Source organism: Sciurus vulgaris (assembly GCF_902686455.1).
Source record: "Sciurus vulgaris genome assembly, chromosome: 7".
Classification (NCBI taxonomy): domain Eukaryota; kingdom Metazoa; phylum Chordata; class Mammalia; order Rodentia; family Sciuridae; genus Sciurus; species Sciurus vulgaris.
The window spans coordinates 85,381,033-85,525,211 of NC_136467.1; the positions used below are offsets into that span (position 1 = coordinate 85,381,033).

General features: G+C 35.3%; 1 pseudogene across 1 annotated transcript; it reads right to left on the reverse strand.

Moving 5' to 3' along the window:
- Window positions 1–12,075: 12,075 nt before the first annotated feature.
- On the reverse strand, window positions 12,076–13,147 carry LOC306665736 (chromobox protein homolog 1-like; annotated as a pseudogene). The gene is made up of 2 exons: window positions 13,143–13,147; window positions 12,076–12,747 (listed from the first exon to the last, which is right to left on the reverse strand). The product of its transcript is annotated as a chromobox protein homolog 1-like (transcript).
- Between the last annotated feature and the right edge of the window lie 131,032 nt (window positions 13,148–144,179).

Genomic DNA, 144,179 nt, shown 5'->3' on the forward strand with positions numbered 1-144,179 from the left:
ATTTTGTATTATTCAAATGTAGTTCAGGAAATTTTACCTTTGTTCTTTTATTTTAAAAGTTAATCTCATAATTAACAAAAAAGCAATTATAAAGTACTTTCTAACTCTTGAGAGTTATAGACATACTGAATAATAACTCTGAACTTCATGTGCCTTTTATAATTTATAAGTTTTTATGTTGAATGAAAAACAATTACCCTAGGAAACTCTGGTAGCTCCACTTTGATGAGTTCAATAGCTATGCTTTAGGTTCAGTGTCTTGAGGAGAGAAGAAAAGAAAGGAACACAGGCCTTTTGAAACGGGGAGACAGCTTGTGTATTTTTCAACCAGGTCCCTTTGGTAACCAAGAATATCTTTTTCTTTGGGTAACCCATTCTCCTGCTCCTTGAGTTTTAGACTCAGCCTTTGTGCTGTGAAAGTGATCCAAGCAAAAGCTCTCCCTAGCTTCTATTGGCTTCTGGCATTGTTTGTGCCCTAGCCTGAGTCACAATCATTTGATTGCAGCAGGGTGATTCCTTTATGAGAGAAACTAAAAAAGAGAAAGCCAAATTCTGATGGTAAGCACACAAAATGCCTTCTTTTCAAGAATTTATTCTCTTCAAACTATTTATTTCTAATGTAACTGTCAGGAAACTGAGTACCAAAGCTATCTGGAAAGGTGAAGAACATATATTTTCCCTTGTGGAGCTTTATCCTACCTTGTATGCTGTTTAAAGGATGTGTTGTTCTATTTATATGGGGCAAAGATTAGAGGAAAGGTTTATGCAACAAAAGTTTGCCTGTACCTCTTTCTTAAAGAATTCCATCTTGGCAGACATTTTGTATAACACTTTGTTGTTTGTATTCATTGTTTGGTTCCTGCCTTCTTCCCCAAATACCACAAAATGTTGCAGCTAATGCAGTTAAAATGGAAGATTATTTGCACTTTAAATGTGTCCTGCAATTCTTCATTTCTGCAGAGACTTGTGCTCTCAGAGTCCTGTTCTGTGCAGAGAAGGAGGTAGATTTTTTTAGGACTCCTGTATTTCTGGGTCCACACAGGGATTACATCTTATCTGAGCCTTAGCAGTGGGGAAAACAGCCCAGGATCCTTGCCTCCCTCCTGTTGGGGCGGTTAAAGGAGGAATCTCCCAGACCCTGCACTCTGTGCCTTTTGGTAATAATTTCTCTTTCATAAAGGCTGACATAATGACACTGCCTCCTGCTCACAATGCAGCGATAATCAAGGTGACGTTTCCAGGGAACAACAGCTCTGCAGCCAGGAATTTCTGCAGAGGCAGAGAAAAGCAGCACTACCTCAGACAAGCTGATGCACACTGATAAAACATACCCACACTTCAGTGATTTGCTCCTGGACATATACTTGGTAGACTAATTATTTCTTATCTCCTCTTACACCGCTCTTCAATATCCAATTTCAGGTGATCATTCAATTTCAGTTTACTGCTCCGGTTATACTGCCCTTCTTTTGTTGACTTCATCACACAAAGCTTCCTCCCTGCATCAGAATCTTTTCAGGTTTTTCTTTCTGCCTAGAACACTTTGCCCAAGATCTGCCACCAGATATTACCCCAATACCTTCTGTGTTAAAGAATTCTTGTAGAGGTTTTCTCTTCAGGTCTAAGGTAGTTCTATTTACTCAGTGGCATACCATCTTATTGCATTTCTTTATAAGCCCAAGTGATATTTCTTATTTATCATTTAATTATTTGCAAACTAATCCTCCCCCCAATATATTAGGAAATACGCTTTATTAAATAATGTCTTTATCTAATGTGCACTGTGGTCTCCAGTGCCTAAATGGGTAAGAACTTTGTGAATATTTGTTGAATAAATGATCATTCTTTATTTTCTGCCATTTGTTGAGGATTAATCTCTAGTCTAAAAAGACGTTTTAAAATCAAGAGCATTTGATTTTTATTGACTATAAGTATAAATACATAGTAAATGACTATCCAAAACACGAATGTACTCCCACAAAAAACAATAATCCAATAAAGGCCTGGAGAGGCATAATGGTCTATAGGAGAATCCAAATTGACAATGTGGTTCACTCTTCGATAACTCACTAAATGGTTCAGAAGACTTTGATGACATAATCTCTACTCTCTCCATTTTGAGCTAGAAAATACTGTGAGTAGTATATAGATTTTTGTTCTTAAGTTGGGTGATTTTAAATGTTGATAAGAATTTTTGCTTTATAACTCACATGTACATTACATGTCCTCTGGTGTGTTTCAAAATATAAGAGAAAAGAATAACACAAAGATTAACACAATTTGGTAAGTACAGATTAGAAAGACTCACTTGAAGTAGCTTTTGGTTTTGGTACAGTGCTAGACTTCTGAGGAGAAGAACTTGGGGCCCTCTCCTACTTTCCTCAGATGAAATTCATCCTATTTTGTTACTTTCTAGAGTTGATCACAGTATTTTGTCAAATTGTTAGAAGATTCACAGCCCCTTCCCATTCTATCTGTAAAGGGTTTTATTATGTTGATCTGTTGATCTGAATTTTGAATTAGCATAATTGAGTGGTTGATTGGGGCAACATGGACAAGCAAACCTAAGGTGGCTTCACCACAGAAACTAATAGGGATCCATTTGCACTCAGCCTAGTAACAAATGGACATCTCAAGCCAGGTATTCTGTGTGTCTCTATTCAGGAGTTGCTATTTTGTAGCTATTCTAACTATAGTAACTGCAGGAATACATAGTCAGATACAGTGACTGGAAGAAGCTGACCAAGGGTTGTGCTGAAACCACAGGCTGCTGGGATGAGCTCCTACCTTCCTTCCTCCCCTTCTGAGTGTATTATTTCATGAGAATGTGGAGCTATCTTCTACTAGAGGCTCACGCTCTCTTCCCATCTGAGTCAAGGGTTTTGAGGAATTTGCTCAGATACTTTGCTGATCTACAAGCAGTCAACAAAAATGTGAAAAAATGTTCAAAATCTCTAATAATAAGAGATGCAAATCAAAACTATCCTAAGATTCTATCTCACCCCAATTAGAATGGCGATTATCAAGAACACAAGCAACAATAGGTGTTGGCGAGGATATGGGGAAAAGGGAACACTCATACATTGCAGGTGGGGCTGCAATTAGTACAGCCACTCTGGAAAGCAGTGTGGAGGTTCCTCAGAAAGCTTGGAATGGACCCACCATTTGACCCAGCTAACCCACTCCTTGGCCTATACCCAAAGGACTTAAAATCAGCATACTACAGAGATACAGCCACAACAATGTTCATAGCTGCTCAATTCACAATAGCCAGATTGTGGAACCAATCTAGATGCCCCTCAATTGATGAATGGATAAAGAAACTGTGGTATATATATACAATGAAATATCACTCCTCCATGAAGAATGATAAAATTATGGCATTTGCAGGCAAATGGATGAAATTGGAGAATATCATGCTAAGTGAGATAAGCCAATCTCAAAAAACCAAAGGACAAATGATCTCTCTGATAAGCGGATGATGATACATAATGGGGAGTGGGGAGGGGCAAGAATGGAGGAAGGAGGGACTGTATAGAGGGAAAAGAGGGGTGGGAGGGGTGGGGGGGAAGGAAAAAATAACAGAATGAATCAAAAACTATTACCTTATGTAAATGTATGATTACACAAATGGTATGCCTCTACTTCATATACAAACAGAGAAACAAAATGTATCCCATTTACAATAAAAATAAATTTTAAAAAAATTCGTAAGTTATTTCCAACTTGCTTACTTTCTAAAATCTTAAGTGTTTGGAATTACTAAGTTATATTAAATTGTTTACAAATATATATTAAAGTAGATGTTCTAAAATATCTTCAGCTTATATAAATTTATCATATCATTTACCATGATAAATGAAATTTATTATTCCATTTTCAGCTTCATAGTTGTAAGATATTCTAATATTTACAAGTGTAGATCATTTTAAATTTTACTTTTTATGATTTTGTTAACTTTTCCCTCCTATATTCTGGCAAAATTCTGAAAACCCATGGCCTAAAACAGAGTTTAAACTAAGCTAGCAAAGACAAAAACAGGAAGAATACAGTTGACAAAATCGTCTTTCATCTCTGTGAACGTTGATGGTAGCTGCCTTTTGAAAAATCATCACTAAAACTGCTTTTTGAAAATGTCTACTGAATTTCCATCATGCCATTAATACAGGTAATTGATTTTATGGACAACTTTAATTCTCATGATGGATCTGAGACTTAAATATTTAGAAGACAATGAGATGGACAAAAATCTTACTTCTTGATGAAATCTAGGTAACAGAAGAAAAACTAAAATTCCTTTGGTTGGGGAACTATTTTTTTATATTTACATTTTATTCAGGTCTCTGAATTAGATATCATGTTCTCAACTAAAAATGATAGCTGGTATTTACTGAAAACCTACCAGGTGCCATTGTGTAAAGGTCTACAATGTTATTTAGTTTAATTCTCAAATATTATTTGCATAAACGAAGCCATAGAGAGATTAACTTGCCAAAATGAAATAGCTTAAAGCAGAAGTGCTAGAATCTGAGAAAGGAGAGAGTACAGTTCTAAAAAAAAAAAAAGAAAAAAGAATACTTGGTTCTTGGTTCTTCTCTGTGTCACCTGAAATGGGTGAAAGGTTTCTGATTATTTAAAAAAAACTGTATAAATAAAATAGCATATAGAGATAGTACTAAAGGTGTGAACTCCTTTAAAAGAGAGACAAACTAGAACCTCTGAGAATTTCCATCCTTAAATCCTATCTATATCTATATCGATTTAAAAAATCAAAACCTTTCATTTGCCCTGCCTTTAGTCATTGAGAAATAGAATAAGATATTATGAGTTAAAGTAGAGGCATCCACTTGTGATTGGGGCTTAGGTTCCAGAAAATTTCCATGTCAATAATTGTGTCTAGACTGTTGGAACCTGACCATCCATACCCAGGTAGAGTACGTTGATCACATTTGTTAATGGGATAGAAAATTTTGATTTTCCTCACTGAATCTATTCCAGAAGCTGAGAAGGAATGGGAACAGAATAGACAGCTGGAGGCACAGATTGCTTGGATCGATGTAGGGAAAGGAAATTCCTCTAGAGAAGTGACACCATCAATGGGAGACCTCCTCAGAGTGAAATGACCCAGACAGACATAATGATTGCCAATGTGGAATGACATACGTGCTGGTGGTTTATTTCAAAATTGGACTTGTGTCTTTTCTGAGAATTAATTTCTCACCCTGCTCTCAGATTTGATCTGGTTTGAAGTCTTTTGAAGATATCCAGAGAGTCTAACATAGGTGGCAATGCTATAGGAAGAGAGAAATAGAACAGTGGACTCGAACAGTGATCTCAGAAGGGGAACTACGTAAATACAGAAAATCGATAATAACACTGATACTACAAAAAGTGAGCTAAGACTGGAAAAACTGACTCAAATATGAACGAAATCAGAGTCAGATCTCCAGCTTATACAATGTATAAGAACTTTAAAAAGAAGAAATATAGGTCAAATGGAAGAAAATTTATGAAAATATCTTTGTAACTTAAGAGTGGGGAATTTATTTACATTTTTAAAAATAAGCGTCTTGTACACAATGGTGAGAGTCACGTGTAGTATATTTATACATGTACATTAGAGAGTTAGTTTTTTAAAAAAGATCCAAAAAACATTAATTATATAATAAAATATAAATGAATAGTTTGTTACTAAAATGAGAGCCTTCAATGATGGCACAGACAGAATCAACCCATGACCACTAGGAAAATATATTTGCATTTCTTAAAAACAGAAAAGGAATTTATATATTTACTATACAATGAAGTCTTTCAAGAATCAAAGAAAAATAAGGGAGAATACCAAATAGAAAACTGACTAAAATATAAGATTTTAATAGACAATTCCCAGATGGGGAAACTCACATGGAAGACAAGTATATGGAGAAGCTAAAATTCTGTGGAAATTTTGAGAAGTTTTGATGGAAATGAGACAACATGCACATCCATTTGAATCATAAAAATTAGAAAATGTATAAAAATAACAATAATTGATAAAGACTTCAGAAAAGAGAACCCTCATGCCAATCTGTGGGCATACTGAGTTAATACAAATCACTTTCTGTGAGTGGAAGGGTGGGCACAGAGAGTTGAACCCAGCAGCACTTCACCCCGAGGACATTCCCAGTCCTTTTTACTTTTGATTTTGAGATAGGGTCTCACTAAGTTGCAGAGGCTGATCTTGAATTTGTGATCCTCTCTCCTAAGCCTCCTTAATCACTGGGATTAGGGATGTGTATCATCTTGCTCAGCACAAATCACATTTAAAAAAAAAATCTTTATTGTATTTGCTTATTTATTTTTATGTGGTACTGAGGATTGAATCCAGTGTCTCACCCGTGTGAGGCAAGTGCACTACCACTGAGGTATAACCCCATTCCCACAAATTACATTTTTAAAACTGATGTTTTAAAAGCAGCCTGTCAATACTTAATCGAGTTAAAAGAACATATCATCTATGTCACTACAGGTAGCACTCCTGGATATGAGAACCAATTCTTATTCACAGATTGTAAGGGACATAAAGATATTTATTCTGGATGAGTTCATAGTAGTGGAGAACTGGGGCTGGGGATATAGCTGGGCGGTTCAGTGCTTGCCTAGCATGTCTGAGGTCCTGAGGTGGATCCTCAGTACCACAAAGAAATAAACAAAAAAGACACATAATAGTAGAAAACTGGATCTAAACTAGGTGTGCTTCACTTGAGGAGGCAATAAATTAAATGTATCTGCTACATACTATGGTCTACTCTGTAGCAGTTAAAATCAACACCCATGGATGCAGCCACATTACTAGAGCTCTAGCAACAAGTGAAAAAAGTAATAATGAAATAATACTATTAAAAATAGTGCATTTATTGTATAAAGACACATAAGGAACTATCAAACTACCAGATGGTTCTCATAGAGCAGAGGGTAGTATAAATAAAGATTAGCAATCTGAAGAAAATTAAAATAAAACAACAGAGGAAACTTGCATGGATATGTGCTGACAACATGTTGTGATGTAAGGGGGAGATTCTCACAGTGCTCAATATCCACATGCCACTGCCTCCCCCACCATAACCTTATACTGACAATCACTCTGTCAGCTCAACTTGCTTAGTGTTAATGAGAGGCACAATCTCTTTCACCATGGGGTAAACCAGATTTTGACCTTGATCTTCTACAAGTATTGTGTGTTCTGTTTTCCCAGAAAAATAACTAAGCAAGGATTTTCTTTCTAATCTCTATTAAAATTATTTATTTTTTTCTAATTTTTATATTTAGAGAACCAGAGGCAGAAAAACAATTACCCCTCTTTATTTTTGTAAATTAGGGAAAATATATGCATATACTTTGTTTCTGTAACAAAAAGGAGAAAAACAGAAACTCAAAATATATTAGCGATAAATTCCAAGAATTTTAATGTCTTGTAAATCCTGGCTTCTGACTTTGTAATCCAGAAGGGGAATGATTGCTTGGTCAGACTCAGTAACCTAGAGGAGCAAAGATTTATAGTGAAGCCCTAAAAACGACTAACTAATTTTCTTGAGGAAAAAAAACAGCAATTTTCTGAGTCTACCTTTCTTAATCTGAAATTAGGTATAATTTTCAGGTATGTTTGAAAGATTAAATTAGATAATGCATAAAATATTTATTATACATAGCTCATGGCAAGTTTCTGCAATACAGTTTGATATCTATTTTTTCCATTCCCCTTATTGTCTTGAAAACACATATCAGTTTGTTACTTTTCAGAGTTTATGGCATGCCACAGAGTGTGAAGGAACCAAAAAATGTTAACTAAATTTTTGAGACATATTCCTTAAATAGGAAGATATTTTCAAATTTTGCTCTTTTTGATAAGGCAGTGTTTGGAAAATATGGTGATATGGCATAATCTCCGTGACTGGAATTCTAAAAGACTCCTTTCAGTTTCTTTGATATTTCATTGCTTATTTGCACCAGTTGTTGACATGATAATGACCATATCTAGAATTTACATCAACCAGTTTGTAAAAAGTATTCTTTATGCCAGTACTTTTCTTAAGAGGATGGCATTTTTTCCACTGAGTTTTGATTTTTCTTAAAACAACCACTGGTAGGAAATGAAGTATTTATTTGAAAACTAGAAAAATGTTTGTATTACACCATACAATTCATGAATACTACATAAAAGGAAGCATATTACAGCAGGTACAGAACCTACACTTGAACACAAGGGAATAAATATATATTAGGATGCGATTTCTAATAAAAATATGCATATGAATATTTACAGTAGGGAAGCCTGCTCTTGAAGTATATGCCAGTTAATTACCATAATAATTACTCATCTAAGATGAATATCATTACGAAAAGCTGTTTTGCTTCCTGGATATCAGTGGGATATTTTCATATAATGAGTTTCTTACCAGAAAGCAAGATTTCTTGGTAGTTTTTGGCTGATGTGGCAACCATTTGCATTTCTGAAATCAAAGTGAATTGAAAAAGGGCTTTTTGCCTTAGTCATTTTCACTTATTAATCTGTGTTAATGTTCAGAATTTGTACTTATGAATCTATTCATGATTTGAGACTTATTTCACTGTGATCTATTCCATTAGGATTATAGAAATAAATCCCTTGTTAAAATGTACATACCCTAGGTATCCATTAATAATTATCCATCAAAACCAATACTATGGACTATCACAATGATTACATTTATCTGGACTTTTTCAGGCCATGTGGAGAAATAGTTGTCAATGGGTTTTTTATGTTTCTCTATATCTCAGCTGTGAAGTCACTGAATGCACTTTGTTCTCCATGATCTTTTCAACTATGTTCATACAACAACCCACCTTGATAGACAGAGATAGTGCCTTCTTCCAGGACAGAAGTTTGCTTTCTGTCTGATATAATAGATTAATATGTTCTGCCAAAGCAAAGTTTGGCTAGTGTTACTCATCATCCATTATAAAATCCTGGAGTTTCCTAAGCTTGAGATTCCTCATCAAAAGCCTACTGTATACCAACCATCTGCCTAGGCCTATGTACATCATCTCCATGTGATTTAAGGGTCAAAGGCACTGATACGACCATTACTTTATGCTGCTTGGTGCATGGTGAATATTGAAGTCTTTTGTCTCTGATCAAGGAGTCATATATTTTAAAAAGTATTCATGAAACTGCATCAGGCCAACTTGTTAGCTTTGCAGGAATGATAATATTATAGACCTTTTATAATTCTTGAGAGGCCATGAATGTGATACCAATGTGATGGGAAAGTGAAGAGACAGAGAGATTTAGAATATGGGGTAGTCTGTGGTGAAAAATATACATAGGTTGTTCTGCATCTAGAAATAAATAGAAAGTGATGTATATTGTAACCTCAATGGCAAACATTAGAAGAGAGGATAATTCAAAAAGAGATGGAGGGAGGTTGCAAGAGACAGTGATATATTTTTTTCCCTAAAGTTCATGATCAAATACTTTTTCATTCCTTAGTATGAGTATATAAGTCTTATGCTCAGGCAAAATGGTTCTAGAATATGAGAATGGAAAGTCATATTGCCAGTTTATATCTCTGAAGAGATAGGAAATAAACTGTACTAGAATGGGCAAACACTTATTTTAAATAAAGAGAATACTGAAATAAAGCAATACCATCACAGAAAATAATGACTTCTAAACTGAATTTCCATGTGAATAAGCATGAAATAAGAGAATGTTTGATATTCTAAGCATTCTATCCCCTTCCACTTCAATCCATTTTCCATATAGCAGCTACAGTGATTCCTCTAAAATCCTCATCAGATTCAGCCAGTCTATGGCTCAAAATTCTTCCAGTGCCTTATCCTCTCTCAAAAATATATCCCAGGTTGGGAATATAGCTCAGTTGGCAGAGTGCTTGCAATGCATACATAAGGCCCTGGGTTCAATCCACAGCACCACCCAAAAAAAAAAATATATATATATATTTATATATATATATAGATTATATATATAAAAATATATTTAAATATATAATATTTATATATATTTATATAAATATATAAATATATTCATATAAATATAAATATATAAATATAAATATATAAACATATTTATCTAAATATATTTATATAAATATATATAAATATATATTTAAATATATAATATAATATATATAGATTATATATATAAATATATATAATCTCCAAATTTGCTCAGAATGTCTTACAAGGCTCTCCATGACCTGCCCTTTTGCAGTTGTGTTGACATCTATGATCACCCTTTCCCTGCTTTCTTCTCCCCACCACCCTGGCCACCTTACTATTCTTCAGACTTGTCAACATTCCTTTCTTCCTATGGACTTAGCCCTCACTGTTTTCTCTGCCTAAGCCCCAGCCCTCCTACATACTCTCCTTGCTTGCTTACTCGTGTCTTTCAGGTTTCTTGTTACATTATTTTTTAAGTAAGGCCTTCCTTGACCACTGTCAATAAAATAGCACTCCTTTCTCCAACTGTCTTATGTTTTGTTCATCACACTTAAGCCATAAGACACATTTCCACGTAACATGTAAACGCACACACTGTAACCACTTGTAGATTACCTCCCTTTCCTTTATATGGGCACCAAAAAAAACTGCTTTCTATGGATATTCATTCAGGTGACATTTATCAGTTAGCAGTTAATCATCATGACCTCATTTACAGTTTTATCAAAAGTTTTTTTTTTTAATAAAGCTATAGTTTTATTAAGACAAAAACTGACAGTGTGTTATGAAGTTTACATTTAAACAAAAATTTCACAGGAGCCTATCATATGCCTGAAAAGATTTTAGTATGTAGTTCTAGATGTAGGTATAGGTGATATCAAGAACTTGGATTTCATGATTCTAAACAGCATTTTGGATATCAGTTGATTTATAAGATTTTTTTTTTCTTCAAAAAAAAAAGTTTGTTTTAAATGTTTTTAAAATGAACCACTGCTCCACTATGAAAGAGACCAGGGTTTTTGAAACCACTCAACCCTTGAATTGACTTAATGAAACTTGTGCTATCAGTGACTGAACCTTGCCACTAAGGGTCCCACAGTTCAAAGTTTAAAAAGTAGGGGCTCCAACCCCAAAGTAAGGGTCCTCCTCTTTCCCTACTCTTCCATCTCCTATATCCCCTTTGACCTCTCCCCTAGGACTTTAGCCAGTGGCTTAGAAGGACAAACTGATTTTATTTATAAATTCATAATTGGAAAATAAAAGGTTCTGTGTCTGATTTTAAGAGTTAGCATCTCCAAGACAGAATGATCTGCCTGTGTATACTCTCCAATAAAAGAGCTTCCCATCTCAATCAGTTTCCATCTCCAAAATAGCAGATTTGGTAACTTATGAACTGGCTTAGTCCTTTGTGGAGAACAACATTAACTCAGGCAGGGAACACCCTGGCTTATAGGTGACAGGTATTCACAGTTTTTAAACAGTCTCTCACAGTCCTCATTTATGGTGCCAGTGACATTTTTTTTTGAAAAGGTAAAATATTCTGGACACAGAACCAAATCATTAATTACTTGTTCTTTCCACTATTTCACCATTTCCCAATTAGGCCCCAAATTTTAATGAAAATGATCTTAGTCATCTCCTTCCTTTCCCTCCCTGTCTCTCCCACCTCAAATAACACAGTAATAATAGCCAAAAACTACACATATGCTACACTGTAAAAATGCAGAAATAACACTATTGGGAAAAAGTCTGTGGGTTGTGAAGACGCTTTTTGAACATCAACAATATCTTTTTGCCTTCCCATACACCCAATTCTGCAAATTTTTTCCTTCATAGAAGGCCCTTTGCTTTTCTCAGTACAGAACAGGTTCCCCTGAAACACTTACCCTTTTCCCCCTCCAATGAGATGGGTATGAAGACTATACAGCTTGGAATGGCTTTAAAGCACTTCGGTTGCTGCAAGGCACAGAAACTAGACTGGCTCTTCAAAGGACATCTTCTCAAGCCACCTTTATGGTGTCAAGGTAAGTAGAACTTCTTCCTTCCCCACTTAAGCCCACAGTCAGAGGCAACAGGGGCTGGTACTCAGGAGAGTTAACTTTTGTCATCTTTTTTGTCATCATTGTCCAAGGGGTAGGAATACCATGTCAGCCTTTCCTCACCTCACAGAAGGATGTGACAACATGGAGCCCTTGACATTGGCTTCCTTGGCAGGGACCAGGTCAGCTTCATCAGTTTTTTCCATTTCATCAGGAGCATGAGCTCTCCACTGGAGTCTGTATCTCTAGTCATCCACTCGGGCTCCAAACTCCAGGCAAAACCCCCAGGACCAAGCCTGTGACTTTTCACTTTTCCTTTTTCTTCTTTGGTTTGCTCTCTTCTCCCTCATCTTCAGAATCAGGATTCAGAATCTGCTTCCTGCTTGCCTGCTCTGATTTATCTGTTTCATGGGTTGCTTTCTGCAACTGTAGGAGCTGAGCAGTGAGGTCAGGGCAGGCCGCGTTCTCCTCCGGCTCTCACGTGTTGACCTCATCTGAGAAGCCCTTCCGCTTTCGGAATTACTCCACTTCGTACTTTATGAACCCTGGAAGATGGAGAACTTTCCCACCACATATTCCTCTTCCTCGTGTTCTAGTACCTCTACTTTCTTCTTTTTTCTTTTCCTGCCCCACAGTGCCTGCCAACTTTCTGGTATAAATGGTGACCCTGTTCAGAGTGGCCCCCAAGAGTGCAGGAGGAATCGGTGTTGTTCCTGGCACGTTGCAACTGGCCAACCAGGAGAGTGACACTCGGGAAAGCAACCAGAGAGGTAGCCACAGTGGAACCCTAGCTGAAGCGGGGTACACCAGGTCGTCGCCAATGGCCCTCCCCTCAGCTGATCAAACGATCCTCAAATGCTCTCAAAAGTTTGTCTTTCAACAAAGCCTTTGGTATTCCATGAATAGAGTGACCACAGAGTTTACTAGTCAAATGAGGTCAGAGAAATGGCATGTTTGATAATCCTATTAGGACAGAGGTAAAATTGGATTGTTCCAGGCAAACCAGTTTGCATAGTCATCCTATTGATAAGGAATACGGGGAGAGAAGACCAGGGAAGCAGCTTCTTCCTGTGCCAGGATTCCACTAATGTTTTATTCTTCCCTTTGTGCTTCAAGACTTACCTCATACTTCACTTCTGTAGACCTTAACAGACACCACAGTGCCTTAAAGCCCAGAAGAAGCAGTCATCGTCTTTTCTCAGAACTTTTGTATGTATATTTGTGACCCCTCATGACATAGCACAGTGCCTAACTCCCATTAGACATTCCACAAACTCCACTGAACTAACAAATTCATGAATGAAAGCCAGTTTCTTACAGGACCACACTTGTCTGTCTGTAAATGGAGCTAGGCTGGATATCAAACCATAACTACCACTAACAGGTTGATGGAGAATTAGGGTCAGCGGTCTCCTGGTTCTGAGTTTATTATCAGATTTAAAGGTCCTGACTTCTATATCTGAATTAATAGCTTTCTGAACTGAAAGATTCCTGGGGAAAGCACACCTGTTTTTCCTGTTTTTTTTTTTTTTTTTAAAGCAATTTTACATTCTTCCTGAAGGCAAGAAGCCAGTAGCCCATCTTTCTAGCAGTCAATTGAGCTATCTGTTTCATTTTCCTCTGGAGCTTGGAAATTAACCACTGCAGGAATCCCTCTGGTCAGGCCTCTAGGAATGCTTTTAACACCAGTACTTCTTCAATTTTCTGTGCTGAAGAGGTCTTCACACTTCATTAACTGAGTACCAACTGTGTAGCATAATCTCTTCTGCAAGTTTTTCTCAAACCCACAGCATTTTAGCCTTTAGGCATTAGGAAATTTATCACATAGGTAGTCTTTTTTTTTTCTTGTTTTATTCATTTGTTTTTTCATTTTTCATTTTTTTTTTTTAAATCAGGATCTCATTAATTGTCCAGGAGTCATTCCTTTTGCTAACAAGAGGGAAATTCCTCTCAAAGGAACCAGTAAGCAACAATTTGTTATCTGATTTCTTTCTGAGGGGAAGAGTTTAAGAAAACCTGAAAAGTAATTTTCTTTAAGAATATTTAAAGAACATTGAGAGTAGGAACCATAGTCTTATTATCTACATACCATAGAACATAAGTTGATGCTGGATAAATACTGAGCATTCAATAGCACATAGAACTGAGATGTCTAATATAGAATCACTAACTCAGGTGACTAGTTCAAGTTAAGAAATGTTACAAGTGAAAAATCAACTCCAAATACTTAATATGTAAAATAAGAACTTAAAATATGTTATTTTAAGTTTATATTGATTACATGTTCCAATTGTTCTTGTCAGGATTTTTGGTCACAGCAGCCAAAAACAACAACAACAACAAAAACTGACTGAAACATTTAACATACTCACCAAGAACTTTGTGGCTTACTTATAGGCCGTTCTTTGGAAATCCCTGTGTTCAAAAACTCTTTCACCTCACTTGCAACAAGGGATGCTCAATATAACCTGGCCTGGCTTACAAGCTGTGGGTCACACTTGTGTTTCAATGAAGGACATGCATTTATTTCTTCTGGAAATTTCTTCAAGGCCTTGACCCATAGTAAACATATATTCCAAAGGCTACCTAGCTCTGCCATATAACATACACAAAGTGTCAGAAGCAGATAACCAAATTTTCAAATGTGTGTCATCTCAAGATCACTTCTAGTCTCTGATGAAGGGTGTCTGTGGACCATGAGAAGATTCTTCCCCTGAGGGGTTCATGTATAATGGATAACTTCCAGGATATAAACATAAAGAAAGGAAAATCAGTACTCATTTTTATTCATTTCCTTTCTTCCTTCTACTACAACTAATCTTACTTAGTCATTATTGCCATATTCTCTCTCTCTTTAGTTTATCCTCTAATGACCTCTTTGCCATTTGTACTTCAGACTAAATCTCTGAGATGCAGTTTTCAATTTGCTCATTGTTTATGTTAGTTTAAAAACTTTCAAGACTGTGCAGTTGTCTTTCCCATACGAGTCATTAATTTATTACCATCCTCTAATAATGTAGGCTCCCACACTTCAATATGCATTAGAATCACCTGGAGTTTTGTTAAAATCATCTTCTGAATTAGCAGGTATTTGCTGCATTCCTAACAAATTCCAAGGTGATGCTGATACTCTTTGCCCAAGGACTATACTGAGAACTGATAATAAGCAAAGCTATTTATACCATAATCACAACACCCTTTTTGAAATACTACAAATGCCAACATTAATTTCTGCTTAATAATCTAGCTACTGCATTGCAATCAAGTTGCCCAGCATTGAGATTCTGATGGCTCAACTAATCTGTGATGGTGTTAGTCAATATCCAGTTTGGTCTATAAACTATAGCAGTGAAGACTGGTAGACTAATTAAGGAGTATTTTTTATTTTAATGCTTTGAACTGAAAAATACCTGGATTCTGCAAAGAAATTCTTCTTCTTCTATTTCCAGGTGTCTGATGTGTGCTTACTGATTAAATTTTAGAATCTATAGAATGTTGCTTAGAATTGCAGGGATTTATCATATTTGGATCAAAATAGAAAACCTGTTTTAAAAAACTCTGATAGTCTGTCTTTTACCCATTTTTAATATTTAACCTAAAGGGAAAATGTATAAGAAATACTAGTCTGTGTAATATTTTACCAATTCAGCTCTTCCAAAACATCACCACTTTCTTGTTAAAAAGTCTGTGGGCTCAAATCACAGCCCATGTGATCTTATTTCTTCATTCTTTCCATTTTTTTTTTTCTTTTTGCCTCCTGTCTGCTATTTGTAAACTTTTATGATGACTCAGTTTTCAGTAACTTAGCATCTTATTGTTATTTAAGCAGAACTTTGGATGAGGATTTGGAATTAGGTCCTATAGCCCTTAACCCCCATAAGGGACCTTAAGTGTCTTTAAAACACTACCCATTAAAACTGAGGTACTTATAGGATTCATACTTTAAAAAAAAACTACAGTACATGGAAAATCATGGAGGAACATATTTTTCTAACATTTCCAGAAGTGTGTGTTTGGGGATTTTCTTTCTTTTCTTTTTTCTTTTTTATAATTTAGTTTGGAATGGAGTCTACAAATGGATAACTTGATCAGACTGACTGGGGGGGAGTAGTGTACAATGAATTTAGTTGTCTGTTAAACAAATTAATTGTTATCTAGTAATAACAAGAACTAAATGCATTTCTGTAAATTAAATCTCTCAATGAGGCCCATGTTCAGCCATTGTTGGCTCTCTTGTGGTTTGTTTTAGGTGTACCCAAGTCAGCACTACTTTCTGAATGGATTAATACAGGGCCAATCTATTAAGATTCCAGTTTAGAAAGTCAAAATGATCACCATCGATGATTTAAATGCTGTACTTCAACTGGCCAGTTTGTTTAGTTTTCTCTATCTCCAAGCAGCTTAAATTCCTACAAATATCCAAATTATCCTTCATTTTTTTAAATGACTCATGTGTTCAAGGTTTTTAAAAAATGATGTCCCAACCACCATTTTTTCCAAACTGTGATTATTAAATATAGCAAGTCATGTACTCAGATGGCTAGTGCAGAGAGAAAAAGAGGGAGACAGTGAAAGGAAATTGGAAGTGTTAAGAATCTTATCCATTAGTCATATCATTTTTCCCTTGTTCTTATCACTGTATGAAGTCTTCTTGTGGTTATTTTTTTTTTTTTTTTTGGATGACAAAGAATGAACTAAAATCTAGCCCAGCATCTTACTGTTTAAGGAAAAATGAGTTCTAATAAGCTGAATTATACCAGGTTAATATCATATTTATTCTATTTATTTTATCTGTTCATCTTATAAATATGGAACCAGAGATGAAAAACTGAATAACTAAAAAATGACAATAAAAAGCATTAAGAGAAAAATCACAAAATAATGATGTTAAAAAATGAAAGGCAACTCAGACTCAATGAACTTAGACTCGAGCATAGAGAAGATTCCAGGTCACACGCACCCTCTGCCAGCTGGAGGACACCAAGCCCGCATCTCTGAATGGCAGAGGCAGAGCCTTTCAGTAACTGAACCCACTACAAAGTTTACAGGGCAACCTGGACTGAGCCAGAGAAGGTGGGTGAAAAACCTGTTAGCACCTGGCAACCACAGTTTCTCTTGTAGCATAAGAGCCATTGCCAGCTCAAGGATGGGTTCTATCTTCTGGGCTGCAAACCCCTATGGACCACTGTGTTGCCAGAGAAAGCTCTGGCCCCTGGGCCTGGCCCAGAACCACTAAGCAGACGAGGATACAATCCTAGATGTGGGGATAAATAAAGGTACAGGGCCCCAGACCTGCAGGAGCCTGTTGACTCAGTGCCACCTCCACACCCTGAGGCTCTCAGAGGTCACACCTCAGAGCCTAGAACACTTGCCACATCCCCAATACCTCAGGAATTCCTAATTCATAAGTCAACCAAAGCACATCCACCTTATAGACCTACCAGAGAAAAAATTTGGTCTTGGCAATTACAAATTTTTAATTTTGCTTGTATAGTTTTCTGTGATGTTTACTTTTGATACCTTCATTAAGTGGGACCACATACTTTTACATAAATTTATACTTTGTGCTAAAAAAAGAAAAAATAATGCAAGGTGAAGTTTCTTTCTCTACAATTGTCATTAACAGCTCTACCAAAAATATAATATATAAATATTATTAATAAATTGTTTTAGGATAGAAATGTTCACACAAACATGTTACTGCTTCTGAATGTTTCAAGAAGAATTAAGCAGAACAGTAACTGCATTGTTACGGGTTTTCAGTATAAAATAGCACATAGTACTGCATAAGGAATGTTGGATAAACTGAATTCTTGTCCAGCTATAGTTTGGACACCACAAGTATTATAGTCTGGGTGAGGCAGTGACTGGCACGTGAAGGAGAAAATGTAGATTTTGCCTAGATGTAAATGAATCACATAATCCCACCCAGACAATGGTCTCTGCCCTTTATATCCCCTACCGTTCATTCATCTCCAAGAGTTAATGAATGCTTCCTTATGAAGATTAGATTCTTTGAAAACTGACTTAACCAAATGGAATGATTTAAGCAATAAAGTGATCCTCTTGTTTAATTAATTCTCCACATACTATGGTCTCACACATCTGTTATGTGGAAGTTCAGTAGAATGATGGAAACAATTTCTTCCTTCTCCATCTTGAATGATCACACTGTAATTCATACTAAAGGAGAGATTCAGCTGGGTTCATGCTGGGTGAGTATCTGGATCCTTAGGCTTCCACATGGCCCATTTCTACCTCCTCTGTGACCATCCACAGGAGGTGTTCTGGCTGTTGCAGAGATGAGCTCTGAATTTGGTCTAGAAATACAGTAGATTGCCCACAATTATCAATTTGATATATTTTTACATTCTTCTGTTAATGCAGCTAAACTGGATTTGGTAATTTTCAGTTGAACCACTTAATTAGCAATAGTGTGTATTTACCAACACCAAACTACAGGTAAATCTTTAATGCTTCAATAAAAATATTACTCTCTTAAGACATGAAAGAAACTTTCTGGTGAGTTTTATATCTGTTTGCACAAAAGCTTGAAAGTTTGAAAAAATATACTTCATTTAAATTCAAGACTTTAGGTTTTCTACCTCTGATTATGAGAAAAAAATTGAAACAGGTTAGATTATTTGCCTTACCACTATGACTGCAATTTTCAGTAGACTGCTCTTAGCTTCATATGACAATGCAGCATTCTTGATATATTTTCCTAAGAAGTTACACACATGTTAACAAAATGCATATTGTCTGATTAGTTATCTGTTTAATTACATGTCAATTGCCCTTTATATTTATGTACTCTCACTGTTTTCAAAATTGGAGATAATTATTTCTGTACACTTGGACACCAAGATCAAAGGCCAATGGAATTGCACTTGAAGCTGCTGAAATAAAGGAAAGCTGTTTTTCAATGTGCCATTCTTCCATGGTAGCATGTACATGCATGTGTTCTGTTGAATCCTCCATTTATAAAATACCAATTCATAATACACCATGTTTCTGAAATGTTGCATAATCCATTTAACTCTCATCTTAAAAGTTCACAGTGAGTATTCATGTTACGAATGTCTATGAACATTCACTCTAATTACTTACACCTTCATGAAAATAATGTACTAACCACACTAAGTTATGATTGTTTTGTTGGAGCTGTTGCATTGTGAACAGATATTGGGAAAGATGACTTTTCCCCTGATAGGAAATGTATATTGTCACTGACTTTTGTTCTGATGAGTAGGGCTTTGGACTAAATGGTTGACCCCACTCCTCTGAAGTTCCTATGTTGAATTCCTATCTCTAATAGGATTGTATTTGGAGATGGGGACTTTAGGAAGTAATTAGGTCATAAAAGTGGAGACCTCATGAATGAAATTAGTGTCCTTATAAAAAGAGTTGAGAAAGATGGTCTCTCAGAGATTTGAGGATACATCAAGAGGGAAGCCATCTGCAAATGGGAAGAGGAAACTCACCATACATCAAATGGTCTTGCACTTTAATCTTTTACTTAATAGCCTTCAAAATTGTAAGAAGTTAATTTTGTTATTTAAACCAACAGTTTAAGATATTTGTAACAGCAACTAAAACTGACTAGGACAGGGAGTTAATGCTAGAACAGGAAAAAATGTAGATGTTGATGTTGAATGAAGTTAGGTCTCTTCACTCAGAATATGTAAGATTTGTCTAGAGACTCAAAGGCATCTTAATGGGATGGGCAGTGGTGATGCCAATGGAGAGAAAATCTGCACCTGTCCTGAAAACGGCAGTTGTGACTTGCACACCTGATTCAACTGCCGAGTACTGAAGGTCTGCAATAGCAATGTAAATGCCAATACTGCAATGGTTAATTCTTTTAGCAGCCCAATCAGGAGTGGCAATAGGGGACTCCAGACTCAAGGGAGCTCAAAGTCAGCAGGAATGGGGAATATCAGGAGTTGTCATCAGTAGAGGCACTGTGCTCATTACAGTGCAGGTAACTTCTCTAACAGCACTATGTTAGCAAGTTCAGAAAGCAGGAAGGACAGCTGACAGGTGATCCACAGCATGCATGACAGTGACAGTGACAAGAGAAACTCCAGACTCTGTGGTGGGCAATGGTAAATAATGTGAAAAGAGTTGACTTTGATCATCAAGACAATGAGCATTGGGGCTGTAATTCGAGAATAGGAAATGCTTTAAGAACTTTGAACACTGTTCATTACCTGTTGTCTGAGGGGCTTGTGGAATTTCAAATAAGTATTTTAAAAGGAAGATTCTCCTATAATTTCCTGTCAATGCATTATCTAAAAGCCTTAACATTTTACATTTTTGATGAATGTGACCTAAGCCAAAGTAAGGACCAGAGGGAGGTATATGGAGATATTGTTGACTAAATATTAATCCCTTGTTCATCTGATGTATTTTCTTTATTCTTTCTTTAAAATATTTCTTTTGTGTGTCAGGAGCAAAATAATTTCTATTGATAATATTTTACATTTTTTATATTCAAGATCCTTTTATGTTCAAAAAAAGTATCTATTTTGTTTACATAGGAGGTCAGTTAAAATACAAATGCCCTGTACCTTCTGCATCTGATGATACTTTTGTATTTTCTCCTGAGAGTTCTATTTTATTTAGTGAAATTAAATAAAATTAAACAATTTAAGCAACTCCTCCCAAGCAAGTTTCTCTGCTATTATTACAATGCAGGAACTGATCTTATATATGCTTCACTCTCCATCAACTAATCTTTGTTAATCTTTGGACTAAACACTTTCTAGATGGATTCAGGGTTAAATTTTATCAGAAAGCCTTAACAGATTAGGTGATAATTCCCTGTCCTGTAAATAAAATCCTATTCATTTAGGTGCAAAGCATATTTGCTTTCCTTTAAGGGTTAATAAAGAATAATGTGTCACTATAGAACATAGACCAAGACTATCCAGTTAATTAAGACAAATCCTGAAATAAAAACAAACTAAATTATAAATAATACCATCTGCAAAACAAGAAGGAAGCAGAAATTTTTGTTTTACTGTGTGTTCCAACCACTGTCCTTCAAAATGTTCCATAAAGTTATGTATCAACTTTAGAAGAAAGAAGTTATGATATAATGAAATTTATTCACCAACTAAAAAATATTATAGTCTAACTTATGCCACTAACCTTAAAAATATCTGAGCAAAGGAGGATAAGCACTATGAGAAATAACAAAACACATTTCTGAGAGGCTGAATTGGTCATTGTGCCATATTATTATTCATGGGACAAACACTCTCAAATATACAAGTATGGCCCTCTGTGGTAGACACAACACCAGAGCAAAAAAGAAAGTTCCTAATTATCTTTGCCAAGGACACTGCTGAATTGTCTGTTTCCTGTTGTTCTGATATTATAATTATCAAGCAATCTTCAGATTTAATTTAACTACCCATGTAGCTTTTCCACAGAGAGAAAATTTGCTAACCATTAAATGTAGACATTCAGTCTACTCAAAATATTTTATTATAAATTAGTAAAATTTAATTCCAGGGACCCAGGGGTGTAACTCAGTAGTAGAACTCTTGCCTAGCATGCAAAAGCCCTGGGTTCAATCCCTGGTAACATACCAAAAAAATAAATAAATAAATAAATAAATAAAAGAATTAATTCCAATTTTACCTATTAGTCCCTTGAACTTGGTTGGTTTGAATCTATCTTAGGGAGTCTGATTAATTCTCAGTACTTTGATAAAACAGAATTTTTCTTCATTCAAAACTGCAAATGAGATGTTGCAAATAATGACCTAACTGAGGTGGTGCTTTGGAGGGGGTCTTCTGATATTAAAGAACTGAATTAAAGTAGTGTTGGAAAGGGTGGAAAATAATCTATACCATAAAAAAAAATTCTTTAGGAAGTAAAATCAGTTCATCTGAATCTGCATTTCATAGATCACAAACAACATTTTAATACAGTTATGGGGAAATGCATGAATATATGGATGCTCTATAATGTTGGGAAGAAGAGTAACGGATAAATAAAATAGCCATATCTTTTATTAATGCAATACTCTTTTATCCTACTTTAAGTTGACAGGTGCTTTGTTTCATTAGGAACATGTATGTAACAGTACATATCTTACAAACAACAGAAATTTCTTTCTTACCATCATGGAGACTAAGAAGTATAAGATCAAGAAACCAGCAGATTCAGTGAGGGTCCACTTTCCAGTTTGTTGAGCAGCTCCATCCCTCAGGCCTCTTTTATGAGTGCACTAGCTTCATTCATGAAGGTAGAGACCTCATCATCAAATCACCTCCCAAATTCCTACATCTTATACTGTCATCTTGAGTGTAGAATTTCAAGTGTGCATTTTGGAAAGATACGAATGTTCAGATCGTAGCTACAGGGGAGTCCAGGCAGAGTGTATTTACACATATAACATTATAGTATGGTCACCAGCAACCAGTGGTTAATAGGTGGAGGTTCTGGCAAGGAAGGACCAACATGGACCAAGTCGGATGAAAACCACAGGCTTGCTACAGGGACCCTGAGATGGGAAAAGTTAAATATGAACTTCTGAGGGATGAGGCTGAGAATGATAATAATGGAAGATCAGAACTGAAACAGATGGCCAATATTTTAAAACTAAGTGAAAAATGTTACTGTAATCCTCAGTGAACCATAAAAGAAGCATCATATTTATGCTCTTGATTTTCTTATCAGACTTGAATAGAGAGTATCATCTTTGAGTCCGTGTAACTGTGTCCAGTCTTTTCCTGACCTCTTGGGACATATTGGTGTGTTGTAATTAATTCTGTGTGTCATTTTGACTGGGCCATAGGATATCATGAAATTTGGTCAAACATTATTCTGGGTATTTAGGAGATGTTTTTAGATGAGATTAACATTTGAATAGGTAAACTGAGTAAAGTACATTGTCCTCCCTAATATGAGTGGACCTCATCCAATCAATTAGAAAACAAAGGGAATAGAAAGAAAAGAATGGGTAAGAACTTCTTCTACCTTATATTTTGAGCTGTTAGATTGGTCTTTCTGGGTTTTGAAGTGGGCTATGATTATACATTGGCTTTCTTGTGTTTCTAGTTTGTTGATTACAGATCACTGAGTATCTCAGCTTTCCAAATCATATGTGATAATTTCATATACTGAATCAATCTGTCTGTCTCTGTCTCTTTCTCTCCAAACAGACATAGGAGGATATAAAGATAGATAGAGATTCCAAAGATATTGCCTTAATCCAAGGAGATGGGGTCTTTGGGAATTCTATGTATATCTGTATCTAGGGATATCTATCTATCTATCTATCTATCTATCTATCTATCTATCTATCATCTACCTAATTCTTATTGGGTTTGTTTCTCTGCCCTAATGCATACTCTGCTACCAAGATGTAGAGTGCTGTGTGACATTGACATAAACACATGGCAGTGGCTTTCAAACTAGGTAATGGGTGCAGGCTGGAAAAGTTTAAGGTACATGCAAGAAATATGGATGTCAAGGACGTTAAGGACAATTTTTGTTAGTCTCAGAGAAAAATGGAGAAAATATTACTGGTAAATGTAGGGAAGGTTAACTTTGCAATAAAATGGCAAAAAACTTGACTGAAATGTATTTTAGTGTTTTGTGGAGGGTAGAACTTGTGAAAAGTGAAAATGGTATTTCACTGAGGAGGTTTATAAGCAAGTGTTGAAGAAGCAGCTCTGTTTCTCCTGACTCCTTATGGTAAAATGTGGTAAGAGAGAGACAAACTGAAAAATAATTTATTAAGCAGCAAGACTTGAAGATTTAGAAAATCATCAGTCTATCCATGTTCCCCAAAAGTTAGGAAACATGTTTAAAAAAAAAAAAAGATGCAATTGGAATTATCACTTGTTAAAGACTTTGCGAGATTACACAGGTAACAACATTGCCAATTTTAACTGAAGGGATAGAGATGTTACAAAATGAAGGATGGCTATCATGCTACTTGGATTTGACCAGAAAGAATGATAGAGCTATTTGATTGCAAGTGTGCTATTCTCTTAAAAAAATTTTATTTGCTCTTTATAGATATATATGACAGTAAACTGTGTTTTGACATATTATACATACATGGAGTATAAGTGCCCATTCTTGTGGTTGTACATGATGTGAAGTTACACTGATCATGTATTCATATATTAACATAGGAGAATTATGTTTGATTCATTCTCCTGCATTTTCTATTCCCATTTCCTCTCCCTTCCCTCCATTCCCCTTTGTTTAATCAAGTGTGCTGTTCTTTAAGAAGAAGGAAAAATGACACTGAGGGGATTCAGATATCAGGGCCACCGCATCAGTTTCAGTAGACTGAAAGGTCTCTGAACACAGCTGCTGCTGCTTTGGTGGGCTTGGGAGCCAGGAGATTGAGCCAAAGAGGATTATTTTTGAGGCTTATGATTTAATGAAATTTGCTGTGCTAGGTTTTGAATTTGTCTGAGACTTGTCATCACTTTCTTTCTTCCAATTAATCTCTTTTGGAATGGGAATGTCTATCCTAGGTCTGTCTTAGCATGATTTTGGAAGCCAGAATAACTTGTCTGTTTTACAGCAGGAGGGAAATTTTTTCTCAGGATGAATGAATCATTCCTTGAGTCTTGCCAGGTCTGATTAAGATGATATTTAGGTGACACTTTGGACTTTAGACATTACCATTCATTCTGAAACAGGTGAAGACTCTTCTGAGTAATGGGAAAAAAATCATGCAAAAAAATTCTGAATGTGTAGAAATGAATTCAGGGGTTCCAGGGGTGGAAGCCTATGGGAATGAATGATGTACCCATCTCTCAATTCATACTGAGTCTCTAACACTAAATATGGTGGTATGTGGAGGTGGCCTTGGGAGATATTAGGTTCCCATGAAGTCACAAGGTGGGACCATCATGATATTATGGAATTAGTGCCATATTGAGAGAGCCTGCTATCTACCTTTCCCTACCATGTAAGGCCAGAGATAAGGCTTCCATCTGCAAACCAAGAATAGAGTCCTAACCAGAATCAAAATATTTTGGTACCTTGATCTTTGACTTCCAGTCCTCAAGGCTGTGAGACAATAAATATCAGTTGTTTAAGGTACTCAGTCTATGGTAGCTTATAGTAATAGTAGCCTGAGTTGGCCAAGACCAGGTGACATCGTCAGAGAACTGGACCTTCAGAAGACAAGACTATGTAAAAGCATAGATTCAGAACTTATCAGGAAAGAATGAGAATTGCAACAATCTATCAACGTTCATCTAAAAAAGCAGACCTGTATAGACAGGGGAATTGGTACCAAAGAAAGTTTAAGACCAGAAACAAGCTTAAGATGTGTTGAACACATCAAACAGCAAGCTGGAAAGGACAGTTTCTGAAGGAAGATATATAGGCTCAAACTCAGATTTGTGCCACAGGGTGATAATTCACATAAGAAGATGATGCCTGCATTTTGAGGCACTATGCATTGTCTGGTTTGGCAGCCTTGGGGATAAATTTATGCTAATCCTCTCATAACCTTTTCCATACTACTTCTTGAAAGTAATGCAGTTGACCCATGAATCCATTTTGTCACATTGTCACAGAACAGGAACACCTATGACAACTTATATATGGTATACAATATATAATTATATAATAACATGATTATAACAAAGTTACAATATTAATTGTTACAATACTAATTAATATAATAATATGTAAGCTATGCATTATTATTTGCCACCTATTTTAACCTATGCCTTTCATCTCAGTCAGTATGTTAAAATTGTCAATTTTGTTGAAATATTTGCATAAGAGAAAACTTGGAACTTAATGGGTTAAAGTCCTTTCAAATCCCTAGTTGCTGTAGCTCAATTGCCCATTTTAAACATTCATGACTGAGCTGAAGATCATAGTCTTTCACTATGTACTGAAAGATATTAACTAGTAGAAAGCTGTAACCTTGAATTTGTTAACATCATCAGTCCAATGATGCGTCCACAAACTCCTGAGGATTACAGAATCTGATCCATGAGGCCACTTTTAGAAAAGAATCATTGGCACTCCTATTTGTGTTCTTATTTATCTTATGTTTAGGGGAGATACTTTGCAATATGTGTAACATATTAGTGTTTATATACATGTACTCATACACACACACACATACATACACACTTATGAAGTGTGTTCAAACATTTATTAGTAGAGTTATGCCACAAAAATTTTAATGATCACTGTGTTATTCAGTAAGTGGAAGACTTGAATGACTATAGCAATCTTTAATGATATTCCTTAGGAGTGGAAGATCAACCAAAGAAAATTAATTATAGGAATAATATGATCAGATTGTTTTTCCAAGAGCTCACTTTGAAAATTCAGAAGAAAGCAGGTTTACAGCAGACAATGGAAAACAGAGAGAGCAACTGGAAAAATATTTCTCTCTTCAGTAATGAATAATAAGTATTTGATATAAAGTGGTAACAACTGAGAGAAAGGACTATATAAATAAATAATCTCCTGGTGAAACAAGTAGGATGTGGTGATTCATTGAGGAGTGTGAGAGAAAAAGAGGAGTGAAGGACATCTCCAAGGATTTGAGCTTACATGACCAACTAAAATCATCTGCAATAGAGAATGCAGTTAAGAAAGGCTCACAGTTAATATGTCATCATACACTTGTCAGCATATTGAACTTGGGAAGCTTACAGGCCTCTCGAGGTGAAGGTACCCAGAAAATGCCAGGGACCTGACGCTCAGAGGAGAGGCCTGAATGGACACATTGGTTTAGGGGTCAGAACAGGTACAGGGAGAGGCTGGCTCCACAGGGCAAGAGCACTAAGGGCAAAGTGTGGCCAGGCATGCAGGACATATGAAGAGCATTCCTAGACAGGGACAGACACAGGGCACTTTCATTTATCTGATCTAAACTTTGTGCTTTGAATTTTTTAAACTGAATTATGAAGTGTAAAATGGTGATTCATGAGTGGTGATATTTTTCAATCTTTGAAAGCATCTGCTCTTCGAAATGGCACCATGAGGTGTGAAAGAAAACTTTCATTGTGAAAAATTTGTTGAGTGGTAATTTTGTTTCTGTATTATAGAGAATAATGAGCCTAGGACTGATTTTGGAATTAAAATAAATAAATACATGTGAATTTATGTATGTTCCTTTGTAATACATTGGGCAAATTTTAGATTAATTAAAAGTAACTCAATCTAAATTAAAATTTTACTTTATTATACACTGAGAATAATATTGTGTTGAAAAAATGGCAAATGCATTGTTTCATCTCAAATATTTTAAAATTGTTATTCTTTCCCTGTTTTCAGTCTTTGAATATTCTTTTTTTCCTTCATCTTGAATGAATGTTCTCCCTCTACTTTTCACCCCAGTGAATTCCAACACAAACCTCAGTATCCAATTCATAGTGTTTATATCACCAGAAAACTATATTTTGCTCCTATATATGTTATTATCCTTATCTATTCTATCATAAAGATTCTTTATTCTTTTTTGCCCAATTTATCGTATTTTACTATAATTATTATTTTCTTCCATTGTAGATTGTAGTTATTTATTTACTTTTAATACAGTATATTTCACCCTTTCTTTTTATTTATTTTTAGGTACAAAGAATTGAACTATAATTCTCTTTATTTTGTATTACAGCATCATCATATCCTCATTCTCATTTTCTTCCTTTACTCATTGGTAACAACTTTATGTATCTGCTATATATTTTCTTTATGGTGTCCTTATTAAAAAAAAATAGAAAACATGCACTTTTTAAATGTTTCTTTTTTCTCTAAGTGCTATGCTTTAAAATACACATATCCAGGTTGTATTGCATACAGTCATTTGCCATGTAATAGCATTCTGGCAAATGATGGACAGTGATCCCATAAGATTATAATGGAGCTGAAAATCTCCTATTGACCAGTGTTGGCACAGCTGTCGTGAAGTGAAACAACACATTCCCCATATGGCTATGGTGATGCTGGTGTAAAGAAACTTACTGCACTGTCATACAGAAGTATTGTCATTTCCCATCAAGACCTTACAGTGGAATAAGATGTCGAAGTGAAGTCAATGATACTGATGTAGATCCTGTAGGCCAAGGTTAACATATATCTATGCTTGTGTTTTAAGTTTTAATCCAATGAATTTCATGATTGCTTTCTCTATTTCTATAAGGTATGACATTGGAATTTTAATAGGAATTGCATTGAATCTGTATAGTGCTTTTGGTAGAATAGCTATTTTGACAATATTAATTTTGCCTTTCCAAGAATATGGGACCCCTAAAGTTCAAGAAATAAAATCAAAGAATCAATAAATGTGATGGGCACAAACTAAAAAGCTTCTCCTATTCATATCCCTTTAATTCTAATAGCTATCAAAAAGTGCCATACAGATTCAATGCAATTCCAATTAAAATCCCAATGATGTACCTCATAGAAATAGAGAAAGCCATCGTGAAATTCATTTGGAAGAATAAGAGACCCAGAAGAGCAAAAGCAATCCTTAGCAGGAAGAGTGAAGCAGTAGGTATCACAATACCAGACCTTAAACTATACTACAGAGCAATGGTAACAAAAACAGCATGGTACTGGCACCAAAGTAGACAGGTAGACCAATGATACAGAATAGTTGACACAGAGACAAACCCACATAAATACAGTTATCTCATACTGGACAAAGGTGCCAAAATCCTACAATGGAGAAAAGATAGCCTCTTCAACAAATGGTGCTAGGAAAACTGGAAATCACTATGTAGTAAAATGGAATTAGATCCCTATCTTTCACCCTGCACAACACTCAACTCAAAATGGATGAGGGACCTAGGAATTAGATTAGAGACCCTGCACCAAATAGAAGAAAAAGTAGACCTCAATCTTTATCATATCAGTTTAGGACTAGACTTCCTTAACAAGACTCAGAAAGCACAAGAAATAAAAACAAGAATCAATAAGTGGAATGAATTCAAACTAAAAAGCTTTTTCTCAGCAAAGGAAACAATCAATAATGTAAAGAGAGAGCCTGCAGAGTGGGAGAAATCTTTACCTCACACACTTCAGATAGAGCACTAATCTCCAGAATTTATAAAGAACTCAAAAAACTTAACACCAAAAATACAAATAACACAATCAATAAATGGGCTAAGGAACTGAACAGACACTTCATAGAAGATATACAATTGATCAACAAATATATTTAAAAAATGTTAAACATCTCTAGTTAAGAGAAATGCAAATCAAAACCACCCTAAGATTTTATCTTACTCTAATTAGAATAGCTATTATCAAGAACACAAGCAACAATAGGTGTTGGCAAGAATGTGGGGGAAAAGGTACATTCATACATTGCTGGTGGGACTACAAATTGGTGCAGCCACTCTGGAAATCAGTATAGAGATTCCTCTTAAAATTGGAATGAATCCAACATTTGACCGGGCTATCCCATTCCGCAGTTTATACCCAAAGGACTTAAAAATCAGCATACTACAGTGATGCAGCCACATCAATGTTCATAGCAGCTCAATTCTCAATAGCTAGACTGTGGAACCAACCTAGATGCTCTTCAATAGATGAATGTATAAAGAAATTGTGGTATATATACACAATGGAATATTACTCAATCATAAAGAAAAATAAAATTATGGCATTTGCAGGTAAATGGATGAAGTTGTAGAATATTATGCTAAGTGAGGTAAGCCAATCCCAAAAAAACCAAAAGCTGAATGTTTTCTCTGATAAGTGGATGCTGACACATATGGGGTGGGAGGCGGAAAGGTAAGAAGGGAGGAACATTGGATTGTGTAGAGGGAAATTTGGGGAGGAGAGGGGGTGGGGTAAGGAAAGATGGTGGAATGAGACAACTATTATTACCCTATATACATGTATGATTACATGAAAGGTGTGACTCTACATCACGTACCATCAGAAAAATGAAAAGTTTTACTCCCTTTGTGAACAATGAATCAGAATGCAAAAAAAAAGAGAAATGTTTTAACCAAAATGCTTAAGAAGTTAAATGAAAAAAAGATTAGGTTTTTAAAATTAAAAAAAAAAAACATGTAGAATAAGGATAAAGAATGAAAATATTTTTCACAGCTACACATTATGCTTGTGTTTAGTCAATAGAATAAAAAATAGAAAAATAAAATATGTTACATAAAAACATTACCATATGCTGTTTAATTTATTATTAAAGAGTTTCTTTTGTAAACTTAGTGTATCCTAAGTGTATAGTGTTTACATGCCTACAGTAGTGCATAGTAATGTCCATTCATATTCACTAACTACTCTCTCACTGACACCCATCGGGTGCAACATTTTATATCTTTTCTATAGTGTTTTTACTTTAGGAAACACATGTTTAGATATGTTTAGGATCACAAATATTTACCAATATGTTTCATTTGCCAAGAGTATTGGGTGCAGTAACATGCTCTGCAGTCTTATAGCCTAGGAGCCGTAGGCTACACCATTCTTTCAAAGTGCAGGGTGGGTGATATCATCCAGGCTTGTGTAAGTTCACTCAATAATGTAGTCATCTAATACATTTGTTAGGACCTGCTCATTATGTGACACATACCTGTACTTCATTTATTGTTTTTGAGAGTTCTACAGTATCCATGGTGTGTTTCCCATACATTGTACTTATGGACTCCTATGTTAATCTCAGTTTGGATTTAAGGCAATTACTCTTGTGTGGGTATATATAATTGAAACATTTCTATCAGTTGGATTATTGGATCCTATAATACACATAATTTTAATATAAATATCAGAATAGTCTCAGTGATAACAAAAGGAAAAAGACTGATTTTACACCATCTCATTTCTAAATATTTGACAATATCTAGTACTTTAAGTTTTGCCAAACACATAAATATAAATGGTTGACTCTTTATTTTAGTTTTATATATTTAATTATTAATGAATTTGAGCATATCTTCATATAATAACTAGATATTTGAACTACTTGTTATAATTTTTCTCATGATATTTTTGATGATTTATTATGGAATTTATTTATTTTATTTTCATACTGGATATTGAACCCAGGGCCACTTAACATTGAGTCACATGCCTAGACCTTTTAAAAAAATTTTATTTTGAGACAGGGTCTTGCTAAGTTGTTGAGGTTTGCTCCAAACTTGCAGTCCTCCTACTTCAGCCTCCCTATTTCTAGATGATTTGCAGGCATTTGGGGTGTGTTTTAGATATTGCTCTTTTAACACTTTTAAACACAAAAGTATCTATTCTCAGCCTATCACTGATCTTTTAGCTCTGCTCATAATGTACTCTGCTGTAGAAGAAATTATTAATATGATATAATTATCACTATTTGCCTTCATATCATCATATAAATTACAGAATGTGTTCACTGGACTGGACTCAGTGAACCACTACCATTAGGACTTTCTGTAATAGTTTGTGACACTTGTAATGTTCATAATGTTTATCTTCCTATGGAAGAGCATGAACTTTCTCTACATTAATTTAAAAGGTATCTTATACTCTTAGAGTTTTATATTATTTTCCATCTTCTTTTAAAGTCTATTAATTCTTAGATACTTTCATTTTTATCTGCTGTTATAAATCGTGTCTTGTCACTGGTTATGTTTTCTACTTTGTTATTGTCAATGTACTGAAATAGTACTTATTTTTACATAACAATCTTGTTCCAGGAAACATACTGAGATTAATTCTGATTATTTATTAATCATGTTGACTTTTCAGGGAAAGTCACTTTATCATGCACATACAATAACATTTTACGTCTTCATTTGTGAAGTTTATACTTCTTACTTGTATTTTTCTGGTGCCTTGGTATCGATAGTGTGAAACAATTACAACAGTAATGGTCATCCTTCTCTTCTTATTTTAACAAGAGATTTTATCTAAAATGTTTTTCTAAGTAAGATGTTTGCTGTCCAATTTTTGGATTAGAAACTTTACTAGATTGTGGAGATTACCCCCTCATATTCTACCTTGATTTTTATTGAATATTTTCTTCACCTGTTATAGTAATCACGAGCTGCTACTTCTATCTGTGGTCAATTACATGAATATATTTTCCATATCTAATCATTCTTGCATTTTTGGAATAAGCAATATTTTATTACAATGTATTATAATCATATATCACAATCTGTTGAACTAAGCCAGTATTTTAAAAAATATGTCTTTGCTGATCATACATGAAAAGGTTGTACCATTTGTATCTGGAACTGAAATAAAAGTTCCTGTGTTCTTATAAAATGGTAATAATTTGAACTCTCTCACACATACACACAATTGATAACCTGCATGGCTGGAAGTATTCTTCACATGTAAAAATGCAGTTGTTAAATTTCTAGTTTTTTTTTTTAACAGTATTATCTCATAACATTATAGAGCTATAATTGTAATAGTCTATGAATAAGTAATAGCTATAAAATAAGGTATTTCATTTGTGATTTTTAAAAAAATTTTTGCCTTTTAAATAAAGCTATGATTATAACAATGTGCTTGACAGATAGTCCATAGGTACTAGTGAATTCCCTGATTCCCAGGATTATATCATCAATTTTGTATACTTAGGTACAGAACATCTTGGGCACATAGGAAATGTTGACACATATATATGTTAGATGAATGAGTGAATGGTCATTTTTCCTCAGCAAGTATATTTATTGAGCTGATGAAATTTATTATTGATACCACAGACTATAACTGAACCAGTGGATGGATCTGAAGAACACAGAGTTAGGGGAAAACTCTAGAATAAAAATTCTAAAAACTCACTCCTTTATCTTCAACTCCTCATCTGAAATAATTGATGTATTAACATCTATTTGTGACTAAAGATTGATTAGTTACCAAAGAGAAATCCCTGAAGAATATGATATATAAAATTATGTTTATCACAACAGACTATTTTTAAAAAGTAACAATAAAATGCATCATTTCTTTAGTGTGCACTATGCTCTAGATTCTTTTCTGAAATTACCAAATCTTGATTACAATTTTCAAAGTAGATAGTATTATCTCCATATTTGACATGCAGAGTGAGATTGAATGACTTGCCCAAGACCAAATAGCTAGTATATAGTGGAGACTCAATTTTCCTGATAGTGAAGGTGTGTCTGACACCAAAGCTAGGTCTCTTGTCCTCTACTCCTGTGATGTCAAAGGACATCAGCATAAATGAAGCACACTGACTACATGGGCTGGCGAGTGAAACAAAATTCCAAAGGGCCACTTAGAGAGGGTTCATGGAGATAAATTTGCTGCAATAGCTGCCATTGATTGGACAGAGGTTTGTCACAGTATTTGGCAGGTAAGTTAACACTTCTTTCCCTCTACTAGCACAGAAAACAGAGTGTATTCCTTCAACTGGTGAGTCTTCTACTAGTTAAAACATTTTCTCTGCTTAGGACCCTAGACTACCTTCATCACAGACCGCTTCCTCCTGTCCCTCTGGGAGCTCTTTCCCAGCACCTCTGATGGAAGCACAGCTGACTTTCTTCCCTAGTTCCTGAGGCTCTGGAGGGGAAGATGGCATTCTGCTTCCTCCCAGGCTCAGTCTTTCTTACTTCTTCACCTCCACCATTCCAACAAGAGCTTGAGCAAAAAGAAACAAGACTCTGCAGGAAAGAATTCACACACAAGAGTTCTTAGGAAAGGAAGTGTTTTTGAGAACTGCCTGTTTGCTAAGAAAAATGTAAGTTCATTAAAGTTTTAGATTTCATTATATGAATGTGAAGAAAGTGGCCATGCATCCCACCGGAGCACCCCATGGTGCTTTCACTGGTGTGCTAAGTCACAGCAATAATTTGGATCTAGAACATCCCCCAAAGTTCCATGTGCTAAAGGCTTGGTCCACAGCTTGGTGCTGTGAGAAGTGGTGGAAACTATGAGGGGCAGGCTAGTGGGAGGTTTTATGGTCATAGGGAGTGTACATTTTCAGATGATTGTAGAACCCAGCCCCTACTGTTTTTCACTCTTTCTTCTCAGTCAAGAGGTGACTCTTCTACATACTCCCATCATTATGTGCCACCAAAGGCCCAAAGCAATGGGGCCAATGGGTCATAATTGAAGTTGCCAGAATTGTGGGCCAGAATACATGAGTTGATTTATTCCAGGTATTTGTTCCAGTAACAGAAGGCCACTAACAGTCATTCCCGTTTCTTTCCATGAGTTTTTAAAGCTTTGTTTTGTTGGTTGGATATAATAAAAGTTACTTCCAGAAATATTTCCATGCTTAATTCTCCTTGCAAACAGTACTCATATTACTTTAGAATAGTTGCCATTTCTCAAGTCTGCATTTCCATTCCACAGTCTACATTTCTATTCTCATGAGATAGTCTCTGCTGAATGGAGGCACTTCATTAGATAATGTTAGAGATAATTTAACACATTTTTCTAGCTACGGGGAAGCAATCACACTCCAGGGCTCCAAATTTGATTCTTTAGTGAATCAAGAGTAAGCTTCCTCCAGAAGAATAAATTTTGATCTGAACTTTTGTTGAAATTTTTAAGGAAATTAAAGATCAAAAGGAAATGATACATTCTATGTTTGCAAAGCCTTTTAAGGTTGTCTTGACATGTTCTTATCATGAATAAATTCACCAAGATATGTGGAGAAAGATTTCAGGAGAAATGGATAGAGACATTGCCAATCAGATGCACATAGAAGCATAAATTCACTATTATGAGAATGACTAAATTTTTGTATAATTTGTGATCAAAGAAAGGAAAGGATATAAGAACTAGATAAAGGTAAGTTTTATTTTATATTGTGAATATATTTCTAAGGGTACTGGAACTCTGCCTGTCACGTATGTGAATCTCTTTGCCCTCCATATTCCTACCTTTCTGTTTTGGGGCCATAGTCTTCTTTGACCTTGACAGAGAGAAAAAATAAACAGAATCTGAATTTCCACCAAAAGTGGCCTCAAGCTGTCTTATCTGATGAAGATATTGTCTGGAAGTGCTATAGGAATAGTTTTATGTATATTTTGCAAATCCAGATCATAAATAGGGAAACCTTTCTGTACTTTATGTTATGCTTTATTTTCTAGGCTCAAATTTTTAATGCTATGATTATAGAGATTATATGTATGTACCCTTACTTACTTGCACTGGAGTTGCAGTATTAGGATTTGAATTATATGTTTTTTCAATGTACTTTAACCAACTAACTATAACAGGAGTTTAATCAGTTTTAGATGTTTTCAACACCAAAGAACTTTAATAAAGGGGCAAGAAATAGTAACAACATTCTACCAAAGTGTTGAGAAAACATAAATATATAGCCATAGTCTCTATCTCCCTAACAATTTCTATCTTAGACATACATAAATGAACAAAGCTTTTCTTTTTATTGTAGATTTTGATCAATACCCATATCATCAAATTGTATAGGCTAGTCCACACAGCATTAAAAAAGGATATTTAAATTACAGTTATTAGAATAGGTCTACAGAATAATAAGGTTATGCATCAGTTGGGTTGTAGTTTATAGTTTTGAGCCTCAGAGAAGGGAGCAATATTGATAAACAGCATGTCCATTAAGAATTTCCCTTCTCTTCTCTTCTCTTCTTTTCCTTGGTACTGAGGATCAAGCCCAAGTCTTCGTGTATGTTAGGAAGGAACTCTACTACTCAACTATATTCCCAGTTAGAATTTCAGTCATCAAAGATATAAACAACAGGAAAACATGCCAGGGTAGAGCAAGAAGGCACGGTCAAGCAGTTCCTCGGCACCAGACTTACAAGGAGGGAAAGTGGTTCCTGAGCCAGGTGAGTAACGAAGGAACCTCCCTGAAAGATAATAGTGAAATGTAAAATAATAAATAAATAAAATAAATTCATAGTTACAGAATATCAGTAACCTGAGCATCAGAAACAGTATCCTAGAGGTGCCAGCTCCACGGCCCGCAGAGGGGAGCAGGGAGTGCAGACAAGAGACGTGTGGCTGGTGGATAAAGAAATTTCAAAAATAAAGAAAAATTCACATAGGAAAACCTGTGGTCTAGCGAGGAAGGCTGATTTTAATGGACACAGAGCTGGTAGTGTATACGTCTCACTGAAAACATATTAAAAGCAGTCCCCTCAAATGAAAGCATTCCGTGAAGGTGGTGCACCTCCCGTGAGCGTGCCATGGAAAGCCCTCCCTGCAGCCCTCTGCCAGTGTGGAACATACTGGTGGGTGAGGAAAACATTCCCAGGAGCCGAAAGCTGTCTCTTTGCAGCTCACACAACTATGAACCCACCGGAGGTGGGGAGGGGGATTGGGAACTCTTAAAGAAAGTTGCCAGTAGTCAGTGAAAAAATTCCCAGACTGAACCAGAGAGACTAAAACAAGTACAACACACATTTTACCTGGACCATTCAGCCTCTGGATCCCAAAGGGAAAATATTCCATAGTAGCTGGCACTCTATAAGAGCTTTTGCAAAGTTGCTCACCCTGGTCATGCAAATACACCTGCATGCATTTCAGGACAGATACTGTTTTAGTCAGCTTTATTTGCTCTGTGACTAAAAGGACCCAACTAGAACAATTGTAGAGGAGGGAAAGTTTATTTGAGGGCTCATGGTTTCAGAAGTCTTAGTCCCTAGCAACCTGCTCTATTCCTCAGGACTCAAGGTGAGGCAGAATATCATGGTGGAAGAGTGTGGCATAGGGAAGCAGCTCACAAGAGATCAGGAAGCAGAGAGAGAGAGAGAGACTCCAGTTGCTGGATACAAATATGTATCCCAAAGCCACACCTCAATTCCCACCTCCTCCAGCCACACCCTACCACTTCAGTTATGATTCATCCCTATCAGGGGATTAATTCACTGATTAGTTTAAGACTTTCACAACCTAATCATTTTTCCTCTGAACCTTCTTGCATTGTCTCACAAGGGAGCTTTTGGGGGGCACTACCTATCTAAACATAACAGATACCCAGATTACACAATTCATCAACACTCCCCAGTCTTTTCCACTCAATACTGGAAAATTGGAAGCTGAGAGCTACTACATATGCTGGAGGCTAGGTGAGGAATACAAGGACAGTGGTCAAAAATACAGAGCCAAAAATAAAGACTAAAAATACTCCCTCATAGCAAAACCAGAAAGGTATTGAACATAGATGCAAAACCATTAATAAAATGTAAGCTAACCACATTCCAAAACCCGTCAAGAAGACAATACACCATAATCAAGAGGGTTTCATTCCAGGGATGCAAAGTTGGTTCCATATATGCAAACCAATAAATTTAATAAACCAGTTAAACAGAATTAAAGACAAGAAATCTCATGATTATCACAACAGATGCAGAAAAGACACTCAATAAAATCCAGCACCCATTAATGTTAAAAATGCTGGAGAAGCTAGGGATGGAAGGAACTTACTTCAATATTATAATTACTATTTATGACAAACACAATGCCAATACCATACTGAATGGAGAAAATCTAAAAACATTTCCTCTAAAATTAGGAACAAGATAAGGCTGTTCGCTCTTACCACTCCCATTCAATATAGTCTTAAAATATTAGCCAGAGCAATCAGGGAAGAGGAGGAAATCAAAGGGATACAAATAGGAAGATAAGAAGTCAAACTGTATGTGTTTGCTGATGACATGATTCTGTATCTAGAAGACCCAAGAAACCCCACCAGGAGACTTCTAGAGCTTATAAATAGGTTCAGCAAAGTAGCAAGATTCAAGATCAACAACCATAATCAATAACTTTCCTGTACTCCAATAGTGATTTAGCTGAGGAAGAAATCAAGAAAACCATCTCATTCACAATAACCTAAAATCAAATGAACAATAGCAACAACAACAACAAAAAAACCCACAAACACTACCATCACAACAACAAAAAAACCTAGGGAATTAATTGAAGTGAGGAGATAAAAGAGCACTATAATTAAAGTATAGAACACTAAAGAAGGAAATTGAAGAAGATCTTAGAAGATGGAAAGCATTCCACTCTGTCCCACGTTCTTGGATAGGCTGAAATAACACTGTCCAAATGGCCATATTACCAAAAGCAAAATACAGATTCAATGCAATCCCCATCAAAATACCAATTACATTCTTAATAGAATTAGAAAAAAAATTCTTAAATTCTTTTGAAGAATAAGAGACCCAGAATATCTAAAGTCATGCTAAGTTGAGCAAGAAAAGCAAAGCAGAAGGCATCTCAATACCTGATCTGAAATTATACTACAGAGCTAGAGTCATACAAACAGCATAGTATTAGCATCAAAACAGACATGGAAGCCAATGGAACAGAATAGAAGACAAAGAGACAAACCCACGTACCTGTAGCCATATAATATTTGGTGAAGGTGCCAAAAATATATTTTGGAGAAAAGACAGCAATTTTAACAAGTGTTGCTGGGAAAACTGGATAGCAATATACAGAAAAATGAAACTAGATTTCTATCTTTCATCCTGCACAAAAGTCAAATCTAAATTGATCAAAGACTTAGGAATTAGGCCAGCAATGTTGCAATTGTTAGAAGAAAACATAGAGTCAACACTCCATCATATTGGTGCTTCACCAACTTCTCTAAAAAGACCCCCAAATTGCAAGAAAAAAAAAAACCAAGAAACAATAAGTGGATGCTATCAAATCAAAAAGCTTCTGCATGGTAAAGAAAATGAGATTGTGAACAAGTGAGCCTGCAAATGAGCGAAAATCTTTGTCATCCAGTCCTCTGACAGGGGATTAGTATCCAGAATATATAAAGAGCTAAAAAAAATTAACACCAAGAAATAAACAAATAACCCAATCAATATATAAGTAAAAGAACTAAAGAGAAAGTTGTCAAAAGAAGAAACGCAAAAGGCAAATAAATATATGGAAAAAATATTCAAAATTTCTAGCAATCTGGGAAATGAAAATCAAAACTGCACTGAGATTTCATCTTAGAATGGCAATTATCAAAAATACAAGTGACAATAAATGTTGGTGAAGATGTCGAGTAAAGGGTACAGTTGTATATTTTTGGTGGGACACAGACTAGTACGAGTACTCCAGAAAGCAATAGGAAGATTTCTCATAAAACTAGGGAAGAAACCATCATATGACCCAGCTATTTCACTCCTTTGTGTTTTTCCCAAAGAACTAAAATCAGCATACTACAGCAATACAGCTACTTCAATGTGAATGAAGCGCATTTCACAATAGTTAAATTATTAATTCAGCCCAGGTTCCCATCAATAAAGGAATGGATAAAAATTGTGGTATATATACACAATGGAGTTCTTCTCAGTCTTAAAAACATGAAATTATGACACTTGTTAGTAAATTGATGGAAATAGAGAATATCATACTGAGATAAGCCCGATTCAGAAAGTCAAAGGTCAAATGTTTTCTCTCATATGTGGAAGCTAGAATAAAATAAAGGATAGAAGGAGAGAAGGACTGTTATCATGAAGATATAGGAGTCCCTAGGGTCGTGCCTTTTGGGGTGTATATTTTGTCCTTGTTGAGTGGAGTTTTCTCTCTCTGCTTCTTGGTGCTATGCCCTGAGCTGCTTTCCTCTGCATTATCCTCCTACCATGGTGTTCTGCCTCACCTCAGGCTCAGAGAAATGGAGCCAACTGTCTAAGGACTGAGACCTCTGAAATTGAGTGCAAATTAAACTGTTCCTCCCCTAAAATTGTTTTTATCAGGTATTTTGGTCATAGCAACAAAAAAGCTGACTAAAACAGCAATTGAAGGGATGAGAAAGGGAGGCAATGAATAGTGAATTCTTAAAAAAATCATTTTATGTGCATTAGAAATATATCATAGGGAATTTCACCTTTTTGTAAATTGGAAACAACTGATCAAATATAAATAAATAGATGAGTGAAAGGAAGTCTGGCAAAGTGGAAAGGAGAATGGGGGAGTGGAGGAAGATGGGGGGAAAAGGGGAAGGAAAGGTGAGGATCATGAACTGAAATCAAATTTCATGCATGTATGATTTTATCAGGATGAACTCAACTACTATGTAGAACTACAAAGTTCTAATAGAAAAAGATAAAAATAAGAATAATTTTTGACTCAGATTTGGGCAAAAATACTTTTACACTGTTAGTGGGAATGCAATTTAGTCACGCTACTTTGGAAATCAGTATGTGTATTCCTCAAAAGACTAGAAATGGAGTCATCATATGACTCCTGCTCCTTGATACCAAATACTGTTTGAAAAGAACTGAAATCAGCGTACTACAGTTATCCATGCAGAAAGCATATTTATAGCAGCATAATTTTCAAGAGATAATTTATTGAATGAGCCTAGAAGTCCCTCAATAGAGGAATGAATAAAGACAGCATGGTATATATCCACAACAGAGTTTCATTCAGACATAAAGAAGAATGAAATTATGTCTTTTGCTGGTCAATGGAAGGAACTGGAGAATATCATGCTTAGTGAAATAAGCCAGACTCAGATAGTCAAGGGTTTAATGTTTTCTTTCATAAGTGGAAGATAGAGAAGAAGCAAAAAAAGAAATTTAAAAGGGACCTCATAAAAATAGAAGAAAAAGCAACTGAGTAGATTAAGAAGATCAAGAAGGAGGGAGAGGGGAGAATACAGGGAGGCGAAGACAAATGAAATTGATCCAACTATGCTACGTCCATGTATGAACACATACCACCATGACTCCCACTTTTACATATAGTTATGACCACTAATAAAAGCAATGATAGAAGGGAGAATAGAAGAACAGAGGAAAGAGATGGTAGGGGAGGGGAGGGAAAGGAGAAGTACTGGGAAAGGAGACTGATCAAATATGTTATGTTATGGATATGCCACAATGAATCCCAATACTAAGTATGATGATAATGAACCAATAAGAACTTCACTCTGCCATCTAGAAACAAATCCATTTTCAGTATTCAAATTAGCATATTGTTACCTGACTTTATTTGATTAATCTGCGCATAAAAGTTGTCCAGGATAAAGGTACCAACCCAAAAAATATTAGAAAAAAAGAGAAAAGAAAACAAAATATAATGAAAGCAATATATAGTAACCTATGAGAATGATTTTCAATAGTTGAAAATGATCGATACAAAAATTTGAATTAATAAAGATTTATCTAAATGTGACCAAGTTATAATTCACTACACATATAAGTATACTATTTAAAAAAGTCTTGTGATTATAAAAATATTTTTCCATGAAATTTCTAGAAAATTCAACAGTGTGTGGTAGAAAAAAATAGCACCTCATCACTTTTCAAATCCCTTATATCATTTGGCCTAATTACTCTTAGAATTTAATTCAAATACTTCTATATTTGTAAAGATAATTAAGATAGTTGCTTGCTTTGGTTAGCTGTTTTCTTGTACTTGATTTTCTATTCTCAAGTTTTTTTTCATCAATATCATGTCATTCCCACTCATCAGGGAATTTCCATTTTATTCGCATGGGCTAAATTATTCTAGCTTACCTGGGACCTCATCTCCTCCCAGTCTCCCCTCACTTACTCCAGTATTCTTGTTCTTCCTCCACCATGCTGAGCACACCCTCGTAGGGTCTTTGTGCCATCCTCTCTTCCCATATTGCCCTTCCCCTTTGCACTTATATGGCTTGTTTCTTCTCTCCATTCAAGAGTCTGTTATAATACCACCTCATAGTAAACACCATTTCTGATCAGCAGTGTATCTAAATATAGGCCTCTGTCTTCCAACTCTGCTTGGTTTTCTCAACACTACAGTCATCCTTTCATATGCATAGGGTACACATATGCAGATTCAACCCACTGGGGATACAAAATATTTGAATAAGCAAGTACCTAGCATGTCCAGATTTTTCAACCTGATAGTTATGCCCTGAACAATACCATACACCAACTACTCAAATAGCATTTATATTATATTAGGTATTAACATTTTCTAGAGATAATTCAGAAGTGTACAGGGATATGAATGTAGATCATATGCACATATCATAGCATTTTATATAAGGGACATGAGCATTCAAAGATTTTGGTATCCACCAGGGTGAGGGCATCATTGAACAAAACCCCAGTGAATACTAAGGGATAGTTGTAATTGCCATATTCATTTATTTACTTACTGTCCATTTCTCCCTCTTCTTACAAGTGTGTACAGTCACACACACACACCACACACACACACACACACACACACACACACACCACAAAACTCTAGGACAGCAGCATCTTTCTTTTGTTAACTTTGGAATTAATAGAGTTTAGGAGTGTCCGGTGCCTAGTAGATTAACAAATAGTTGTTAAATAAATGATTAAATTTCTTGACTGCAAATATTCCATTTCATAGATATACCTGTGAGAAGTTTAATTTTCTCATCATCAACATTTTTTGTTACATATGACAATAGGATCTATTTTAATATATTTATACAAACATGAAATATATTTTATTTTAGGAACCAGTCTTGTGGCTGTACACAATGTTGAGAATCACTGTGGTATATTCATACATGTACATAGGAAAGTTAAGTCATATTCATTCCACTCTCTTTCCTATTCCTATCCACCCATCCCTGCTCCCTTCCCTTCATTCTCCTTTGTCTAATCCACTGAACTTCTATTCTTCCACTACCCCCTTGTTATGGGTTAGCATCCACATATCAGAGAGAGAATTCAACCTTTTGTTTTTTGGGATTATCTTATTTCACTTAGCACGAGGGTCACCATATCTATTCATTTAAGAGCAAAAATCATAAAGTCATTCTTATTTATGGCAGTATAATATTCCATTGTGAATATATACCACAATTTTTTTACCCTTTTATCTGTTGATAGCACCTAGGTTGGTTTCATAGCTTAGCTATTGTGAATTGTGCTGCTATAAACATTGATGTAGCTGTGGCACTGTAGTATGCTGATTTGAACTCCTTTGGATGTATATACAGAAGATTGGTATAACTTGGCAAAATGGTGGTTCCATTCCTAGTTTTTTGAGGAATCTCCATACTACTTTCCAGATGATTATACTAATCTGCAATCCTATCAACAATGTATGAGTGTACCCTATTCCCCACATTCTGGCCAACATTTATTGTTACTTGTATTCTTGATAATTGCCATTATGATTGGAGTGATGTGAAATCTTGCTCAGTAGAGGATTTTTTTTTTTTTTTTTGGTACCAGGAATGGATCCTAGGGGTGCTTTACCACTCACATCTCACATCCCCAGTCCTTTTTTTTATTTTTTATTTTGAGGCACTCACTAAGTTTCTTAGGGTATCACTAAGTTGCTAAGGCAGGTTTGAACTTGGGATCCTCCGACCTCAGCCTCCCAAGCTGCTGGAATTACAAGTGTGTGCCACTGTGCCCAATCTCAGTGTAGTTTTATTTTGCATTTCTCTAAGTGTTAGGGATGTTGAACTTTTTAAAAATGTATTTGTTGACCATTTGTATTTCTTCTTTTGAAAAGTGTCCATTTAATTCCGTCACCCACTTATTGATTGACTTATTTGTGTATGTGTGTTTTTTTTTTTTGTGTGTGTGTATGTGTGTTTTGTGTGTACATGTTAAGCTTTTTGAGTTCTTTGTATATCCTGAAAATTAATGCTCTAGCTGAGGTGCAGGTGGCAAAGGTTTTCTCACATTCTGTAGGTTCTCTCTTCATACTTCATTGTTTTCTTTCTTGTGAAGAAGCTGTTTAGTTTCATGCCATCCCATTATTTTTTGTTTGCTTGCTTTACTTCTTGTGCTTTAAGAGTTTTGTTGAAGAAGTCAGTTCCTAAACCAACATGTTGAATTGTTAGGCCTACATTTTCTTCTAGTAGGTGCAGGTTTTCTGGTTTAACATCTAGGTTCTTGATTCACTTTGAGTTAGTTTTGTGCAAGGCGAGAGATAGGTATTAAATTTCATTCTATCACATATGGATTTCCAGTTTTCCCAGCACCATTTGTGGAAGAGACTTTCTTTCATCCAATGCATGTTTTTGGTGCATTTGTCTAGTATTAGTGTTTATGTAGGTTTGTCTCTGTGTCTTCTATTCTATTCCATTGGTCTTCACGTGTGTTTTGGTGCCAGTACGGTCCTGTTCTCGTTACTATAGCTCTGTAATGCAATCTGAGGGCTGATATTGTTATGCCTCCAGCTTCACGTTTCTCACTAAGGATTTCTATGGGGAGTCTGGCCTATTATTTTTTCAAATGAATTTAATGACTGCTTTTTCTATTTCTATGAAGAACATAAGTGTAATTTTAATAGGAATTGTATTAAATCTGTGGAGTGCTTTTGGTAGTATGGCCATTTTGACAATATTAATATTGCCTATCCAAGAACATGGGAGATCTTCCCATCTTCTAAAGACTGAGAACCCATCTGGTCCTGGCTTTTGTTTGTTGGTAGTCTCTTGATGGCATGTTCAATTACATGACTTGAAAATTGATCTGTTAAATTATCTGTATTCTCCTTATTCAACTTCGGTAGGTCATATTTTTCTAAATATTTGTCAATGTTGTCAAGATATTCTAATTTATTGGAGTATAAATTTTTGAAGTAGTTTCCGATTATTCTCTGTATTTCAGTAGAGTCTGTGGTGATATTTCCTTTTTCATCAGTTGTTTTTCCTGCTTTCTTTGGTTAGCTTGGTTAAGGTTTACCAATTTTACTTATTTTTTTCAAAGAGTCAACTTTTCTTTCATTGATCTTTTGATTTTTTTCCCCCAATTTAAGTGACTTTGGCTCTGATTTTAATTATTTTTGTCTTCTACTGACTTGGGGGTTGATTTATTTTTCTTTTCTGTGACCTTTAGATGTAATGTTAGATTATTTATTTTGTGGCTTTCTATTTTTTTAATGAATGTACTCAATGCTACAAATGTTCCTCTTAGAATCACCTTCATAGTGTCCCCGAGATTTTCATATGTCATATCACCATTCTCATTTACCTCTAGGTATTTTTTTATTTCACTCCTGATTTCTTTTGCAATCCATTCTTCATTAAATGTCTATTATTTTGTCTCTAGGTGTTAGAGTAGCTTATCTTTTTATGTTATTGTTGATTTCTAATTTCATTTCATTATGTTCTGCTGAAATGCAAGGTACTAGCTCTCTCTTTTTTATTTTGTATTTGTTAAGAGTTGCCTTGTGGCCCAAGATATGGTGTGTTTTATAAAATGATCCACGTGCTGCTGAGAAGAAAGTGTATTCAGTCACTGAAGGATGAATTATTCTATATATGTACATTAAGTCTGAATTATTAATTGTAACTTTTAGTTCTATAGCTTCTTTTATTAGTGTTTTGGTTTTTTTTTTTTTTTTTTTTTTTTTTTTTTGACAGTCTCTCCTGAGATGAGAGAGACATGTTAATGTCATCCAGTATTATTGCATTTTGGTCTATTTGATTCTTAGCATTCAGAAGGATTTGTTTGATGTACTTGCACACTCCTTTGTTAGGAGCATAAATATTTGATTGTTATTTCTTGTTGTTGTATAATTCCATTTAGAAATACGCAATGACCTTCTTTGTCTATTCTAATTAACTTTGGCTTGAAGTCTACTTTATCTGATGTGAGGATAGAAATCCCTGCTTGTTTACTAGATTCAAGTGAAAGACATTTTTTTCCCATCCTTTCACCTTCTCTTGTCTTTGAGGTGAGTCTCTTACCTATGAAGTGAGTTTCTTGTATATAGCATATTGTTGGCTCTTGTTTTTTAATCCAATGTGCCAGACTGGGTCTTTTGATTTATGAATTTAGGCCATCTACATTGTCATCATTGAGATATAATTTTTATCCCCTGTCATTCTGACTTATTTCTAGTTTTCTATCTGTATTATCCTTTGACTGAGTACTGTAGTCTAGTTCTTCCATCTTCTATGTTGTTTCTTTTTCATGAAATATTTTATTGAGTATGTTTTGTAGTGCAGGCTTTCTAATTGTGGATTATTTTCTCTTTTATCATAGAAGATTTTTATTTCAACATCAAATCTGAAGCTTGGTATGCTGGGTACAGTATTTCTTTGTTGGCATCCATTTTTTTGGTATATATTATTCTAAGACCTCCTAGCTTTTAGGGTCTGGGTTTAAAAAGCAGCAGAAATCCTGATTGGTTTAACTTTAAATGTGACCTGTCTTTTTTTTTTTTTTTTTTCTGTAGCAGCCTTAAAACTTTTATTATTCTGTACATTGGGCATTTTCATAATAATGTATCTTGGTGTGGTTCTGTTGTAACTTTATATATCTGGAGTCCTGTATGTATCCTGCATTTTATTTTCCACTTAATTCTTAAGCTTTGGGAAACTTTCTGATATAATTTTATTTAAAAAAGAATGTGCATTACTTTATTTTGTATTTCAGAGTCTGCATCTATCCTGATGAATCTTAAATTTGGCCTTTTCATGTTATTGCCTATCTTGAAAATTCTGTTCCTGGTCTCTTAACATCTCCATAGTCAACTTTATTTTCAAGATGATATATTTTGTCTCCATTGTCTCCATTGCCTGAAACACTATCTTCCAAGTAGTCTATTCTGTTGGTGATACTTTCCATTGAAATTTCAATTTGGTTTATTGATTCCTTCATACCAAGAATTTCCATTTGATTCTTTTTTCAGAATCTGTCTTTATTGAAATTATCTTTCACTTCCTGTATTTCCTCTCTGATTTCACTCCTTAAATCATTATTTACCTTGCATATCAGTTTAACTATGAACTTTCTAAATTCCTTCTTTCACATTTCCTCCATGGTGGTGTCACTGGATTGTGTTATTGAGGTATTTGGGTTTGTTTGGGATGGTTTGTTCTGCTTTTTCATATTGTTTGTTTGTCTTCCCATTTATCAGTTTGAATGTGAGGTGGCAGACATTTATAGTGTCCCTGAAGGTTTCTAATAACTCTCACTTTAGAGAGTGACATATAATAACAACGTTCAATGCAAACAATATACAGTATTAAACTGATACTTAGTTCCTATTCTGACATCCTCAAATGTCAATTGGTACAATAAACAGAAATGGTATGCTAAGCATTTGCCAATAGTAAAAACAGTACATTTGCAAATGGATTAGCTATTTCAGAAAGTGAACATGGAGACTGCAGGAGAAATGTATGATGTGAGGATTATGAGGGAAGAAGAGGAAAAAAATAAAAGCAAAAAATTAAAACAAGAGTAAAAGAGAGAACTATATAATTTGACTGTTATCAAAGGAAAAGAGAGAAAGGGACTCAAGAAAAACAGACAAGTGAAAAGTAATACAAAACAAACCAGAATATACTAATCAAATACCTAGCTCTCAAACAACAGTCATGAAAAATAACTACCTTCAAAAAATGTTAGCCATGAGAACAGTGAGACCAATATGTATATGTACAAATGTCCATGAACAATTCAGCACATGAACAAACAACTTAAAAAAGAGAAAGAAAAAATGAAAAAAATAAGAAAATGTTTTAAATATTATTTTTATGGAAAATTAAGGAATTGTTTCCATTTGCTGTGGCCTAAAATTATCAATGAGAATATATGTTCATTGTTACCAAATGTCTTTCTTTTCAGTTTTTCTTGAGGTATGTACTGCACACAAGAGTGGTAGCCACAGGCTGTCAAGTCCTGGGTTTTGTGATGCTCAAGTTGCCCACTGGAGTTCAAAAATTCTAGGCTGTCCTTCTTGGCAGTATGAGGTTGGGTGGATTAGAGAGTGTCTTCTGCTCTACTCTTAGGGAGGGATTGCTCTAGAGTTCTGTGAGAGGAGTTGCCACAGGCAGAGGTCCTGAAAGCAGGGTTTAGATCTAGGTAGGCCCCAGGTGCTTTGCTGAATGGTGATTGGAATGAACATTTTAAATCAATGCACCTCCAGAACCTGGCAGGTGCTAATCCACGCTGGGAGACTGCATCCCAGGAGTCTCCCCTGAATTACACTGATGGAACAGAGGAGTTGATCCTTCACCCCTTCCGCCACCCATGAATCCTGTCCTGCTGGGTCTCCCAGGCTCATTCCCCATGCACAAAGTCACTCTCACCTGCCCAAATTCTGCACACACACCTTCCCCTCCCACCTCCCAGCTTGTCCTTGCAGGTGTGAGAATCAAAGACTGGTGTTCTAGACACAATCTGAGTTGCATGGCAGGCATTTGTCAGGTCTGGATTTTGGAGCCAGCTCAAATTAAACCAGTCTGGAATCCCAGACTTACTTCCACATTCATCAACTGCCATGTGGTGGGAATATGGCTCTTTCCTTCCTTCTCTACAGACATACTGGGAGACAGGTGGCCTCTTTCCCACATAAGAATAGAGTAGCTCACACTCCAGATTTGTCTAACAGTGTCCCTGATCTCTGATTTCTTTATACCAAGACATTCCATGGTGCCACCTCACTGAGAAGTTTTCTTCATCTCATACCAGGGAGCAAAATGGAAAGAAACCTCCTTTTCTAGTTTGCCATCTTTCTGTCTTTCTTATCACTATCTTAAAAGAAAAAATTGAAAATTAAAAAAAATTGAAATTAGTATATTAAGCAATTTATTTGTCTTGTCTTTCTTTTTCTTTTTTCTTTTTTTTTGGGGGGGGTGGAAGATAGTGAGCTCAAACCCTCATGCAGAATAGGGAAGCATTCTATCTCTGACCTAAGTCCCCAGTATTTAAATAACTTCCATTGTCTTGTTGAAGCTGGAGTTTGGGATGTGTCTCTCAAATCATACTCTTTAATATAACATATAGCCAACACACATACATACATATATGTATATATTCATGTCATTTTTGACAAGTTGAAATTTTACATTTCAATAAAATATTCAGTTAACCCACATGAAATGACCAATATTAGACCAATTTTGACATATGGAAATGGAAATGAAATGTCATGCTTCATGCTAATATGATTTTCTTTTGCATTTTTCATTCAAGACTCTGGAAATATTCCACAATTCAGATATTTATTATGCCACATTACAATTTTATGCTTTCAGTATTTCTATGTACTTTTATATCCTTCTGAAATTTTTTCAAGAAATTAATCAAATTCCCCAGTACTATTTACGACTTATCTTTCTTTTTTCTTGTCAATATTTACTCTTATCATTTTGAAACTAACTGTTAGTTTCTGAGGGCTGATATAGTAAAGTACCAGAGAATGAGTAGCTTAGAACAGACAATTGTCTCACAGTTCTGGAGGTGTAATCCAAAATTAGGATGTGGCCAGGGACATGATCCTTTCAAAAATCTAGAAATAAGAACAATTACTTCCTGTATTTTGATGTTTCACCTGTAATCTTCGACATTTCTTGTCTTGTAGATTACATTGTTACACTCTTTCAACTTCACCTGGAGTTTTATAGTTGTTTTCACATCATTTTCCACTTTTTGTGAGAGCATGATTATATTGGATGAGAGCCCACTTTAATGAATACATTTTAACTCAACTATCTCTTTAGAGATTCTGTATTCAAATGAGGTCACATTCTTAGTTACTGAGAGTTAGAAATTCAGTTTTTCATTTGGGAGGAATACAATTACTCTCATAATACCAATGTTGTTAAAATAAAAATTAGTGCTTCATATTTTATTGATCAATTTCTCTACTGTAGAGATGTGCACAAACTTAATTATTTCAGTTTTCTATCAGTTTTATTTTATGATAAAATCACCCTTCAAATATTAAATGTATTTTTTCAACAATATTTATTTTCCAATAATTTTTACTTATAATTGAATTTCAAAACATTATTTTCTGATTATCTTCTAAAACTATTAAATTAATTTGGAAAGAATTGACATATTTGTAGTCATCCTTTCTATGTTAAGAAAGTGTCATATGTTAATTCATTATTCCTTATTTTGTATTCACACATGATTTTATTATTCATAAAATATTGTCAGAAGCTTGATCAGGTTATTACAAGGGGCTTCCCATATGTGTTGTTGTTATGAACAGGTTATTTTTTCTTTTTCTTTTCTAATGATTATTAGTAATACCTATAACAATTATATTAATTTTTGTATAGTAACATGAAGTCTAATACATTTATTAAATAACTGAATTTCAAGAGTATATAAACTGATTTTGTGAATTTTTTAAGGAAAGTGATTGTCTACAATAAATTCCGTAATTTTTTCATCTTTTAAATAATTATACTGAATTTAATTTCTAGACTGATTTTATTGGTTAGAACTTATAGGAATAATGATTACAAATACTGAGAATGAGTATGATGGTTCTTTTCTTAGATGTTTCTTATGAATTTCTAAAATATCTGACAATTTTCACAGTAGTTCTTGTATTTTATAGAAATATTCATTTTCCAATCAGAAAACTTTTTATTATGAGCATTTAAATTAAAAATGAATATCATAATTTATCAAATAGCTCTTCATTTTGCACACATACACACACATACATATATATCCTCTTCAAGACATATAATGAAAATACCTAATACAAAATAAGGATAAAATTTAATTCATATATATATATATATGAATCTATTATATTACATAATGAACTCATTGATAGGACTCATGGGACTCTACCATAGAAATGCATATCATGTGAAATTGCTTTATTCTAATTATTCTAACCCAAGACAATGCCACTGATTGTGAAATCTTAATCTCTAATCAGAGAATCTGAGTTATTATGATGAATTTCTGCCAAGAAATTTTAAATCCCTTGTACTGGAGGTATAGTTCAGTGGTAAAGTACTTATCTACCATGTATAAGACCTGGGTTGGGTGCAGAGCATGAAAAAGAATTACTGCTTATTCTTGCTTGATTTTATCAGTATACATTTTATACATGTATCAAAATGTCACTTTGTACAACTTAAACGCATACAATTACTGTGTATCAGTTAATAGTAATGTGTCAACTTATGTTCCTTAAAATGCAGGGAACTCTTAAAGCCAATATATAGAATGCATTTTATTTAATAAATTATATTTATCACAAAAAAGTTGAATTTTTTAAAAATATATAACACTAGTTTTAATATTTTATGCTGATCTATGGATCAATCAAGCTGAGGGCACTACCCTAAGCACTGAAGACACAGATTGAGCCATCAAGAGTAACAACAGTCAATGTACATTTTACTTTTTTCCTTGAATATTTTCTTTATTGGGAGTGTGTACTAGCACACAATACTGCCAATATTCACATTATGGAAGGGGAATAAAATGAGATGAAAATCCAAATACAAGAGCCATACAGAAGCCCAAATGGACAAGATCAAAAAATATCCTTTTCAAGACATATAATGAAAATGCCTAATACAAAATAAGGATAAAATTTAAAATTCATGAGAAAAAAATGGCATATCAAATTGAGAGCTAAGCCATTTCAGATTTTAACTAATTTCTCATCCCAGACCCTAAAAGCCTGATATTTACCAAGCCCTGAAAGAAAAAGGGTACTAACAAAAATTGCTATTCAGTAAAACTATCCTGCATAATTGGAGATAAAATAAAAAGCTTCCATAATAAACAGGAAGTAAAAAGATTCATATCCACAAAACCTAAATAAAGTACGACACATACCCAATGAAATATTGCATGCGTAAGAAATCAAAAATAACAATGAAAACCAGTTTGTGAATGAATCACACCAGAATAGTCAACTAAAGTTTTAAATAAACATTCTAAATAAATCAGAATGGCAGAAAATAAACTCTCTATAATAGAATTGAATATAAATGTTCTAAACTCTCCAATTAAAAGGTACAAATTGTCAGATAGGATTAAAAATTAAGAACCAATCATATGTTGTTTATAAGAAACTCACTTTAAATGCAAAGTAATCCACGGACTAAAGGTAAAAGGATGAAAATTATAATACAAAAATGGAGAGTGAAAGCAAGCAGTGGTAGCTACTCTCATATTGAAGTAGATATCAAGCCAAAATCAATAAAGACACAAAGAAGTTCACTTCATCCTGGTTAAGGAAATCATTCAACAACAAGATATAATGAATGTCAACATTTATGCACCAAACAATATAGCACCTACATATATAAAACAAACTCATCTTGGTATAAAGAATCCAATAGATCACAATATAATATACAATAATATTGGGTGATTTCAACTTACCTCTGTCACCAGTTGATAGGTCATCCAAACAAAAACTAAGAAAAGACTCTTCAGAACTAAAAAATACTATGAATTAAATGGACCTAACAGACATCTATAGAATATTTTATCCATCAACAACTGAATTCACTTTCTTCTCAGTACATTTGGAACTTTCTCTAGGATAGATCACATTTTAGGTCAAAAATAAATTTTAAAAAATGCAAAATAAAAAATAGGAATAATGTCTCACATACCATCAGATCATAAGAGAATGCATTAGAAATCAATGACAAGATTTAAAAAAGAAACCATTTAACATTTAACATTCCTCACTTTTGAATGAGGAATGGATCACAGAAGAAATCTGGGGATAAATTTAAAAATTCTTTGAAATGAATTAGAGTATAGATACAACATTTCAAAATCTCTGGGACAGTATGAAGGAAGTTTTAAGAGGAATTATATTTGATATATTTTGAAAATATATATATGAAAATTTATATTTACATTTGAAAATTTATATTATTTTGAAAATTAAATTTTAATTTAAAATAGAGAATCTTGAAATATTGATAAATTTTCAGGGATGCAAGTTTGGTTCAACATGCACAAATCAATAAATGTAATTACCACACAAACAGTGTTAAGGACAAGAATCATATGATTAGCTCAACAAATGTTGAAAAACTATTTGACAATGTCCATCATCCTTTCATCTTTAAAACACCAGAGAAGCTATGGATAGAAAAAACTGTGGTATACAGATGTAACAGAGTTTTACTTAGCCATTAAGAAGAATAAATTTATGGCATTTTCTGGTAAATGAATGGAACTGGAGAATATCATGCTAAGTGATACAACATAGTGGACCTAATGTTTTCTCTCACATGTGGAAATTAGACCAAAATAAGGAATAAAAATGGTTGGAGATCTCATGAAAATAGGAGCTAAGAGGTTTGAGGAGGAGTGAAAAGGGAGGGAAAGAGAAGTGCCCGGAGGTAAAGAGTAAAGTGGGAGAGCATTCTAAAAAGTTCACAATTTATAGCAATTTTTTTTTCTAATTTTGCTTAAATGCTCAATTTAAAAATGACTGAGATGATGACATCTTCTATACATTCTTCATAAATTAGCATTATTAATACATACTAAAATTGCTCAAAGATACATTGGGAGTATAACATGATAGTAGAACTATGTTATGTGAAGACTTAAAAAAGTAAAACATTATGACTGGTTGCTGTATCCAGGGCAGCCAAACTTGCTTGTTCCTGCAAGGGGTGATGGGGAATTAGAAAATAAATACTCACGAAGGCAGATTTTGAAGATAAACAGCCGGGATCAGGTGGAGTGTTATTCTCTGATGGAGGTGCAGATCTAAAGAGTTACTCCAGCAATCTTTATATGTGTCTGAATATCAGGTTGAAGACTATGCAGCCATTACTCTTTGTAATCAGGAAAGTTACAGAAGCTAGAACAGCAAGGTAATTTTTCCACAGTTGCAATCCACAGAAACAAAGTGCAACTTTGTGTAGCTCTCAAGAAAGTTCATTGTTTAAAGTTTCTGTGAAGCAGGCAGGCTCAGGCTCAGGAGAAGCAGAGCTGGTGAAATATTGTGGTTGTCTAGCATAAGAATTTCTCTATTCCCAGGAGATATGCGCCTGAGATCAAGGTCAGAGCTGATAGGATTCTTGCACAGAGCCTCCTTAAGCAGGCCATTACCACAGCAGCTAAGCATCCTATGCCTTTACACAGGAACATTCCCAGGCACCATGTATGCCACAGCCATGAGGTCATTATAGATCCCCAATCGCAGTCCCTGGTATCCCATCCTCTGTCACTACTCTCCACAACTGGTTATTTTGGACACAGAACACACTAGGATACAAACAGCAGCAACCTGTTGCTTTTCCATTGAGTTGCTTAATAATTTCTTTATGTTCTGGGTAAAATTTCAAGTAGTCCCATCACGTTCCCAATCATTCTATATAATAAAAGTTGTCTGGTAATATTGAGACATGAAAGAGTCTTGTTCATTATGATAATTGTAATTTAATCTCCAATTTATGTCTTATCTCTGAGTTTGGGCTTATGTCAGGAAAGAAGTAGATGGCTAGTTTCCTTTCCCTCATTTGACCTCCTTCCAGACTCATCAGGCAGTGTTTCTGACCATTAGAGGAGGAAATACAGGTGAAGAGAACACAGATTCCTGTGCTGATAGTTGTAGTGCAGCACTGGAATGCTAGGAACATGGCAGATATGAAAGATGACTTTTCCTTCATGAGATATGTTTGAGGTTTTACCACAATACATTGCTTATGACTCATTGCTAATCTGGTGGTTCTCCGCCTGGATGCACCTTTAAGATCAACCAAGGCTAGCTCTGTTTGGCAAGTGTCACAGATAGTCATCAGAAAACACATATTTTCCCTTCAGTGGAAGTACAGCTCACTGCTCATGTAGCCATGACTGCAAATGAGAAGTAATGTGGCCAGGACCTCAGACTTCCAAGGTAAAGTCAGATTCCTGGGCTTCTGTCCCCTAACTGCAGGGAACCTATGTCATGCTCTTTTCTCTTTCTTTCTCTCTCTTTCTTTCTCTCTCTCTCTCTCTCTCTCTCTCTCTCTCTCTCTCTTTCTTTCTTTCTTTCTTTCTTTCTTTCTTGTACTGGAGATTGAACCCAGAAGTGCTTTACCACTGACCTGCAGCTCTTATTTATTTATATTTTATTTTGAGTCCGGGTCTCACTCTGTTGGGGGCTGTGCCATGTGGGCTGTGCTAGGATGGTGCCTGGCGGCCAGCTGGAGGTTGTTTTGATTACATCAACAGTGAGGAGGTTGATTAATATAAGCACACCCAGGTGTTTTGTCATTGGCCATATTCAATTAAGTCCATGCATACAACACGTGCACAGATGTTCCCGAGTGCTCCTGCTCATGCCTGCTCATGCCTGTTCGCTTTAACCTTTGCCATGATAGGGTAGCTGGCTCCTCGCCTGATCTCAACTAGCGTGGCCCCGCCCTCCGCCTCCTGGAGGGGATATAAGCGGGCAGTATGCAGAAGGCAAAGGGCAGCAGCAAGGAGAGAAGAAGCAGCAGTAAACAGAAGCAGCAGAGAGAAGAAGCAGCTAGGAGAAGCAGCAGCTAGCAGAGAAAGGCAGCAGCTAGCAGAGAACAGAGCTAGCAGTAAGAAGCAGTAGACAGTGGCAGACGGCAGATTGTAGAGTGGAGAACTGAGAACACACCTCTAGGTTGCACCCTTTAGTTCACAGGATGCAGGACGCACCTCTAAGAAGAAACAGATCTCTGATAAGTGTAGCAAGCCTATCTTTCTCTAAAACTTCCTCTAAGCAAAGTTTCTCTTCCTCTAAACAAAGTCTCTTCCTGATAAGCAAAGTTTCTCTTCCTCTAAGCAAAGCCTATCTTTCTCTCAAAGTCTCTCTTCCTCTATAAATTAGTGAATATAGGAAAAGTAGTTTATTTTCAGTCCACCTCCGATAAATACCCGCGCAATTGTTGCCGCGGGCGGCGACATCACTCAATTGCTCAGGGCCTCCCTAAATTGCTGAGGCTCACTTCAAACTTGTAATCTTCTTGCCTCAGCTTCCTGTGTTGCTGGGATTACAGCAACTCACACCCAGGCTTTTATGCTCTTTTAGTAAGTCACCTTGTAGCCTAGTCAATGGGCTTAATGTGAAAGGGGATTCCTCTCATTCCCCACAGAGCACATCAAAATTTATCCTAGAACTTCCCTTTCACCCTTAAAGCATAGTCCAGTAGGGCCTCAGTGGGGCCGGAGAATTGGTTGAAATTAGTGTCTCACCTCAGTCCTATGGCATTCTGATAAGATTCCTATGTGATCTGCATGCAAAATAACTTTTAAGACATGGCATTTTATTTCACTTCAACTGTTTTATGCCCTCAGTTTTGTCATCTCTTAGCGTATCTTACATAGGTAGTTTAGAACTTGCAAAGTTCAGGCCTTTAAAACCTTAGCTAACACTGAGACAGAATAAGAAACCAATTCCAATAAATCCTTTATTCTAACACTTCTCATAAAATGAAAAATTCAGCAAAGTAGGTAGAAGTTTTTATGATTATATCAAAGAAAGTTACTGTGAATGTTTTCACTTTTATATTTATATGAAATTATGCACTTGATATTTTACTTAAAAGTAATGTAATAAAAAGATTTAATGTCAGTACAAGTTTTTAACTCAAAAATAAAATCTTTTATTTTTATAATATATATTATTCACAAACACATGTTCTTATAAAATCAAAACACCAAGGACTATTAGTTGAAAACCTATAATTTCTGTTTTATTCCTCCACTTACCCTCCACTCCTCTTTCCTTGGTATATTTCATTTTAGTATCTGGTGGATATTTGTTAAGAAAATTTTTCCACACATACATAAAGAAAAATATAATAAATTGCCCTGCAATATAAATCTATTTTACAACATGATTTTTTTTTTTTTGATACTGTGGATGATTGAACCCAAGCATGCTTTACAACTGAGTTACTTTCCAGACATTTTTCTTTTTATATATGTTTTTAAATTTTGAAGCAGAGTCAAACTAAATTGCTGAAGGTGGCCTCAAACTTGTGATCCTCTTGTCTTAGCCTCCTGAATTCCTGAGATTACAGGCATGTGCCACCATGCCCAGCCAAAATGATCTTTTAAAACTGATACGCTTTGGATACTGCTGCATGCTAACCCATTTTGTTCCATTGTTCCAGATATGGAGCACCTACAAAAACTCAAATTGAGTAACAAACCTACCAGATCATGGTAACTTTAAAATTACACATGAATATTTATTATCTTCATGGAGTTGAAAAGTTGAGACTTAATGGGTTAATAAGCTTAGATCTAAATCATCTTTTTAATTACTAAATCATATTCAAACTTGTGAATGTGCTAAACATTCAGTCACTCATCTACTGACGATTAGCTTGTCTTCAAGTTTCACTGCTATTTACACAGCTGCAAGGAGTCAATCACCAATTCCTCTCTTCCCTTCATCAGTGGCCTGGAGTTGCTTTGGTCCAATATTCTCTTCTTGGAGAATGTTTGTCCTATACCTAACTTAGAAAGATATTTTCCACTTGGGCTCTGTACTGCCAAAGACTCTTAAGATCCCATGTGAGTCAACAACTCCTTTTCAAGACAATTTGGCATGACCTTCCTACTTAATCTTGTTTTCTGGCTGCTCACTCTCCTTGGCCTGATTCTTGGATCATGTTCTTTCCATTTTTAGTTTTCAATGTCCACTTTTGGCTCCTGAGTTTGTGGCTACCTTCTCTTTCATTGTGGAATCAGATGTACACTTAGCTCCTGGGGCTGTGCACCTACCCACTTTCAGTTCCTCTGCAGCCGTGGGTGTGTGAATTCTTCAACTGACTTCTGCGAGTTCTGTGAGTGCAATTGACAGATTGATCTCTTGTTCACTCTCTGACCCTGGGATTTGATCCAACACTCGAATGATTCCCAATTTCATTTCTAATGAATCAACTTTGAATGTAAATTTCTTGTGTATTTTAGGATTTTATCTTATGTTAATTTTATCTTATGTTAATCAGTAGTAGGTTCACTTTGTAAGGGTAACATTTTAAAGATTTTGAGTCAGATAGCTAAAGAGTTTTCAAAAGCATTCCCCAAAACTTGTACATGTTGAGTCATAATTATGAATTATTTTTATTTCTCCATCATTAATCCTAAATATTTCTCAATGTGTATGTGTATTTAATATCCTAGAGAGCTATATTTTCAAGCACTACTCTGGACATGTCTGTATACTTAGCTACATTATTATTATGAACAAGTACAGAGTGTTTTATTTGTAATGAATGTTAGACATATGTTAATGTGAATGAAAAATTCTGTAGTTTTTCTACATTGAGATTACCCAGAGTTACCATTTTTTAGTTAAAAATTGAAAATCTATCTTCTGATTTTGTTTGTATCTTCTGCTTTCTAATTATTAAACTTAGTTTTTAGGTTTATTGGTCATATATCTGACTCCTAAATTTTTATCTCCGGCTTACACTTGTATATTCAACTGTTCACTTGCATATCTAAATACCTCTGTACACATTAACTTGAAAGTCTAATGAACAACTCACAACTTCTTCAGACTGTTTTCTTTTTTCTCTCCCAATCTGCTCCTTCCATAGTTTTTTCCATCTCAACTAAAGATGACTTCATGCTCAATCCAGAAATCTTGAAGGCAAACTCGAATGGCTCTTTGTCTTATACCACATCACCAATTGTCAAGAATAATGGTAAGAGTTTTCTTCCTGCTCCCCACTTCTCCTGTCACTATCATCTTTCACAGGGATCATTGTGTGGTCCACTAATTTGAACTGAATTTTCTATTCTGACCTCCAGTTGACCAAAGCAACCACAGTGATTCATTAAAAACTCTATTCTGTTGATAACTTTCCTCTTCTCAAAACCACCAACGTATTCTCATCTCACTTTTATATGAGCCAAAGTTTTAAGAATAACCTGCAAGTCCCCACATGATTATGGACTCTGAAAACTTCTCTGACCTCATCTTTGACTTTTCAGCTGGTTCTCTGCACTGGACACATTGGCCTCACTGCTGATTCTAGAATATTAGAAATCAAACCATAAGATGATAATCCTGCCTCCTGGCCTTCATATTTCTCATTACTTCAGCCTGAAACACTCTTCCCTTCTTTTATATAAAACCACATCTTTCACCTCCTTCACATCTTTATTTAAATAATGTCATGAAGTCTTCTCTGAGTATCCTATCTAAATTGACTTCTTAAGTCTGGAGATGTAGCTCAGAGTGCTTACCTGGCATGCAGAAGGTCCTGAGTTCCATCCACAGCACTACAAAAAGTGAAATAAAATAGAATGCCCTCTCAAATTCTCCATGTCTTCTTTTAAATTTTATTTTTAAAATTTAAATAGTCTTGACTTTTAAACATTTATTTCTTTTCTTTTGTTTTTTCCACTATAGTATGAGCGCCCTTAAAGCAAGAATTTTAATCAGTTCTGCTTACTTGTCTCCAGCATGTAGAATAGAGTTTGAAATGTAGGAGAAATGCAATGATTAATTAGTTTATGAATAAAATATTCAATAAATTTACTATTCTCTCAATAAATTATAAATGCACATATGCATACATCTATTGATATTCTAAGGTTCTTTAAGAGAACTAAGCATTATTCATGTAAATGCAAATTAAATCTATAGATTTAGTACAAAAGAAATACAAAAGAAAAACAAAACAGTATTGATGAAGATATGGGGAAATCAGTACTCTCTTTCACTACTTTTAGGATAATTTATTATCAAAAGTTTTTAAAAATGTGTGGAGGACAGAAAGATAGTAGAATGAAACAGACAGTATTACCCTATGTATATGTATGATTACATGAATGGTGTGAATCTACATTGTGCACAACCATAGAAATGAAAAGATGTACCCCATTTGTGTACAATGAATTAAAATGCAGTCTGTAAAAATAAAAAAAATATTTTAATAAAAAAAATGTACTTTCCTAATAAACACAGCCATTATACTTCAAGAAAGTGTCTTGCCAGGCATGGCAGAGTCACTATAATCCCAGTGGTTCAGGAGGCTGAGGCAGGAGGATTGAGAGTTCAAAGCCAGGCTCAGCAAAAGTGAGATGCTAAGCAACTCAAGGAAACTCCGTCTCTAAATAAAATACAAAAGAGAGCTGGTGATGTGGTTCACTGTTCAAGTGCCCCTAAGTTCAATTCCTGGTACCACCCCACCACCCAAAAAAAGAAAAAAAAAAAATCATAGTACTTGCAAATCATCACCTTTGGTGCCTTTAGGCCCATAGTGGTTTCCAACTGTAATACATTTGAAAGAACTACTTGCCCTAAAAAAGACTTGTAAAAGTTATTCCACATTTAAGACTGTGACACAATAATTAAAAAAATGTTGTGAAAGATTAACTGATAACATGGAAAAATCTTCCTTTCTATTATTAAACGAGTCAAAGCAAGTTATAAATCAGTCTTTGAAATGCTATAGACCAATACTTTCTTTCTTGGTGGCTCTATTTAGTTCTTTGAAGTTTAACCTTACAATAGATTTTTTAAAAAATCCCTCTAACAAGCAGGCAGAATCGTCAGAAAGTGAATTTACAATGTCCTTGGTGTTTCAGTAACCTGAAAAACTGTATAACCTGTGCTGTGATTTGTTTTCCATTTTAATTAAAATTATTTTTTACTAAAAACATAATTTCTAGATTTACTTTGAACATCAAACCTCTGGTCTTTTCCTAATCTGAATTGATACAATTTTCACATGAATTAGTGAGAAATGCTAAAGTTAGTTTTTCTGTATTACTTAACGCAGTTGAGTTCACCTCATTTTTAAATCTCTCCATGTCTTGACTTCTATAACATTTCATTCTCCCTCCCTGACCTTTCTATCTCTGGCTTCTGTCCTTCCTGTTTATCCTTTATTATAAATATTCCTCCAAATTCCATAGTTAGTCTTTTCCCATCTTTCTCTTTAATGGCAATAATAATTCACTCATTTATTCATTCACTCATTCAAATGAATGCTTTCAACACTTTTTTTTTGTTATTTAGACACTGATTGGGATCTGAAATATAATTTCGAGTAAGACTCACTTAAATCACTCAAGGGACTTAAAGTCTAGAGATGATAATGTGAATAAGGATGTACAACATTATGAAGTATATATTAAGTTCTCACAAAACCTGATGAAGTAGAAACTAATTCCATCCTTATTTTAAAGCAGAGGTTATGGGCAGAATCTTTGTTTAGCTAATTAAAGAGAATAAAGGGAAAGTGACTTTTATCCTAAGATGTGAAGCTTGAGTAAGCCTTAGGGTGTCAAGTCAGTGTGAGAAGACACTGCCCTCTATACGGAAAGAGAAAACAGTCGATGGGGCCAAAATACTCTGAGATGGGAAGGAGCAGCGTAGTCCAGGAAGTGAAAGAAGGCGAGTGTGCAGAGATATGGGCAGTCCAGGAGTTGACCAGATGCACAACCTGGAGGGAGCATCAGTTGTTGAAGGGCAGAGAAGAAGGAAAGAGACACTTAAGAGTCAAACAAATCCCAGCTAAGAAACAGTGGTGCCTTATGGTGGCTATGGAGACAAAACAAACTTACTGACTTGGTATGTATCTAGAAATTGAGCCAACAAAACCTTCAAATAGATTGGTCGAGAGACTTGGGGAAGAGTAGTAATTAAAAATGGTTCTCAAAGTTTCTGTCTTGAGGAATTATTCATAAAATGGGAACATTTGTTGAGAACAGAAAAACAGAAAAGAATATACGAGATCAGTAACTCCTTGCAGCACTTCTAGAACATCTGGTGTGTGGCTAGGATACTTGGTGTTTAAGGCAACTCCCACATCTACTCTCATTCATTCATTGAATCATTGCATGTTATGAACCATGCAGTCTCCTGGTGTGTGGAATAAAATAGTGTTGAGACAGACTTCAAGAAGCCTGAGGCCTGGACCTGCGATGATGAGAATCAAGACTCTGAGGGGAAATCACTGCTTTATTTTTTATACGCAACCTCAAAAGGGTAGCAATAAAGGTGTTTCTGAAAGTGAAAGAAGAAGGTGGAATTTGAATCCAGTTGCTACTAAAATTAACTGACTCCAGAGTGAAGAGCCACTACCGGAGTGACTACCTACTGACTGGGTATATATCAAGTTGGGTGTGACACCTTCAACAGGTGTATCACAAAGGAGCAAGTCTTTCCCTCTCTCCCCACCTTCCAAGGAGCTAGAACACCCATTACTTAAACAATAACCGAAATACACTGTCAAAGAGAAATGAAGTTTGCAGAATCTCAGCTACAGCATCAGAGCCGTGAGAGGCTTGGGGTTGAAGCCTAGAGGCAACAGTTTCACTCTTATGCTATCATGAGGCTCTTGCTTTTCTATTTCCAGCACAGAAACATTATCCAGCCTCAGACTTGTTTATCAGGATCCATGCCTACTGCCTACTCAGGATCCATGCTTGGATGTCAAAGAGAAATTTTCCATAACATATTCAAAACTGAATTTCTGATTTGCCCACATCATTTGCTTCTCCCACATTCACAGTCAAACATCTTTGAATTCTTTTATTTTGGGGGATAAAAATCTTGAATTCATTCTTGACATGTTTTCTTTTGCTCCACATATGCAATTCATCAGAAAATCATGATAGTTTTACCTTCAAAATATGTTCTCACCAGCTCCAAGCCATTTTTATATTTTACTTGGATAATTGAAATAGCCACTTATTTCACACCCCCTTCTTCTGACCTTGCTCCTATCTCCCAAGAGCCAACTAATTCTTTTAAAACACAAGTCAGATTACTTTAGTCCTCTTCTCAAAAATCCCTCAAAGATGTTTTGCCTCAGCCCAAATAAAAGTTAACGTGTTCTATGATCTGCAAGACTATAAATAACCTTTCTAATCCATTCTCTCTAACCTCCTCCCTTGTCTCACTCCCTCTTCCCCAGGAGGGATTCCTTTTTCTTGTCATGTACTTTCCTCTTTCAAGTTTCTTTAATCGTTGCTGTTATCTCTGTCTGAAATGTCTTTCTACAATAGTGCCTGGTATACTTAATCACCCAATAAATAGATAATATTGAATTAAGGTGTCAGAAAAGACTCCCCACCAAAAGTAATATATTTGTACAAGATTATAAAATAAAGAAGTGTAATATAGATGAAATAAGGATGATAAATAACTAGGAAAATTTTCCTAGCAAAAGGAACAGCATATGCAAAGGCCAGGAGGTGCAAGGAGTCTATCATCTGTATATTTAAGGCATATAATTAGGGAAGGGACATAAAATAAAGCTGGGAGAAAAACAGAAACAAGATTTTATGAGGGATAAAATTAATATATAGTAATACATGCTATATTTTTTGAGTATTACTTTTTTCAATTTCATTGCCATTCCCCCAGATAACGAAGAATTAAAAAACTTGAAGTATTCTGTAGTCCTTTTTCATTTATTGAGTCGTCTGCTCCTTTAGATCTAATGATACCTCTTTCCATTGTATCTTATTTATTTATCTCTTGTTACCATCACTTTAATTTGAACATGCATTTTTTTCCTAGACTACTTTAATAATACTGATGTTCCCAGCCTTTAAGTGTCCTTCTTCATCCAAAGCATATGCAATTACCTCTAGTGGATTTTTTCCCCCAAAGACCACTTTTAATTCTTTTTCCATGAGCTCATTAGACTCAGCAACTTTCTGCTCCCCACAGTAGTAAGTCAAAACTCCTGATCTCAGCATTCAAATTCTATCAACAAACATTCTCAACCTACATATCTGACATTACATCTATACCCATGCTGGTATTACATTCTCCAACAAAACTACTAATAAAATTTCTAACATTATATATTCCAGCAAGTACTGATAATAAAAAGAGCCTCACGTTAGTTCCAGCAAGCTAGCCAGGCACATTTATTGAACATATCTATGCCTTGTGTTGTTCATAATATCCCACTTCCATCTGTTAAACTGCTTCGGTCCATTCTCAAGATCTTTCTCAGGTAGCCCCCTAGTTACTTTAAAAGGAAATGAAAGTACATAATAGTCTTTGAATCCCTGTAACATTTTGTTTATCTTTTCTACCCACATTGAATTGTTCTTAATAATGTTATTTTATTTATTTAAAAACAGCATGAAATCATATTGCAATAAAATTTCAAAGTGAAGGTAAGACTTCATTTTTGCTGTTATAATTGTTATTTATATTACCTTTTTCATCTTACCCCTGACCATAAGTCTAAAAGTTCATTGAAATGTAGGTAATTACATACTCATTGTCTTAGTCTTGAGGTGATTATCACCATTATGTGGATACATACAATGAACTAATGAATATAGCTTACATTAGATTTACTGTGGCTACATGCCCTAGATTAAAATGCTGATATGTATATATATTTTAAATAAATTAAAGAAATACTTGTTTCAGAGTCTTATCCCTAGAAGTACTATGTTTTATGTGTCATATTTATGATGAGAGCAAGCAAATCTTGCCTAGTAGGTCATTTGTCCTCACCTACTATCTGGGAGCAGGTGGGGGAAAACAATAGTTTGAAGACAGTTGTTGCCACGTAGAAATCACATTGTATTTACCCAGACCGTTTTGAACACCCCAATGCCTAGGGCACCTCCCCAAACCAATTAAATCAGAATCTCTGGACTTCACCCAGACATTTGTGTTATTTAAAACTTCCCGTATGGTTCAGTGTATCAAGGTTGAGAATCACTGTTTAAATCTTGTTCGCATATTAGAAACATGTAAGGAGCTTCAAAAATTGTAGCTAGATGTTCCTAGCAATTTAGATTTAGTTGTCCTGAGGCTGAGATCAGGCATCTATATTTTTAAAAATCTCCCGTAGATATTCTAATATTTAGACAAGAATAAGAATTTTTGTAAAGAGATTCCTATTCACTTATTTAAGAGATGTGTTGAATTATTTTAAGTTATTATTTAGCTCTATCTTAAAATTCTTTCACCGAATGGAAATAGAGCACCTTGGAGGATTTATTTAGTCTTTCTGCTTAGAAGTTATTTCTGTAATTACAACTGGTTTTATACCATATGTTAAAAAATAATACCCTTCACAGAGAATTGCTCACTGGTTCATTTATTTTATTTAAAAAATCATTTCCACTTTCTAAATTGCTTAGCATTAAAATTAGACATATGACCTAATTAATTTAATGAGTCAGTATCTTCTAATAATTAAGTAAAATGCCATTCCCCCTTCTATAATCCTAAATACCAAAGAATTACACAGATCTAAAATGATCAATGAATTACCACCCCTGAACAGAGTTTATAGGGAAGTCCTAAAACACATGGCTTAATGTCAACTTATAATTGATGTGAAGACTACTGACAATAAACTAATTTAATTATTTAAATTCTTATGTTTTAATAACATTTTCCCTTTTCCTACCATATATTGTATAGTGTATTAAGAAACATCTGAAATTCTTGTAATTGTACTGATAATAAAAAGTCTCACGTTAATTCAAAGATAATTTTGAGCTAATGATGTCTATATGTAATATATATTTATACAACATTTATTATACATAGTATCCTATGTATATGAAGTGATATGACCTATATTAAACAAGAAAAAATTATGGCTACATATCACAGCCTTCCTCAATAAGAATTATTGGTGCTTTTAAAAAATATACTCTGAACACTATCATTTATCATATTTCCATTGTCAACCTTCTAATTCAATACTCTGTTATCATCTGAACTCCTGTAGTATCCTACTATCTTGCCTCCTTACCCCTCCTATTTGCCTCTATAACACATTTTCCCACACTATCTACAGCAATATTTTAGCAGTACAATTAGGCCATATACTTGTGTTCTTTTGAACTTTTCAATGGCTTCCTACCAAATTAGACTACATTTCCACCACAATTTAAGAAGCTCCTACATATCTTTGCTTTCCTCATGTTACTTCATCTACTTTAGTGATGCTTACCTTCTTTCTGTTCCTCATATACACCAGAGCATTTGCAACAAATCTGATCCCTATATGGAATGCTATTCCTGCAGATTATCATGTGTTCACTGTAGTACCACAATAGTTGGATAATAGAAGCTGACTCTCGCAAACGTTGGCACTTACCCAACAAAACTTCACTAATGATCAGTAAAATATACAAAGGAAATGCAGACACAAACATCATATTGCAACATTTGTTTCTGGGGTGGCCAATGGGAATCATGGGCTTGTGATTTATTTGTCTCATGAGATAAAATGGAAAACCTGAAGAGTTATATGACAATCAAAGAAATTGAATTTGTAGTTCAAACCTTCTCAAAAATTTCTAAGTCCAGATGACTACCAATCATTTACAGAAGAAATGGCAATAAATCTACACAATATGTGCTGGAAAATGAAAGACAAGGCTACCTCTCCCAATTCGAAAATTCAGAATCACCCTGATACCACAATCATACAAAGATAACAGAAATGAAAGTTGCATACCTATTCCATTCTGCATATAGATGCAAAAATTCTCAACAACATAAATATAATCATTGATACACAAAAAGTAATGTACCATGACCAAGTGGGATTGGTCATGATTTGAGACTATGGCTCAGTATTAGGTAATTAATCAATGTAATCCACCATATTAATAGTCTAAGGGACAGAAACTATATGATTTTACAATTGATGCAGAAAATCAGTTCATAAAAGCCATTCCTATGCAAGATGAACTCTTAGTCAGCTAGAGATAGAAGGTAATATTCTCTACCTAATAAAAGCACCTACAAAACAAAGTAAATAAAAACCTTCAGTGAAATTATGATTCCTGATGAAATTGAAATGTCTCTCCCTAACTTAAAAAAATAGGTAATTTCATCACTTCTATTCAACACAGTGTTAGAAGTTTTAGTCTGTGTAAGATGGCAGAAAAGGGAAAGTAAGAAGTATACATATTAGAAAGGAAGAAATAAAAATCTACCTATTTACAGATGACATATATGTACTTCATGACCTGAACTTTATTAAGAAATTAGAACTAATGAGTTCAAATAGGTCAACACACAGATGGACATGCAGATTATCCTGAGTCAATGATAAAACAGTATACAAAAGAATCAAGTCATCACATCGTACCTCATAAATATGTACAGATATTATGTGTCAATAAAAAGCCTTGATCAAATTTTATAATAATGTGTAGAACAAATAGAAAAAACTAAATAAAATACCATTTTAAATAATTAAAAAGGGAATAATATCTATTTAAAAATGTAGAATATCTATAGACTGAAAATTAGAAAACAGTGATGAAAGAAATTAAAGTGCACTTAAATATATGAGAAATATTCCCTATTAAGAAATGCATTGTTTATGGATTTAAAGTCTCAACATACTAAAGATGTCAATTATCCTTAATTTTTTCTATAGTTTTAACATAATTTCTATTAAAATTCCAGTAGCTTTTTTCAAATATAGACAAGCTATTTTAAAATTCTTATGAAAATGTAAAAGAGACAGGATAGTTAAAAAGATATTTTGAGAAAGAAGACTAAAGTTGAAAGAATCATACAACCTAGTTTTAAGACTTTATAACCACAGTAATAAGACAGTGTGATATTGAAGGAGGAACAGACACATAAATCAATGGAACAGACTAGAGATGCCACAAATAGACACAGGAAAACATATCATGATGATTTTTGACAAGCACACAAAAGTAATTTAATAAAGAAATGGTAATATTTTTAATACATGCTTTCAAATAATCAAGATTTTAGTACAGAAGAACTGAACCCAAGAGTGATCTATCACTGAGCTACATCCTGAGCTCATTTGTTTTAATTTTTATCTTGAGACAGGTTCTCACTAAGTTACCCAGGCTGGTCTCAAATTTGCAATTCTCTTGCCTCAGTCTCCTGAGTAGCTGGGATTACAGTGTGTGCTACCATGCCCAGCACAGTTTAACTTTATAAACAAAATATGAATATAACCTGAACTTTACCTTATGTAAAAATTAAAGTGGAGAGTCATTAGAAATTTAAAATATTAAAAGCTAAATCTTTTAGACGAAACCAAGAAAAACTCTTTTTGAGAGTTTGAAGACATGACATCAAAAGGATGATCCAAGAGGAAAACAAAAAAATAAGTTGGAAGTTCATAAACATTAAGCATTTTTTCTGTGCAACATATTGTTAAAAGGATAATAATTTAAACCACAAAATAGAAAATAAATTTGCAAAACACATAATAAGCCAAAATACTTCTATTTAGAATGCATGGACAAAAGATGTTTCACCAAAAACTATAAGCAGATGTACAATAAGTACGTACAGAAGACCTTCAATTCAGCTATATAAAGAAATAAGCTCTTGATACACACATCAACTGGGACTGATCTAAAGGGTCTTATAGTGAGAGTTAAAAAGTCCATCTTGAACTGTTCTAGTTACATGACACCATTCATATAACACTTTGAAAATGACACAATTATATTGATGGAGAACAAACAGTCAGGGAGTAGGATCAAAGAAGGTTCTTTTTAAAAGGAAAAGCAAGAGGGATTTCTTTTTGGTGATGAAACAGATCTTTGTCATGTCTGTGGTGACGGTTAAACAAATCTGTACATGAAATAAAATTTCACCACACTATACACTGAAATAAAAAAAACAAAAATGAATACGTGTAATAATTGGTAAAATCTAAGTTGTTTGTAATTTTACTAATCATATTGTACCAAGGTCCATTTCCTGCCTTTGAAAATATATTATAACTGTTTAAAATGTTGCCATTGGTAAAAGATGAATGAATGTTACATGAAAATTCTACTACCTTTGCAACTGCTTTTAAGTTTTAAATTATTTGCAAGTAAACATTAACAAAAATAGAACATCCATTATGACCAAGATTGGACATGTGTGCTAGAAATGCAGGGAATCATTGCAGTAAAGCAATGATTGGTCTTTGAAACAGGAGACATGAGAGGAAAAGTGAGTTTGAGAGTGGGTATCTATAGAAACATAGATGTAAGTACAAGAAGGGAGTTGAATAGAATTAGAGATCAGAGAAGAAAGTGATTATACAGGTTTGGAAGTCATCAGCATAGGTTAAGATGATCAAGAGAAAATTTTGCAAAACAAAACCTAGAAAGGAACCCTAATAATCTCTGGACCTGCCTTCTTCAGCTGCACAGCTGGACTAACCTGGGATGGGTGCTTTCTTTTCTTCCATAAAAACATCAGAGCTTTGCTGGGGTCATGATGTTAAAAGTAACATAAATATGTGATTTGAACCTGGTGTAAACAACAGAATACTAGAAGGGCCATTGAAAATATGGGAAGAAGTACACCTTATTTAAAGTCATTAAGATTTGAATATTGTGCAATCATTTTAATGCTAGCCAAACAAAACAAACCTGCAGCCAGATTCTGCCAAGAGCTGCTGGTTTGCAACTATGGGTCATGCAATTTAACTAGTTTATTAATCTTTGAATAAATGGTGACACATTAACAGCTTGATATGTGACCCTTCTAGAGAATTTACATTTTGGAAAAGGATTTTGTGAGATGCAATATTTTTAGCAAATGAGAATTTAACACAAAGGAGGACTATAAAGTATCATGGAGAATTTCTTCAAGCAATGCTCTGTAAATTACAATACAGAGAACAAGTCATGTGAAAAGTTGACCTTTGTTTAAAAGATATGCCCATATAGCACAAAGTAAAAGTGACCTTTGGAAATCCTTTGTTTATTTGATCAAAATCTGTTAATTTTTAGGGCATCTTTGTTGACTTATCGGAAATGTCATGTAAATGCAGACACAGATCCTCATTGAATATATTAATTTTGAATATAAAGATTTTCTTTTATCAATTCAGATAGCAAATTAAATAACAAGGGTTCAAGACATGTAGTATAGCTCAGTAAGCTTTGCAATTATGACTGGAATCAGACACTTCACATATTATACTCATATTAGTAATTCAGGTGACTAAGTAATTTGAAATAAATTATTTCTGCTTGATAACAAAGCAGAGGTCGGAAGAAAGTGATTTAATGAAAAAGATCAGATTATAACAAGTGTTTAATGGCACCATAATAACACATACCATATTACTAAGTGTAGGTGAAACAGGAGACTAAACCTGAATGCAGGTGTGGCTCATCAATAAACCCTCTACCCTGGTTTACAGAGCTCTGTGTGGTTTGACCCATGTCTATATTTCTAAGCTTATTTGCTCTTTCTTATTTAGTATATTTTAGTTATATGATTTTGTTTCTTCTATCATTTATTATAGCAAATATTCCGTATCTAGAATCTTTACGCAAACTGTTTCCTGTCTGGGATGGACGCTCATTTGCCAGATACTTTGAATTTTTGATACCTTCTTGTCATTGAGATTATTACTGATATATTACCCACTCAATAGATTTAAATAGTGGACTTAATAAATTTCTATAATATGACTATTTTGATTATCTGCATGAGTCCCTACCTTCTTTTTATTATTGTTTTAATTGTTTTTTGTGTGGTCCCTCTTGCATCTTTACCCATTTATCAGATTCAGGAGAGTTCACAGATAAAAAAGCTTTCCGTAGTGAGCTGAATGATGAGTCCACAGAAAAGATATGTCCATGCTCTAATATAAAGAACCTGTGAACATTACTTCCCACAGAAAAAGGTGGTAGGTGGTAAAGGATCTTGAAATGAGGAGTTGATTTTATATTGTCTGGGTAACAGGCAGAGGGAGCTTCACAACATACAAAGAGATGTGAAGATGGAGGCAGAGACAGGATGCCAAGGACTGTCAGCAGACCCTCGAATCTAGAAGAGGCAAAGACTTCTTCCTGGAACCCTCTAGAATAAGTAGGACTCTGCTAAAACCTTGATTTCAGACTTCCATCTGAAAACCTGGATTCTTGAGTCCAGAGCAATAAGAGAATAAATTTCTGTTGTTTTAAGTCATGGAGTTAGTGTGAATTTGTTACAGCACCCAAAAGAGACAACTAAACTTTTTAAAAACACTCTAAATAAATAAATAAAAACATAGAGTTGGTAAGAGTAAGCTAAAAAAACAAAACAAACAAACAAAAAAAAAACCAGAAATTAAGCTCCAGAAGTTAATGTAAACAAAAAGCAATGAAAATTCCTCAGATATAATTCCAGAAAGTAAAACTTAAGTAGGTGCATTGGAGTATTCTAAAAACAAAAATTTTAAACTTCCTGAGTATCCATTAACAAGGAATATGTATTGCTGGGTGTGGAGGCACTCGCCGGGTAATCCCAGTAACCCTGGAGGTTGAGGCTGGAGGATCAAGAGTTCAAAGCCAACCTCAGCAAAAGAAAGGTGCTCAGCAACTCAGTGAGACCTTGTTTCTAAATAAAATACAAAATAGAGCTGGGAATGTAGCTCAATGGTCGAGTGCCCCTGAGTTCAATCCCCAGTAAATCCCCCCTGAAAAAAATAAGAAATATAATTACCTAATAGGAAATTATACAGTTATAGAACATCTTGACTTACATTAACAGGTTCAGAAACATCTCCAACATATATTACAAATTGATAAACCTGAGATGAAAAAATGAGTACATTGTATTTCTTTTGTATAAAAAGGGAAAAATAAAAATCTTTCATATTTGCAGTTATGTGTACATTAAAGAAATTCTGAAAGATTCCATACAAATTAGAAGCAGTGGTCTGTAGGGGTTGTTGAGGAATATGTAGATAAGGCTAAAGGATAGATGGGAGAATTTTACTCTCTATTTTTTGAAAAATTTAAACACCATATTTACACAACCGAATAAGGGGGAAAATACTGTATTGGCTCAAACATGACTGTAGTACAGGAACTTTTCTTGGAAGAGGAATAATATTTTTTGTTATTTTGTTTTAAAGACTGATTTGTATGTGTGCTTATTTTTCGAAGTAAATGAAGTTTAAGGAGTGGAGTAGGGAGAAACATATGGAAAAGATTTTAAACTGTTTTAAAAAATAAGTTGACTTCCTTTTAAGAGAACTTCATATTTTAGAGCAGTTCTATACTCACAGAACAATTGTAAAGACAGTACAGAACTAATTCTCCCACCCCACACTCAGTTTATCCTTTTATTAACATTTTGTGTAATAACACATTTGTCAGTTATTGAGCCAATATGGACACATTTTTTAGATTATTTTTTTTTATTTTTTACAGACTTCATTTTGATTCATTGTACACAAATGGGGTACATCATTTTGTTTCTGTGATTGTGCACAATGTAGATTCATACCATTCCTGTAATCATACATGTATATATATATATATATAGGGTAATGATGTCAGTCTCATTCCACCATTTTTCATACCCCTTCCTTCTCATTTCCCTCCACATAATCTAAAGTTCCTCCGTTTTTCTATCACCTCCCACCCCTCCCCACCTCCATTATATAGCATCATCCACTTACCAGGGAAAACATTCGGCCTTTGGTTTTTTCAGATTGGCTTATTTCACTTAGCAAGATATTCTTCAATTCCATCCATTTATCTGCACATGCCATAATATTATTATTCTTTATGGCTGAGTAATATTCCATTATGTATATTTACCACAGTTTCTTTACCCATTCATCTGTTGAAGGGCATCTAGGTTGGTTCCACAATCTAGCTATTGTGAATTGAGCTGCTATAAACATTAATGTGGCTGTGTTACTCTAGTATGCTAATTTTAAGTCCTTTGGATATAAACCAAGGAGTGGGATAACTGGATACATTTTTATTAACTGCAGTCAGCTTGGTTCATACCACCCTGCTGTTGACCCAGGTTCTTTTCCATTCTAGCCTCTCAGACAGTGCACTGTACTCGCTGCCTTCATCGATCCCATCTCCCCAGCCCCCTCCTGGCTGTCACAACTTCTCAGATATTTCCTGGGTTTGAAGACATTTGTAGGTAGTAGGCATTTTGAAGACTGTCCCTCATCTGAGTTTTTCTAATGTCTTTCCCATGATTACTTGAAGTTGTGGGTTTGGGGAAGAGATAGTGTGGAAAAATAGCATTCCCATCACTTGATCTCAAGGAAAATACTGTCAACATGGTTTATCACCATCAGTGTCAAATTTATTCTCTTGAGAAATTTTTTTTTCAGAATTTTTTTTTTTCAGATTTCTCCAGTATATTTTTGCTCCTTGTCAACCAAAAAACAAACTTAGAGGTACTTCAGGGAAAAAATAGTAAGTTTACTTAGGAATCAATAGGGGATTTGCAAACTGCAAGGTGGGTGTGTCATGGAGACCATGGGCAGGACACAAGAGAAACCAGGAGGCAGAGAAACAAACGTTTTAAAAGACAAGATGAAGAGGGTTAATAAACTTTTTCTGAAACAATAATGCTTAACTAGCAGAATTAATAACAAGGAAGGCTTCAGTCCAAGGTTAAATAGGCAGTTGCTGGGCAGATGTTCTTGCATAAATGTTTATTTGTGGGAAGGTACAGTGACCTTTCTGCAAGGATGTGGCTTTGGTAGACTCTCTTGTGATAGTTCTTTTTATCAGATATACATGCAAAAAACTCCTTCCCCATGACCTTTTGGTGTATTTAACATTTTATTTATTTGTTTGTGTTTGATACAAGTGTCTCAAATTCTGATAACTCTCACACCTTCTTTCCACATAACATCTGTTCAAAGGATATCATTATGTCTACTCCATGCTTAAGGAGTGGTGCCTTATATTTTAATTCCCAATGGGATAAGCAGCTATATAAACTACTTGGAACTCTCTACAGATTTACCTATTATCCCAGATTTGTTTATTATTTTTAATATTATCATATGGAATAATGGATATATGGTACAGTACTGTTTTGTTTATTTTATTGCTAAAATTTTTCTAGTTTTGATATTAGGAGCTCTTGTAGTTGACTTATTTATCCCGTTGACATACCCACATTAGTGGGTGTGTGTGTGTGTTTATTTAGCACCTGTTTACTTTCTGCCACTACCTGATATTCCAGATTCATCTTGTACATTTTTTGCACCATTTTAAGAGTCAGTCATTTTCCCTAAGAACCCTGGTTACTTTTATTGTAAAATAATACTAAGTCCAAGATCTTAGTAATAAGTATGTTTAAATCTATTGTGGAATCATTGCCTTCAGGCCCTCTTAGCTAATAAAGCTGATCTACTAGCAAAACTTCCTTTGAGAGAGAACCATTATCATCTAACAAAGAATATAGAAGATAATTCCATCAGAGAAGAAGGTTCAGGAGAAAGCAAAGCTTCCAGGTTCTCAATTGTATCTAATAAACGATGCTGATTCCAAACAATCTAAGAGGAATAGTCTTTCTTCATTAGAGCACTGACTTTGGCTTCAGAAACTGGTGGAAACAGAATTCAAACTTCGGGGTGAAGGTTGTATCGTTAACTGGGTTGTATCATTAACTTCTGAACCTGGTCCTCTGCTCTGACTGCCCACCAGTGGTTATTGATTCCTTATATTTTGCCAGGAATCTTTCTGGCTTTCATTTTTTGACTTTAATTGATAATCACCTGAACTCATAATTGTCACTCTTCGATTAAAAAAAAAAGTGAATCTCAGTTAAAGTCTGTTCCTTTCATACTGCTTGTACTTACTATTTTCTACATGTCATTAAGTTCCAAAAATAATAATATAGCATGTGTTCCCTTTGACCAGTACTGCACCACTACTGGTGGCAGTTTTAACATTTGTGGCATGTCAAAGTTTATTCGTTCTCTGTTTACCACAAGCAATGGAATCATCATTGTCGGATCGTCTGAGAATTCTTATGCAGTCTTGAATTCCTATTTGAGAGTCTGGTTTCAAGGACCTGTTCTCATACTTACTGAATTAGACTGAGTTCCCTCAATGTAGACTCTGTAGATGTAGACAAAATATTAAGTGAGGAAGATGTGTTGGGGAATGTTTGGGGGAGAAATATCTATAATCAACCAAGGAAAGCAGTAGTGGGCAGAAAAAGAAGTCCATACATCACAGTGTTATTGGAACTATGGAGCTGGGATGGCCCTTGAGAGTTCTCCCGACCTTAGACAAAGGAGCTGGGATGGCCCTCGAGAGTTCTCCCAACCTTAGACAAAGGAGCTGGGATGGCCCTTGAGAGTTCTCCCGACCTTAGACAAAGGAGCTGAACACTTCTATTCTTGCATCTTTCACCGACTGGGTGTGGTTTCTCTTGAGAGAGAGGAAGATAATTTTAGAAAAGGGAGTTCTCTGTGGCCAAGAGCAATGACAAGGGAGAGACTCAGCTCTGTGCTGTCAGCAGCAGACATTCTCAGTAGCTAGGGGATGTGAGATTTAGCAGAGTATCAATCAGCTATTATACAAGCAGAAAAATTTGTAAATGTATGTGTACTTCTAACACCATTAGTTTAGTTTTACCTGTTTCTAAACTTCATATAAATAGAACCAAAGCAGTGTTTGTGTGTCTAAGTTATTTCACTCAATGATTGTCTTCACTCCATGTAATTGTGTTCATTAGTAGTTCACAAAATTCATTGCTGTCTAATACTCCCTTCCATGAATATATCACAATTTATTATTCTAAGGCCTATTGACATTTTAACTCTACAGTGTTCTCACAGTTAACAATAATGCTGCTATGAACAAATTTATGTGTATGCTTCAGTGAAAATATATATGCATATAATTTAGTTACAGAACAGTGAAACTGATGGGCTATAACAGATTTAATAGCTATCTTCGGGATTTTTTTCCTTAAAAATTCATATCAATATCTACTCCCATTAACTCATAAGTGAATTCAGTAAAGTAGCAGGTTACAAGATCAATGCCCATAAATCCAACGCATTTTTATACATAAGTGATGAATCTTCAGAAAGAGAAATTAGGAAAACTACCCCATTCAAAATAGCCTCGAAAAAAATAAAATACTTGGGAATCAATCTCACAAAAGAGGTGAAAGACCTCTACAATGAGAACTATACAACACTAAAGAAAGAAATTAAAGAACACCTTAGAAGATGGAAAGATCTTCGATGTTCTTGGATAGGAAGAATTAATATTGTCAAAATGGCCATACTACCTAAAGTGCTATACAAATTCAATGCAATTCCAATTAAAATCCCAATGACGTACCTTACAGAAATAGAGCAAGCAATTATGAAATTCATCTGGAAGAATAAGAAACCCAGAATAGCTAAAGCAATCCTTAGCAGGAAGAGTGAAACAGGGGGTATTGCAATACCAGATCTTCAACTCTACTACAAAGCAATAGTAACAAAAACGGCATGGCATTGGTACCAAAATAGACAGGTAGATCAATGGTACAGAATAGAGGACACGGACACAAATCCAAATAAATACAATTTTCTCATACTAGACAAAGGGGCCAAAAATATGCAATGGAGAAAAGATAGCCTCTTCAACAAATGGTGCTGGGAGAATTGGAAATCCATATGCAACAGAATGAAACTAAATCCATATCTCTCACCATGCACGAAACTAAACTCAAAATGGATTAAGGACCTCGGAATCAGACCAGAGACCCTGCAGATTATAGAAGAAAAAGTAGGCCCAAATCTTCACCTTGTTGGTCTAGGATCAGATTTCCTTAACAGGACTCCCATAGCACAAGAAATAAAAGCTAGAATCAGCCACTGGGATAGATTCAAACTAAAAAGCTTTCTCTCAGCAAAGGAAACTATCAGCAATGGGAAGAAAGAGCCTACAGAGTGGGAGAATATCTTTGCCAATCATACTTCAGATAGAGCACTAATCTCCAGAATCTATAAAGAACTCAAAAAACTCTACTCCAAGAATTCAAATAATCCAGTCGACAAATGGGCTAAGGAAATGAATAGACACTTAACAGAAGAAGATCTACAAGCAATCAACAAACATATGGAAAAATGCTCAACATCTCTAGTAATAAGAGAAATGCAAATCAAAACCACCCTAAGATTCCATCTCACCCCAATTAGAATGGCGATTATCAAGAATACAAGCAACAACAGGTGTTGGAGAGGATGTGGGGAGAAAGGTACACTCATACATTACTGGTGGGGCTGCAAATTAGTGTAGCCACTCTGGAAAGCAGTGTGGAGATTCCTTAGAAAACTTGGAATGGACCCTCCATTTGACCCAGCTATCCCACTCCTTGGCCTATACCCAAAGGACTTAAAATCAGCATACTACAGACATACAGCCACATCAATGTTCATAGCTGCTCAATTCACAATAGCCAGACTGTGGAACCAACCTAGATGCCCTTCAATTGATGAGTGGATAAAGAAACTGTGGTATATATGTACAATGGAATATTACTCAGCCATAAAGAATGATAAAATTATGGCATTTGCAGGCAAATGGATGAAATTGGAGAATATTATGCTAAGTGAGATAAGCCAATCTCAAAAAGCCAAAGGACGAATGATATCGCTAATAAGTGGAGGATGACACATAATGGGGGGGAGGGAAGGGTTAGTGTTAGGGTTAGAGTTAGGGTTAGGGAGGGGAGCAAGTATGGAGGAAGGAAGGACTGTATAGAGGGTAAAGAGGGGTGGGAGGGGTGGGGGGAAGGGAAAAAATGACAGAATGAATCAAAGAACATTACTCTATGTAAATTTATGATTACACAAATGGTATGCCTTTACGCCATGTACCATCAGAGAAACAACATGTATCCCATTTGTTTACAATAAAAAAAAAAAAAATCTATCAAGAAAAAAAAAAAAAAAGAAAAAAAGAAAAAAACTAAAGCTTCAGTTAACCAACATTTTCTCCTGCACTTACAATTAGTATAGTCGGGGTTATCTTTAATTTATTGTTTTGTCTTTTCTATTTTTACTAGATGTGAAATAGTAACTTATTATAGTCTAATTCACCCATGAGAAGTTGCCTTAAGAATTTATATTGATATTTAAACTTAAAATTTATTTTGTTTATTTCCTGCTGCATTATTTTCTCATTGTAAATGCTACGAGGATGATAGAATTTAGTTATACAACACTTGTTTATTTTATTTCATATTATAAGCAAAATGTCTCAGATAACAGTACATTATTACCACTTATACTGAACACTTTTTTTATTTCTCCACATTATAGACTGCAATCTCTTTATAAACAAATTATCAAAGTACATAGTTAATTCATACAATATGAAATGTACCCTCATTTCATTTTAACTCTAGTACAACCATTTATTTTTTATTCATAACCAGTCTTTACAGTCATGTCTCTCTTGTCATTTTGTTGTCTGTTGGTTATTTTGTGGTAGATGTCTCAGGAAATGCTCATAGGAAAAATAGTCTAAATTCTTATATGTTGATAACAGCTTGCTTATGCTCTTTGTAGTTGAAAGCAGATTTTGTTAGATACAAAATCATTGGCTCATAAAAACTTTCTTTGAAAGTATTAAACAAACTTTTTCATTTTTTTCTTTCAAGTGGTCCTTGAAATTCTTATGATAATCTAACAACTTTCCCGTGTTTGCTAAATGTAATGTTTCCTACAAGATTTTTCTATTTCTTTAAAATTGGGTAATAATTTTCTTTGAATACATAATGGTGCTGGGAATTCTGGGGCATTTTTCTTAGGCTCATAGTTTGCTATTTCAACACGTAGTTTCAAATATTTTTCTTTATTAATAATATTTTAGGAAAGTTATCTTATTACTTAGTTTGGGGGTTCACTTCTAGAACTGTTATTTTAACATAAACCTTCATTATCATCAACATTTTTTCTAATTCTTTTAACCTCTTTTTCTCAAAGTTTGTATTTGTACCTAATATTTTAAAGAGATTTTCTGCATTTATACATGTGTTCTTTCTAATTTTTTGTTTTTCTCACTACTAATAATTATTTTGTCTTTGTTTCTTTCCTGGGGACTGACATTTCACTTCTAAATTTTTCTATTTTTATTTATGCTATGCTGCTCTTTCATGTCTTTGTATCATTTCTTGATGTCCTGTGGGCAAGTTCTTGTGGTATGCTCTCATTATCTGTCGGGCTGCTTGCTATTCTTCTTATTCTTTTTCTTAATAATTTTGTATAGAGCATTTTTGTGTAAAATTTTATGCACATTTCAAGAAAGCTTTGGTCACTTTACATACCTACAATTTCTGTTCTCTTAATGCTCAAATGACTGGCAGCATGTTTTCTGACATAATCCGAGTCAAGGCCTCTCCCCAAATTTGGTTTAAATCTTTGGTTCCCCACACCCTTGTTCCTACTGTTTCTGTCTTCCTCTATCTTTATTCTACTTACAGAAATTTTTCTTCTCTGACATCTTGTCTCCAAATGAAGTGTGAATGGATCAGGTTTTGTTTTTTTTTTTTTTTTTTTCTTTTCAATTTCATAGCTACTAAACTGCTCCAGCAGTTAAATATCACTTCATTTTGACACATCTGATTATCCCTTGGAAGACACTCGTGGGGTTAATGGATTATTATTGTGGAAATGTTAAATTTTTTCAAATGTATCGGGATATATAATGCCAGACTTTTTTCAGGATATTTTGTTCCAGTCCACACTCCTATTTCATGGAATAGCACATCCTATCTCACCACACCCAGGCAGGCACTGCATACAATTTTTCCTTTGTCAATTTAATAGACAAAAGCTTCATTCTCATTGTTTGAATTTGCATCTCAATTTCTTTTTTTGAAAATACACAAAACTATGCTTATCTGCCTAAGTAATAGGATGTTGATGAGCTGTTTCTCTTTAATATTTAGAAACAATATAGTATGCTTGGTTAGAAAAGAGAAAGGAAATTATAGCAAGTCTTGGATATCAGATAAGGCATCAAAACCCAGACTGATGGTGATAGTTTTCTTCCATTATTCATGCCAGAACTAAAGGATTCTCCAGGTACTTGTCATTATGCTGTTCTTGCTTTTATCTTGTCCATCTCTTTTCTCCATGGCGATGCTCCTAAATTTCTCTGTGGATTCAGTGCAGTTTCTCTTTTGTGCCACATAATATTTTTAACACTAACTGCCATTCATTCACCGCCACACTAAACCCTAATACACAATCACACATAGTCACAATCATAGATACTGTTTTTTCTAAGAGAAAATAGTCTGTACTTTCAACTCTAGGTACATGAAAAATCCCAAGATACAATCTAAAGTTTGATAATCACTCCTGGTTCTCCAAAGTTTCATTTTACAGATCAAAATAACTAATATAATATAAAACATAATGATATAGCTAAAGCAAAATAAAAGGAGTTTTCAGTGTTGTCTCTGTGCTATCAGGAAATCAAGAGGAGGTAAACTCGAATTTATTCAGAATTACCGTTCGGATACTGTGTGTGATACTTTTTATAGCATTCTGTAATCAGTCTTCAGTAATAATTCAGTGAAGTAAAATTGTTGTTCTCATTTTACAGATGTGGAAACTGAGAATTAGAAATTATGTAAATTTCCCAAGAACACAATGGTATTAAGTTACAGTTAACTGGAAAATGAGACCTGTCTGACTCCAGTCTATGCATTTTTCCCCTCACACTACCAAAGTACAGGAATCATTTTCTATAATGTCTCTGTTTGGGATGCTGTTTAGGTTTTGCTCCAGGGGTTTCTCTTGATTTAGCTTATTGTACTTTGCAGAATTAATAAAGTCTTTTTAAATGCCTTTTTCCTCTGATAAGCTCAGTTCTTTAACCATCTCAAAAGTGTAAGGAGTTTTCAAATATTCCTCATTGAGATAATTAAGACAGATCCTAAACAAATTTTAAAAACTAAATGCTACTACCTGTACATATATAGAGAGAGTCTATGGACTTGAAATTTTATTAAAATTGCTTATTAGACTGTATTTTATACAATATATTAAAATATACTAATTTACAAATATAATAATCTGATATTTCTAAAATTTGATTAAAATAGATTATATGGGACTTTTGTGTAAGTCTCTTATTTTCTCTGTTCCCTGAGAGCTGGTGAGGGCTAAGGGAGAGTGGCTGAGGAGCTGAGTCAGGCTGGCTGTATGCCTCTTCTGCAAACTTTGTCTCTTCCCTGGAAGTTGAGTTAACTTGTGTGCCCTGCCTGCTTCTAAACTAGGCCTAGGCAGATTAACATGACATGTTGATGGGGAACTGCATAAGATTTGCTAAATTTGCCATTAAGGGAAGACTTTGTCCCTTCTTAACAACTCCTCCACTCTGTAACACAAAGGCCTTACTTCATTTCATAATTTAACTAATTTTGGTAGAGTGTATTAAGAAAAAGAAAGATTTTTTTCACAAAATATTTTGTCCATGTCAAGATGAGTATTCTAGAAATATATTGTTTTGAAATGTAAGCTTATTTTAAGTTCAGTTGAATTTTATTCATTCTAGTCAATAATGAATAATGTAATAATAGTGAAAAACAATATTTGTTCTCTTCAAAATGACCTAGCAAAAATGGAGAGAAAAACTGAAGAATTTGCTCTCTTTCATTTTATTGTTTGTCTATATTTTATATATCTGGGTTAGATTTCAGAATTCTTTAGCAGTTTCTTTCTGAAAACATTTTTAGAGGAAATTAAAACGATCATTTTTTGAATGCATAATTTTATTGGATAATAGATTTTGTCTTTTTCTCCAGCATTGCAACTAGTATGTCATTTCTTTTTTTCATTCAATATTCTGATGAAAAGTGCAGTAATCCATCCCCAAAAGCAGTGGTCATTTTGAACAAAAAATATTATTTAAGAAAAAGTTCTCAGCTAGATTTATTAATATAACTTGGATTTGATCTTTCAAGTAGTTTTATTGATTTACTTAAATCTATAAACATGGGTAAATCAGACTGAATAGAAATTGTCCTTTTTTCTAAAGTCATACAGTCACTTAAAATAATTCAAGCATTCCTGATCTGAATCTGGAGAGTTTTCATGCCCAGACAATGTTACTGCATCTGACAATTTTGCTTTGACTTCCTCACAAGAATGCCTTATGTAACAATTCCTGGGCCTTCATGTGAGTTTGTTTCCAGTGAAAATTGTAACTGTGTGTGTGTATATATATATATATATATATATATATATATATATATATATGTATATGTATATGTATATATATATTATATGTATATGTATATGTATATGTGTATATATATATATATGTATATATGTTATATGCAAGATAGTCTAACATTGCCTGAAGATCTGTGCAGGGAAACTTCATAGATAGATGTGAACCTTAAATGACTTGCAATCTTGCCCATAGGAATTATTTCATAACTCTGCCATAATATTCATAAATGCTGTACCTCGGTATTCAGGGAGCAGAATTATGACCAATTTATCAATTAAATGAGCTTTTACTGATTATTACAATGGAATTGAGTATTTGAGTTTTATCTTACTCAGAGGTCAGTGGTCACATGAGAAACTTACAGTACTATTGTATATATATTGTGTATATACATATATATGTATATGCACACACACTTGTACACATATTTATGCAAAATATATAAATAAAATAATTATATAAATTACAATTATTTTTTCAATTGGAAAATATATAAAATAGAATGAACATAGTTAAAGAAAAGCAGAATAAATTAAAACCTATTAAGCTGCTGGGCATGGTGGCACCTGCCTGTAATGTCAGTGACTCCAGAGGCTGAGACAGGCGGATCACAGTTTGAGGCTAGCTTCAGCAACTTAGACCCTAAGCAACTTAGAGACTCTGTGTCAAAATAAAAATATAAAAAGGGCTGGGGATATGGCTCAGTGGTAAAAGAACCTCTGGGTTCAATCTCTAGTACCAAAATAATAATAATAATAATATAAAGACCTATCAAACTAAAAATAAAATAAATACATAACTGATGGATAGATATGCATATATTATTAAAATATCTTCCCAGTATGGGCTTTGCTATAGTTTTTTTTATTTATGTGGTCTCCTATTTATTCCTAATTTTAACATGCATATGCATTAAATACAAAGTATTGGTAAAGTACAAAATATCTTTTAGAAAAATAAAAAAGATTTGAAGGAAAGTGACAAAACATCTAGTCATAAGTGTAGGAGCATTATATTGGTATAATTTCAACATAATTTGCTATATCAATTAATCATTTTCTAATATGAATTAATTGGGGAGCAAAACCTCTTAGCTATGGGTGAGCAGAATTATGGTCCTTATTTCTGTCTTGGTAATGTTTTATGGTTCTAATTTCCTTCTCATCTTTCATCATCTCATTGTTCTGACCTAGACTTATATCAGAGACTTCAGTTCATGAAAAGAAATATGTTTCTTTGCCTTAAAGAAATCTGTCCTGACTGCAACAGAGTTCAACAACTCTATTTCTACAGTCCTTGAAAATTCTGTTTTGATTTGTAATTTGAATTGCATGCCCTTCCTGCAGCATGCAACTGTACAAAGGGAAACTTTCTTGTGCAACTATTTTGGAAGTTGGATGTGCTATGGATTGAATGATTGAGTATTATAATGCATAAAAGTCGTATTGTGAAAAATTCTGCTTTATATATTCAACATTTCCTGTGATGTTCCTTCCCACTGTTCTTTAAATGTCTTTGTTACCCTTCACTTATGATTTTTTTTTATCATTGATAAAAAATGTCACCATATTCAACCCCTAGATTACATTTAATTTAACCCCTGGGATTTAACTCTTTCACTGATTGATAGCATTTTGCACCTAGACTTGGATTCCTCTGACTTCAAGTGTCTACTAAAATCAAATATCTACTAAATCTTTAAAGTAAGACTAAAATAATTCTGAAAAACATATTGGAAATTCTTATTTATAAATTATACTACTTCATCAAGTGGGGGTTGGCCAGGCACAGGGTTTCCATGGGATATGTCAACATGTTTCATTAGTCTAGTAATTTCACTTGCATTTCCAAGAAATTCAAGTAACTTGGCTGTTTTTTCAGAGCTGATTTCTAGTTATGTTCTAAGGTGATTAGATTGCAATTAAAAACATCCATTACTTTTTAAATGTAGGAACAACTGTAAGTCATATTTTTAAAATATTATAGGAATATAATGTATATTTGGGAATATATTCAGTGTAGGTAATATATATATAATATATATTACATGTAATATATATATGCACACAAGTATATATTTGTTTACACATAAATTTTTATCTCTGTATATTCATATGCGAACTTTTTTATTCTATTGACAGTCTTCAAAATTTGTAGTTTTGTTCATTTGATCTAATAATTTTTTTGGTAATACTGGGGATTGAACTCAGGAACTCTCTACCAATGAGCTACATGCTCAGTCCTATTTATTTTTTATTTTGAGACAGGGTCTCACTAAGTTGCCCAGGCTGACCTCAAACTTGCAACCCCCCTGTGTCAGAATCCTGAGTATCTGGGATTATAGGAATGTGTCACTATTTCTGGCCTGATATAATACATTCTTAAATATGCACAAAATTCTTAATACATCTGTTAGTTTTTTTTTTTTATGTGTTTCTCTGCTGTGCTCTTCAATCTTCATTAATCAATCATCCTGTTTTTAGTGGTTTTTGTCCTTGAAATCCACTGTATGTAATATTATGGTTATCCTGGAAACAAATTATACATTATTCTGTGATTTTTAAATTATTATCTTAATTTTACTCTAATTTCGTATCTTGCATTTAAGATGATTATTTGTCTTTTCACACCCCCATTTTACATTGTTATACTGGTTAATTTGATGTGCCTTTCACTATTAAAATCCTCCTGATTTCCAAAGAAATTGTAGATTCTTTTTACAAAAAACTCCAACTTTTAATTTGATTTTTTTGCATAAGAATCTTTGCTTTGAATATTGGAAATTATTCCACTTAAAATTTATTCTGATAACAGATACATTTGTTTCTTGACTCTCCTTAATTAATTATAAAATCTTTGGAACATGCAATTTTTTTCTTGCTTTCCATTGTTTATCTGACCTGAATACTTATTACATATGAATTTTTATGAAATAGGTCAGTATAATTGATTTACTATGTTTCTCCAGTCTGGGTGTTACTTTCTTACTACTGACCAATAGAATAAAACTATGTTGTTACTATACAATAGGAATATTTACTTCTTATGCATTATGATAAATTTAAATTTAAAGGTATCATTCTATTTTCACCTTAATAATGCCTAATTAGATATTCCATCCACGCCCTTCAAATTTTTCTCTTTATTTTACATAAATTTTCCCATGTGTTTTGTTTCCAGTATTGTACTTGAAAAGTCCAAAATGAGTATAATTTTTTTTTCTCATTGAAGATGAGAAACTTATAAAATTTATTCTTTATTTTCATAATGTTATCAAGATTTGTTTGGGTAAAATCTAGGTGTGTGTTTTTCTTTTTTCTTTTCCTTTGATTAGCTCTGCAAAAAAAAAATCTATTTTCATTAGGAGTTTCAGTGTTCCTATTAAGGAAATAATTATCCTTTAATTTACTATTATTATTATATTTCACCATCTTTTTTGATAACTTTATTTATTTATTCATTTATATGTGGTGCTGAGGATCAAACCCTGTGCCTCACACATGCTAGGTAGGTGTTCTGCCACTGAGTCACAACCCCAGCCTATGTATTTCAGGATATTTTACTACTTTTTTTTCTTAGAAAAAATATTATTTGCAATGTTAGTGGTCTTAAATATGTCCTTAAAGCCTTCAACATTTTTACTTATTATTTACATAGAATTGTTTTGTATGAATCATTAGGGAAAATTTAAAACTTTGTGGAGGCAAATGCTTAGTTCTAAGACATGCCTATCTGATTTTTATTCCAGATGATCTATTGAATTTTTACATTCAGAAAGTATTGTCTTAGTTTTGCACATTGTTTTTTTGTCCTCTTTCTGTCCTTAAGTTTGTAGCGTCATTGATGGCTTTTTCTATTTCTTCAGTTGAAGCTAAATGTTGACATTTGATAATTATTTCCTTAATAGCCACACTTCCTTATCAATAGACATAATTACTCTCTTTTTTGTGGATGTTGTTTCCCAGGTAAGTAAGTAGTTCAGGTATCTCATTTTGTGATCACTGGGCATGAAATGATGAACCTGTTGCAGAATGTGAACTGCTGCAGTGGGTCACTGGCTGACATGGGGAGAATGGGTGGCCTCTCTGCTGCCAGGCTTGTTCATGTATCAGCAAGGAGTGTGATCCTTCAAGACATAATGAAGCACTTAAGTTCCATCAACTCAAACAAGTAAAGTCTGATAGCAGGGTGTGTAGAAGACTGGCAGGTGCCAACCAACCCAACCACTGAAGCAATGCTCTGACACTTGCAATAGCTGAGTATACCAGGGGTTTACCTTCAGATTCTACTGGAAAGTTAGAAACCCTTGACTCATCCAGGCATCTCAGATTATTTTCTTTTGGGATGTTGGATGGTTTCCAATGCACTGAGATTTTCCCCATACATGCACTAGATTTATTTTACTTTTTGGATAGTTTTGGCAAAAAGAGGAGAGATGAGTGCAAAAATGTATGTTCTTAGGGTTTTTTGTATTCTTACTTTTTTGGCACTCCACTTTATGTATTATAAAGCAATTTATGTGTCTATATGTAACAAATTAGAAAAGAGTGGGCTATTGCCATTACAGGAGCAGAATGATCACAATAATCATGGTGATGGGGATTAAAGAGACACCTTATTGTCAAAGGGTCCAAAAAGATATGTGTGTGCGTGTGTGTGTGTAAATATATATATATATATATATATATATATATATAATGTTAATAGATAATATACTCCATGATTCATCCATATATTTATTTATATTTATTTATTAATTCAATAATATTTTTAGCATTCACTATGTGCTAGGTACTTGGGGGGGTGGGGATGCAAAGAAGATTAATACAAGATTTCATATCTTGGGGGTTCACAATCCAAACATTTTGATAATAGTAATTGTAGCAACAATGATTTTTACATTTTCTGCACCTAGAATGTAGTATGTTCTCTTTTAAGTACTCTCTCTGTGCTTCCTCTTTTACAAGCATCCTTATTTAATCTTCAAAATTTTTCTATGGCATAGGATTATTATTATTATCCTCATTTTGAAAATTAAGAAAAAAGATATTGAGGTACTAAGTAACTTATCCAATATTGTGCAGATAATATAGGTAAATGCTGAAACTCAAATTCAGGTAGTTCAAGTGCAGAATTACTGTATTAGTTACTATGATGCTTTGTCTAGCGTATATAGTTTGGAAACCCATTGAGTGAGAGATATAATGTTGTAAGACAGACTTGGAAGTGACCTAAGCAATACAGAGGAGGGAGAGGAGAGCTCTGCTTTGGAAGAGTACCTGAGACCTCACTAGTCTGTAACTGATCAACCTGTTTTGAACCAATCATGTTAGTTGAGTAGGTTGGTATTGGAAGAGATGTACTTGGGAAAAACAAAGATTTGCAGATGAAAATTATCTTGCTGCAGAGGAACACTATAAAATGGGAAATGTAGAAAAGCTTACAGTTTTAGACAGATAATTAACTTTGAGTCCTCAAACATATGGGTAATTAATTTTTTTAAACTCCTTGAGATCAAGAGGATTAATGCACCAAATCTTATGTAATATATTTTGGGACTGAAGAAAACAAAATAGTTTTAGTGAAAAGAAGAAAAACTTTCTATCAGATTGAGTAGTATGAATCATTATGAATCCTTGAGAAACAAGGTAAACACATTTTATTTCAACTTTAGTCAAAGGAAAGAAACCGAATTATTTTAATCGAATCACTTGAACACTTAAGTGAATACAGGAGTGATGTCCCAGGAAGTCTCCCGTGTGAGTGTCGATGTCTATGAAATGCTTCCTCTATGTCTACTTTAAACACACACAATTTTGGTCTGCTAATGCAGCGTGTTAGGCAGATTGGTTATTTAATGTTCAAAACAATCATTCCTATGTGTTTAAAGGTATAATGTTGTTGGGTTTCCTTTGCTAATTATTGACAATGATTTTTGCCTGTTTGGTCAAGAAAGATATTGATATATATCTTTCTTTAATATCCCTGTGTAAGTAGTAAATTGATGTCATAATAAATTGGTATTTATATCTCCTTTATTTTCTAAAACAAAAAATACGTAAAATATGTGTAATTTCTCCCTTAAGAGTGTGATTGAACTCACCATCAAATAGCTGTGGGCATGGAATTTTCTTTCTTGGAAGCTTTAGTTGATTCCATTTCTTTAATTTATTCAATACATTTATGTCCTTGCTTAGCTTCTCGTTATTATTATCAGCACTGCTTTTAGTACATTATTTTTTCTTGGTTACTCTAGAAATTACAAAGTGCAAGATTAGCTTCGAAAAGCAGCTTACCTTTATGTTAATATTTTTAGCATCTCCCGAAATACAAAAGCCTTCATGCCATTTACCTCCCATGGTCTTCATCTCTGCTTTGTGTGATACAAATTGCATGTATGAAATATCTTTGATTATGTATGATATCCTATTGTCCTGTCCACTTTTTTATTCTTTTTTCTTTCTTGCTTCATTCAGGACATTTTTCCTTTGTCCTATAATTCACTGTCATTCTTCTATATGTATATTATTGTTCAAATTATACAGTGCATTCTTTATAGATTTGTTTTTATAGTTCCAGAATGATAATTGGATTATTTTTCCAAGTTTTCATTTTCAATTTAAATAGTCTATCAATTCATCCAATTTATCTGCATTTATTCCTATTGTTTTAAGTTTACTCCTCAAAAAAATATTCCTATTTTCTTTCACATTTATTAATTTTTGTTGCTAAACACAGTATCAGGATTATCCCTGGATTGACTTCAGTTGATTTCTTTCACTGTTGCATTAGTCAAACTTTCCTGCTTCTCAACGTCTAGCAATTTTTTATTTATAAGGGTAATATATTATAGAAGTTCTGGATTATGTTATTTTTCTTCAAGTGCATTGAATTTTGTTTTGTTTTGTAACTAAACTATGTGCAGATCTTACCAATCTTACCGAGGTTGTGGTTTTAGGCTTGATTTAGGACAGGACTACTTGGGTTTTTCCCTTTTCCAATGGCATTGTTCCTTCTGTTAGGTTTTACAGCTAGGATTATATTCTTCTGGGATCTCAACTCAATGCTAAGGCATACATCAAGATCCCTCCAGTCTGCTGGGCCTCAATGTCAATGCCAACATCTCTCCAACCCCAAGTGACCTTTGACATATCTGATTGACTCTTAGCTTCCCATTAACAGTGGGCTCTTTTTCTCATTCTTTCTCATGTGCCCACACTCAGTCTCTTACACAGACACACACACTTCCAATAGTCTGTCTTTTCTTCTTTTCAAGAGTAGTTTAGAAGCTGGTCAAAGTTACGATGAAAATATTTCATACTTTCCTTCAGTGTCTATTCTGCATATATCTTTCCTCTGATATCCTAATCTCTCCACATCCTTTATGCATTAGGAGTCCTAAAACCACACTGTTTCTTCCATTGTGACACTATTTTTGCACGACGGTTCATAAGATGCCCTTAAGGAAACCACTGGTGTAAATATGAACTCACATAGCATGCTTTCCTTCCCCCAAATAGTATAGTACTGAATATTGTCTAGGGCCTGCAGAGATTTCTTTATGTTTTACATCTTTTTTAAAAATCTGTTGATGGACTGAGGGTATCTTTCATAGATAGAACCAGAAAATCCATAGTCATTTAATTATTCAAAAATAATTTATTGAAAGACTGAGTGAGTTTCTGGGAACCCAGTGATGTGCAAAATAACTGGCTCTGTTTTCAAATACCTTATGTTTTCTTGGAAAATGTATGCGACTGGAGAGAGACAGAATTTTGTGTCTAGCAAGGAGTTTACAGGCTCATAAAGCACTCAAGAAATTGATTTTAAAAATCTTTAAAATTCTACATGTGTTTTAGTTTTTTCCCCTACAATACTCCACAAGAATACCTTTGCCAACAGGATCTAGTTAAGATGTATGGCTTTAAACTTCTGCATAAATTATCAATCTTTGATGTTGGTCATTAAAATATTGATGAAAACTTCAAATATAGCATGCTTTCTTTTTTTAAGATATGGGTATTTCAAGGGCTTTATGGCTTTATTTATACACACATTTTGAGATTTATGACTATAGAATGATGCAGTTATTTTCAAAGAGAAATAAAGAGGGAAGTAACTAGCCAAAGTATTTATGTTTGCATAAATATTTAATCTAAAACAAATACACATTTATATGTAGATAAAATACTGAATAATCAAAATCCATTGTTTTCCATAAGGAGCTAAAGTTAGTATTTCATTCAACATATCAAGAAGTTTAGCTGTTGAAGTTTTCTAGAATCTTTCATTATATCTGTATCATTGTTTAGAGAGTTAATATATGTTGTTAGACAGTATAGACCATCTGTTCTCATCATAGACAATTAACACACAATAGTTGCACCCATGTGAAGTCAAGAGATGAATAGTGCTTAACAGACAAGGGGGCTTTAAGTTTTTTGAGACAAACGTAGTCCATATCTCAGAATTTGATGAGTAAACTTAAAATTTTAAACTTTTACTTTCCAAAAGCAGGCAATTCCCATTTAAATACTAAATAAGTTGCTCATAATAACAGTCATATCTATATTTATAGTCAGTCGTACCTATAGTCTTCATAAGGAGTACTAATATCCCAAATTTGGAATAAATTTTTAATACTTTTAGCATTTTAAGGTGGTTCAGAAGAATGTGAAAACTTAAAAAATGAAAACGAAGTAAAACAAAAATTCCAGTTAATGTAGAGCTAATATGATTTTACTAAAGATGTGTTGATTTGGGTATTGCTTCTTGAAGCTTTTGTCATGTATCTTAGAGTATTTATAAGGCATTCCTATTCATAATCTGAGGAGGGATATGGACCCAACTATACTCTTATATTGTATATTAGGTGCATGTACAAACATGTACCAATAAATTCCATCAGTATGTACAACTATGAGGCACCAATTTTAAAAAGTGGGAAAAAAAAGAAAAAAAATATGTTCTGTTATATAAGTTTCAGGCTGTCCTTGAAGCACATAAATAAGTGTCTTTCAGCTTTATTCATCTTAAAGATAAGTCTCAGAAACAAGACATTAGTCCATGTTTCTCAACTTCACCTTTGTTGACTTTTGGGTGGGATAATTGCTTGCTGGGCTGGCCTGTCCTTGGCACTGTTGGATACTGAGCAGCATCCCTGGCTTCTACCTACCACATGACAGTAGTGTCTCTCCTACTTCCTGTGACAACCAAAGTTGATTCCAGACATTGCCAAATGTCCCTTGGGTGGGGTGTGAAGTGCATCTGCTATAAACCTTTCTATATTAAGTTACTTAATGTTCTCAACAAGATTTTGAGTCAGGTATTATTATCTGCATTTTAAAGATTAGGAGATTTAATTTGTGACATGAAATTAGTAAGTAGTTTTAGTCCTGAGAAATATATTTCCAGTAGGAGTTTGTTTTTCTGTTTTTAATATACTCTTTATTTAGAAGAGTATTAGATTTGCAGAAAAGTTGCTTTATACTACAAAGAGTTCCCACATGCCCGTTAGTTCTCCCTAAGGTTTCCCCTATTTAACATTACCATAACAATTTGTTACGAATAATGAATAAATATCAATTCCTATGATTAACAGAAGTTCATATGTTACTCACATTGTTTTTCTTAATGTCCTTTTTCTCTTTCCAGGATTTCATGCAGACATCACATTACATTTAGTGGTTTTATCTCCTTAGGCTCCTCTGGACTGACAGTTTCTCAGATTCTCCCTATTTATTATAACCTTGACAATTTTCGAGAAGTTCTGGTCAGACATTTTGTGAAATGTTCAATATTGGAGTTTGTCTAACACTTTTCTCATGACTAGATTGGGGTCGTTGGTTTGAGGGAAGAAGAACACAGAGGTAAACTGACATTCTCTTCACAACATATCAAATGGACATGATACAATGTTTTACCACGGCTTATGCTAACTTTCTCAAGAGGCAGAGATAATATTTGCCAGATTCCTATAAATTGTCTCCTTTTGTGATTTCCTCATTTTCATTCTACATGCCTTGGGAAAAAGTCACTAAGTACTACCCAAAATTAGGGAGGGAATTATGCTCCACAATAAACTTATATGCATAAATTACTTGGGATTCTTCTGTAGGATTTATTTTGTCTCTCCATTAATTTATTCATTCAGTTGCTTGGTTATATCAATATGAACTCATGAAAATTTATTTTATGTTTTGATTTATAGTCCAGTATTATATTATTACCCACCTTTTTCTGACTTTGATCATTAAGAGCTCTTTGACCTGGCTGAAAACTTTTAACTATATTGTTCTCAACAAACACATAAGTTTGGCATTATCTATTACCTGACATGCTCTCATCATTGAATGTGTGTGTTTTAGGCACTTCTTCACTTCCTGGCACTGTAAGATGTTCTGTATTTATCTTGTATGTTTCCTACCTCAGCCTTTTCATTTCTCCAAGTAGCCCTGATTCACTGTGTGGACAATGGTGTTATAAAGCAAGATCGGTGCACTAGGTGGACACCTGCTATCAAGAATCTTTGATCCTAGCAGGGTGTGGTAGCACACACCTGTAATCCCAGAGACTTGGAAGGCTGAGACAGGAGGATCGAGCATTCAAAGCCACCCTCACCTGTTTAGTGTGGCTCTAAGCATCTTAGCAAGACCTTCTCTTTAAATAAAATATAAAAAGGACTGTGGCTCAGTGGCTAAGTGCTCCTGGGCTAAATCCCCAGTGTCCCCCACCCCACAAAAAAAAATCCTTAATTCTAATCCTTTTTAACAAACTAACAACAAAGCAATTTATGGCTATATGCTAGCCTGAGTACATACACTGTCTATAAACATTTCTATAGGTATCCCTCTATTTTTTTAAGATGATCACATTGATGTCTGCAAATCTAATGCTTACCTCTTGAAGCATTCAAATTTTCTCCCTTGTCTGTAATTTCCCAAACGAACCAAAAGTTTCCTGGTTTCTACTATCCTCCATCCATTTACTTAATTGTTGGATTTCTATGTACATAAAATGTGGTATTACAATCATCTCCCTGTCAAACTGGAGTTTTCTTCTCCCCAGGGTAGCTGGGCTTGTAAACTGTGAAACTAAGAGATGATGGTTGCCATGCTCTTTACCATGATGACAGGAAAACAGGGAAAGCTGGTTTATCAAAGAACAGAAAATAAAAGCTACACTAAAAAGATGGGGCAGATAAAAAATTCTGATATCATTTAAGTTCCTAGGACAATCCCTCCCTGAGAAACTGGCCATATTCCCAGCCTTGAATCCCAAGAGACAATCATGTAAACTTATCATTAATTCCTCCATTTTTCTTTTTTTAAGGTTAAGTCCAGTTGAATTCTGTGATGGCAGCTGAGCCAGACTTAACATAAAACAGAGTTCTTATTTTGTTTACTTTTCTGAAAATATATTAGAGGCATCATGCCACCCCATCTTTATCCTTGGTCATTTCGTTTTCCATCTCATCCCTATCTTTCTAAAATTTGATCTTAGCAGAAAGGCTTTTGGCAAGCACTTGCTTCCCATTTTATCCTTCTTTAGAATTATTTGTGACTTCTTTCCTTCCTTTCTTCCTTCCTTCCTTCCTTCCTTCCTTCCTTCCTTCCTTCCTTTATTCCTTTCACCATCCCAATCCTTATCAATCTCCCTTTTTTTTCTCTTCATCATGGGGTCAATCTCATTTTTGGTGCATTTGTGAGAACTTTTTTTCTTAATCTCTACAAAATGAAGGATTGAGTCTATGATGTCCAGGCAATCATGGACTGCAAGATGATGAAACAAGTCTAATGTGTCCCAATGTTCTGACAATAAACAACATTTTCTTTCTCATGAAGAGAATCCGTTTCCTTCACTGCATGCTGTTTTTTAATAGGTGAATAAATTCCAATATCATGTTTAAATGGCATATTTACATAAAAGGAGTTATTATAGTACTAAGTCAAACAAAGAAGCAACACATCTTCAAATGTTGTCAAATGAAAATTAAGACTTTTTATTTAATTAGTAAAAGATAAGAATTAGTATATATACTTCCAGCAAACTTTTATAACTATATGTTTAAAAGAGATGGCTAATAATGTACTATAAATAAACAACTAAATGTATCACTCACTCCTCCTGTAAAAGTTATTTTTAAAGATTAATCTCACCTCATACTGGAATGAGTACTCCAATAGCTCATGACTTCACTATTGACTATATGACTTCATTGGAGTTCTGAACATGGATTTTGTAAGTTGGTTGCAAAGTCCTAACTCATAAATTAACGTGTTAAATCAAATCTACTACTCAATCATCAATCTTATTCAAAAGACTACTCATGGTGCAATCACTTCTCTACCATGGCCACAGACAACATCAACTTGCTTTCTTTTACTCTGCTAGTTCTCCCAACATTGAGCTTCTCATGTCACTGTTTTCTAAGACAGTCACACTCACCCATGGAAGTCAAAGTCTGCTGCTCCACAGCAGCTCTTTCTAGAGCAACCTTTTGGTCAATCTCCATCATTCATATATATTCAAAATAACTAACAGTTTAAATCCCTTTTCTGATTGAAGAACACATTTACAAATATGAAAAATGTTAAGTCATTTTCATTGTAGTTATGTTTTAAATTGAAACTGGTGGAAGAAGAAAAATGTATCCTTGTCATTTGAACTTCATCAATAACTGTGACTAATTTTAAAATTAAAAAGATTCAAAATATATCAAAATATAAATTTCAAGCAAATATTCTTTTTATAGCATCTCATTGAGAGCAGGTTTAATATATCAAGTGAATCACTCTATGACTGCTAATAAGTTTATTCTCAATGATTGATACTGTCCCCTGATCTTCTCTATCTTGTTTCTTTGATAGATGAATCTCTAATGTGACCTATCAATGACTAAGCCACTTATATTAAAAAATACCAAATAGTTTACACATGGGACTTAATTTTTTTTCTTTATATAAGATTCTATGGGTTATAACAATAATAATTGAGGTATATAATCATACCTATGATTTTTTTTTTTCACACTTCAATGTAGAATAGTCAGAAGGGAATATTGTGAACATTTATTTTAAAATCTTTCATTTAAAAATGATGTATAGCACATTATCTGCTGTCAAAAAATAAGATTAGGGCATTTTATCTTACATGTATTTAAAATGTTTTATATACAGAATTTTTCTGAGCTGAGAATAAACAGAGTAAATTGTCACTGCCCGCAGCAACAACCCCACGAGACTGAAAATCGGAGGCAGACTGGGAATGAGCAGTATCTTTATTTAGCCCTAAATCACTTCCTCTTCTTGCACCAGGGAAGGCGTGTCTTACATACAATCGAACAGCCAATCATCTTAGAATCACCGCGCATGATCAGTGCAGGAGCACAGGCGCTGTATAAGAAAGAATAGGGAGCTTGAGTTGTCCACCAGTAGGGAAGGAAACCTGACCAATCAGAGTAGAGATTACATATAAGCACGCCCTACTAAGGCCACACGTACACCACCTCTTGGCTCTTTGCCGCCCGTCTTAGAACTACTCCTCATATGAGTATATAGAATATGTAATATGTCTCTCACAATAAATCTCACCCTCATCCAGCCAGGTTCATGTCTCTTCTCAGTGAATTCTTTCCCATTGAACCCACAATATTGGGTGCTTACTATCACCCAACCTTCCACTCCTTAGGCTTGGGAAGTCTCCAGATCTCAGCACTTTTACAGTTGAACAAGGAGTGACAGTAATACTTCATCTGATCTCAGCCAGGAGTGAAATCTCAAGTGACTCTGCATCTTTCTTCCCCTAAGGGAAGGCACAAAGTATTGAATTGTCATATTGATTCTGTTTTCTAATAAACAATACATGGCAACTTCTGTTAGCTTTCAGTCACTTTGAAAGTCATTATTTCAATTTTAGCTTGGAGGCCTATTTCTAGACCATGGATTGCTATGTTTTACATGTAAGTATTCACATGCTGGCATTGTAATCTCTGTAGAAAGACCTTACATGATGGCAGTGACAGGCTATTACTTCTTCCTTGTGGAAAGGCAGCTTAGATTATATAAGCTAGCTGAAGAGATGAAGACTAGGTAGGTTTTTATTAGTCCTTACTCATCTAAAGCCCACAGAGATGCCCACTATTCCTGTGGCCGTGGCGTCTGAGCAAATGGGCTTGTCTACTTGCTGATGGAGTTTCACATTTACTTGCTGCCTCACCGTGATTCCCCCACGATTTTCCAGCATTTTCATTCATTGTAACAGACATCAGGCTTTACCACACCTCTTGCCTTAGCACTGAATGGATGTGTCAAGCAGGAGCTTCCATCCAAAGGCGTAGAGTCTGCCTCCAATATATAAGGCAAATAACATTTGCAAGCAATTGATATTAATTCATATAAACCACTAAGATATATAGTTGCTTGCTACCACAGCACACCCTAGACTATCTTGAACGATATTTCCAAAGACATATAGTAGAGCAATCTTCAGTTAAAACTACCATATTTAACTATCATTTTTCCGATGTATATTGTTTCTGCTCAGAAAATGGGACATGATATTTTCCTTAATTGTACTTCTGAGTAGTCCATAGAAAAGCTTAACGTTTTACACATAATCTTTTATTATTAGTAGTAGTAGTAAATTAAATGACATTTATAGCCAAGTGACTGTGATCTGTAGCTAACTGATAAATTGGTAATAAAAGTAAGTGGTATGGAAAGAGAAAATATAGGCCAATAGAAGAAAGGGATTGTTCCCTGAGGGAATATATATATATATATATATATATTTTTTTTTTTTTTTTTTTTTTGTTAGAGTCTAAGATTTAACACTTTAAGAAGATAGATTCTACTTGTAAATTCAGAATTCTAGGGTAGCTACTCAATTCCAGTGGAAGACTTGAAAGACTTTCAGATGCATTCAAAAATGGAAATGGCCAACCCAGAGATAATAAGCTGGTGACAAGAACTTTGAAATGAAAACATTTAGGCAAAATGAGAAGAGATTTTGCATGCATATAACCCTCATCATTATGTAAATAACTAGAAAGTTTCTTACCTAAATTACATCAAAGAAATAGTTCCTTGGAAAAGTCCACACATCAATACCTTAAATTGTGTTTGAGCAATGTCTCAATGACAACCTAAATGTTTATCTCAAATAATATTTTTATTAAACATAGTTTCACATTTATTTTTTTCTTATATAAAAGAATTTCAGTCAAGTTAGTAAAGCTTTACATTGAAAAGATGAATACACACACACACAATCATTATGACTCTCCACCTGGAATCTGCAAGCTCTGAAAGAATGAATAAAATGACAAGAACTGAACATGGAACCAAGGAAAATTGTTTTGTTCTAATGTAGCCCATTGAGACTTTATCAGAATTTCCAAAACACATAAATTTTTCTCTTAAATGATTGTGAAGAGGCTATCTTTTCTCCATTGCATATTTTTGGCCCCTTTGTCTAGTATAAGAAAATTGTATTTATTTGGGTTTGTGTCCGTGTCCTCTATTCTGTACCATTGATCTACCTTTCTATTTTGGTACCAATACCATGCCGTTTTTGTTACTATTGCTTTGTAGTAGAGTTGAAGATCTGGTATTGCAATACCCCCTGTTTCACTCTTCCTGCTAAGGATTGCTTTAGCTATTCTGGGTTTCTTATTCTTCCAGATGAATTTCATAATTGCTTGCTCTATTTCTGTAAGGTACGTCATTGGGATTTTAATTGGAATTGCATTGAATTTGTATAGCACTTTAGGTAGTATGGCCATTTTGACAATATTAATTCTTCCTATCCAAGAACATGGAAGATCTTTCCATCTTCTAAGGTGTTCTTTAATTTCTTTCTTTAGTATTGTATAGTTCTCATTGTAGAGGTCTTTCACCTCTTTTGTGAGATTGATTCCCAAGTATTTTATTTTTTTCGAGGCTATTGTGAATGGGGTAGTTTTCCTAATTTCTCTTTCTGAAGATTCATCACTTATGTATAAAAATGCGTTGGATTTATGGGCATTGATCTTGTAACCTGCTACTTTACTGAAATCACTTATGAGTTCTAAGAGTTTTCTGGTGGAATTTCCAGGTTCCTCTAAATATATAATCATGTCATCAGCGAACAGGGATAGTTTGAGTTCTTCTTTTCCAATTCGTATCCCTTTAATTTCTTTGGTTTGTCTAATTGCTCTGGCCAGAGTCTCAAGAACGATGTTGAATAGAAGTGGTGAAAGAGGGCATCCCTGCCTTGTTCCAGTTTTTAGGGGGAATGCTTTCAGTTTTTCACCATTTAGAATGATATTAGCCATGGGCTTAGCATAAATGGCCTTTACAATGTTAAGGAATGTTCCCACTATCCCTATTTTTTCTAGTGTTTTGAGCATGAAGGGGTGCTGTATTTTATCAAATGCTTTTTCTGCATCTATTGAAATAATCATGTGATTCTTGACTTTAAGTCTATTAATATGGTGAATTACGTTTATTGATTTCCTGATGTTGAACCAACCTTGCATCCCTGGGATGAAACCCACTTGATCATGGTGCACTATCTTTTTAATATGCTAAAATTTTGTTGAGAATTTTTGCGTCGATGTTCATTAAGGATATTGGTCTGAAATTTTCTTTCCTTGATGAGTCTCTGTCTGGTTTAGGTATCAGTGTGATATTGGCTTCATAGAATGAGTTTGGGAGGGTTCCCTCCTCTTCTATTTTATGGAATACTTTGAGAAGTATTGGAATGAGCTCTTCTTTAAAGGTTTTGTAGAACTTGGCTGAGAACCCATCTGGTCCCGGACTTTTCTTTGTTGGTAGGCTTTTGATGACTTCTTCTATTTCAGTACTTGAAATTGGTCTATTTAAATTGTTTATGTCCTCCTCGTTCAGTTTAGGCAATTCATATGTCTCTAGAAACCTGTTGATGTCTTCGAAATTTTCTATTTTTTTGGAGTATAGATTTTCAAAATAGCTTCTAATTATGTTTTGTATTTCAATCCTGTCTGTTGTGATATTTCCTTGTTCATTCCGAATTTTAGTGATTTGGGTTTTCTCTCGTCTTCTCTTTGTTAGTGTGGCTAAAGGTTTATCAATTTTGTTTATTTTTTCAAAGAACCAACTATTTATTTTGTCAATTTTTTGTATTGTTTCTTTTGTTTCAATTTCATTGATTTCAGCTTTGAGTTTAACTATCCAAAGAAATGTTGTTACTTTCAGTTTAAATTATAAGTATACTAAAATAAAAGTCTAATACTCCGTTCAAAAACAAATATTTTGGGGCATGCTGCATCCTAAGATGGCTACCACATGGTATCATCTTTGAGGATCTCACAGTCAGAGAGAGACCAGAAAGACCATGAAGTGCAAGTGCAGTGATGGAGTTGAGTATTCAGTACTACAAAGGCGTTTAGTACTACAATTGCCCAGCAATTTAATGCACAACTTTTAGATTCTAATTGTATTAAGCACTAAAATGAATAATCCCAATATTGTGAAATAAGAACAAAAGCAAAAAATGATTGCTGCTGTAGCACAGTCTTCTCTCAGTGAGAATATGGCTTTGGAGATGCTTAACACTAAAATGAGGCCTTAAATTTTCAGGGCCCTCTTAAAACTCTATTTTTTTTTTTTAAGTAAAATATTTCTTCTGGAGAAAATTTTATCACATCAGACATTTGACTTCACAAAAGAAAATGTAAATAAAAATGCAGTAGAAAGTTAGAGGGTATGTGGAGAAAATGTTTGGGGTGGAATTTATTTTACTCAGTAAAACAGAATGTCTCTGTGGCCCATCAAGATTGCAGACATAAGCTGTGCATCCATCACATTCATTTTATTTATGTTGTGAATGTATTTGCAGAAAGAATTAGTAGAATATAAGGAGAAGATGGTTTTAGCTTAAGAACTTGAGAAGGAGGAAAATTACAGTTTTCCTTTAAAAGACGGTATAGGTATAAAGAATGAGAAGAATTAAGGAGTATTGCCAAAGGAATAAGTTGTTTTTTATCACTTAGGGCAAGTGGATGTATGAAAGACATGGACACAGGCAAGTGAAAGGGTTGGAGAGAGAAGCAGTGGAAAAACAAGAGAGGTCTAGGGGGCAAGCCCAGCATTCAAGTATGCTTTTCACATCTGGCCTCATCATGGGGAACAAGGCTTTAAGAGACTGATCGGTTACACATTGAATACATACAGGCACTTGAATGCCTCTCTGATTTTGTCCCATGTGGATTAAGAATTCCTTCTTTTAGTTTGACTTCCCATGAGCTGTCAACAAAGAGATTCTCAGTCAAGTCACTATGAGGCAGTTACATTTCAACAGTTACGGTTCCCATTACAAAATAATATGGTATCATTTTGTGTTTTGTGTTTTTATTCTAGAATATTTCATGTTTCATTCAATGCTAACTTCAAGACAGTTGCAATTCATATAGACATTGTAATTGATGCTTCTTAAAAGAATAGTCATATTTCTTTAGCATTTGAGCAGCAAAACTCCATACAAATGGCAAATTGACAGCCACTTCAAAGAAACCACAACTCATTTTGATACCACTTGTGTTAAATAGAGTGATGAGCAGAAAATGTCCTCGTAGTAAAGTGGCACTTTACCTAGGAAACAGGGAACATAGGACATAAAAGCTATTGATTCTTACCTGATGCCTAACTCTGAAGTAGATGTTTAAACAGTAAACATTTCCTAGAAGTCTTCTCTGTATGCCATTTATACCTGTATTCAAGGTTTATTTCAAGCATACAAGTAAAACCCCTGGGTCTTCTGTGATCATGGAGAGAGCAGATGGTAGGCTTGTGGAGAAAGTGCCTGCTTCCCTGAGCAGATTGTGGACCGGGACATTTTTCATCCTCCATGTTCAACCTGTGCTTATGTAGGCCAACCTACTGAACGCCAAGACGCAGAACCCGGAACTGTAGCTCACGGAACCATTGTTATGTGCCTGTCTCCTGTGGTCTCTGAACACGATGTTCATCAGAGGCGATGCATTATCTAGTGAAATTGAAAATGTCCTAGAAAGCTTAAAGCAAGAGTGGAAGGTTTAGAAAGAAAACTTCTGGTATACAGGTCTATTTGCAGCAGTCGCCATTCTCAGGGGAATGAGGCAGGTTGGGATGACCAAAGGGAATAATAATGTAGGACAAAAGTTAAGACTACAGGTTTTGTCATGCTTTCCATTTCTCAAGAAAGAAAGATGCTGAAATAAAACCATGTGAATCATCACTTCACGGAAATTTCCTGGACTCAAGTTTGACTTTGTTGTAAAGGTACCATAATCTTAAAAATCGGGGACTCCCAATTTTGAGTGATTTTGATCACTCATTAGAATGGCTTAGGGAACTGCGTTTGTTTTCATTGTTGATAAATACAAATACCTGAATTATATCAAACCAATGAAATCAGTATCTTATAGGAGGTAGTTCAAGCAATGCTGGCTTTTTAAAACTTCCCCGGTGATTCTCAGGTGTCATCATGTTGAGAAATGTATCCCTAAATTCTCTGTAGGTTTTTCCACCATTTCCGAAAACCTGCCCCATCACAGACTGCTTCTGTGACAGATCGTGAATGAGAAGGTCTAGATGGCAGGAAGAGCAGAATAATATGTGGCAGTTTCTTTCAGTAACCCAATTCCTGATTTTTTTAAAAAAGGAATCTTGGTGCACTACATCCTACAGCATAGTTCGTCTTATCCAAGAGAGCACCAAGGAATTACTCTTGAGATTTCTCAACCAGCCATCAGCCTGGAGTGCAAACAAATATGTATATTTTTCAGATCATCCAGTAGGTAAACACTGCCTTAAACAAGTAGATAACTCACACACACACACACACACACACACACACACACACACACACACACACACCTTAAATCTCAGAGACAACATCTAACTAGAATGCCTTAAGGACCAGGCAAGTAATAAACTTTTCAAAATCAAAGTTGTGTAAAGCAACAAGAACTTGTGAAGCCCATAGTGACGGGAGAGAATGTATCATATTCATAAAAAGGAAATAGAACAAAAGGACTCAGGTGGTCAAATGCAGCAAAGCTTTCACCAGTGTTTGTGACCTCTAGCTATCCACTTAGTTTCCTGAGTGATACAAGACTTCTCTGATGAGTTTATCATGTTCCTAGGCAGAAAAGTGTATAATTCCTTTAGTCTTTTAAATTCATATCATCTTGCACTTGTATATTGTGCATTCTTTGTCCTGTAAGGAATAAAATACAGGTCCATTTGCTGAGCCAGATATTTTTCATTGACATAAAGACCCATCCAAAAGTTGCAGTTGCCCTCCCTAAGAATTTCTTTAATTTCTTAGCCAGGAGCTGTTTTCATCTCCAGTCTCTGTCTCAGTGGGGCTCTGGATTGTGTAAGGAGAAAGCTTTATTTTTGATTCCTCTATTCCCACTGATGACAATCATTCAAAAATCCAGGATCAATGAACCATAACAGAAGTCCACACCATGACCAAAGTATGGACACAAATTACTATGTATCTTCCCACAATTCTGTACCATTAACTATAGCAGGGTGTGGTGACAATTAGTTACATTCTTATCAGGATATATTTTAAAGGATTCTTTATGTAGCCTCCTAAAAGAAGACAAAGAAATTATAGTAGGAAAATTTCTATACATATTTTTTCTTATCTTTCCAACTAGAATGCAGGCACTCTGAAGATGGAGGTATGCCTTTATCTATTTGTGCTGTACATAGTAGACACATTGCAGATATCCAGTAAGTATAGATCATACTTAATTCTGCTTGTTGTATTACATAAAAAATGATAGTGCATTAGGTTTTCATTAGGCTAGATAAGTACATGCTGGTTTCTCTTCATTCTGAATTTCTCTTTTTGTGTTTGTGGTGCTGGGGATCAAACCCAGGCACTTGCGCTTCCAACACAAGCGCTCTACCGACTGAGCTATCCCCCCAGCCCTTCATTCTGAGTTTCAAAACTAAGATATCACATTTTTAAAAGTTGTTGTTTTCAGATATACATGACAGTAGGGTATATTTTGGCTTGGCTTATTATACATACAAGAAGTGCAAGTCATTCCAATTAGAATTCAGTTGTACATCATGTGGAGTTACACTGGTTTTGTATTCATATATGAGCATAGGAAAGTTATGTCTGATTCATTCTACTATCTTCCTATTCCCATTCTCCCTCCCTTTCCTTCCTTCCCCTTTGTCTAATCTAATGAACATCTATACTTCACTCCTCTACTCTCTTGTTACAGGTTAGCATTCACATATCAGAGAGAACATTCAGACTTTAGTTTTGGGGGACTGATATTCTCCAGTTCCATCCACTTATCAGCAAATGCCATAATTTCATTCTTCTTTATGGCTGAATAATATTCCAATGTGTATATATACCACATTTTCATTATCCATTCATCTGTCAAAGGGCACCTAGGTTGGTTCCATAGTTTAATTATTGTGAATTGAGCTGCTATAAACATTGATGTGACTGCATCACTCTAGTATGCTGATTTTAAGTCTTTTGGGGTATAAACCAAGGAATGGTATAACTGGGTAAAATGGTAGTTCCCTTCCAAGTTTTCTGAAGAATCTCCATACTGCTTTCCAGAGTGGTTGCACCGAATTTGCAGTCCCACCAACAATGTATGAGTGTACCTTTTCCCCCACATCCTCACCAACATTTATTTCCTTGTCTTCTTGAAAATTGCCATTCTGACTGGAATGAGATGGAATCTCATGTAGTTTTAATTTGCATTTAAATTACTAGAGATATTGAACATTTTTTTCATATATTTTGGACCATTCGTATTTCTTCTTCTGTGAAGTATCTATTCAGTTCCTTAGTCCATTTATTGATTGGATTATTCATTTTGTTGATATTAGGTTTTTTGTGTTCTTTGTATATCATGGAGATTAATGCTGTACTTGAGGGGTAGGTGGTAAAGATTTTCTCCTATTCTTTAGGCTCTCTGCTTACATTGTTGATTGTTTTCTTTGCTGCAAAGAAGTTTTTGAGTTTGATGTCATCCCACTTACAGATTTTTGATTTTACTTCTTGCACTTTAGGAGTCTTATTGAGGAAGTCCTTTTTTGAGCCATCATGATGGAGAGTTGTGCCTACTTTTTCTTCTAGTAGGTGCTGGGTCTCTAGTCTAATGCCTAGGTCCTTCATCCACTTTGAGTTAAGTTTTGTTCAGAGTGAGATATAGGGGTTCAATTTCAATGTACTACATATAGATTTCCATTTTCCCAGTACCATTTGTTGAAGAGTCTATTTCCTCCAATGTATATTTATGGTGCTTTTTTCTGTTATGAGATAACTCTATTTTAGGGGGTAAAAAAAAAAAAATCACAATTTTAAGAGTCTCACATAGCTTGCTGGGGGCCCTGGAGAGGTAACATTAGTTTCTGTTGTTCTAATGTTAGAGGTAACTTTATCACATTTATTGTACATTTGCTTACTTGTTTACTTCATTTTTGCTGGAAATGTTTTGAAACTAATTTTTAGGTATTTTTCTAGAAATTATTAGCACCAAGTTCCTCCTTCAGAGTATCACTGCCTACAGTTTTGCAGAAATCACTGTGAATAGGTAGGGATTCATGTAAACAATAAAAACATTCCTACCAATTCATTTCTTCATTTTAACCTTCAAAAATTTTAATGGTCTCTTACTCTACATGCATTTTTATGGAAGCTTTTCATATAATAGACAGCAGAGAAGGCATAAATCTCTGTTCTTAAAGGGTTTTTATTCTAGTAAATGAGATTTTTCTAAAGTATGATTAAATTTTGATGAATAGTATCCAATCATCATAGTTGACAAAATGCTAACCATTTAGCAGATGTTCAGTTAAATATTTATTAATTTGATTTTGCAGTTTTATTTTAATATTGTAAAACATATTTACATGTATATAATACACATGTGCATATACTCATGCACATATACACATACTAGATAGATAAATATATTTATATGCATATATTTTATGTAAATAAAAATTTGAGTATATTTTTTTTCTTTTTACCTCTCTTGGGTTCATGAAGAGCTCAAAGGTTTTAGACATATTTTCTAGCTAATAAAAATGGAACAATTGTTCTAGTTTTAGTTCAATGTCCTGAGTTAAAGGTATACTGATTAACTCAGTGCTAGAAATGGTTTATAGAACAGAGGTTGAGGATGTAGCTAAGTGGTGGAGATCAAAGAAAGAAAGAATTATTTCAAAAGCATAATAAAAAAATAATGGCAAATAACATCTGTGACATACAAACCTTCAGCTCCATTATGGTACACAATATACCAAGCTAATGCACATTAAGATTTACTTTAAAGATCAAAAGATTTAAACTTTAAGGACAGTTTTATGACAATGAAATTTAGATGTCACTATATAGTTCTATATTTTTAAAGGGGAAGCTCCACATTAGAACTTAATTCCTTTTACCACCTACTAAAATGAGATAATTAATATGATAGAATTATATGTACATACGAGAAATTTGTGAATAATTTTTCCATATGAAATTTATTTTTTCCTTCACTTCTGGTCTTTCCCAAGACCTACAAAGGAATATCAATAATTAGTTTGTCATTACATTGGTTTCCTGAAAATGTTTTAGAAGTTGATCATGACAACCAGGGCTTGATTTCTTGTTCCTTTAATCCACAAAAAGCTCTGTAGTTATGTTCCAGGGCCAAAAGTCTTCCATAGAATGACTGGCAGGGTACCGTGATTGACACTTCTATTACTACATACAACCTCCCACCTCAGGGAAGTACAAAGTGTTTTTGTAAAGAACTTAGAACATTTTCAAGAAGTGGAACTTTATGTTTTCTACTTTTATGATAACTAAAGGAATAATTTTATTTTTAAACTTCAACTCTCAGACTTATCAGTAGTTCAATGGCACTGTACTGAGTTGTGTTTCCTGTTGCTTGAAGTTTAAAAATATTGTATGTATTCTGATTGCCAAGGACCCTACAACAATAATCCTCAATAGTGTATCCTTTTATTAAAACAAATTTTCACCATAAATTCACTTAGAAATTCTGGCATTTTACATGAAGTGTTGTACATTATTATATAGAAGGAAATTTAACCAAAAAAAAAAAAAAAAGATATTCTGGTTTAGGTCTATCTTTCTTTCATTAGATTAATAAAATTAGCTAACACAGAATGGAAATTTTTAATTTATAAAGAAATTCATCTTTTATATTTCCATTATAGAATATGCACACACACACACACACACACACACACACATATGTGTGTGTATACATATGAAGGTCTTGGAAAATAGCAGCAACCATGACAACAATAAAATCACCCATATCCCATACTACTTTTTCACTGTAAATATTTTTATGTTCTTCTAATCTTTTCCTATGACAATTATTTGGGTAACTTTAAGAGCTACAAGCAAAATATAAGCATAATTTTATATTACAGATTTATAGGCATAATTTTATATTACAGATTTAGTAAATTATTCTTATCTTTTTAATTTTTTTATATGGCTGACTCTTAAACATTATCTTTAGATATGTTAAACATTATCTTTAGAAGAATATGAGACAGAACAACAGACACCTAAAACACTAAGGATGGTCTTGTAAAATAAGTATCAAAGGAGAAGAGCAATAAAAATAGCTAACACTCCAGATGTTGGAGATGTCAGCAAGACAGCTGCCTCACTCCTCTATCAACATATAAAATTAATGAAAGAAATGTTTCTGTGATTATAATGAACAGATACTAAAAGCCCCTTCTGTATCCCACCTTTTGCACTCATGTTCTGGTATATCATCTTGCTCTGAGAATGAGTGAGACCTGCAATTTGCTTCTCACCAATGGAATAGGATAAAGTGATGAAATGACACCTTCATGATTATATTATTCTAGGAATAGATAGTAAAACATTTTCATCATAAAGTTGGAAAATCTCAAAAGAGTTTCATCTCTTGAAAAGTTTTTTAACTTCTCTACAAAATTACCTTATAATCTACAATAACTTCCCTAAAGTGGGAGAAGACGTGTGATAATAGAAATGCCAATCATGGGTACACTGTCAGTCATTCTATGGAAGTCTTTTGGCCCTGGAAGATATAAGTTCTAAAATTTAATTGGTACAAAGTTCTCAAGAGGAAAAGAAAAAAAATTGTATTTTGTTCACAGAAATTGGAGTTGCCTTCAAAGAGATGGTGGATCTTGAGGAATAAAGACCGAATGGGAAGAGTGAGAAGGACCTTTGCAGGTCTTTGTCAAATTGAATGGTTTCACATAAGATACATTTCTCTTATGCATAGATACATTAATCAACAAGAAATGTGGTCTTTATAGAAGGATACTTGCAGCAGCAGTGTATGTGAAATTGTACCTCAAGAACAGTAACATTTCACAAAATCAGGATTAAGTATATTTTTCATCCTTTTCTCTATTTTATTTTGCTTTCTCCCACCCATCCCAATCATCTTACTTACCTGTATCAGAATTGGGATTGTAAACTGGTCCAACTGGTTAAGTCCCATACTAAGTGGGAAAAAAATCTTTCAGAAATAAACTTCAGAAAATACATAGATGTACACGCACACGTATGCATGTGCACACGTGCACACACGCAAGCACACACATACACACTGATTTTCATCCACTCTCCTCTCTACATATTCAAAAGAATATGAAGTATCAGTTTTCTGAGGAACTATTAAGATAGTGTGGGGTGTGTAATACCTAGCAATTGTGGCAGGAAAATGAGAAACTTCTCCCTAATTCTTCCTAATCTTACTAAAAGCTTTCTACCTTTGCATCCTTTTACCCTACAAATTTACCATGGAAAGCAAGGGTGGAAGACCAGGTTACAATGACAATGAGAGTGTTCCCTTAGCTTTCCCTGAGTGCTTCTCAATTGAACTTCTTTAATATTAGTGAAATACTGAAATTAATATTTATTTTTCTTTTTGAGTTTTGTTTACACACACAAGCCTTTTTTGATGCAAATTTCCATTTAAACAAGCGTTACTTTGCTGTACAAGTGTCAATTCCAATATTATATCATATTATACTTCAACTATCAAGATAAGAATATACTTCAAGTTATAGGAAAAGAATGGATCTCTTTAACTTTCGTTTATACCCTGAAAAAAGTAAGAGAGATGAAATGCCCCTCCCTGACGGGACCCTCTGAGTCTTAAGGGCAAAAATATTTGAAATTAAAAAGCATGGAAAGTGAAATGTGTTTACATTTTTCTTGTTGAATGCCTTAGTATATACTATTCATTTAAAATTTAACTTTAAGGAATTGTATTTTTAAGCAATATATTCACCAAATTTATACAGAAATTGAATCATATCATTTATACATTTTACTCTGATGCACTAATAAAACACAACTGGAAATTATGCATTCTTTAGGCATTTAAAGAATAGTTTTTAATTTGGAGTTAATGGATGTGCTTTTTTATTTGTCAGCCCCTCTTAAGCATACAAGATTCCAGGTGCAGTTTTCATTAGTGAGGAAAAGACACAAAGAATCTCTGTCCCTGCTCTTTCTTCACTCATACCCTTTGGCTCAAATTTACCAAATAACCAGTTGGTTTCTTGATTTGGAAGGGAATTTTATGTATTTGCAGTTAATAGTAAACTTCTTTCTATAAGAAATGCACATTCCATCGACCATGATTCTACTCCATCACTTTCCCAACACCCTGAAGATAGCTGGTAGGACCAGTGTGGGCACCTACGTACTCCTAACTAGACCAATTATTACCTTGAATTTGAGAGATTTATAGTTGGTCTGATTAGATGAATTCACAGAAGCAAAATTTAAAGGAATTCTTAGGAATCTTTTTTTTTTTTTTTTTTTTTTACCATATGTACATGAAGAACAGAGAAAGCATGCAAGCAGAGAGAATGGATCCAAAATGGAAAGAGGAAAATAATGAGAGATGAAAAAGACGTGCTACCTCAGTTTCTGATGACTTTACAGTTCCTGGTTCACTCATGGCTCACTTAAGAGTCAGCTATCTGCTTTTGGTTCCCATGAGAGAGTCAAGGTTTCATCAAATGCATTTAAGTATTTTACTAATGCTAACTTCAGTTTCTCTCTGCTCCTTACAATTCAAGCAGTCATGACTAAGACATTTCCTAAGTTTCCTTCAAGTGAAAAGAAAAAGTTCCCATAGTGGGCATATTGTTAGTTCTTATTCACATTTGTACCAAGAACTTTATGAAATTTATTTGTATTTTATTATCTAATTGTGAATGAAAATATTAAACAGAATATATCCTAAAACAAAGGTCTATATCATACTATTGAAAATATTCATTAATTATCAACATTATGTTCATCTGATGTATTTTTCTTAACTATCTATACTTTTGTCTTTTATAATCAAAACTACATCCTTCAGGTTCATAATATCTAATTCTATGTGCTCTCAAATGCATACCTATAATTCCTTATAGCCCCTCTTTCTACAACACATAAACACATCCCCCCCCACACACAATCTATATTGAAATCTAAACCTATAATTTTACATATGTGAGGGTGTGTGTGTATAATTACAAATTTCATAGACACTGATAAAATTCTTGGACATAGTTGCATTAGGGCAATAGCATTCTTCTGATATCATGATTTTAAGAAAGAGAAGCCATATTCATTTGTTGTAACTTGTACTTAGGTGAAGTTTGTCTTTGCATTTTCCATTTTCAATATATAGACCTCTATTTTCCTTGTTATTGAAACTCTATTTCTCTTTCATACCAGCACAAACATTTTCCCTCAAATTTTGACAATTCAAAGATGTTCTGCCAACCCTGTGACTATCCTGTGATCTGTTCATTCTCCAGTGAATTCAGCCCTATTGGGAGAATAAGTGAGTGGTCAGCCAGGATTTCACGATTAAGAGTGAACCTCATGCTCCATGTGCAGAAATGTTGCATAGAGAAAACAACGCTACTTTCCTTCAGCAATCTTTTGATTTCTGAGGACATGGAACTACCATCCTGGTTATCTTATGTCAGAGCAGCCCGTAATTACTGCATTCAGGCCAGGTAAATCCACAGTGTTTGATCAGAGCACAGTTCTGATAAAGTCAGTTCAGTCCTCATCTTCAGCAAAGTTCTATAGGTACAAATCTGTATTCACAGTTTTGCAACATCAAAACTTCAAGACTTGTGATTTGTCGTGGCTTACTACAGGGACTTGTGAGCACATCCTACTACTTTCAATTGAAATTTTTCTTTGGATCTATCAGGTAGCACATTGTTTAACTAATCTTCAAATCTTATTTATCTATTGCTTCTATATATGACCCTAGATCTCTTCAGATTAAAGTAAACATTTTTACCTTAATATGTTATCTTTAATGATTGCACTTCTACTCTCACTAAAGCTATTCCAGAGATTTTTAACAACCCAACTCAATTTCCTCTTACATAATATTTACCTACCTAGAAATTCTGTATCATACCTATCTGGCAAGCTTCAGTTTTCGCTTACTATTTGTCAAACAATACTATAGGTTATTTTCATAGATCAACTCTTATTCCATACAACACTATGCAGCTGGCATTGTTGTTCACATTTTTCAGGTGAGGACAGATATTAAGAGGTACCTTATTCAAGATATATACTTAATTTATGATGGAATTGGGATATTAAGGATACCTGTCTACTCTAAGAAACTATGCTCTTAATATTTACCCTGAAAAGAAATACTTTCATTTTTCTGTGAACTTTTTCAAAATTTAAATTGCATTGGTTTCTGTTTAGATATTAATTAGCATATGATTATCAACTTTTATATATTGACTTAGATTGCCTATGGTCATCTAAAGTAGATATGTGATGTTGCTATGTGATCATATGTTAATTTTTGGTTGGGCTTCACAACATTTTTATTTAACATATATTTTGGGCAGCAAGAAAGCTCAGAAATGAAGAAAATATTCATCTTCCAGTAGCTTAGTGTATTAGTCAGCTTTGCTTGACTATAACAAGATGCCTGAGGCTGCTAATTTTATAAAGAGAAGTTTTAACTCACAGATTTGGAAGTTGAAAGTCCAAATAAGAGCCTGGTAGCAGATGGCAGAGTGCATGTGTGAAAGATCATCATATCTCATAACAGGAAGCAGAGTGACTCAGTGATCAGGCTCAGAGTTCATAAAAATTTTCTCTTGCAAGAATTCATTCCAAGACAGCTCATTCCCTTCCAAGGACAGTGCCCTCAGGGACATAAGGTTCTCCCACTAGCCTCCACATTTTAAAGGTCACACCACCTCACTTCTTCCAATCTAAGGACCTAGCCTCCAACATATGAATCCTTGCAGGACAGATGAAATCAAAACCATAGCAGGAGAATGTATGTATCTGAAGAGAGACATTTACATATTTGTCTTTGATTTTTCTTCTATTGCTCAGGGTTCAAAAGCTTATGTATCTATACTTCAAGGTTTAATTCAGTAAAAGGCTCAGATCATTAAAAATCTTTAATTTTTAAAATTTGAAATAACATTTAGAACTAGTAAAGAAGGGAGGAGTGGGCTGTCCTAGATGACATCTTAGAGGAGATCTATCAGCACCACTCTTCTGCCCTTTATAGTTTATAAGCATATTTTAATGTCTCAGAAATATTAAGAGAATTAATGAAATAATATATAGGAAGATTCTACTTTGGAAGAAGGTAGTATAATGTGTATGCAAGGAGGAGCGAGGTCTAGAATTTCACTTCAGAGATTCTTTTTCACTAGTTTAATCATGTTAGTATGTAAATATAGATATGTTTGTATTCTATTGCTGGGTTATATATATTCTATTTCTAGGTTAGAATAACCAGAAAATGAGCATAATTGATGTCATAGTTGGTAATGATTTATGCTTGTGATTGACACGTATCTTTGATAACCTGCAATTTGGACAGGGTAAACAGTCACTTTATTCATTAATATGCGGGCAGTACAATTTTATAATAGACTGGATGCTTTAAAATGAAAACATAAAGATTTTCTTTGTATTTTAAGTTATAATTCAAAGGAGTTCACAGTGCCTGTTCACAATAACATTTTCTGTGTAACACCCACTCTGTCTTTAGTGTCCTGTTGAATGGAATATAGCAAAAGAACAATCTACTTCTGTCCTCAGGAGATTTTCATCTCAATAAGACAAAACCACTTTGCAATTATCTTTCTCTTTGCAAAACAAGTCACATAAACTGACAAACATATCTGCACTCTCCATACATCCACTAACTTGTTTGTTGGCATTATGTAATTTTCAGTTATATCTATCTCACTTGCATTTGGCACCTGAATGTTTGAGAGTGGAATTGTCTTCATAAATGTGGAAAGAAACAACTATGCACAGAAGTAAAAACTGTGTCATTTTTAGAAGGTCTGGTGTGTAAGTTAGCTTTCCATTCTATGATGAAATATCTGAGATAATCAGCCGAATGGAGGAAAGATTTATTTTGGCTCATGGTTTCAGCGGTTTTAATGCATAGTCATTTGGCTCCAGTGCTTTAAGCCTGTGGTAAGAAGATCATGGCAGGGAGGATGCAATAAATCAGACTACTCACCTCATGGAAGCAGACAGAGGAAGAGGAAGAAGTTTGCAGACAAACTATACCCTTAAGGTAAAGCTCCCTGTGCCTACTTCATCTACAGTTTTCGCCACCTCCCAGTAGCCTTCTAAGCTATGAATATGTTAATCCCTAGATGTGGTTAGAATTCTCACCATCCGATCACTTCTCAAAGGTCACCCCTCTGAACACCAAACCTTCGATATGCAAGATTTGAGGGGACATTTCATATCCAAACTAAAAAACTAAGAAGAGAGGGTAAATGTAGTCATGTGCAAAGCTTTGATTAGTAAAGAATAAATAGTAGCTTAGTCAAATCACAGAATATCTAAAGATCATGAATGAGCAGATTGATTAGGTTCTGAAATATGAGAACTGATAATGTGAATTTCCCAGAGTTTGAGTTTTATGAGGAGACATTTTCTTTTTTTTTTTTTTTTTTTTTTTTTTTTTTAGCTATTTTTTTTTTTTTTTTTATTTTAAACAAATGGGATACATGTTGTTTCTCTGTTTGTACATGGCATAAAGGCATACCATTTGTGTAATCATAAATTTACATAGAGCAATGTTGTTTGATTCATTCTGTTATTTTTTCCCTTCCCCCCACCCCTCCCACCCCTCTTTACCCTCTATACAGTAGTTCCTTCCTCCATACTTGCCCCCCTCCCTAACCCTAACTCTAACCCTTCCCTCCCCCCCATTATGTGTCAACCTCCACTTATTAGCGATATCATTCGTCCTTTGGCTTTTTGAGATTGGCTTATCTCACTTAGCATGATATTCTCCAATTTCATCCATTTGCCTGCAAATGTCATAATTTTATCATTCTTTATGGCTGAGTAATATTCCATAGTATATATACCACAGTTTCTTTATCCACTCATCAATTGAAGGGCATCTAGGTTGGTTCCACAGTCTGGCTATTGTGAATTGAGCAGCTATGAACATTGATGTGGCTGTATTTCTGTAGTATGCAGATTTTAAGTCCTTTGGGTATAGGCCAAGGAGTGGGATAGCTGGGTCAAATGGTGGTTCCATTCCAAGTTTTCTAAGGAATCTCCACACTGCTTTCCAGAGTGGCTGCACTAATTTGCAGCCCCACCAGCAGTGTATGAGTGTACCTTTCTCCCCACATCCTCGCCAACACCTGTTGTTGCTCGTATTCTTGATAATCGCGATTCTAATTGGGGTGAGATGGAATCTTAGGGTGGTTTTGATTTGCATTTCTCTTATTATTAGAGATGTTGAACATTTTTCCATATGTTTGTTGATTGCTTGTAGATCTTCTTCTGTGAAGTGTCTATTCATTTCCTTAGCCCATTTGTTGACTGGACTGTTTGAATTCTTGGAGTAGAGTTTTTTGAGTTCTTTATAGATTCTGGAGATTAGTGCTCTATCTGAAGTATGATTGGCAAAGATATTCTCCCACTCTGTAGGCTCTTTCTTCGCATTGCTGATAGTTTCCTTTGCTGAGAGAAAGCTTTTTAGTTTGAATCTATCCCAGTGGTTGATTCTAGCTTTTATTTCTTGTGCTATGGGAGTCCTGTTAAGGAAGTCTGGTCCTAGACCAACAAGGTGAAGATTTGGACCTACTTTTTCTTCTATAATCTGCAGGGTCTCTGGTCTGATTCCGAGGTCCTTAATCCATTTTGAGTTTAGTTTCGTGCATGGTGAGAGATATGGGTTTAGTTTCATTCTGTTGCATATGGATTTCCAATTCTCCCAGCACCATTTGTTGAAGAGGTTATCTTTTCTCCATTGCATATTTTTGGCCCCTTTGTCTAGTATGAGAAAATTGTATTTATTTGGGTTTGTGTCCGTGTCCTCTATTCTGTACCATTGATCTACCTTTCTATTTTGGTACCAATACCATGCCGTTTTTGTTACTATTGCTTTGTAGTAGAGTTGAAGATCTGGTATTGCAATACCCCCTGTTTCACTCTTCCTGCTAAGGATTGCTTTAGCTATTCTGGGTTTCTTATTCTTCCAGATGAATTTCATAATTGCCTGCTCTATTTCTGTAAGGTACGTCATTGGGATTTTAATTGGAATTGCATTGAATTTGTATAGCACTTTAGGTAGTATGGCCATTTTGACAATATTAATTCTTCCTATCCAAGAACATGGAAGATCTTTCCATCTTCTAAGGTGTTCTTTAATTTCTTTCTTTAGTGTTGTATAGTTCTCATTGTAGAGGTCTTTCACCTCTTTTGTGAGATTGATTCCCAAGTATTTTATTTTTTTCGAGGCTATTGTGAATGGGGTAGTTTTCCTAATTTCTCTTTCTGAAGATTCATCACTTATGTATAAAAATGCGTTGGATTTATGGGCATTGATCTTGTAACCTGCTACTTTACTGAAATCACTTATGAGTTCTAAGAGTTTTCTGGTGGAATTTCCAGGTTCCTCTAAATATATAATCATGTCATCAGCGAACAGGGATAGTTTGAATTCTTCTTTTCCAATTCGTATCCCTTAAATTTCTTTGGTTTGTCTAATTGCTCTGGCCAGAGTCTCAAGAACGATGTTGAATAGAAGTGGTGAAAGAGGGCATCCCTGCCTTGTTCCAGTTTTTAGGGGGAATGCTTTCAGTTTTTCACCATTTAGAATGATATTAGCCATGGGCTTAGCATAAATGGCCTTTACAATATTAAGGAATGTTCCCACTATCCCTATTTTTTCTAGTGTTTTGAGCATGAAGGGGTGCTGTATTTTATCAAATGCTTTTTCTGCATCTATTGAAATAATCATGTGATTCTTGACTTTAAGTCTATTAATATGGTGAATTACGTTTATTGATTTCCTGATGTTGAACCAACCTTGCATCCCTGGGATGAAACCCACTTGATCATGGTGCACTATCTTTTTAATATGTTTTTGTATGCGATTTGCTAAAATTTTGTTGAGAATTTTTGCGTCGATGTTCACTAAGGATATTGGTCTGAAATTTTCTTTCCTTGATGAGTCTCTGTCTGGTTTAGGTATCAGTGTGATATTGGCTTCATAGAATGAGTTTGGGAGGGTTCCCTCCTCTTCTATTTTATGGAATACTTTGAGAAGTATTGGAATGAGCTCTTCCTTAAAGGTTTTGTAGAACTCGGCTGAGAACCCATCTGGTCCCGGACTTTTCTTTGTTGGTAGGCTTTTGATGACTTCTTCTATTTCAGTACTTGAAATTGGTCTATTTAAATTGTTTATGTCCTCCTCATTCAGTTTAGGCAATTCATATGTCTCTAGAAACCTGTTGATGTCTTCGAAATTTTCTATTTTGTTGGAGTATAGATTTTCAAAATAGCTTCTAATTATGTTTTGTATTTCCATCCTGTCTGTTGTGATATTTCCTTGTTCATTCCGAATTTTAGTGATTTGGGTTTTCTCTCGTCTTCTCTTTGTTAGTGTGGCTAAAGGTTTATCAATTTTGTTTATTTTTTCGAAGAACCAACTATTTATTTTGTCAATTTTTTGTATTGTTTCTTTTGTTTCAATTTCATTGATTTCAGCTCTGAGTTTAACTATTTCCTGTCTTCTACTACTTTTGGTGCTGTTCTGTTCTTCTTTTTCTAAGGCTTTGAGCTGTAGTGTTAGGTTGTTTATTTGTTGAGTTTTACTTCTTTTATTAAATGCGCTCCATGAAATAAATTTCCCTCTAAGTACTGCTTTCATAGTGTCCCAGAGATTTTGATATGATGTTTCTTTGTTCTCATTTACCTCTAAGAATTTTTTAATTTCCTTCCTAATATCTTCTGTTATCCATTCATCATATAATAGCATATTGTTTAATCTCCAGATGTTGGAATAGTTTCTGTGTTTTACTCTTTCATTTATTTCTAACTTCAATCCATTATGATCTGATAGAATACATGCTAGTGTCTCTATCTTCTTGTATTTGCTAACATTAGCTTTGTGGCATAATATATGGTCTATTTTAGAGAAGGATCCATGTGCTGCTGAGAAGAAAGTGTATTCACTCTTGGTTGGATGGTATATTCTATAAATGTCCGTTAAGTCTAAATTATTGATTGTGTTGTTGAGATCTATGGTTTCTTTGCTCAATTTTTGTCTGGAAGTTCTGTCCAGTGGTGAGAGCGGCGTGTTAAAATCACCTAGTATTATTGTGTTGTGGTCTATTTGGTTTCTGAAATTGAGAAGGATTTGTTTGACATACATAGATGAGCCACTGTTTGGGGCATAGATGTTTATGATTGTTATATCTTGCTGATTTATGCTTCCCTTAAGCAGTATGAAATGACCTTCTTTATCCCTTCTCACTAACTTTGGCTTGAAGTCCACATTATCGGAAATGAGGATGGATACTCCAGCTTTTTTGCTGAGTCCATGTGCATGGAATGTTTTTCCCCATCCTTTCACCTTTAATCTATGGGTATCTTTTTCTATGAGGTGAGTCTCTTGCAGGCAACATATTGTTGGATCTTTCTTTTTAATCCAGTCTGCCAGTCCATGTCTTTTGATTGATGAATTCAGGCCATTAACATTCAGGGTTATTATAGAGAAATGATTTGGTTTCCCGGTCATTTGGTTCATTTTTAAAATTTTGTTTATTTATTTGTTTGACACAACTTGTTTCCTCCTTTATTTGACAATTCCTTTAGGATAATTCCTCCCTTTGCTGATTTGCTTCTTTGTTTTTCATCTCTTCCTCATGGAATATTTTGTTGAGAATGTTCTGTAATGCTGGCTTTCTTTTTGTAAATTCTTTTAGCTTTTGTTTATCGTGGAAGGATTTTATTTCATCGTCAAATTTGAAGGTAAGTTTTGCTGGGTATAAGATTCTTGGTTGGCATCCATTTTCTTTCAGGGCTTGAAAAATGTTGTTCCAGGACCTTCTAGCTTTTAGGGTCTGGATTGAAAAATCTGCTGATATGCGTATTGGTTTCCCCCTGAATGTAATTTGGTTCTTTTCTCTCACAGCCTTTAAAATTCTGTCTTTATTTTGTATGTTAGGTATTTTCATTATAATGTGCCTTGGTGTGGGTCTGTTGTAATTTTGTGTATTTGGAGTCCTGTAAGCCTCTTGAACTTGATTTTCCATTTCATTCTTCAGATTTGGGAAATTTTCTGATATTATTTCATTGAATAGGTTGTTCATTCCTTTGGCTTGTTTCTCTAGGCCTTCCTCAATCCCAATAATTCTTAAATTTGGCCTTTTCATGATATCCCATAGTTCTTGTAGATTCTGTTCATGATTTCTTACCATCTTCTCTGTTTGTTCAGCTTTGTTTTCAAGGTTAAATATTTTGTCTTCAATGTCTGAGGTTCTGTCTTCCAGGTGTTCTATCCTATTGGATATGCTTTCTATGGAGTTCTTAATTTGGTTTATTGTTTCCTTCATGTCAAGGATTTCTGTTTGGTTTTTTTTCAATATCTCTAACTCTTTATTGAAATGATCTTTTGCTTCCTGTATTTGCTCTTTTAACTGTCGATTGGTGCGATCAATCAATGCTTGCATTTGCTCTTTCATCTCATCATTCAATGCTTGCATTTGCTCTTTCATCTCCTCGTTTGCTTCTCTGATCATTTTAATTATGTACATTCTGAACTCCTTTTCTGTCATTTCTTCTGCCATGCTGTCATTGGGTTTTATTGATGTAACATCTAGATTTGTTTGCAGCATTTTCTTTCCTTGTTTTCTCATGTTGTTCAGATATCAGTGGACCGCTGAGATATTGCAGATTTCCTCTGTTGATTTACAATGACCCTGAAGATTTCTATATATATCCCCTCTTAGCCTTCAGTAGGCTGAAGTCTTGGAGGAGGTTGATAATGCGGTGCTCCACAAGGAAGCTGCCTCTCTAGGAGTGGTGGCCTTCAGGTGGGGTATATTCCCTGCTAGTGGGCAGAAGTTGCTTCCACTTGTTGACCAATGGTCATCCAAAGGGGACCTAGGCTGCGGGCTGAGGCAAGGCCTGTTTGGGCCTGAGTCTCTGGTTTTACCGTCCTTGTGGGGAAACCTCACCAGGCAGGGAAGACTCACCCAGTGGGGAGGTCTCGCTGGTCAGTTTCCTCCTAGAGGTTCCCCTCAATTTACAGCTACTGCCTGGGCTGGGCTGCCTTCCTCTGCAAAGTTTCCAGGGGCCCGGCCCTACCTCCTGGGCCTGGGAGCCTCACCCTTCGCAGATGAGTCTCCTTAGGTGCCCCTCCTCAGAGAATTTGCCCACAGGCCTGGAACCTTCGCTCCACCCTAAGCCTGTCTCTGTGTGGCTCTTCCACCCAGAAGCCTCCTAGATCCTGGGACCCTGTTCTGCACCTAATCGCCTGGCTGCGTGGCCCCTCCTCTGAGCAGCCACCTGTGGCCCCGAACAATCGCTCTGAGTCCCAGAGACCCGCCACAGGCCTCTTCCTCCAGACAGCCGCCCAGTATGCCGGTGCGGTCACTAGGAGTCCAAGAAACTCACTTCGTGCCTCCTCCTCCCACCAACCACCCGTAGCCCGGGGCAATCAATCACTCCGAGTCGAAGTGACCCTCCCCGTTCCTCCTCCTTCTCCAGATAACCCCCCGGGTGTTCAGGAGCAGTCCCTCTGAGTGGCTCTGAATCCACGTGACCCGCTGCACGGGTCCTCTGGGCACCGCCCAGAGCTCTGGTGTGGCCCCTCAAGACCAAGCGTCCCACCACGCTTCTCCTCCAGGCAGCCCCGCTGTGTTCAGGAGCTGTCACTTTAAGACCAAACAACTCACCACTCGCCTTCTCCTCTGAGCAGCCGCCTGGAGCGCTAATGCAGTCACTGCGAGTCCAAAGGACCCGCCGCGCTCCTTCTCCTCCTTCTCCTACTCCTCCGGGCAGGCCCCAGGGTTCAGAAGTGGTCAGAGTCCAGAGCTCGCCACGCAGCCCCTTCTCTGGCAACCGCCTGTAGTTCCCTGTAGTCACCCGAATCCAAGCGGCCGCTCCTCTTCCTCCTCGTCCTCAGGGCAGGCCCCGGTGTTCAGAAGCGTCGTTCTGATTCCAAACAGCTCGCCGCGCAGCTTCTCCTCTGGCAACCGCCTGCAGCTCTGGTGCAGTCTCTCCGAATCCAAGTGGCCACGCTCCTCTCCTCCTCCTCAGGGCAGGCCCCGGTGTCCTGAGTCCACACAGTTCTCCCCGCCACTCCTCCCCCGGGCAGCCGCCGGAGCCCCAGTGGCCGCCCCGAGTCCCAGCGCTGTGCCGAGCGGCCTCCTCTATGGCGCTCCAGCTGGGGGAGGGGCGTCTCGCCGGCAGCTCCACTTCACAAAGTTTCCTGCATTCCGGGACCCCCGTCCCATCCGGGATGCCCCCCCAGGGGGTGAGAGTCACCTGGCTACCTTGAGTTGGCCCCAAGCGTCTCAATATCTCCTCTCCTGAATCCTGAGTTCTGGAGCAACACGTAATGCAGCCACCCTCTAGGCCGCCATCTTGAAAAACCTCCTGAAGAGACATTTTCTATGCAAAGAAATAGTTGAGAAAGGGTATTCTGAAAGCATCTGGAGATCCCTTACTATTCTGAAGAGTTAGGCCCTGACGCATGTTCCCAGTCTAAGGAAAGAATGAGAAAGTGGAAGTCCACAGATTTGAGTATGTCTGGTGGGAATGAAGAAGGAATATGCAGGGATCCAGGAGGAAACAAAAATGGCCTTGAACAACTTACATAAAGAAAAGGACGAATGATCTCGCTGATAAGCCGATGATGATACATAATCGGGGGTGGAAGGGAGGCAAGAATGGAGGAAGAAGACTATATAGAAGACTATATAGAGGAAAAAAGAGGGGTGGGAGGGGTGGGAAGAAGGAAAAATAACAATGAGACAAACATCATTACCCTATTACATGTATGATTACACAAATGGGGCAACTCCATGTACAGAGAAACAAGATGTATCCCATTTGTTTACAATAAAAATAAATAAATAAATAAATAAATAAAAAGAAAAGGAGGAAGTGGAAACTTCTTTAATTATAAGAAGGAAATGGGAAAGATGAGTATGAACTGGTGAAAAGAACCTGGGTGGCAGGAAAGGCAACATTCTTCACCACAGTCACACACGTTCACAGTTGGGTGAGGACATCATGATCAAACCTACATAGAAGGCGGTGGGATCAGTGTCCAGGGAGTGTGACTCAGCAACCAGGGCTCCACAACTGAATAGAAGAGGTCTACTCCGTTGGGACTAGGTGTGTACTCGGTGCCTCTGACTTGTCATACCTTATTTCCTCTCAATAAATGCCTTTCCCTTGCTCTTTGGAAAAATCTTATTTGTAAAGCCCAGCTTGGGCCTAATTTTCTCTATAAGCATTTCACAAACAAGTAACACAGCTTTCAATTAATATAAGCCAACTTTAGGGGGAAAAAAAATTTCCCTAAGTACACAACTTGCATCCTTCTGACCGAGAGGACCTTGATATTCCCTCAGCTTCACTAAACTTTAGACAGCCTTCTTCTTGATGGTCCTCCAAACTCCCTTCTCTTGGAATAGTTAATTCAGAAAATTCGTAAGTGCAGTTTTTTTCCTCTGCCCTTTTACAGGACACATAAATCTTCTCCCGACTCTTGCCAGCCTTGCAACCCAGGAATATCTTTCTCAAAGACCTGAAAACTGTCTCTTTGAAGAGTAATCATGAAGGAAGATAAGGCCCTTATCTCTCAATCTATGTGGGATGGTAGGAGCTTAACTTTAATGGGCATCAATTAGCAAATACAGATGCCTTAACCACAGAATGAAGCATTTGCAAACTCAGAAACTGAGCATTCCTTTGATTAAGCACCTTTCACCCAGTGTCCCTCAGAACTTTTCCACCAGCTCAGCCCAGAATTTCAAAACCATCTAGCCCTTTGTTTTAGTGAAATTGAGTTCAATCTCCCTTTCCTATGGTGACAGTTTTGAGTGAGTCTTCTTTGTCTGTTTAACCTTGTCCAGTGAAAATTTTCTTTATCCTGTGCCATAAAAAAGCATGGGAAGGGTAAAAATATGTGTCTGGACCCAGTGAAGATGGACTACCACTTAAGCATCTACTGTGTACAAAATATACATTAAGTAATTTTATTCATAATCTCATGTAATTATTATAATATTAAATTCTATAACAAGGTGTAATTTGTCTTATTTTTTACAAATGAATAATGAATTTGAGAAGGCTGATTAATGGAGAAAAACTAAGTATGATGTCCAATGTGAAAAACAGAGTTTATAGCACTATGATGAGGATCTAGTACATTAATCTTGGTTTCTTTCCCTAAAACATATATTTTTCTACTATTAATGCAGTATTTGCATAATATGTCCCAAAGTACTTTTGCACTTATTAAATTTTTTTTCTAGATTTTATGAAATGGAGTTTATCCTTATCATCTTATAGATAAATGTACTGAAGCCAAACTGGTAAGTAATATACCCACGGTTAGATGGGGATTGTTGAAACAGAAAGTTATAAGTTTAATTTTCTTTAATTTATGTCTTTTTGAGAAAACGTAGTGAAACAGAAGTTTCAGGTCTCAGTGATTAATGAAAAAGTAGAAGGAAGAATGAGCTTGTGTGGGCCAGGAGCATTCAAGCCTTTAGGCAGCCATTGCACCTGGCATCAAAGATAAGAGGTTAGCAAACATTTACATACCTATTACTATAAAATTTGAATTAAATCTGCACTTATTGTCTTATTTTATTATGATAAAGATGAGTTTCTCCACCTGTTTGATAAACAACACAAAGAGATATTAGTCTTCATTGCTTAATTATTTGTTTTACTAGTTTTAAGGCTTACTGACTTGTAACCTTAAACCAGACTATGTTCAATAAAGAAAACTACATTTGTATGAATGTTTACTGAAGGAAACTGTTCACTTAAAGTTGTAAACTATCTTTGCCAAAGGAAGCTAATTTTACCTGCCAGCATTGATAATTAGCTTACTCTGACCTAACTGAAATTGGTCTAATTATCTCCAATTGTTTAAAAGAACTGTGTAGAAATTCTTAGCATCAAGAATATTTGCTGAAGGCAAATTGTTCCAAAAATTGCATTCTACAAGTAAAATTGAAATTATGAGCTGTTCCAAAAAGACACATGGTGCATTCAAGGGAGGATAATTGAGAAAAGTTGAATTGAAAAAGTGCAAAAGAAGCAGGCAGGGTTAGGAAAATCAGTCAAGGATTGTGAAGCTCTCTGAGGCCAGAAGAGAGCTATCACTTTTCCGTTTCAGAAGAAGAGTTAAGAAGGGGAGCAGTTGCACACACCCTGAGGACAGCTGTAGCCATGGGTGGTGCTACTGGGCAGTAACTGTGGTCTTGGGCAGGTAAGCACAGCTTACTTACCCACACAGGCTTATCAGGAATGGACACAGGAAATAGACATCCTTCACTTTTCCAGTGCTCTTATCATCTACTGGTAACTCCCACAAATCTAACCCAACCAGAAGCCAGAGTGCAAGGTAATCTATTGATTCATCTGGAAAAGCGTACATCTTAGGGCAGAGAACTTGGCACAGAGGATAGAGATCAGATATGGAAAGGCAGAACAAAATATATTGCTTTTGTTCCTTAGTATTCACCTCATTCTTTGTTCAGATAAAAACTATGTCCTCGACTCAGGAGATATGCAGGGTCTTATCAGCAGTGGCCAAAAATGGTGGGGTTCTAGGGTGGAGATAATTATCATATGCATAGTGACCTCATTTTTGTAGGTGGTTAAAAAAAAAAAAGCATTCTTTAGCAAGCACAACTTCTTTCTTCCACACCCATTTCACGTTATCCTTATGCTCTGCTTACTAGTACCATAGTTGGACAAGCTGGGGAGACCAAGTATTTTATTTCTGTGTGAGCTAAGTACTTGATGATCTTTATCCAGTCACTGCAGTTCTTCATTGACAGAGTCCTAAAAATGTCCTATGAGGAATCTTAATGAATATGTAAGCTGGTTCTATATATAGTCCCACATACCCACTATATGAATTCAATCCAATTTCTCCTTATTAATTTAAATCAACTTCCCTGGCCAATGATCCTCTGTCTGCCTGTTGTTCAGTGGCAGGAAAAACTACAGATTGCCAAGAAGCAATGTCCAATTTAGTACTAATGAAAAATAATAGCTATTAATTCCCTGGTGAAAACAACTCCTTCCTTGTACACTAGGTTCTCCAAACCAACCAAACTCAAAATCACAAATTAAAAAAAAAAATTCCTTAAATAGGATATCCTGCTATTTGTGGAGGAGGCAATACCATATATCAACTGCTGGCTGAAGGCAATCATTGCTTTAATCACATGGCACCACAGCTGAACATGGTGTTGTCCCTCAGCTGACTCTTTAAGTGAACATTCCAACATTAACATTAATGTTATTTAATTAATTAACATTGGTGTTGATTAACATTAGTATTCTATTAATAAACTAGGTCATTCTACCATTCTATCTGCCACTTTCTTTTGAGCAGTGGCACACCCTTAAGTCTTTATTTCCTAAGTGTGAACCCTAGGCACTTTGTTTCCTATAAAACAAGTCTTCTGGTCAGGGGAAATGTTGTATTGGTATAAAACTTTTCCATGTAAGTCAATGAATGGTGATATCAGCATAAGTCTTATAAGCAGTAAAGGTGAGTTAGCATGTGCTTCTATAATTCAGCCACTAGATCTAGTCCTGAACTTCTCCATGTGTCTGTGTTGAACTATCCACTAATTCTTACTGTGGACCCAGAAGCCCTGAGATCCTGAGGAGGACCATTTATTTGTGAGGCAATTGCAAAATCACTGAAAGACTTTATCTGGTGGAAGACTGGCCCTGGGATAGAGTGAGCAGGGAAAAGGCTGTGTTCACAGTTAAAAGAATTCCTGGAGTTCAACATCCTTAAACTTTAAACCTGAGTATATTCATCTCTCTCTGTCTCACACCTCAGGCTCCCATTTGTTCCCCATAAGTATCCTTATCTTACCGCAATTTATGCTGAAATTATACCTTTACAGTCTGACCTGAAACTTTGTCTTTAACCATATCTACCACTGGGCTCCATCCAGGACATAAGCAACTCCTTCAAAGTTAGCATAGGAGTTTTTTGTTCACCCATTCATGTTCTAAGTTGGGTGTTCAGGTTATCAGTTTGTTGTTTTCCCTTTGTGTGCTGTTTCCTGTCATGTATAACTAATTAGAACAAATAAATTTCTTTTTAAAAAGCAGCATGCATTGCCACAATGTTTAAGCACCCATTATCTCCATAAGTGCTACAGTCACTTGCTCTACCAATGCCCCTTCCAGTTGCACCTCACACTGTACCTCTGTCTTGATAATCTGAAAAATCATTATGCCCCTTTCTGCTATGTGTTAACACTTTCGTATGTTCCCCAGCACGGAAATTATTCACTCACTTCTCAAGTACACAGGCAATCACATCTGGGCTTCCAGATTCTGGTGGAGGAACGCAACATCAATCCAAGACCTGAAAGAAAGGCACTTCCTCTTTGTCCTAACCGCCTTTTTCCCCCCCTGCTTTCCAAATTTATACTTGTGTTAGTGATTGACCAGAATTTGAAGTCGTGTGGCAAGGATCCTGTTGATGGAATCTGTACATCTGGAACATACAGCAGGGTGGGGTAAAAGAGAGTTGAGAACTAAGAAAATGGAATATTAACAACAGTTGTACAATATTCTAAAATATGACTTAGGATTTAATCTGAAACAGTGATTATGGGTATTAAACTCAGGTTATTTGACTATGTCAATGTTTTTCTTACTGTGTTGTGAAGACTCATTTAGGTAACTTTATATAATTTTTTTGCTTTTCTCCAATCTTACTGAAGATTTTTAAATGAAATAATAAAAAAACCAGTAAGCAGGGCAAGGTAAGATAATAGTTTTCAATATCATAGCTTTTGCTAGTTCTCAACATGTGCTATTAAATCAATTTTGGATTTTTTGCATGCCATATTTTACTTAGGAATATAAATGGAGATAAAAATAAAAGTCAGTGTGAGTAGCTGCTAAAATAGGAGATGGCATAGGAAAGTAGATAGGCTTCTATTCTCATTAGCACTTTTCTGACACTTTGAGATTTGGGAGTTATGTTCCATTTGTAGCTACTAAAATTGTCAAATAATACCTTGTTTAACAAGTAACTCAGTATTTTTCTAACTCCTCTGCATATCAGATGCAGCCATCTCCCCTGAGAAGTTCGAGTTGACATTCAGGCCACCTTATGGGACTTTGAGACCTTGACAGAGCAGCATGTGGACAGAATTGAATTTTTAAAGATGTTAACTAATTCTGCTCATTTCATTTGTCCCTTCATCACAGAGATTTGAGGAATGGTAACCCACCATTTCTCCATTCATACCACTTCTGTTTTCCTGATCCTGACCTTATTCTCATTATATAGATGTTTCTACATGCTCAGCATTAAAACCTTGACATACTTCCTTGAAACACTACTTTAGAGAAATATACTAAATATGATATTAGTCTAATATACTACTAGATAATGAAAAAAGTCTAAATTCTCAGTTGTTTTGTTAATGAAAGGAAATAACAACTACATGAAATCTTTATGAATCAAATCCTCAGCAAAATGATTTAGTTCTTCATGAACTTAAAATATTAAATAATTAAGAGTTTCCTTGGAGATTTTTTTATTTGCATTTATTAATAAGCAAAAAGGGGCTTGTAAGTAAAAGTGTTAAAACACTATTGTGTTGTTTGGTGTGTGTTTGTGTGTGGGTGCATGCGCATGCACATACACGTGCATGCACATCTATATATCTTTCTGAAGTATATTTTATTTCTGGAAGACTTTTTCCCACTTCACATGGGACTTGACCAGTTGGGTCAGTTTATAATCCCAATTCTAGTGCATGACAGAAAAGCCAAAAAGAATCCACCTTTTCAGGCAGAAACTAAAGAATGATTTTAAATGCAGAGAAGGTTTTATGTCCATTTTTACTATTTTTAAAAATCTATAATTCATTATCCTTATTTTCACAGAATTTTAGGAACACTCAGTTTATACAAGCATAGTATATATCAATCAGAAAGAGGTCTTTTAAGAAACTTTATACTTGAGTATATTAATGCCATTCTGCAGGAAAACACTAGAGTTGACTCTAAGTATCTCTTGATTCCACACTTGCAGATTCAACTAACTGTGGATCAAAAATACTGAACTAGTGCAGATTTTTCTCCTTGTTATTGTTTTCTAATCAACCCAGTATAACCATGATTTATACAGAATTTACATTGGATTAGATATAAGTAATCTGGTGATAATTTAATGTAAATGAGAAGATGTTCATAGATTACATGCAAACACTGTGCCATTTTATGTAGGGAATTTGGCACTGAAGGATTCTGGTATCTGTCAGTTGTCCTGGAACAAATCCCCTACAGACACCAAACTGTACTCACTTACCCATTCTGAGGAAAATGCATTTCTTTATTTCCCTATTATTATTATTATTGGTTCTTTTGAGTTATATATAACATTAAGATTCATTTTGGATCCAAGATGGCGGACTAGAGGGTGACTGCATCTCCAGTCACTCCAGAATCCAGTATTCAAGAAGGGGAGACATTGAGAGACTAGGACTAACATAGAGCCGTGGGGTGAGTCTCCCCCTCCGGGTGAAGGTTGGCCCGGGTGGCAGGCCTGGACAGGGGTGGCTTCTCAGAGCAGGGCAGGGCACCTAGAGTCTTCCCCAGGCAGCCCTGTTCCCTTTGGCAGCAGGCTCCTTCCACAGCCAGCGTCTCAGAGCAGGCTGCCCAGTGAGACCCTTTCCGCACAGAGCCAGCTCCAAGCCCTGGAACTGGTAGTGGGCTAGGGGGAGCTTTCTTTGGAAGCACTGCATTATCAAGTTCCTCCAAGCTACTGAAGGCTGGGAGAAAACAAGGGAAAAAAATGTCCCAAACAAACCTAGATACTATATCAATAAAACCCAATGACAGCACAGAAGAAGAAATGTCAGAAAGGGAGTTCAGAATGTACATAATTAAAACAATCAGGGAAGCAGACTAGGAGATGAAAGAGCAACTGCAGGCATTGAAGGAGGAGGTGAAAGAGCAAATGCAGGCATTAAATGATCACATGAATCAAGAGTTAAAAGAGCAAATATGGGAAGCAAGAGATCATTTCAATAAAGAGAGATACTGAAAAAAAAAAACAGAAATCCTTGAAATGAAGGAAACAATAAACCAAGTTAAAAACTCCATAGAAAGCATAACAAATAGGATAGAACACCTGGAAGACAGAACCTCAGACATTGAAGACAAAATATTTAATCTTGAAAACAAAGATGACCAAACAGAGAAGATGGTAACAAATCATGAACAGAATCTAAAAGAATTATGGGATATCATGAAAAGGCCAAATTTAAGCATTATTGGGATTGAGGAAGGCTTAGAGAAACAAACCAAAGGAATGAACAATCTATTCAATGAAATAATGTCAGAGAATTTCCCAAATCTGAAAAATGAAATGGAAAACCAAGTACAAGAGGCTTATAGGACTCCAAATACACAAAATTACAACAGAACCACACCAAGGCACATTATTATGAAAATAGCTAACATACAAAATAAAGACAGAATTTTAAAGGCCACGAAAGAAAAGAATCAAATTACATTCAGGGGGAAACCAATAAGAATATCAGCAGATTTTTCAATCCAGACCCTAAAAGCTAGAAGGGCCTGGAACAACATTTTTCAAGCCCTGAAAGAAAATGGTGCCAACCAAGAATCTTATACCCAGCAAAACATACTTTCAGATTTGACGACGAAATTAAATCCTTCCATAATAAACAAAAGCTAAAGGAATTTACAAAAAAAAAAGCCAGCATTACAGAACATTCTCACCAAAATATTCCATGAGGAAGAGATGAAAAACAATGATGCAAATCAGCAACAGGAGGAACTAGCCTAAGGGAATAGCCAAATAAAGGAGAAACCAAATCATGTCAAAAAACAAAAATGAGTCAAATGACTGGGAATACAAATCATATCACAGTAATAACCCTGAATGTTAATGGCTTCAATTTATCAATCAAAATACATATACTGGCAGATTGGATTAAAAAGAAAAATCCAACAATATGCTGCCTGCAAGAGACTCATCTCATAGAAAGAGATACCCATAGACTAAAGGTGAAAGGATGGGAAAAAACATACCATGCACATGGACACAGCAAAAAAGCTGGAGTATCCATCCTCATTTCAGATAATGTGGATTTCAAGCAAAAACTAGTCAGAAGGGATAAAGAAGAACATTACATACTGCTTAAGGGAAGCATAAATCAGCAAGACATAACAATCAGAAATATCTATGCCCCAAACATTGGCTCATCCATGTACATCAAACAAATCCTTTTCAATTCCAGAAATCAAATAGACCACAACACAATAATACTAGGTGATTTTAACACACCTCTCTCACCACTGGACAGATCTTCCAAACAAAAATTGAATAAAGAAACCATAGATCTCAAGAACACAATCAACAATTTAGACTTAACGGACATTTATAGAATGTACCATCCAACAAAGAATGAATACACTTTCTTCTGAGCAGCACAAGGATCCTTCTCTAAAATAGACCATATTTTATTCCACAAAGCTACTGTTAGCAAATACAAGAAGATAGAGATACTACCTTGTATTCTATCAGAGAATAATGAATTGAAATTAGAAATAAATGACAGAATAAAAAACAGAAACTTCTCCAATACCTGCAGATTAAATAATACACTATTATATGATGAATGGATAACAGAAGACATCAGGAGGGAAATAAAAAAATTCTAAGAAGTAAACAGGAACAAAGATACATCATATCAAAAGCTTTGGGATACTATGAAAGCAGTACTTAGAGGATGATTTGTTTCATGGGGCTCATTCAACAAAAGAAGTAGAAATCAACAAATAAATGACTTAACACTACAGCTCAAAGTCCTAGAAAAAGAAGAGCAGACCAAAACCAGAAGTAGTAGAAGACAGGAAATAGTTAAAATCAGAGCCAAAATCAACAAAATTGAAACAAAAGAAACAATCAGAAAAATTAACAAAACAAATAGTTGGTTCTTTGAAAAAAGAAACAAAATTGAAAAACCCTTAGCCACACTAACAAAGAGAAAGAGGGAGAAAACTCAAATTACTAAAATTCAGAATGAACAAGGAAATATCACAACAGACACGAGTGAAATACAAAACATAATTAGAAGTTATTTTGATAATCTATATTACAACAAAAGAGAAAACCTCAAATACATCAACAAGTTTCGAGAGACATATGAATTACCTAAACTGAACAAGGTGAACATACGCAACTTAAATAAGTCAATTTCAAGCAATGAAATAGAAGCGGTCATCAAAAGCCTACCAAAAAAGAAAAGTCCGGGACCAGATGGGATCTCAGCCTAGTTCTACAAAACCTTTAAAGAAGAGCTCATTCCAAAACTTCTCAAAGTATTCCATAAAATAGAAGAGGAGGGAACCCTCCCAAACTCATTCTATGAAGCCAATATCACCCTGATACCTAAACCAGACAGAGACACATCAAGGAAAGAAAATTTCAGACCAATATCCTTAATGAACATCGACACAAAAATTCTCTACAACATTTTAGCAAATCGCATACAATATATATTAAAAAGATAGTGCACCACGATCAAGTGGGTTCTATCCCAGGGAAACAACGTTGGTTCAACATCCGGAAATCAATAAATGTCATTCACCATATCAATAGACTTAAAGTCAAGAATCACATGATTATTTCGATAGATGTAGAAAAAGCATTCGATAAAATACAGCATCCCTTCATGCTCAAAACCCTAGAAAAAATAGGGATAGTGGGAACATTCCTTAACATTGTAAAGGCCATCTACACTAAGCCCATGGCCAATATCATTCTAAATGGTGAAAAACTGAAAGCATTCCCCCTAAAAACTGGAACAAGGCAGGGATGCCCTCTTTCACCATTTCTATTCAACATCGTCCTTGAAACTCTAGCCAGAGCAATTAGACAAACCAAAGAAATTAAAGGGATACGAATTGGAAAAGAAGAACTCAAACTATCCTTGTTTGTCGATGACATGATTATATATTTAGAAGAACCTGGAAATTCCACCAGAAAACTTTTAGAACTCATAAGTGAATTCAGTAAAGTAGCAGGTTACATGATCAATGCTCATAAATCCAATGCATTTTCATACATAAGTGATGAATCTTCAGAAAGAGAAATTAGGAAAACTGCTCCATTCACAATAGCATCAAAAAAAAAAATAAAATACTTGGGAATCATTCTCACAAAAGAGGTAAAGATCTCTACAATGAGAACAATAGAACACTAAAGAAAGAAATTAAAGAAAACCTTAGAAGATGGAAAGATCTCCCATGTTCTTGGATAGTCAGAATTAATATTGTCAAAATGGCCATACTACCTAAAGTGCTATACAGATTCAATGCAATTCCAATTAAAATCCCAATAATGTACCTTACAGAAATAGAGCAAGCAATTATGAAATTCATCTGGAATAATAAGAAACCCAGAATAACTAAAGGAATTCTCTGTAGAAAGAGCAAAGCAGGGGGTATTGCAATACCAGATCTTCAACTCTACTACAAAGCAATAGTAACAAAAACGGCATGGTATTGGTACCAAAATAGACAGGTAGATCAATGGTACAGAATAGAGGACATGGACACAAACCCAAATAAATACAATTTTCTCATACTAGACAAAGGTGCCAAAAATATGCAATGGAGAAAAGATAGCCTCTTCAACAAATGGTGCTGGGAGAACTTGAAAACCATATGCAACAGAATGAAACTAAACCCCTATCTCTCACCCTGTACAAAATTCAACTCAAAATGAATCAAGGACCTCAGAATCAGACCAGAGACCCTGCATCTTATAGAAGAAAAAGTAGGTCCAAATCTTCAACTTGTTGGCTTAGGATCAGACTTCCTTAACAGGACTCCCATAGCACAAGAAATAAAAACAAGAATCAACAACTGGGATAGATTCAAACTAAAAAGCTTTCTCTCAGCAAAGGAAACTATCAGTAATGTGAAGAGAGAGCCTACAGAGTGGGAGAATACCTTTGCCACTCATACTTAAGTCCAGAATCTATAAAGAACTCAAAAAACTCTACACCAAGAATACAAATAATCCAATCAACAAATAGGCTAAGGAAATGAACAGACACTTCACAGAAGAAGATCTACAAGCAATCAACAGATATATGAAAAAATGTTCAACATCTCTAAGAGAAATGCAAATGAAAACTACCCTAGGATTTCATCTCACCCCAATTAGAATGGCTATTATCAAGAACACAAGCAACAATAGGTGTTGGCGAGGATGTGGGGAAAAAGGTACACTCATATATTGCTGGTGGAGTTGCAAAGAGTGGTGGAGGGGAAGGAAAAAATAACAGAATGAATCAAACAACATTACCCTATATAAATTTATGATTACACAAATGGTATGCCTTGACACCATGTACAAACAGAGAAACATGTATCCCATTTATTTACAATAAAAAAAGATCCATTTTGACATAATTATAAAAAGATGTAATATAATTTACTCTAATTCATTTCCCAGTACATATTGCCCCTTTCCCTCCCTTCCTCCCTCCACTTGTTCCTTTCCCTCTACTCTACTGATCTTTCTGTTACTTATTTATAATTTGTTAAATTAGTGTCCTGCAAATGTACATAGTGGTGAGATTCATTGTGGTGTATTCATGTATGTACTTAGGTAAGCTAAATCAGATTCATTCCACTGTCCTTCCCTTATCCTGTCTCTCCTGCATCCCCCTCAATCCCCTTTTACTTCCCCACTGACTTCCTTTTATTTCTATTGAATCCCCTCCCCTTTTCTTTCTTTCTTTTTTTCCCACCTTATTTTGTATTAACTTCAATATATCAGAAGGAAAAATCCAACCTTTCATTGTTAAAGCATTGCACTCAGAAGGAAAATCCCACAAATTCCTCATTCTTGTGGGATAGGATGCTTTACAAAGAATCTGATCCCAAAGAAACTTATAGGGAAGTAAAACAGATAATTATCTCTCCCAATTTATGGGCGGCATAATCTGTTAAAAGCATGTTTTTGCTCAGGTCACCACACTGCTATAAACCCTGTAATCTTTCTACTCTCTTTGTAAAGTAAGTCCAACTTTCTTAATTTGCAAATGACACTTTCTATGATCTGGCCTCTACTCCTTATCTATTTATCCAAACTCATTTCCCTTTACTTTTCCCTTACTCTAGCAGCAAATGAGCATCCCTGGTAGCCGTGCTCTTTCATGTTTCCATGACTTTGCAAAGGCTGTTCTCCTCTGCCTTGTTACTTTCCTTCCCAACTTCAGACCCAATCAAAGACAAGTCAAGTCTCTCCCCACCCCCACCTTCCATAAATCTTTCCCTGCTCTCCACCCTAGAGACACTCACCTTTCTGCTATGTTCCTATTCTGGTACAGGCAAACACTTTGGAGTTTTATTCCTCTATATCCCTAGCATGTAGCATTGAGGCTGGCCTGTTTTAAATTTTCAATAATGGCTATGGCCTGTCACTGAATTATATTACTGTTGTTTTCCTTTGAAGATGACATAGAAATTACTGGACCAATTTCATACTTGAAGAAAGTCATAGTTTTTGCTTGAAGTGCTTTTGGATCTTAAGGTCAAACTTCTTTCTATCTTACCACGAAAGAAGAACTAAAGTTCTTCTTGAAGAGGTAACTTTGAAAGGCTTAGAGGAGACCAACTGAACAACGAGGAAACAGTGTTTATTTACTTATTCCCTCAGTTTAATAGGTTTAACATTGGAAATCTTATCAAAAAGCAGTTTGTTGTCAGGTGGTTATTTTATATTGCTCTTATTTGATGACAAATTGTAATATAGTTGACATCTGGATGCACTTACCATAAACTAATTTTTCTCAGATCTCTGCTTTTCTTTTTTGATTCTCTAATGAGGGAAGTCCAGAAAACTAAATGCACTTGAAAAAAAAAAATAAATAAATACACACATACACATTACTGAATTTCCTAAGAGAGCATTTGCCAAATGAATTCTAGTTGAAAATAGTCTCTGGTTCAAACCATTCTGGAAATTACTTTGCACTACATAACCTTTTGTGATTCATCAAGCTTGTTAGTAAAACAAAACAAAAATCTGATATAAACCTAGTAATTTGAAACTGGCATTTCCCAAACACATCCCTCTGCAGAACCTGCCATAGTATAATTCCAATTAAAATCCTATTGGTATTTCAGGAATCTGTAACTTTAAAAAATTGTATTACTGATTAATCATAATAAAATGTTTCTACCATGTCATTACTAAAGAGATTGATTCTGAAATTCTAACATGAAATAGGATCAGTTTCTGTCACAAATAAGGTAAGACATTCCTGATCCTGCCAAAAACAAAATCCCTTTTCCTTTTCTCCAATGCCCAAATTTAGGAATCTTAAAAGAAATCCCTAAAGTTGAATTGAGCTAGATTAAAAGAGCTCATAACCAAAGAAGATCTCTGAGGGAACAAATCCCAAAGAAGTGAAAGGTGGGATGCTTGGGAGGGAACCTAGTGAGCTGTATGTCCAGCTCCTGACTGGTGGAGAGCTGACTGATGGCAGCCATCATGATAAGAAGCGAGAATAAGATCAAGCAATGCTGTACTGTATTGACTTGATGGAAACCTACTAACTGCATCCTCTTGGTCACTCTGGTATCCACATATGACCACATATGGTGCATTAATAGCCATGAGAAAGGATTTGTACAGTTCATGGATTTAGTATACTATACATTATTGTAAAAGCATAGTTCAAGATTACCGAGAACCACTACTGTTTGCCAATGGGCTGCTTCAAGTGGCTCCAGTTACGGAGGAAAACCGCAGCCCCAGGGCTGCTTCAAGCGGCTCTGGTTATGGAGGAAAACCACAGCTTCTTTGCCTGGCTTGCTCCAAGCGGTTTGGCGCGGCTTCTTGCTCTTTTTGCTTACCTAAAACCACTGCTTCTTGCGCTTATGGCCCAACCAGCAGGACAGAAGACACATACTCTTCAAAGGTTCATCAAGCAGCTTCCCATTTATTCAAATAACACCCTCAATATATAAGCAGTCTCATGAATAAGCAATTGTAACCAGATATGTCCATCCAATCCTGTTAAAGGTCAAGTAATCACTCGCTGGAGCATCCATGTGAAGTATATCTGTCCACCTGCTAGGCAGCTGAACTGATTATAATACAGCCAATTGTAAACGCATTCTGCCTTTCTCCATGCATAATCAGAACACCGTTTGCTCTCTGCCAGTCACCATCTTTGGATGCACGTGGTGTAACCCTGGGCCCTGGGTTCCGCCTGCCACAACTCCCCCTTTCTGTTTATAAAAGGGACCGTGCCTGTCTTAGGTTGTCCACGGCACAGCAACATCCTTACCCATCATTGGACAATGAGGCTCTAGCCCTCATTTCCTGTCTTAGGTTGGTATGAGCTCCCCATGAATCTTACCCATCATTGGCTACTGGTCCAGCATAATAAACCAGACTTGGGGGGATGGGCCAGCATCAATTGCGACTAGAGCTTGGCGAATAATGGCTGTTTTTCTGCGTGGATGTATATGCATTTTGTATGTGCACAGGACAGATACAACACACAAGAGACCTCCCCTGGACAAAAACTTAAACCATACTTTTCCCCATAGAACAGCGGACTGCAGAAATGTGGCCAAATGTTGTAAAAATAGAGGAGTTGGTAAGGGATATAGGATAGGGCCACATCTTCACTATCCCCCATAGTTCATGAAAGTCTCCTCCATTAATTTGGCGAGAATTTGCCAGCACCATCAGCGGGAGAAGCCTCCTCATCTTCTTCCTGTTTTGGGGTCTCTGTTGAGGCCTTGACCAATCTCTCTGGAACCCAAATTGGCAATTGTGTGTCCTGTGGGAAAACACAAACAGACCCTTGGGTCCAGATTAATACCAGTTCTGGGCCTTTCCATTGTCCTGATAGAATGTCCTTCCAGAGCACTTGAGGTAGATGCTTTTTATTAGGCTCTGAATGACAGTCAGCAGCCGATCGGCCCTCAGAATCAAGATTTAAAAAATTTAAAATGAACAAGACAACAGATAATTTGTCTTTTGGGGATCTGAATGATGCACCTATTCCCCCTTTTTGTTTATAAAGCATGTTTTTAAGCGTTAAATGGGTGCGTTCAACAATGCTTTGTCCAGTAGGATTATAGGGAATTCCTGTGACATGTTGAATATCAAAGGTGGAAAGGGTTACTTTTAATGTCTTAAGGATTAATTCCGCCACAGATTCAGTAAACATGGCTAAGACCTTGTTAGGGGCATAATTCATGTGAACCCATAGAATAGGACCCTTTTGCCAAAACACTCCTGTGGGTAACTTATTTGTGGCCAAGACAATGACTGATGAAGGCTTAGTTAGGTCAATACGATCAAGATGAGCCTTTTCCATAGCTGTTTCAACAAGCTTGAGAGCTGTTCAAGCCTTAGGAGTAAGCACTCGCTTGGAAAGATGGTCAGAATCACCTTTAAGAATATCAAACAGGGGGCCCAAACTTGAGGTGGGTAAGCCCCGTCTTTCCAGTGACTTTAGTAAGGAATTATAACATTGCTCTAACACAGGTTTTTCCTTATGAGCTAGCAAAATATCATCCATATAAGGATAGATTAAAAGTTGAGGGTTAATTTGTTGATACACACCAGGGTGGAAATTAATCTGATTACCTTGCCCTTCATATAGTCCTTGGCCTGTTAGCATGTTTAGATTCCATTGAGGATTGCCCACAACTGCATTATGTCGGGCAGTATCAGAACATAACTCCTGGTTAGCCACCTTCCATTTCAATATGGCTGCCCTTTTGTTAGGATTGGAAGCCATACCCAATCCCCTTAAAGTCTGATGTGCCTGTTGAAGTGGCCAGGCTTTTGGCCATTTTGTAATTTTGATAATACTTTTGTCAGCCCTAGTATCTAATAAGCCCTCAAAACTTTTGCCTTCTATCACTAACTTTGTCATAGGCCTATCTTTTAAACTCCATGTTAACATGACCATATTTTGGCCAGTAGAACCTAACCCTTTATTTCCCCTAATAATATTTTTTGATGGATATTGATCATAGCAACTGGGTAAGACCAACAATTGTGCTATGTGATCACCCTGAGCTATTATTGCTGTACCTCTTGGTGAAGAAGCAAGGATTTTTATTTCTCCTGTGAAATCAGGGTCTATAACTCCAGGGACAATATTTAATCCTTTTAAAGCAGAAGAACTCTTCCCCAGAACTAGTCCCACTGTTCCTTTAGGTAATGGGCCGACAACCAAAGTTGGCATTGGTTGTACTCCCATCTCTGGAGTTAATACTGCTCTGGCGGAGGCACAGAGATCTGAACATCTACTTTCTCTTTCAGAAGCTTGACTTGATTGTTCTTTTTCTACAGTTTCTAATATCTTTTCCCCTTCTCTTAACTGTTTTTGAGATTTTGATTTTTTGGAAGTCATACAGAAACGAACTAATGTCACAACAACAACAACAAACAGAAACCAAACAAAGAAAGGTAACACAAATAACTTACACATATTTGTTATGGGATGTCCTTTGCTGTCTCTTGGGACAGCCTTTCAATATATTCTCTCTCTAGGAGAATCTTCTGTTAATAATCCCTCTCTAAGGGACTCTTCAGTTAAAACCTTAAGGTAACCGTTTCCTCAAATAGGGAAACCTTCTCATTAATTAAGCTAGCAAAACTGTGTTTTATATACCTGAGCGCTCACCCATTTCCCAGTTCGATCCTCGTTTGATCCCCAGCCGGGCTACCAATTACCGAGAACTGCTGCTGTTTGCGGAAGGGCTGCTTCAAGTGGCTCCGGTTATGGAGGAAAACCATGGCTTCTTTGCCTGGCTTGCTCCAAGCGGTTTGGCGCGGCTTCTTGATCTTTTTGCTTACCTAAAACCGCTGCTTCTCGCACTTATGTCTCGACCAGTGGGACAGAAGACACGTACCCTTCAAAGGTTCATCAAGCAGTTTCCCATTTATACAAATAACACCCTCAATATATAAGCAGTCTCATGCATAAGCAATTGTAACCAGATATGTCCATCCAATCCTGTTAAAGGTCAAGCAATTACTCCATTGAGCATACATGTAAAGTATATCTGTCCACGTGCTAGGCAGCTGAACTGATTATAATACAGCCAATTGTAAACACGTTCTGCCCTCCTCCATGCATAATCAGAATGCCATTTGCTCTCTGCCAGTCGCCATCTTTGGATGCACGTGGCGTAACCTTGGGCCCTGGGTTCCACCCGCCACACAAGATGTAGTGACTGGATAAACACACTAATTGTGCAAATTTTTTTCACAGGGTATAAAATATAGGGAAACCTAATTTAAATCAGTGAGAGAGGAAGCCAAACACTTCGAGAGCTTTCCATATAATTGCAAACCTGAAATCTGTGGAACTATCTTATGTGCTTATGTTTATGAAGTACTCATGAATAAAAATTTGTTTATTATTATATAAGATAAAAATATAGTCCAATCAAATAAAAGCTACTGGATGCTCTTTATTTTGTTTAGTACGTTATCTCTTCACCTAAGTATTGCCTTGCAAAACTTCTGTTCCTGGAAATGACCAGAAGAGGCAGGCAGGCTTTTATTTCATTTACATAATCAAACAGATATTTTGACCTCTTTACAATAAAAAAGTCCCTTTCGTTCAAGAGGATTTTGAACAAACCCTTAATGAAATATTGTATTTTGAGAATCTTAATTTTCACATCCTCACCTAAATGTTCTGGAATAAAAACAAATTTGTCCAGTGGCAGGTAAGTGTTTTTGACCAGTGGTATAAAAAACAACCCCATTTGTGGTGCTGATTTTCTAAGTTGATGCTTACTCCCTATAGCTCAGAAAAGTAGCTGAACAGGGAATATAGTAAGGTAGGTTTGCTTCAACTCCCTTAAACATGCTTAAATTATAAAAATGATTCTCTCCAAATGCTGTGGAAAACATCCTTACAGAGACCTGAGATCTTAAAACAAAAAAGCCCATTATGGAGAATTTTATGTAAGGGATGCTCTGATTTTAAATAGAGTGGTGAGAGTATGCCTTATTGGATAGGTGACATTCCAACATAGGCTGGAAGGAGGAGAGGAAGGGAGCCATGTTGAATCTGGAGGAAGAGAATTTCAGGCAGAGGAAACAGCTCTAAGTTGTCAAGGCAGGAAAATGGTTCAGGAATTCAAGAATGTCAAGGAAACCATCACACCTGGAGCAGAAAGGGCAAAAAAGGAGAGTACTTCAAGATGAGACTTGAGAGTGAAGGGGGTGGGGACATATTTCTTCTTGTAAGTCACATAATTACCCTGAGTGAGCTGGAATGCCAATAGAGGACTTGAAATCAAGAAGCTAATAGTTGTTGAAAGGATCAGTTGGATGCTATGAGAAGAACAGAGCTTAGAGAACAAGAATGAAAGAGGGTTATTAGTTAGGAGGCCATTGAAGCAGTCAGGTGAGAGATGATGGTGGCTTGGAACAGGGCAGTTACCTTTGAAGATGGTGAGAAGTGGCTACATTCTGGTGAAATATTTTGAAGGTAGAGTCAAAAGCATTTCCTAAATTATTAAATAAAAGACATAAGAAAATGAGAATTGCAAATGATAATTCCAAGATTTCTGGCCTGAGAAACTGGAATAATTTTTATTTGCATGGTGGACTTTTATATCCCTGGATTGCCAATTAATGTGATACTCAATTAGGGAGTTTGCACTCTGGTGACAATTAGTATAGACTGCTTTCACACAACTTTGTAGCAACTCAGAAACCCTGATTCCAGAATTTTCTCCCTGCTGTTTTTTAGTCTTCTAGGCAAATCTCATCCAAAGACTCAAAGTCAGTATACAGCAACTAGAAAAATGATCTACTGGCATTTTTATGTGATGCACATAACTGTGGTTGTCAGTGTGAATATTTACCAGAATCCATCTTCACTAGTACTGGGCTCAAGATATTATCCAGGAATGGCTGGAGCAGCATCTCAGCTCTCATTGGTGTCCAAAGGCAGATAATTCTAAGAGCTAAACATGGACTCTGGAATGAGGCCCAGTGAAGTTTGCATTCCAATTCCGGCCCTTATAAAGTTAGCTTTGAGCTCTCATCTGTAAAAAAGGAAATATAACATTACTTGCTGAGTTTTTAAAAATTAGTATTCAAAGGTATAAACCTATAGTTCCAATAACCACTGGTTCTCATAATCTCTTTACCCTTCCGACCACAAATGATGTACTGGTATTTGTAGTCTTGTAGTTTGTACTGTGCTTCAGTGTCTACAACAAAATTTATTAATGTATGCATTCCTTGATATTTTACCTGAACTGTCCTCTCTTGCATAACATTTGTTAGATATGGAAAGTGTTACTCTCCAGACTTCAAAATCTCATTCCTTAAAATAGGTTTTCTGCTTTTGTTACTCAAAGTTGTTGTTTCTAATTTTACTCCTCTTGTGATTTATGTAATTGTTCTTATCTGGTATATGACACATAGTCAGAACTTACTAAACACAATCTATTATTAATGGTAGTGACATTGTTATTATAAGACAATTACAGATCATATGTGAACAGTGGAAATCAAAGTCTACTGTGTAGCTCTCTCCAAAGCTTATGGGTGCCCATGAATGTACAAGCCTTGTTTTCATTTATTTTCTCTTGTTCTTGTTGACAAGAAAGAGAAGTGTATGTATTTTTATTGATCGATGTGCAAAATTCTAATCATACTTGAGCTGAAGACTGCCTACTTAGGTATCCATTCCCTTGTCGGTGTTTTCTGTCTTTATTTGGAAATGTCCCTGTTTCCTGTCTGAGACTACTAAGCTGATCCAGCCTTGGTTGTACTGCTTAGTATTCTGTAGTCTCCTCATAAGCTCCTTTTGGTGTAGATCTAAGCAGTGTTCAGGTGAATTGAAGTGCAAATGACAGGGATCATGCAAAGAAAATGGGAGAAGAGATTGAGTATGGGAATAGGATCTAGGTTCTGTGTAAAACCGAAATTTGAAAGATATACTTAACAAAAAAAACTGCAGTCAAATTTTGCATATTTTTTCCTGTTGAGTGTCAGTTTGTTAGGTTCACAATGAAACTTACTAAGCAAATTATAAAGAGTAATTTAAAAAGCACTGATTAACATAGTTTTTGACTAAACTCTGGCCATAAAGAGAAAAAAAATTATTTTTTCATTAAAATGTTTATTTTACAATGGGGAGAGTAATTAGCACCCTTAACTTGCCTTATGAACATAAGGCTTCCTTAGATTTTCTCAAGTAACTTTTTTATGTGTTTCTTTATATACTTACCATATCGAGTTCTGATGTGTGTTAAATCTGGATATGCAGTAGGTGTCGAGTTTTCCAGAGAAAGAAAGTTAATTCATCAACTTCAAAAGGAGAATGAAGATGCTCAATTCAGTGTTACGACCAAGTGTGTTCATTTTCTCTCCTCTCTTTTTTTCTATTTCATGAAGATGATGTGGTTCTCAATGGAGACCTGGACAATTCCTACTGTCAGTTTGTTAACAATTCTTTGGTTTAACTTGGCATTTTGCTTCCGATTTCCTTACTGCTGAGACATGGTTGTTACAAATGTCTTGCAGAGATGTTATAAAAAGTTTCCATAATTATTATTTAAGCGTTTAGAAAACATACCAGTTAGTTATTCTCTAAGAGTCAAGTAAGATGATAAGCATTTTGCATTATATAAACTCTGTCCTAAAATAGAGATTCTTAAATACTTACTGAGACATTGTGTTTGGGCAGTGATGACTCACACAATATTAAGGGAAATTTGATACGTGATTTCAATTTGGAGAATAATTTTAACTGGAATATGATCTATGAATTTAATTATTTAAGTGGACATATTTCTCAAAAACTATAAAAGCATATTTGTTTACATAAACAAAGGCAATACTGTTAGCAAGGTTTTCTGTGTTAATCACTTCTAGACAATGGGGGAGAAGCCAATAGGCATTAATAATTTTATGAATTAGAGTAAATTGACTAGAAATTTATTTTAGAGTACCAGAAGTTCAAGAAATTTCAGTGGCTAGCCCATCTGTTTCGGTAATTCTGCCCTGTGTTATAATCTTTTAAATGCATGCTTTCTATACAGTTCCCCTTACAGATGGAAAATAAAAGAACTCCCCCAAAATAAAATACGCCTATGCTTCCTCAAAGGAAACAGTTACTTTCATCTAAATGCCCCAGGGAGAATTGTGCAGATGTTTTCTTATTACATATTTAAATGAAAGATAATAGATTTATTATGAGTATCATAATATTTTCCTGGTCATACTTATTTATTTCTCACTCAGCTTTTGGGCTCTCTCTGATAAAATTATTTTAATCAGTGTTAGAAAAATGAATAAAAATTAAAAGCTGTGACCATTTAACTTCAGATGGTTATTATCTTGGAACTTACTAGTTCATCTTCATGTGGCCCATGAAGATTGAATATATGGAGAACATTATGATGTGATCATGCCAATGGCCTGCTTCCAACATTTCTCATACAGAAAACTGAGCAAGAGCTAACTTACCCTCATCCCTGAAGAAGTGAGCATGAATACACTTTCAGCACGAACCATGTATTTATTGATTGTGACCAAATAAATTCATAACCCTTCCTTTAACATCCTCTTTAGTATACAGCTGGAAGGACATGTAACTGATGAGTTTCACTGAAAAATAAATCACATATGAGTGAAAATATTGGACTTGGAAAATTCTAGTGTCCAGGTATTCTACTTTTCCAGGATTCAATTTCTCCCAGTTCTGAATGATCAACCAACTGGTGGCTTTCACAGCATCCAAATTCTGCACAACACATCCAGGATGAGCACACAAAATTGAAGGAAAAAGAAAACCTAGGATAACTTTTTACTATTCCCGAAAAGTATGTGCAGCTGAGATGCCCTTTACCAATAGCTCTGCCTTTATGAGTTTTATAGATTGAGATTCTTGTGAGGTTTCATTTTGAAGAGGTTACATGCTGCTTCACAAATGTTGAAAACTGCGGTACTAATCTATTGAGATTACTTAGGAGATTTCATGTTCTGTTAGAATTTAGAGAAAGAAACAATGGCCTTGTTGGCAAGTAACAGGTCAGCAACTGAAGGGGATCAGAAACTCATATAGCAAATCCCTGTGCTGGAGTAAGTAGGTACAAAATGTCAGAGTGGGTGAAAATTCTAAATTCTAGGCAGAGAGCTAATGTACTAGCAGTTGGAATACCATGAAAAAAAAATTGACAATGTTCTATATACTCAGGTTGGATGGTCCCAAGGATGTGTTTCCTGAGACAAAGAGCATAAACTGACTAGGTCTGTTCATGGAGGCAGAGTGGATGAGAATGTGCTCTTAAAAAACAAGTTTTCCTCAGTTGCTATGCCATTTTGTTAAACATTTAAACCATTGTTTTGTTGTAGGGTATGGCTTAGATCAGTGGTTCTCAAGCTGCTGTGTGCACTGGAATCAGGTGGAAGACTTATTAAAATGCAGACTGCTGGGTCTCGCCTCCAGAGTTTTTGATTCAAAAATGGGGTCTGGAGTGGGGCCCAGGACTTTGCATTTATGACAAATTACCAGTGATGCTTCTGCGTCTGTCCTGGAATCCCACTTTCAGAATGCATCACTGGTTTAGAAATTGCTATAATTTACTTTTTAATTAAACTATACCAGGATAAGTCCCCCGCCCCCTTTCTCTTTTCTTACTTGAATGAGTTTTCTTGCCTTAATTCCAATTCATCCATCCCTTTTCTATGGGAACTTTTCTCACAACGATATGCTAAATTTTTGCTGAGATGGTCAAAATTAGCAAAAGGAGACATATGCTAGTTAAGGACTCCAATAATAAGAGGTCATACGTAAACCAGCAGGGCCACTGGGACATCATTTCTGTGATATATTATCTTAAGTAATAGAACCAATCCTCCTTCTGAGAGCAGCCAATGCTAGGTAATAAATATCTATGGATGGCTAGTTCCTGTTCAGAGATGTATAAAGTTGTAAGAAGTGTTCCTCTCATGTTTACAACACAATAAGAACCAGCAAGATTAACCTCAACTTTATAACTTTTTTTTCTCAAAACCATTACAGAGCTGGGGTCACAGAGAAACCAACTGGGTAGAAATGTAAAAATAAAGAACAATGACAAGAAATGTAGGCATGAACTTACCTGGGGTAGAAGCAACCAGATAATAGTAAGGGGAGTTCAGCTAAACAAGTGCTCATGGAACTGGGAAAAATTCCTGGGGGAACATAGAAATGGCAGAGTCTGCACTCTCATATAGACATCCTTTCATGAATTCCACAAAGCATGCATAGGAATAAGCCAAAAAAATTCCTGGGAAGTGTCCTGTGGTTCAGATCTGAGGGAAAGCTGAGCACAGTGGTGCACACCTGTAATACCAGCTTATTGGGAAGCCGAGGTAGAAAAATCAAAGCCTGTGACAGTCTCTGCAAATTAGTAAGACCCTGTCTCAAAATAATAATAATGAAAAGGTGGGAATGGAGGTCAATGGTAGAGGCCTCCCAGGTTCAACACCAGTACTACCAAAACAATAAATAAATAAATAAACTGAGGAAGAAATTGAACAGCAGTTATACAAGAAACTTCTCCCAGATCCTTCTCACGTATCTTCCCAACAAAAGAACTTTTATGTGGAGGATAGCAAAGAGGTTAACAAGAACTTCTTTAATGAAAGGTATCTGTTAAAATCTTGTACTAACATTATATGTAACAATGACAAAAATGAATCTTTTCCCCTTAAGATCAGGAATGAAGCAGCGTTTCATCTCTAACCACTTCTACTTAATGCCATACTGGAGGTCTGAACCAGCTTAATACAATAAGAAATAGGTAAAAAAAAAAAAAAAGGGAATTGAAGGAATAATGAGCACACTGTCTTTTTGCAGAAGAAATGGCTAAGTAGAAAATCCTGAGGAATTTTCTAGAAGTAATAAATAAGTTAGCAAGGTTATACACAACAACATCTAATTTTAAAAGTCAGTTG